The sequence below is a fragment of the Phyllostomus discolor genome, chromosome 3, assembly GCF_004126475.2.
Source record: "Phyllostomus discolor isolate MPI-MPIP mPhyDis1 chromosome 3, mPhyDis1.pri.v3, whole genome shotgun sequence".
Taxonomy (NCBI): domain Eukaryota; kingdom Metazoa; phylum Chordata; class Mammalia; order Chiroptera; family Phyllostomidae; genus Phyllostomus; species Phyllostomus discolor.
Genome location: NC_040905.2, coordinates 113,754,716 through 113,884,688, shown reverse-complemented (window position 1 = coordinate 113,884,688; position 129,973 = coordinate 113,754,716). Strand labels below are relative to the sequence as shown.

At 49.4% G+C, this 129,973-nt stretch overlaps 6 protein-coding genes, 1 non-coding gene and 2 pseudogenes across 28 annotated transcripts; 8 read left to right on the top strand and 1 right to left on the bottom strand.

Annotated features, from left to right (window-relative positions):
• Positions 1-10,607: 10,607 nt before the first annotated feature.
• Positions 10,608-11,323, top strand: LOC114509007 (annotated as a pseudogene).
• A 5,168-nt stretch (positions 11,324-16,491) lies between these two features.
• On the top strand, positions 16,492-31,042 carry LOC118499374 (annotated as a pseudogene).
• Positions 31,043-32,824: 1,782 nt separating this feature from the next.
• Positions 32,825-33,483, top strand: LOC118499273 (ATP-binding cassette sub-family A member 3-like). The gene is made up of 2 exons (XM_036020004.1): positions 32,825-33,056; positions 33,213-33,483. Exons 1-2 carry the CDS (start codon positions 32,867-32,869, stop codon positions 33,341-33,343), a joined length of 321 nt encoding a protein of 106 aa, XP_035875897.1. The 5' UTR covers positions 32,825-32,866; the 3' UTR covers positions 33,344-33,483.
• Positions 33,484-37,524: 4,041 nt separating this feature from the next.
• CCNF (cyclin F) lies at positions 37,525-56,950 on the top strand. Of its 2 annotated transcripts, none has more exons than XM_028510252.2 (17): positions 37,525-37,617; positions 38,704-38,858; positions 40,038-40,144; positions 41,357-41,424; positions 42,673-42,866; positions 43,269-43,322; positions 44,031-44,135; positions 44,451-44,528; positions 46,425-46,576; positions 48,568-48,732; positions 50,658-50,781; positions 51,034-51,214; positions 51,554-51,641; positions 53,605-53,704; positions 53,803-53,930; positions 54,678-54,847; positions 55,513-56,950. In XM_028510252.2, the coding sequence occupies exons 1-17, from the start codon at positions 37,602-37,604 to the stop codon at positions 56,070-56,072; spliced, it is 2,445 nt and encodes an 814-aa protein (XP_028366053.1). In that variant the 5' UTR covers positions 37,525-37,601; the 3' UTR covers positions 56,073-56,950. The 2 variants fall into 2 exon arrangements, with proteins under 2 accessions (XP_028366053.1, XP_035875833.1); XM_036019940.1 differs by having other exon boundaries at positions 37,581-37,595.
• Positions 56,951-58,832: 1,882 nt separating this feature from the next.
• TEDC2 (tubulin epsilon and delta complex 2) lies at positions 58,833-63,152 on the top strand. Of its 4 annotated transcripts, none has more exons than XM_036019984.1 (10): positions 58,833-58,932; positions 59,026-59,124; positions 59,361-59,431; positions 59,548-59,929; positions 60,400-60,453; positions 61,102-61,195; positions 61,399-61,510; positions 61,597-61,698; positions 62,116-62,303; positions 62,626-63,143. In XM_036019984.1, the coding sequence occupies exons 1-10, from the start codon at positions 58,907-58,909 to the stop codon at positions 62,770-62,772; spliced, it is 1,275 nt and encodes a 424-aa protein (XP_035875877.1). In that variant the 5' UTR covers positions 58,833-58,906; the 3' UTR covers positions 62,773-63,143. The 4 variants fall into 4 exon arrangements, with proteins under 4 accessions (XP_035875877.1, XP_028366501.1, XP_035875878.1 ...); XM_028510700.2 differs by having other exon boundaries at positions 62,113-62,303; XM_036019985.1 differs by lacking the exon at positions 60,400-60,453 and having other exon boundaries at positions 62,113-62,303; positions 62,626-63,152.
• Positions 63,153-69,140: 5,988 nt separating this feature from the next.
• On the top strand, positions 69,141-95,652 carry TBC1D24 (TBC1 domain family member 24). Of its 12 annotated transcripts, XR_004901789.1 has the most exons (14): positions 69,146-70,357; positions 70,429-70,617; positions 70,694-70,843; positions 70,964-71,014; positions 71,159-71,233; positions 87,223-87,331; positions 88,103-89,200; positions 89,792-89,809; positions 90,280-90,438; positions 91,593-91,734; positions 92,699-92,794; positions 93,118-93,349; positions 93,740-94,484; positions 94,595-95,652. XR_004901789.1 is itself a non-coding variant. In XM_036019929.1 (13 exons), exons 1-13 carry the CDS (start codon positions 69,430-69,432, stop codon positions 93,892-93,894), a joined length of 3,402 nt encoding a protein of 1,133 aa, XP_035875822.1. In that variant the 5' UTR covers positions 69,146-69,429; the 3' UTR covers positions 93,895-95,652. The 12 variants fall into 12 exon arrangements, 11 of the variants coding, with proteins under 11 accessions (XP_028366166.1, XP_035875827.1, XP_035875828.1 ...); XM_036019929.1 differs by having other exon boundaries at positions 93,740-95,652; XM_036019931.1 differs by having other exon boundaries at positions 69,147-70,357; positions 91,593-91,656; positions 93,740-95,652.
• An 11,495-nt stretch (positions 95,653-107,147) lies between these two features.
• On the top strand, positions 107,148-112,808 carry ATP6V0C (ATPase H+ transporting V0 subunit c). The gene is made up of 3 exons (XM_028510925.1): positions 107,148-107,417; positions 111,736-111,919; positions 112,080-112,808. The coding sequence occupies exons 1-3, from the start codon at positions 107,339-107,341 to the stop codon at positions 112,282-112,284; spliced, it is 468 nt and encodes a 155-aa protein (XP_028366726.1). The 5' UTR covers positions 107,148-107,338; the 3' UTR covers positions 112,285-112,808.
• Positions 112,809-112,911: 103 nt separating this feature from the next.
• Positions 112,912-127,173, top strand: AMDHD2 (amidohydrolase domain containing 2). 7 transcript variants are annotated; one of them, XR_004901793.1, is made up of 12 exons: positions 112,920-113,059; positions 113,196-113,332; positions 113,412-113,551; positions 121,324-121,378; positions 121,533-121,745; positions 121,832-121,920; positions 122,001-122,145; positions 122,219-122,326; positions 122,488-122,556; positions 123,475-123,576; positions 123,965-125,131; positions 126,796-127,173. XR_004901793.1 is itself a non-coding variant. In XM_028510651.2 (11 exons), the coding sequence occupies exons 1-11, from the start codon at positions 112,974-112,976 to the stop codon at positions 124,051-124,053; spliced, it is 1,230 nt and encodes a 409-aa protein (XP_028366452.1). In that variant the 5' UTR covers positions 112,912-112,973; the 3' UTR covers positions 124,054-124,214. The 7 variants fall into 7 exon arrangements, 3 of the variants coding, with proteins under 3 accessions (XP_028366452.1, XP_035875880.1, XP_035875881.1); XR_004901792.1 differs by having other exon boundaries at positions 123,965-125,265; XM_028510651.2 differs by lacking the exon at positions 126,796-127,173 and having other exon boundaries at positions 112,912-113,056; positions 123,965-124,214.
• Positions 127,174-128,685: 1,512 nt separating this feature from the next.
• On the bottom strand, positions 128,686-128,789 carry LOC114513931. The gene has a single exon (XR_003685889.1). It is a non-coding gene; the product is annotated as a U6 spliceosomal RNA (small nuclear RNA).
• Positions 128,790-129,973: the final 1,184 nt, after the last annotated feature.

Here is a 129,973-nt window from a genome sequence, read left to right as displayed (position 1 = left end):
GTAAGAACTGCAGTCCAGAGAGATTTTCCTAGTACTTCTATCACAGGCGGGCACAGGAAACCAGGTTCTTAGTGATTGGGACAAAGAATTGAACCGAACACCCAGAGTTTATAGCAGAGAACATGGGGGCAGGCCATCTCCAAGCGGAGATTGACCTCATGGGCTGGAGGGACTCTATTCTTATAGGGAGGATCCTTCCTGGCTAGTTTTGGTGGGCTTTTACTGTGCATGTGCAAGTAGTTGTATTACTTTAAAGCTACTGCACATGTGGTCTTCCATGATTTTCCTTGATTGGCCACCAGAGAAGGGGTCATACAATGTGACCAAATGGACCCTCCCCTTCTCCTGGGGTCCCCCTGTACTACCTTTGCCATGCCCATCAGCAGGTAATTATAGCTCTCAATGTCAGAGATTGGTTAAAAGGAAAGGAATCACTTATTCAAAAATTATACAGACTTAAGAGTAATGATGCAATGTCTTCATTAAAATCCCAAAGTCCCTTAAAACATGCACAAACACACACAGTCCTTCCTTCTTCTCTTTGCCTGGCCTGGGGTACTGTATCTCAGGAAAAGATATAGAGGTCTGTGGCTCAGGTAGCCCCCCGGTTTTTCCCAGTAATCTGTGCTCGGCTGGTAGGCCTCCCTCGGTTTCCAGCACCTCCAGCTGTGTCACCGGGATCTCCAGTTCTTAATCCAAAACCACATGGCACCTTCTCATGGCCCACCAGCAAGAGTCCTTTCACCCCTTTCCTTCCCACAGCATCTCTCCTGCATCCTTCCAAACTGCTAAGAGAGAGCTCTGTATCGCCGCTACATCTTGCTTTCTGGCTTCCTAAGCTGTGTGGCAAAGGGAACCCCAAAGCCACATGGTTTTCCCCTTACTCCAGAGCTGCATGGTCCTTCATGTCATAGCTGCTGTGCCTGGGTTTAAATTCCAGCGCCAATCTTCCTCTACAGCCCCATTTCCAACTCCTCCCATAATTGGCTACATCTGCCAGCATTCCCTTTCCCCCCCAGCTTCTCTGGGCTGCCATAGTAATTCTGGGTGGGTATGGCCCCATGGTGTGGAGCCAGTCATCTCCAAGTTCTTACACAGGGTCTGTTACCAGGGGGAGTTGCCTCCCAGTTACATCCTGGGTGGAAGTCATTCCCATTTCCCTGGCTCAAAGCATGGCCACGGCTATTTAACATATCCATAAAACTAGTTAAAAGTTATAAGTATGTTAAATGACTATTCTAGAGGTCATTTACAAAACTGTTGCTATGCAAAATAACTCCCAATGATCCTGCTCCATGTGTCCCATCCCCCAGTTCCGACTTGTGGGGGGTGAGGACACCCCCTATTTTTAATATTTCCTGGACACCCTGAGTTCTGAACCCCATTACAAATCCTTCTTAGGGGGGGCCCTGCCTGCACCCTCTTACATTTCTTCACCTATCGATCAATAATTCTTTATCTGTGTCACTGACATCCACTCCCTGGAACACAAGGGCTCAGACACCATCTCCATTGCTTGCAAACCCCCTGGGGCACAAAGGTTGAATTGTTTGTCAACCTTGTGAAGTTCTGTAGGTCAGCAGTCCCCAACTTTTTTGTCACCAGGGACCTGTTTCATGGAAGACAAGGGGGGAGATGCAGGTGGAGCTCAGGTGAGCCTTGCTCACTTGCTGTGGACAGGGGTGAGACAGGAGGGACGGCTTCTTTCGGGGCTGGTTTCTAACAGGCCAAGGATTGGTACCAGTCCACAGCCCAGGGGTTGGGGACCCCCGAGGTAGGTCATGCATTCCAGTTTTTAGAATAACAGCTTTCCACATGTGTTAATCGCTTAAGTCACAGGTGGCAAACATAAGGCCCGGGGGCCGAATCCGGCCCTCCACCTTGTTTTATCTGGCCTGGCACCTTGTTTCTACCCAGTGGCAGCACTGAGCTCCTTGCCCATGGTTAAGGAGTGGTTACATTTGTACAGTCCTAAAGTTACATCGGCCCTTTGAAGGCAACTGCGAGGCTGATGTGGCCCCTGGTGAAAATGAGTTTGACACCCCTAAGTCTATCAACTATGACTGAAGCTAAAATATTTAACTCTTGACTCCCTCTGTCAAGGATAGTCCACTCAGGAGTTCTATAAAAGCCTATGGCCTTGGAAGCTGATAGTGTTGATGGGAGAGACCTGCTTCTTCTTGCTGACTCATGTAAAGAATTACAGATCAGCAAATATATTAGCATGTAATCAGTTTATTAGTGGCCCGTTCCCATGGAAGAGAACAGGATTGGGTAGAGTAGGGGGTGAAAGGCAAAGTTTCAGGGCAAAGCAGGACAGCAAAAGTAAGAGCGGCTGAAGACCAGGGTAGCAAGCCCCCAGGCAGCCTGAGGCCAGGTGGCCAGAGGCCCAGTGGCCCAAGAGCCAAGAGCATCAAGAGCACCCCAAGCCCCTGACAGAGAGAGAGAGAGAGAGCGAGCCCTTTGTTCTGAGGAGTTATATAGTTGGTGGGGTAGGAGAAAAAAAGTTACATATTGATTAGCAGGTAAATGTGGTGCCAGCTTTCCTGGGGGAATGTGACTACCCAGACTTAGGTATGTGCATGGGGGTTTGTTAGCCCAAATCCTTATCTTGCTCCAGACCCCATTTGTTCATCTTGTAGTAAAACAAATACGTGACAGGAGGCCATTAATTAAAATCGGGGCACTTTCTAAAGTTATTTATGGGCTCTTTCTGTAAGCATCAGGAACTCCCTCGTAAAACAGATAGTGACCAGAGGTAGACAATTAACCAAAGTTGTTTTATGGGCTCTTTCTTTGGGCACCGTGGGCCCTCTCCCACATTCAGGCCCTGGGATAAAAGCACAGTTTCGAGGCTTCCTGTCCCAGATAGTGGAAATGCTACACAGAATTTCAAGGACTTCCCTTCTTTTTTGCTAACGTAGTGTTTCTTGTGATATTAGAACACCTGGCAATGTTATCAGGCCAGGCTCAGGACTGCTGAGTGAGCATGTGAGACATGTCTCCTTCCTCTTCCCTGCCTTGGTTTACTACTTATTCTACCTAATTGGTAAAAGGGGTTTTGTGGCAACCAGGATGCTAGGCACTGGCCACTGACAGTATCAGAGTCTCAGAGTTCTTCCTATGCTGTCTCCCGCCTCAATAGGATAGATGGGGTTGGCACCACCTTTCTATTCAGATGATAGTCTGAGGCTCAACCCAAATCTTTTTAACTCTTCCTTGGTGAAAACCCAGGAGTAGGTAAGTACATTCTAGGAGAAGTCATTAATACGGGATCTGTTCCATGAGGGCGATTGCCCTGTTGTCTCTGGGACCAAGGTGAAAGAATTGGGGGGAGGGAGGGGCAAGTAATGTGGGTTTCTTCTTTAAACACAGAACACAACCAGTGTTCTGACAGCTAGTACCTTCTTGGACTAGCTCCTGTTGATCTAGTTTTAAAATGGTCTATGTAAATGGCTTAAGGAGGATTAAAATGAATTGTCTTTCATTTAGAAGCCACCTGGCCCACTGTCCCACCTTGGCATAAGCCATTTGTTTTAGTTGAATAGGTCCCTTTCCTTTCCTCAAATAGACGGTAGCTGTGCTGTTCCTCCCATAGGTGGTCCCTCTGTTTGGAGTGTCCTACTTCAAAGTACACACTGCAGTCCACCTCCTTTAGGAAGCCTTTCTAAATTTCATCAATCTTTCATTCCATTTTCCCAAGTTGTTTCCCTCCATTATACTATAGATGGAGCTTGCTTTCTTCTTCTTCTTTTTTTTAATGTAAGTCTTTTTTTTTTAAGATTTTATTTATTTATTTTTTTAGAGAGGGAAGGGAGGGAGGGAGGGAGGAAGGGAGGGAGGGAGAGAGAGAGAGAGAGGGATCAATGTGCGGTTGCTGGGGGTTATGGCCTGCAACCCAGGAATGTACCCTGGCTGGGAATCGAACCCGCCACACTAAATTTAGTAACTTTTATGGTAAAAAAGATTAACAAACCAGGATATAAAGAAACTTTCTGAACCCGATGGTGAGCATTTATGAACACCCATAGTTGGCATCATACTCAGTGGTGAAAAATTGAAAGCCTCTTCCCTAAGATCAGGAACAAAACAAGGATGACCACTTTTCCCTCTGCTATTCAACATTGTATTGGAAGTTCAAGCCAGAGCAATTAGGAAAGAAAAAGAAATAAAAGGCATGCAACTGAAGAGGAAGAAGTAAAACTATTCAAAGATGGCATGATCTTATATAAAGAGAATCCTAAATAATTAACAAAGTTACTATTAGACCTTTTAAATAAATTCAACAAATTTGTAGGATACAAGATCAACACACAAAAATCAGTTGTATTTCTACACACTAGCAATGAGAATTGTGAAAAGAAACCCAAAGAAAACAATTTCACTTAAAAAAGCATCTAAAATAAAATACCTAGGAATAAATCTGACCAAGAAGATGAATGACTTGTATACTGAAAACTACAGAATATTGCTGAAAGAAAAAAAGAAAACTTAAATCAGTGGAAAGACATCCTGCATTCAAGAATTGGAAGACTTAATATTGTTAAGATGGCAATACTCCTCAAATTGATCTATGGACTCAATTCAACCCCTATTAAAACCCCAGCTGCTTCTTTTTGTTTTCCAGAAATGGACAAGATAATCCTAATATTCATATGGAATTGGAAGGGGGCTCAAAAAGCCAAAAGAATTTTGAAAGAGAACAAAGTTGGAGGACTCACCCTTTCTGATTTCAAACTGACTACAAAGCTACAGGGATCAAAACTGTACGGTACTGCCCTGGCTGTTGTAGCTCAGTCGATTGAGCATGGGCTGCGAACCAAAGTGTCGCAGGTTCGATTCCCAGTCAGGGCACATGCCTGGGTTGCAGTCCATGGCCCCCAGCAACCACACATTGATGTTTCTCTCTCTCTCTCTCTCTCTTTCTCCCTCCATTTCCTCTCTAAAAATAAATAAATAAAATCTTAAAAAAAAAACTGTATGGTACTGGCATAAGGATAGACATGCAGACCAATGGAATAGAATTCAGAACCTAGAAATACAGGCATACATCTAATGTCCAATTGATTTTAAAAGTATATTTTATTGATTATGCTATTACAGTTGTCCCATTTTTTTCTCCCTTTATTTCCCTCCACCCTGTGCCCTGCCTTCCTCAGCACTCCCCACCCCCAACTCTTAGCTCACATGTCCATGGGTCATACATATAAATTCTTTGGCTTCTCCATCTCCTATACTATTCTTAACCTCCCCTGTCTGTTTTGTACCTACCATTTATGCTTCTTATTCCCTATACCTTTCCCCTCATTCTCCCCGTTCTCCCTCCCTCCTGATAACCCTCCATATGATCTCCATTTCTGTGATTCTGTTCCTGTTCTAGTTCTTTGCTTAGTTTGTTCTTGTTTTGTTTTTTAGGTTCAGTTGTTGATAGTTCTGAGTTTGTTGTCATTTTACTATTCATAGTTTTGATCATCTTCTTTTTCTTAGATAACTCCCTTTAACATTTCATATAATAGGGGCTTGGTGATGATGAACTCCTTTAACTTGACCTTATCTGGGAAGCACTTTATCTGCCCTTCCATTCTAAATGAAAGCTTTGCTGGATAGAGCAATCTTGGATGTAGGTCCTTGCCTTTCATGACTTTGAAGACATCTTTCCAGCCCCTCCTTGCCTGCAATATTTCTTTTGAGAAATCAGCTGATAGCCTTATGGGCACTCGCTTGTAGGTAACACTCTCCTTTTCTCTTGCTGCTTTTAAGATTCTCTCCTTATCTTTAATCTTGGGTAGTGTAATGATGATGTGTATTGGTGTGTGCTTCCTTGGGTCCCACTTATTTGGGACTCTCAGAGCTTCCTGTACTTCCTGGAAGTCTATTTCCTTTGCCAGATTGGGGAAGTTCTCCTTCATCATTTTTTCAAAAAGTGTTTTCAATTTCTTGCTCTTCCTCTTCTCCTTCTGGCACCCCTATGATTCAGATGTTGGAATGTTTAAAGTTGTCCCAGAGGTTCCTAAGCCTCTTCTCATTTTCTTGAATTCTTGTTTCTCCATTCTGTTCAGGTTGAATGTTTATTTCTTCCTTCTGCTTCAAATCATTGATTGAGTCCTAGTTTCCTTCCCTTCACTGTAGATTCCTTGTATAGTTTTTTTTTTATTTCACTTTGAATAGCCTTCACTTTTTCCTCTGTTTTGTGACCATACTCAACCATTTCTGTGAGCATCCTGATTACCAGTGTTTTGAACTCTGCATGTGATAGGTTGGCTATCTCTTCATTGTTTAGTTCTGTTTTAGGAGCTTTGATCTGTTCTTTCATTTGGGCCATATTCTTTTGTCTTGACACACTTACTATGTTTTAAGGGGTGGAGCCTTAGGTATTCCCCAGAGTAGAGCAACCCATGTCACTGCGCTGTGGCTCTGTATGTGGGGGAGGGGTCACAAAGGGAACAATACTGTTTGATTGCCTCTTAGCAAGCTTTCAGTCACTTCCCCCACTGCCCACAAACAAATTGGGCCCTTACGGTTCTGATTCCCAGGTGGGTGGGTTTGTGTACATCTAGGACCTCATGAGTCTCTTCAATGAACTCTCCTGTGAGGCTGGGAATTTCTCCTGCAAATGCAACCCCAACAGGTGTTTACAGCCAGAGGTTTTGAGGCTTTATTTTTCCTCACTGGAACTCTGAGTTGCGTGGTCTTTCTTGTTCCCCAGTTTTTCCTCCTGGTTTATCTGCACACAAATGTGGGACCACCCAGTACACCAGCCACCACCTCACACACTGGGTCCTCCAGCCACTGCCTTGCCCCACATCCTCTCTGCCCCTCCTACCAATCGGAGTGAATATTTCTTCTTTAACTCCTTGGTTGTCAGACTTCCATTCAGTTCAGTTTTCTGGCAGTTCTGGTTATTTTTTGGTTTTAAATTTGTTGTTATACTTCTTTTGGTTGTGTGAGGAGGCAAAGTATATCTACCTATGCCTCCATCTTGGAGAAATAATGTCCATTTGATTTTTGACAAGGGTGCCAAAATCATTCTTTCCATGGGGGAAAGAATAGTTCTTCAACAAATGGTGCTGGGACAACTGTGTAACCATTTGGACTCCTATCTCTCTTCATTCTTTGTAATGGCTGAATAATATTCCATTTTATGGATATGACATATTTTGTTTATCCATTCACCCATTGAAGAGCACTGAGGTGTTTCCAATTTTGGGCCATTGTGAATAATGTTACTGTGAAAATTCATGTACAAATATCTGTTTCAGTCCCTGTTTTCAATTCCTTTGGATATACACCTAGAAGTGCAATTGCTGGTAGTTCTATTCAACATTTTGAGGACCAGCAAATTGCTTTCCATAGCAGTTGTATCATTTTATGTTTTCATCATCAATTTACAAGGATTCTAATTTATTTGAAGAAATGTCTATCCAAGTCCTTTGCCCATTTTTTAATTGCTTTGTTTGTTTTGTTGATATTGAGTTGTAGGAATTCTGTTTGTATTTTGTATATTCATTCCGTATCAAATATATGATTTGCAAATATTCCCTCCTATTCTGTGGGTTGTCTTTTTACTTTCTTGATAGTGTCCTTAGGCGCACAAAAGTTTTAAATTTTGTTGAAGCCCAATTTATCTATTTTTTCTTTTGTTGTCTATGCTTTTGTTGTTGTACTTAAGAAACCCTAACAAAATCCAAGGTTATGAAAAATTTCCCCCAAGTTTTCTTCTAAGCGTGTTATAGTTTTAGCTCTTACATTTAGATCTTTGATCCACTTTGAGCCAATTTTTATATATGGTATAAAACAAGGGTCCAACTTCATTCTGTTGCATGCACATATACAGTTTTCCCAGCACTGTTTGTTGAAAGACCATCCTTCCCTCCACTGAATAATAGCCTTGGCACCCTTGTTAAAAATTAACTGACCATATTTGTCAGGGTTTATTTCTGAGATCTCTATTATATTATACTGGTCTTTATATTTAGAGTTGGAGACAGGTGGGTGTTAATTCTTCTTCAAATATTGGATAAAATTCATCAGTGAAGCCATCTGGTCCTGGGCTTTTCTTTGTTGAAAGAGAACCTGAGGGGTCTGTAAGACATCACATGTAATCACATATATATCAAGGAGCCCTAGAATGAGAAGAGAGAGAAAATAATCAGAAAAAATTTTTTTGAAGAACGGCTGAAAATTCCTCATATTTAATAAAATACATTAGTTTACAAACCCAAGAAGCTCAGTGAACTGTAAGAAGGATAAACTCAGAGAGATGCATAGTAAGGATCATTCAAATTGTCATAATCCAAAGACAGAGAGCATTTTGAAAGCAGCAAGAAAGAAGAGAGTCCTTATAAGTGATTTCAGTAAGATTAAGAGCTGATTTTGGTATCTGGCAAAACTATCCCTCAAAAATGAAGGAGAAATTAAGACATTTTTGGATAAAGCTGAGTTTATTATCAATATGCTTGCCCTACAAGAAAAGCTAAAGGGAACTCTTCAGGCTGAAATGAAAAGACACTAGACAGGTACTGGAAGCCATAAGAATAAATATGCTGGGCTTGCTCTCTCTCTCTCCTCCTTTCTCTCTGTCTCCCACTGTGGGTAGAATGTGTCTTTTGCTGCCACTGTGTCATCGCCTGCCCCAACACAATGACCCCAAAAAAGGGAGGTGATGGAATTAAACCACTCCCCAATCACTGGAAGATTTGGAACCTCCTTGAAAATTGCTATTGTTGGATTGCCAAATGTTGGGAAATCTATCTTCTTCAGTGTATCAGCCAATAGTCAGGCTTCAGCAGAAAACTTCCCATTATGCACTATTGATCCTAATGAGAGCAGAGTACCTGCGCCAGATGAAACGTTTGATTTTCTTTGCCAATACCACAAACCAGCAAGGGAAATTCCTGCCTTTCTAAATGTAGTGCATATTGCTGGTCTTGGTAAAAGGGGCATACAATGGACAAGGTCTAGTAAATGCCTCTTTTTTTTTTGTAAAATGTGTTTTAAAGATTTTATTTATTTATTTTTAGAGAGGGGAAGGGATGGAGAAAGAGAGGGAGAGAAACATCAATGTGTGGTTGCCACTCGAAGGCCCCCTACTGGGGACCTGGCCCATAACCCAGGCATGTGCCCTGACTGGGAATTGAACTGGTGACCCTTTGGTTCACATGCTGGTGTTCAATCCACTAAGCCACACCAGCCAGGGCTGGTGAAATTTTTAAATTTTTACCCAAGGACATTTTCATTTGCTTTTTTTTCAGAGAGAGTAAGGAAAATGGGAAGGGAGGAAGAAACATCAGTCGGCTGCTTAGACTGGGGATGCCTTTGTCCACACCCAGACTGGGAATCCAATCTGTGCTGGAACCTTCAAGGTATATATGTGCCCCAACTGGGAACCAAACTTACAACCTACCAGTCACAGGACAACTTCCAACCAAATGAGCCACAGCATCCGGGGATGGTAAATACCTTTTTATCTCATACTATGCCTGTGATGGAATCTTTAGCTAACATGTGCTTTTGAAGATGATATTGTTACAGGGTGCAGCCAAGAGGGGGGACCCCAAATAGCATTTAAAATGGGGTCCAGAACTCAAGGTGTCCTGGAGATGTTAAGATGTCTCCACCCCTTCTCCCACAGGTGTGAGTTGGGGGAAGGGGCACACAGAGCAAGAACATGCAGGGCAGCTTTGCAGCTAATCCATGGCATGGTCATTTAACATACCTATAGCCTTTGGCTGGTCACTTAGATATGCTGAATAGCTGTGACCATGCTCTAGGCCAGGGGGATGGAAAGGGACCTCCCCCCAAGATGTGACTGGCACTTGCCAGAAGTTACAGCACTTGTGTGGGAGCTCAGAGAAGATTGGCTCCATGACATGGGGTCACACCTGCCCAGACCCACGATGGCGACCAGAAAAGCTGGAGAAGACAGCAGATTGAGGGCAAGTGTGCCTGAGTATAGGGGGAGTCAGAAATGGGGCTGCAGAGAAAGATTGGCTCGGGAATTTGAACCCAGACACGGCAGCCATTGAGGAGAGAACCACGCGGTTTTGACTGAGTGGGGACTCCCGTGGCCCTGGGAGAGAGGACCATGTGGCTGGAGCAGTGGAGAGAGAATCTCGTGCCTTTGCCAGAGTGGGGATGCCCGCAGCTTTAGAAGGGGGAACCACCACCTGGTTTTAGCAGAGATCCTGGTGACTCGGCTGAGGGTGCCGGGAACCCAGGGAGGTCTCCCAGTCGAGATGGAGTACTAACTGGGAATAACCAGAGGACTGCCTGAGCCATGGACTTCTATTCCCTTTCTTGAGATACGGTACTCTGGACTGGGCAAAGGGGGAAGGAAGGAAGGACTGTGTCTATTTGTGGGTGTTTTAAGGGATTTTAGGATTTTTGATAAAGACATTAGGTCACTACTTTAAGTTTGTATAGCATTAAATAAACATTTTCTTTCCTTTTCACAAATCTCTGGCATTGAGAGACGTCTTTTCTCTGGTGGTGGACATAACGGACCTGGGGGCTTCTTTCAATAATAGTATATTGTCCCAGGCCCCCCTTGTTTGTTCTGTAACAATATCACGGATGCTGAAAGAAGTATAGGTCATATTTGAAACAAAGAGCTTCAGCTTAAAGATAAGGAAATGATCGGGCCCATTATAGATAAACTAGGAAAAGTAGCTGTGAGAGGAGGAGGTAAAATACTAAAACCTGAATGTGACAAAATGTGCAAGGTCAAATCCTGGGTTACAGATAAAAAGAAACCTGTTTGCTTCTATCATGATTGGAATGACAAAGAAATTGAGTGGTGAGTAAACACTTCTTTCTGACTTCAAAACCAATGGTCTACTTGGTTAATCTTTCTGAAAAAGACTACATTAGAAAGAAAAACAAATGGTTGATAAAAATTCAAGGGTCAGTGGACAAGTATGGCTCAGGGGCCTTGATCATTCCTTTTAGTGGAGCTGTGGAATTAAGTTGCAAGAATTGAGTGCGGAGGAGAGACAGAAGTGCCTGGAAGTGAACAGGACATGAGGCACTTTGCCAAAGATCATTAGGGCTGGTTTGCAGCACTCCAACTAGCAGACTTACTCAGTGCAGGCACAAATGAAGTATGTGCACAGACTCAGGAAAGGCATGAGTTTCCTTAAGCTGCAGGAAAGATTCATACAGGTTTTGAAAAAGGATTCACTATGGCTGAAGTAATGAAATATGAAGATTTTAAAGATGAAGTTTCTGAAATGAGGTCAAGGCTGCTGGAAAGTACAGACAACAAGGCAGAAATTATATTGTTGAAGATGAAGATATTATCTTCTTCAGATTTAATATATCTTAGAAACTGGGGAAGAAATAAATTTTAGTTATTACACAGATGAATATACAATCTCCAAAAAGTATATGATTTTTTAAACTGAAATTTCTGAAAACTGAAGGGACAAAAGGGGGGATGGAAGTCTTCTACAAACCAATTTTTATTAGTTTTAAAATTAAAATACTGTGTCCCTCCATTAAAATGCAAGCTCACTTATGTGAATGACTTTACACCCTGGCCAAATGGCTCAGTTGGTTGAAGCATCAACCATAAACCAAAAGGTTGCAGGTTTGCTCCCCAGTCAGGGCACATACTTAGACTGCAGGTTCAACCACTACTTGGGGTGTGTACAGGAGGCAACTGATCAATTTTTCTCTCTTACATCAATGCTTCTCTCTCTCCCTCTCTCTCTCCTCCTCCTTCCTCTCTCTCTCAAATCAGTAAATATATATATCTTCATGTGAGGATTAGAAAACAACAACAACAAAACCAGCTTTGCTTTTCATGTGGTTAAGACGCAACTCCAAACTGTAAAAGCTTTTCAGGAACCATAGAACTCTCGTGATACTTCAGTAATCTCCATCATGTACGCCAAGCCTGAAGCATTTGACAGTGAGGACAATGTGCCTTGCTCCTTTCTGAATCTACAGATAATGCATGTTTTATAGTACTCCAGATGTCTACACTCAGTAAAACATTTAACAAACCAAGACAAAAAAAGAAAGAAGGACCACTGGTAAGAGTAACTAAAGTCAGTCTTACTGTACTTTTAGTTTGAAATGTCCCCCTTTTTTCTTATGTTATTTATAAGGCAAATGCATAAAACTAATTATAAATCATGTTAATGAGCACACAGTAAATAAAGATATAACTTGTCACAACAATAATATAAAGGGGAAGGGATAAAGGTGTATATGGGTAGAGTGTTTGTACTTGTATACTACTAAAGATAAGTGGTATTTAAACTTGGTTGTAAATTTCAACTTTATTGTTAATTATTATATAGTTTTGACTTTTGAAACATGTTAATGACTTTCCTATTGCTGCTGGAACAATCTACTACATACTTACTGGCTAAAAATGACACATTTATTATCTTATAGCCAGAGACCCAAGTGTGTTTCTCTAGGTTAAAATCAACCAGCCTGGCTGTGTTCTTTCAGGAGACAGTAGGGGAGAATAAGAATCCTTCCCTTTACCTTTTCCAGCTCTGGAAGATGTGTGCACACTTTTTGGTTCATGGTCCTTTCCTCCATCTTGAAAGCCAGTAGCATGTGTATCATCTTCAAATCTCTGCTTATGGCCTCTGCTTCCATCATAGCTCCTCTCACTCTAACACTCCTACCACTCTGTTATGAAGACCCTTGTGATTACATTGAGCCCACACAGATAACCTAAAATGACCTCCTCATATCAAGATTCTGAGGCTCTGGCCTGTTAATTCAATTGAGTGTTGTCTAGATACACCAGGGCTGTGGGTTTGATCCCTGGTCAGAGCATGTACAAGGAGCAACCAGTGAATGCATAAATAAGTGGAACAAGTTGATGTCCCTCTCTCTCTCTGTGTCTTCCTTCTTCTCTCTCTAAAAATCAGTAAATAAAATTTTTAAAAAGATTCTTAATCAGAACTTCCAGCCAAGATGGAGATGTAGGTAGATATACTGTGCCTCCTCGCACAACCAAAATAAGGACAACAACAATTTAGAAACAAAACAACAACCGGAACTGACAGAAAATTGAACTATATGGAAGTCTGACAACTAAGGAGTTAAAATAGACACATTCATCTAGACAGGTAGGAGGGGCGGAGTCAGTGGCTGGGTGGAAAGGTGTCAGGGCAAAAAAGGTGGTAGCTTCTGAACCCCAGGCACACAAGGCAGCAGCTGACGGACCCTGGGCACAAGGTGGCAATGGGCAGACCCAGTGAGATGGCGATTATGAAGTGGGGCACAGCGCGCAAGGTGGCTGGCTGACCAGGAAGTCCCACATTTGTGCACGCAGATAAACCAGGCAAAACTGGGGAGTGAGACAGACCGAGCAACCCAGGGTCCCAGCATGGGGAAATAAAGCCTCAAAACACCAATTGAAAACACCTGTGGGGGTTGAGGTTCTAGGAGAGACTCCCAGCCTGACAGGAGAGTTAGTTGGAGATACCCACAGGGTCCTAGAACTTACATAAGCCCACCCACCCAGGAACTAGCACCAGAAAGGCCCAGTTTGCTTGGGGGAAGTGGTGGAAGAGACTAAAATCCAACGAGAGTGGAGCAAGAGCCATTGTTCCCTCTTGGACCCTGCCCCCACATACAACATCAAAACTCAGTGACTGGGTTGCCCTGCCCTGGTGAATACCTAAGGCTCTGCCCCTCATATGAACAGGCATGACAAGACAAGAAAAAATGGCCCAAATGGAAGAACAGATCAAAGCTTCAGAGCAAATACAACTAAGCAATGAAGGGATAGCTAGCCTATCAGATGCACAGTTCAAAGCACTGGTGATCAGGATGCTCACAGAATTGGTTGAATTTGGTCGAAAATTAGATGAAGAAATGAAGGCTATGCTAAGTGAAATAAAGTAAAATGCACAGGGAACCAACAGTGATGGGAAGAAAACTAGGACTCAAATCAATGGTGTGGACCAGAAGGAAGAAAGAAACAACCAAACAGAAAAGAAGAAAGAAATAATAATAAAAAAAAAAACAAGGAGAGGCTTAGGAACCTCCAGGACATCTCTAAATGTTCCAACATCCGAATTATAGGGGTACCAGAAGGGGAAGAGGAAGAGCTACAAGTGGAAAAGTTATTGGAACAAATAATAAAGGAGAACTTCCCCAATCTGGCAAAGGAAATAGACTTCCAGGAAGTCTAGGAAGCTCAGAGAGGCCCAAAGAAGTTGGACCCAAGGAGGAACACACCTGGGAACATCATAATTACATCACCTAAGATTAAAATGAAGGAGAGAATCCTAGAAGCAGCAAGAGATAAGGGGACAGTAACCTACACAGGAGTTCCCATCAGACTGTCAGCTGATTTCTCAAAAGAGACCTTGCAGGCAAGAAGGGACTGGAAAGAAGTATTCCAAGTCATGAAAGGCAAGGACCTACATCCCAGATTGCTCTATCCAGCAAAGCTTTCATTTAGAATGGAAGGGCAGATAAAGTGCTTTTTAGATAAGGTCCAGTTGAAGGAGTTCATCATCACTAAGCCCTTATTATATGAAATGTTAAAGGGACTTATCTAAGAAAAAGAAGATGAACAAAACTTTGAACAGTAAAATGACAACAAACTCACAATTATTAACAACCACACCTAAAACAAAAACAAAAACAAGCTCTGGCCGGCGTAGCTCAGTGGATTGAGTGCGGGCTGCGAACCAAAGTGTCGTAGGTTCAATTCCCAGTCAGGGTACATGCCTGGGTTGCAGGCCATGACCCCCAGCAACCGCACATTAATGTTTCTCTCTCACTCTCTTTCTCCCTCCCTTCCCTCTCTAAAAAATAAATAAATAAAATCTTAAAAAACAAAACAAAAACAAAAACAAACTAAGCAAAGAACTAGAACAGGAACAGAACTACAGAAATGGAGATCACATGGAGGTTTAGCAACAGAGGAGTGGGAGGAAGAGAGAGGGGGAAAAGAGAGAATAAGTAGCATAGATGGTAGGTAGAAAACAGACAGGGGGAAGGCAAGAATAGTATGGGAAATGTAGAAGCTAAAGACCTTATGACACATGGACATGAACTAAAGGGGGAGAATTTGGGTGGGAGAGGGTGTGCAGGGTGTAGGGGAATGAAGGGGGAAATGGGGCAAGTGTAATAGTATAATCAATAAAATATATATTTTTTAATTTTAAAAAAGATTCTTAATCACATTGTAAAGTCCCTGTAGTCATTTAAAATAACATAATCACAGGTTTCATAAATTAGGATTGGACACTTCTGGGAAGACTTTATTCTGTACATGACTTGAAAAAAATTAAATAAAAAAGGAAATTATAAAAGCAATTTAAAAAATGTTTTAAAGATTTTATTTATTTATTTTTAGAGAAAGGGGAAGGGAGGGAGAAAGAGAGGAAGAGAAATGTCAATGTGTGGTTGCCTCTCACATGGCCACCACTGGGGACCTGGCCCACAACCCAGGCACGTGCCCTGACTGGGAATCGAACTGCTGACCTTTTGTTTGCGCCCTGTGCTCAATCCACTGAGCTACAGTAGCCAGGGCTCTTTTTAAATTTTAAGGCAACAGAAATAAAGGTTTTATTCCCACAATGAAAGAATTACTTCAAATGCCTTTAAAACCTATTTTAGCCCTGGCCAGGTGGCTCAGTTGGTTGGAACATTATCTCATACACCAAAAAAGGTTGTGGGTTCAATCCCCAGTCAGGGCATGTATGGTACACAACCGATTGATGTTTCTCTCTCACATTGATATTTTTCTCTCCCTTGCTCTCTATCCTCAGGCAAAGAGTTTAAATATGTATTTACTTATTAAATATCTATTTAAACAGTTTAAATAGATATATTTAAAGAGTTTAAATATATATTTAAATTATATATCCTTTGTGAGAGTTATTTTCAGGATAAAAATGTATTTTCTTGCCTTGGCCAGGTAGTTCAGTAGATTCAAATGTCGTCCCGATACGACCAAGGTTGCAGGTTTGATCTTTAGTCAGAGAACATACAAGAATCAACCAAAAAAAAAAAAAAAAGAATAAACTAATGAGCCCCAGCTGGTGTGGCTCAGTTGGGTGGACATCGTTCACCAAACCAAAACATTGTTGGTTTGATTCCCAGTCAGGACACAATTCCCGGTCAGAGCTCATGCTTCAGTTGCAGGTTGGGTTCCCAGTTGGGGCACGTACAGAAGGCAGCCAATCGATGTTTCTCTCCCTCTCCTTCTCCCTCCCTTCTCTTCCCGCTAAAATAAAAAATATAAAATAAAAGAATCAACCAATGAATGTGCATAAATAAGTGGAACAACAAATCAATGTTTCTCTCTCTCTCCCTTCCTCTCTCTCTATCCAAAGCAAAAAAGAAAGAAAAAGAAAAAATGTATTCCCTCACTATGTGCACTGAAAAAACCTAAAACTAATGACAGCCCAGTAGCAGCAAATGCCTTAGTGCCCAGACTGTGGCCTCTGAATGCCTCTAAGAGGGAACAGCTTCTTGGAAAAATAATTGATTCAAGGTCTGAGGTCAGAAATGTCCAATATGAGCATTGGACATTTTGTACTGCAGAAGGGAAGCTCTCAAAAACCAACAGGCATGACGTCTAAAAGATGAAAGAATCAACATGAAGATGCTTCCACTCACCAAAGGCAGGACATTTTGAACATCAAAAAGAATGATGATTAGATACCTTCATTACATTACTTCTTTCTGCCGGTGGACGCCGCTGAGTAAGCATCGTAGAAGGCCCCTCTCCCGCAGTCGTCATGTCTAAGTTGGAGTCTCCCAAAGAGCAGGAACAGCTATGGAAGCTCTTTATCAGAGGTCCGAGCTTTGAAACCACAGATGGGAGTCTGAGGAGCCGTGGTGAGCAACGGGGATGCTCACAGACTGTGTGGTGATGAGAGATCCAAACACCAAGTGCTCCAGGGGCCCTGGGTTTGTCACGTACGCCCCTGTGGAGGCGGGGGATGCAGCCGGGAGTGCGAGGTACACGAGGTGGGTGGAAGAGTTGTGGAGCCAAGCAGGGCTGTCTCTAGAGAAGATTCTCAAAGACCGGGTGCCCACTTCACCGTGAAAAAGATTTTTGTTGGTGGTGTTAAAGAAGACACTGAAGAACATCTCCTAAGAGATTATTTTGAACAGCATGGGAAAACTGAAGTGATTGAAATCATGACTGACTGCGGCAGCGGCAAAGAGAGGCTTCACTTTTGTAACCTTTGATGATCCTGCCTCTGTAGACAAGATGGTCATTCAGAAATACCATGCTGTGAACGGCCACAACTGTGACGGAAGGAAAGCCCCATCTAAGCAAGTGATGGCTAGTGCTTCATCCAGCCAAGGAGGCCAAGAGGCCGAAGTGGTTCTGGCAACTTCGGAGGTGGTCGTGGAGGTGGTTTTGGTGGGAAGGACAACTTTGGTCGTGGAGGAAACTTCAGTGATCAGAGTGCTTTGGTGGCAGCCATGGTGGTGGTGGATATGGTAGCAGTGGGGGTGGCTCCCATGGGTTTGGTAATGATGGAATCAACTTTGGAGGTGGTGGAAGCTACAATAATTTTGGCAATTACAACAATCAATCTGCAAATTGTGGGCCCGTAAAAGGAGGAAACTCAGGCAGACGCTCTGGCCCCTGTGATGAAGGAGGTCAACACTTTGCCAAACCACAAACCCCAGGTGGCCATGGTGGTTCCAACAGCAGCAGCAGCAGCTATGGCAGTGGCACAGGTCTTAATTGCTGCCAGGAAACAAAGCTTAGCAGGAGAGGAGAGCCAGAGAAGTGACAGGGCAGCTCCAGGTTACAGCAGATTTGTGAACTGAGCCAAGCACAGTGGTGGCAGGGCCTGGCTGCTACAAAGGAGACATGTTTTAGACAATACTCACGTGAATGGGCAAAAAACCTTGAGAAATGTATTTGTGACTAATTGTATAACAGGTTATTTTAGTTTCTGTTCTTCGGAAAGTGTAAAGCATTCCAACAAAAGGTTTTTAATGTAGGTTTTTTTTCTTTTTGCACCCATGCTGTTGATTGCTAAATGTAATAGTCTGATCATGATGCTGATTAAGTGTGTCTTTAAAAAAAAAAAAGAAAGACGACTGCAGTGAATTGAATCATATGAAATGTAAAGAGCCATGATTCATAACAATGCCCAAGAAACACTTCACAGGTAATCGGGAAATTTGCTGGGACACCACACCTCACACCCTGTGCCACCACAAGGCCTAAAGGGAGGAAGGTGTATCCTTGGTCCTGACTGCTGCCTCCAGACCATTCCTCTACCCTTCTTGCTCAAAAAATTTATCCCCTTTGAAATGGGTGTCATCCAACTAACCCAAGTGCTACTTTTTATTGAAGTCATATTTTGCACCTGGTTCTTCCCACTTGTTCATTGAAGAATTTTAGCTCCTGGGTCACTGTATTTCTCTCCACTGACTACTGCTATACCATCGTTGGTGGTCCAGCTCTCCTCTCAGATCCTGGGCCTGCTCCTTCCAATGATACTTTCCTCTACTTCACATTAGCGCTCCCATGCTCCCACAGACATTCCCTAGACCTTAGCCTTACCAGTAACCAGTCTCATCCCCAAATGTTCCATTCTTGACTCCCACTGTCTCTCTCTCTCTCTCTTTTTAGCTCCTTTCCTCATTAAAAAAAAATTTTTTTTAATTAACTTTAGAGATAGAAACATCGATTTGTGGTTCCACTTACTTATGGATTTATTCGTTGCTTCTTGTGTATGTCCTGACTGGAGATTGAACATGCATCCTGGGTGTATAGCACAACACTCTAACCAACTGAGCCGCCCAGCCAGGGCTAGCTGCTTTCCCATAGTACCTGACATGCCCCTTCCCCATAATCCTTCGACTCCCATCAAAGACCTTTAATCCATTGGCCCTAACACTTTTTCACTATCCATCACCCTATCATGTGCCTTGCTTGCTTCTGTACCCAGCTCTGATCCCACGGTCCAGTACTATGATAACACCTTTAACCCATCAGTTCTCCATTTAACTTTTACTGCAAAACCTCAACCCTGGTTAAACTAACTCCCTGTCTACTTTGCACCTACATCTGAGCAGCTGGAGAAAAACTCTCCACTGTGTGTACTGGTCTTTTCATTTAGGCCTCTGATCCTCAAGTGGGGTCCTCAGGACACTGCCTTGCAATCCAACCACATTTCCTATCAGTTTGTCCCACATCTCTCTCAGACAACTATTTCAAACCTCTTCCCACTCTTCAAATGGACAGCAGACTTTATCCCTCCCTTGCTGAGGTCGAATGCTCTTGCTCTGGCCTTAAAATGCTGTTTTTGCATCTCGGTGTGGACCCTGACTTTGAGCAAGTCGTGACTCTGTGCATTCATTTCCCATCTGTGCAGCTAGAAAACAATAGTACTTCTAATTTAATTACGAGGATTAAGTGGGATATTACATGTTAACTGCTGAGGATAATACTTGGTATATTAAGACCTTAGTAAATATCAGCAATTGTTACCACTTTTACAAAAGAAGAAACTGAAATTCAGAGAAATCATTGAAGATCCAGATCAGCCACAGTTCATGTACCCAGGTTCATCAAAGGGCTGTCTGATATCTTAACTGTGTCTCTTTTTTTTTCATATATGTGATCCTTACATTTTCAATTCTTCTTTTCCTAACTTCCTGGAAATTAAATGCTTGCATTTAATTTGAGTTCATATCCCAGACTTCAGTTGGATCAGACTTATCTCCAAATCTGGAGCAACTATGCTTAGAGCCTGGAAATCCTTGAATCCTTGACCCACAATTGACTAGCTCCATGACATTGAGAAATTTGTTTTTAATGTGGCTAAGCCTTGATTTTGTCCTCTGTAATCTTCATGACAGGGAGGTCATGAAGATTAAATAAGATGCACTTTATATCAAGTGCTTGGCACAGAGCCAGGCAATGCTTAATAAATGTACAATCTACCACCCATCTTTGAAGAAGAGGACTTTATTGTAGGAGGTATCAATATAGTTTTAGACAGAGGGACTTTTAGGCAGTTAGATATTTGTGCCTTTATATGAAGAATGAGTCATTTTTTTAAGAACCACAAATACTCTTAGTCTTTTGATAGTGAAAGTGGAAATACAAAAAGTTTCTATCCAAATTTCTTAAAAGACTGCACCCCTTTTGGAATGCTGAGACAAACGCAGAGGCGTGTCCCTTACCACAGTCAGGGAAAGGGCTGTGCAGTGCTTCCTTGTGCATTATGATGAAACGTTTCTCATTTTTTCCCTTTGAATCTGCAGCCCATGTTGCAACTGCCTCTGGAGGCATCATCTTCATCTTCACTCATCTCCCATACATGTACCTCACTTTCAGCTACACCCAGAGAAGCCGCTTCCAGAAGATTATCTGTCTCCTCTCCAATGTTGTCATGGCACTGGGAGTCCGATTCATCTGCACATTTGAGACAAAAGGCAAGCCTTAACTTTTCCAAGGGAAGCTGCCGTAGCTGACGAGCAAATCTGAACTTCATTTCCAAATACATATAACTGGTACATTTTATACAGTGCTCTGAACATTTATAGTATACTTACAGCTCTGGTAGGTACTGTAAGGAGCACTGAAGAATTATAGGACACTGTTCACACCATACAGTTTACAGTGCTGTTTGGGAGAAAAACTAAAGCATATTGATGATTTAGGAAATTCTATGCCTATATCCATGTAATTTCATAGATATGAAATACTTAGATTTATGATTAGAAGTTCAGATAACAGTTTAGAACTTTATAGATGAGGTAGTGTTATTTACATACATCATATTTTATTCTCATAGCCTTGGGGTTGGTCTAGAGAACCTTCCATCAGAGGTATTCTAACTTCCTTACAATTTCCACAGTTGGAATGCAACCCCAAGTTTTCATTTGTCCTATGTTTCTGGAGTTTGAAGGATTCCTCAGAATACTTAGTCATTGCAGAAGATTACAGCCAACATATCAATTAAAATGTAGGGGCCACTGAGCTCTGTGGGGTTTTAGTACTTACAGAATGGGCCGGTTTCACTGCTGTGAACACTTTAGCAAGTGCCTTCATTGCTCAATGTTAGCTTTTTAAATTTTATTTTTAAATTACAGTTGACATACAATATTATATTAGTTTCAGATGTACAGCATAGCGATTAGGTATTTATATATGTTATGAAGTGATTGTGATAAGTCTAGTAACCATCATTCACTGAACATAGTTATTACATTTTATTGATTATGTTCCCTATGCTGTACATTACATCTGCTGACTTACCAGCGGGGTAACCTCCAATGACCCGATTAGAGGCATCACCAATCAATGAACTTCTTTGTTAAGTTGGGGTAGTCTAAATGGGTTAAGAGTGCTTCAAGCTTAATATAGGATGTTAAGTTTACCAAAATTTATTGAAAGTGAGTAATTTTCTTTATCAAAGTAATGATGAAACTACAGAATTTATAAATACTCAGAGGGAAAAAGTAGATTTAAAATGGCATATGGGCACTTTATGGAGTCTACCTGTTGAAAGTTGAGGGAACTGGGGTGAGTTATTGGACTCACTCACCCAAACCAGTCATGTGATTCCCTTGATTTGAAAGCACTCTGCCCTCATTGAGCTCAGATTAGTGTTTCTTCCTGAAAGGCCAAAATAACTCACAAATGCTGTGTCTACTATTGTAGCTGAAGGAAATACACATGCATACGATCATAAACAGGAAGGAAACACTAAGGATATAATTGGTGACATTAGAAATCCAAGAACAATATTTCTTTTTAAGAATCCTCATCCCTTCGCTGGATTGGATTATCCTACTCATCTGACCTATTCGTTCAAAGCAGATTGCAGGCCTTAGAGTGAGTGAAGTGATGAAATTCCTCAGCACGTTTTCAGTTCAAATCTTGAGCGGGAATCATTGGCTACAGCATGAAGCAGAGCTCTGGGTTGGGGCTTAATGGGCCCACTCTGTGCTTGTGAGGTCAGAACATTTTGGCCTCTTCTTAAAATCAGAACCTGCATGTTTGTGGAGAAGCTAGCTGGGTTTGTTGCTCAGGGCTCCCATTTATGGATTTATTTATTAATTTACTATTTACTAGACTGTTTTTAGTTTTAAAGAGGCCCAGTAAGTAGCATCTTTCTTTCCTCCTTAACTTCTGAGCCCATTAAGAAATAAAACAAGGATGACATCATATTAATACTAAAATGTCCTTTTTATAAATTGTCATTGTCTTGCTTGTGGTGACAGTTCTCCTTAATTTGGAACAAGCAGAGGCATCCAGTGGAGGAACATGGGCAGCGTCAATGGAGAGTTTAATTTCACTCAGGTGCTGCTGATGCTACTAGTGGCCTCTTTCGTGCACAGCTTGGTGGACTGGTACATGGAGTCTGTCTTCCCAGGAGAGTATGGTACACCCAATCTCTGGTACTTCCTTCTTATGGTGGGTACTAATGCTGCTCTTTTATAGATTAACACTAGACTTTTTATAGCTTGTCATCAATATTTTTAACCCTCTAAGTGGTGTCCTGATAGAAATCTCAACTCAAAAAAAAAAGAGAAAAGAAAAGAAAAAAGAAATCTCAACTCCAGAAAATCTAAGCTGGTTCTCTAACCTGGTTTTACCCCAAACCTATCAGCTTATGTTTGCCAAGGGAGCATAATTAACAGCTAGTGTCACCCTCTGTGACTGTTGCCCCACTGCTGAGACCCTCTGCAGAGCTCCCCAAGAGTGCCTGCGGATATCCCACATCTGCCCACATCTCCCAAAGGACTCCACCTCCAACAGTTTAGACCTCAGGGCTCCATCTCCCCTTTCCTCTCTGGGCTGCTGGAATGGCCCTGAAGCTCTTTAAGACCTGTATGACCCCAGGGCCCTGGCAGGGGCCACAACTTTTGTTGACAATCCCATGAACTTCTCAGAATCACTCCTCTCTTACAAGGACTAAAATTTTCTCACAAAGTTGAGCTCTTCGTGCCTGATTCAGTCTTCCTGCAGTAGCATCTGGTGGTCCTGTCCCACAGGTTTGCAAAGTGACTGATCCTATCTGAATTGCATAAGACTCACTTTGGATCTCTGCAAAGGCTGCCACACTTGCCCTTCTTGGAGTGTGGAGAAGTGGGTAGATTGTTAACTCCAGTATTTCTCCAGGCCTCAGCCCACAGGGATGCTGATTGTCAATGTGATGGCTTCCTCAATACACCAGGAGCATGGATATGAGGCATCTTTTGTAGCTCCACCCTTGGGACCATAGGTTGTAGGATGCAGTGAAGTTGATTAGTAGTGAGTCCATAAGCAAGTTGCCTGACTCCAGGAAACTTGAATGGGGATAGGGGAGGGGCATGGAGAATTTGATTTACCAAAATATTTATTTTCCAAAAAAAGAGTCAATTCACCTAAACGTATTCATGTAAGTTGACTTCCTCTCTAGCCCTCCTACTGGCATGGAGAATCTTCATCTCTTACATAGAGCATTGAGGGTGCAAGTATTTGATTGTGACTGAATTGTACAGCTTGATGGCTCCCTGGTCATTTGTGTAAAACAGCTCATGTCCTCCTTTGTTCTGCCTCCTTTGATTTGTAAATGTCTCTGAGCCCCTGATTTCCAGGGGCAGAGCCTGCTGTCTCCATACTGTAGGATGAAGGGAGTTACCTGGGCCACATGACTAACACCTCATTTTTAAAATTGATATTATCATGCTTTTTCTCTAATGCTTAGGACTGACTTGGTGTCTTTTCAAATTCTCCCCACACATTTCCTAAGGTGGTGTTTTTGTACTACAGTGAAGAAGCTTTTACATAACGGGAAAACATCCCCGCTGCTATCGCTGCTATCTTGATGCTCATGCTCTATTGCTTGGCTATCATTCCCTTCATCTCCCTGACCAGCTTCTGCTTTGACAACGTGGGTGGTGCTTGTGGTAAGCTCATCATATCGCTCACTTTCTTGAGCATTGGACCCTTTATTCTCATCTCAGTCACAAGTGAAAAAGGTGAGAACCATCATATTTAAACATGACACAGAGCTTTGCTTCTTCCTCCAGCAGCCACAGAAGCTGTACTCATGAAAGCATGTGTCTCCTGGAGACCTCTGAGAGGCAGTTCTCAGCAGCCATAGTCTGAAAAGCACCAAACTGGCCATGTCCCAAACCCGCATCTGCAGGAGAATGGATGAACAGGGTGGTTATACTCATCCAATGGATTGTGCTCAGCACCAAAAAGGGAACAGCTGCTCACACATGGATAATGTAGATGACTATGACAATATGGTGCTGAGTAGAAGACAGCACACCTTGTGATCCTGAGGACAGAGTCAGAAGAGCAGTTGCCTCAGAGCTGGGGGCCAAGGGGGTTGACTAAATAGAGACCTTAGAGAGCTTTCTGGTGTTAACCCAAAAATAAAATAAAAGGCCAAGTGAGAGGCAACAAGCATTTATTTGAGACCAAAGAATAGCTCTTCAGGAAGCACTGATTCAGGCAGAAGCCCAAATAGTGTTCCAATTAGGAGACAAAGACAATGGGTATTTATGGGAAAGGGAAGAGAACAATTACATCAATAGAAGGGAGGCATTTCTATTGGTGCAGATAAGCTAATGTAGTGACGTTAATTCTGTATAATATTTTTAATTTTCAGTCTGGTAGTTATCAGCCCCATAGTAGTAATATCTGCTTTCTTGTTATCCTTACAAATAGTTCTTTGGGACATAGTGTTGTTTTAGGCCCAGTCCAAATGTTATTTTGCCCTGTTTTAACAGCCCAAAGGTTTGAGGCATAAGAACAGACATAAGTCAGTTCGTCTGGAATGGCAGTTCAACTACTTTATTTTATTTTATTTTATTTTACTTTATTTTATTTTATTTTATTTATTGTTGTTCAAGTACAATTGTCTCCATGTCCTCCCACTACTATACCCAACCCCATCCACCCCCACCCTCAATCCTACACCCCTTTGGCTTTGTCCATGGGGTCATTTATACATGTTCCTTGATGACCCTTCCCCTTCTTTCCCTCATTACCCCCCTATCCCCTCCCTTCTGGTTACTGTCAGTTTGTTCTTTATTTCAACATGTCTGGTTATATTTTGCTTGCTTGTTTGTTTTGTTGATTAGGTTCCACATGTAGGTGAGATCATATGGTATTTGTCTTTCACCAACCAGCTTATTTCACTTAGCATAATATTCTCCAGTTCCATCCATGCTGTCGCAAAAGGTATGAGTTCCATCTTTCTCTCTGCTGCATAGTATTCCATTGTGTAAATGTACCAGTTTTTTGATCCACTCATTTTACTGGTGGGCACTTAGGTTGCTTCCAGCACTTGGCTATTGTAAATAGCATTGCTATGAACATAGGAGTGCATAAGTTATTTCGAATTGGTGATTCAAGATTCTTAGGGAATATTCCCAGCAGCAGAATCACTAGGTCAAAAAGCCATTGCATTTTGAGTTTTTTGAGGAAATTACACACTGTTTTCCACAGTGCCTGCACCAGTCTGCATTCCTACCAACAGTGTACTTACTAGGGTTGCACTTTTCTCTACCACCTCGCCAGCACTTGTTTGTTGATTTGTTTATGATGGCCATTCTGCCCGTGTGAAGTGATATCTCATTGTAGTTTTGATTTGCATCTCCCTGATGGCTAGTGATGCTGAGCATCCTTTCACTGGGCCCTCTGTATGTCTTCTTTGGAGAAGTGTCTGTTCAGGTCCTTTGCCCATTTTTTAATTGGATTGTCTTCCTGGTTTAGAGTTGTGTGAGTTCTTTATATATTTTAGAGAGCAAACCCTTGTCCAATGTATCATTGGCAAATATGTTTTCTCATATGGTCATCTCCTTTTTCATTTTGCTGATGTTTTCTTTAGCCGCACAGAAGCTTTTTAATTTGATGTATTCCCATTTGTTTATTCTTCCCTTTATATCCCTTGCTCTAGGGGACATGTCAGTGAAAATATTGCTGCATGGAATATCTGAGATTTTCCTGTTTATGTTCTCCTCTAGGACTTTTATGGTGTTGTACCTTGTATTTAAGTCATTTATCCATCTTGAGTTTATTTTTCTGTATGATATAAGTTGGTGATCAATTTTCACTTTTTTGTATGTAGCTGTCCAGATCTCCTGACACCATTTATTGAAGAGGCTATTTTTACTCCATTTTATGCTTCTGCACCCCTTGTGCACCAAGTATTAATTGACCATAGAGACATTGATTTATTTATGCGCTCTCTGTTCTGTTCCACTTGTCTATATGTATGTTCTTATGCCAGTACCAGATGGTATTAATTATAGTCACCTTGTAATATAGTTCGATATCAGGTATTGTGATACCCCCTACTTTGCTCTTTCTCAAAATTGTTGAGGCTATTCAGGGTTGTTTATGGTTCCATATAAATTTTTGAAATATTTGTTCTATATCTGTGAAATATGCCATTGGTATTTTAATAGGGATTTCTTTGAATCTATAAATTGCTTGGAGTAGTATGGACATTTTGATGATGTTAATTCTTTCAATCCATGAACACAGTATGTGCTTCCATTTATTTGTGTCTTCTTTCATTTCTTTCTTCAGTGTTGTGTAGTTTTCTGAGTACAGGTCTTTTACCTCCTTGGTTAGGTTTATTCCTAGGTACAAAGGAGGGCAAAGGGGGAAAGATTGGATTAAGTGTAATAGAATAATAATGAAAAATGATTTTAAAAAGGAAGGAAGGAAGGAAGGAAGGAAGGAAGGAAGGGTGGGAGGCGGGGAAAGGATGGGACAAGGACACATGGTCCTGTGCAGATTCTCCACCTGGACTTATTGTCATCAGTTATCCATCAACACACATTTACTGAAGCTCACATAGAAGAAAATATAAACTTATTCCGTAATCTTAGGTGATAAGAAATGTTACATTTCTTTGTATCATTTAAAATCAAATGGCATCTGCCCTCATCCTGCCCAGCTGGCAAGAAATTGGATTTCTGTCTTCCTGGAACCCATCTGCACATTACCTCTTGGCAGTTTATAAAAATTCACAGCTGTAAATATGGAATTTGAATCATGTTAAACCTGCTCCTCTGCTTCTTTTTTTCTAGAAGTCTCACTTGAATTAAAATCATTAGAAAACTCTAACAAAGCTGCATCCCTGCTCGCTACCTTTGTGAACCTTCTGCTCACCACCCTTCATCTGTACAAGTATTTTAAAGCATTCTTTCACATCTCCTAAAATATAATATTATCATACCTGTTGTTATCCCCAAAATCAGTAGTGACTTCTGAGTGACTTTTGAGAGTCCACACTCATTTCTTTTTTTTTTTTTTAAGATTTTATTTATTTTTAGGGAGGGAAGGGAGGGGGGCCACCTGGGGGAGAGGGAGAGAGAGAGAGAGAGAGAGGGAGAGAGAGAGAGAGAAACATCAATGTGCGGTTGCTGGGGGTTATGGCCCGCAACCCAGGAATGTACCCTGGCTGGGAATCGAACCTGGGACACTTAGGTTCCCAGTCCGCGCTCAATCCACTGAGCTATGCCAGCCAGGGCTTACACTCATTTCTGAGTCACTCACTGCCTCAGAGTTACTTCGCTGCACTGTGAAGTTGTCCTTAGCCGTGGTGCCACTGTGTGCTGAACAGGGCTCATTTTCCTAAATTAAATTACATTTTCAAGACTTCTATCCCAAAATTGGTTTAAGAAATAGAAAACCTTGTCCTGACTGATGTGGCTCAGTGGACTGAGCACTGGCTTGTGAACCAAAGGGTCTCCAGTTCAATTCCCAGTCTAGGCACATACCTGGCTTTTGAGCCAGGTCTCCTGTGGGGGTGCATGAGAAGTAAACACACATTGATGTTTCTCTCCCTCTCTTTCTCCCTTTCTTCCCCTCTATAAAATAAATATCTTTAAGAAGAAATAGAAAATGTGTCTATATAGACCAAAACCAGAGAAGAAATTAAAATAATGGTCAGCTCTGGCTGGTGTGGTTCAGTGGTTGGAAGACTGTCCCATAACCAAAAGGTTGTGGGTTCAGTTCCTTGGTCAGGGCACATACCCAGGCTGTGGGTTCATCCCCGGTCCTGGCATGGGTGTGTGTGACCTCCAGTCCCCAGAGGGATTCCCAGTCTGAGTGCGTACTGAGGCAACCAAATGATGCTTCTCTTGCATCAATGTTTCTCTTTCCCTTCCTCTCTCTCCCCTAAAAATCAAACAAAAGTGTCCTCTGGTGAGAATAACAATATATATAGTAATAATGGTCAAAGACCCAACCCTTCTTTTAAAAGTCTAGGCTGAAAGGGCCCCAGCTGGTGTGGCTCAGTGGATTGAGCACTGACCTGTGAACCAAAGGGTTGCAGATTCGATTCCCATCCTGGGTTGTGGGCCGGGTTCCCCAGTGTGAGGTGTGTGAGAGGCAACCACACATTAATGTTTCTCTCCCTCTCCTTCTTCATCCCCTCCCTCTGTCCAAAAATAATAAGTAAAAAAATTTTTTTAAAAGTCTAGGCTGAAAGGGATTGATGGGCAAGTCTACCAACTACCACCAAACAGGTTATTTCCTTCTTGGAAAACCCTTCAGAATCACAGGAGAGAAGATGGGGTGCTTCCAATTCATAAGTGATGATAAAACCAGACAAGGACCCAAAATAAACCATTGGCCAGTTTCATGTAGGAACATAAATATCCTAAATGAAATATTAACAATACCGATGTAGTAGTAAATTGAAAGGATAAAAATTATTATTATCAAGTCAGGCTTATCCCAGAAATGTAAGATTCAATAGTAGAAAAGGCCAACAATATAAATCACTACCTTAATAGATGAAAGGAGAAAAATATTTATTAATAGATGCTAAAAAGCCATTTTAAAAAACACAGTACCAACTCATAATTTTTAAAAAAATTTTAGCAAACCAGAAATAAAAGAAACATTAGGTTAAAATCCCTTGATAAAGACAATCCACCAGAAATCTTTGTATTTAATAGTGAAATATTTGAAGCATCTTCATTCAAGTCATCTGTTTTTTCTTCAGCACTTCTCCTGGCCTCAGAGCCCAAGCTGTCCAGCTACATAAAGAGGGGAGGAAGATGCAGAAAGAAAATTTCTTAGTTTTCAAAAATGATACTCTATTTGCATCATCTACTCCACAGGAGTGTTCGAACATGGGCACAAACCTGTGTGGTTCGCTGAAAGTTCATAACGGCAAAAATCTGGAAATAACTCAAATGTGTCTGAATTTTTTTATAATCAGTTAAGTAAAATCTAGAAACCTTCCCTGGATGACCAAGTCACAGTTAAACTGAGTCAGAGTAGGTCCGTGTTTATTGACTGAGGAAGACCTTTAAGACATTTTTTGACCTAGAAAAGCAAGTTACGGTATGATACTGCCTGGCAGAAACAACATGAAATGGTTCTCTGCAAGGAGAGCACTGCCAGGCAGAGGTCTGGAGGCGCACACCAAACTGACCCCACGAGGCCTGGGGCAGGGGAACAACAAAAGATTCCAACTGTCTAACAGGAAATACTTCTAAGAGGGAAAAAATAAAGCACCTTCTATCGACTGGACACTTGAAAGGTGACAAGAAGTAGGGAGATGCTGGGCGCTGAGGTTTCATGCCAGGTGGGTGGGAGGTAGGATGCCGAGTAAGCCCTCCAGCCCTGTGTGCACCCGTTTATAGACACCAACAGTCTGTATTTGTCCCGCTCACCCCGGAGGCACATGTCTGCACACGTGGCAAATGTAGGTACGCACAGGACAGAGGCAGGAGCCTGGGCTGTGGCAAGGCCAGGGCAGTTGTTCAGCTGGCAGCTTTCCTTCTGATGTGCTTCCCTCTCGGGCTCGTCCCAACCCCAGGTGCCAGAGTGGGTTGGCTACTGCCCCCAGTTTGGGGCCCTGTTGGCCCACATAACTGGTAGGGAGATGCTGGTCATGTAGGCCCAGCTGTGGGGCATCCCTGGGCGCCATATCAGTGCCCGTGTGGACCAAATTCTGGACTCATGAACACAAACTCAGATGAGCTGGTGAGGACCCACAGGTAAGAGTTAGAGCTCCCTCAGGCCTGCCACCTCCAGTAATAAGCTGTGTTCTGGCTCTGCTCAGTGCTGGGGTGTAGGGCGAGGCCCAGGAGCCCCAGGCTGAGGGCAGCTGTGCAGTCCATGCCACTTCATGGATTAGCAGGGAGGTAGCCCTCCTGTAAGAATGGGTGAATGGTCTTGGCTGCCCTGAGGCACTGCTTCTTCTTGGCCCTGGGCAGTTATGTGGCTGAGGTCAGGTAGCAGCACCACAGGTATTACCGTCCTGGCAGGGAAAGGACAGACTGTTCTTCCTGCCACTACCCAAAGTTCTGATTTTGGTAGGCTTGCATTTCAAGCACACATTACCTTACCCTGCTGTGTCTGAGGCATCTGAGCTGTTCTTGTTCTGCTGAGAATCCTGGGGGTATTCCTCAATCTTCTGTTGCCAGTGGCATTAACTCAACTCCAATCAGCTTAAACAAAGCCAGGCCACACATCTCCTGAGTCTCTGAACTCTCTCAGACTTGTGCATAGTACCCTCCTGTGCGTACCCACATTTGCCATGTGTGCAGTACCTGAACATTTGCTATTGTACCCTACTCCCCACATTGGGAAGTCAGAGACGGCCAGGGCTCAGGGATGTTGTACTTAGCTCTTCCCTCACTCTTGGCTTTGATTTCGAGCAGATTTTTGTGTTTGCTTATGTATTTTGAAGAATAGTTAACATTTGCAGTATTTAGTATAGTGCCTTGTACACTGTAAATGCTGTGTGTTCATTTTTAAAAAGTTAGCTGAAATGGCCCTCTGGCCCTGCAGCTGGAGGAGGAGAGGAAGCACACAGAAGGAGCCCAGTGCCTGGAGGCCAACCCTTGGCTGCACTGCACTGCAGTCAGGGAGGAGCTGGGTCAGCTAAAAAGCCAGGAGCAGCTGGCTGCAGAACTCACCAAGTACACCACCATGATTGCCCTCCTGGAAGAGATGCTTAGCCATAAGGAGGACAAGGTCGAAGAGTGGCAGCACAGGGTCAAAGGAGCCGAGGATGACCTGCTAGAGACCAAGGAGGAGCTGCACCTGGTTGACGACAGCCCTGCCTGCCTTCTGTGTGTGCGCTGGTGAGCTGCCACATCCGGAGAGAACATGCAGGAGGAGGGCATGAAGTGCACAGCCTACAGTGCTGAGCTGTAATCCGGTGAGGGCATCCTGGGTAACCACGGTGAGGAGAAGCAGATTATCCAGGCCAAGAAAGAACGTGTGCTGCAGCAGCTTATGACACTGTCCAGTGAGCTGTCCCAGAGATGAAAACAAGGGGACCCACATCGTCCACAATAAGAACATGAGGCAAGGTTAGGACAAGTGCAAGATGCTGCGGCAGAGCTGCCAGGGCACAATGAAGCAGCGCATCAGTGAGTCCCAGGCCACATGAAGGTCCACACTGGGCAGGGCAGAGCTTCTCGCTCGGGGTCACAGAGGGTCACACACAGACCAAAACTTGCATTTGTACTGAGTAGTTCTCTAAATCTGGTCCCCTCATACTCCAGTTTCTTTAAAAACAGAGTAGTTATTTCCGTGGGAATATTCTGGAGCTGGGACCAGTGGAAGCATCCCTGGTTGTTTCCCATTTGTATCATAGTGCCAAAGAGGCCTGATTATTATTATTATTATTATTATTATTATTATTATTATTATTATTGAATAATCTCTTATGCTTGGAACAGGGCTGGCTGAACCATGGAAAGATGCCTGTAAAGTCTTAATATTAAACTCCATGTCAACATGTGTGATACAAGCTTCAGTATAATTAAAGAAAACCACAGCATGGTTTCCATTGTGTGCCGTACTTTTTTCTGAAATTAGCTCAAACTGATTGATTTGTACTCATTTCTGTGAAGGATGCATCTTTGTATATTTATATTTTTGAGGGGTAAAAATTATTTTGAAAACCAAGTCCAAAGCCACTCTTTCCCACAGATGTGCACGCGCAGTGATGCCTCCAAAAACTGACAAAATCCTGTGATCGTCCAAAATGAGCACCACAGAAGGACACTCCATGCTTGGATAAACTTTTCTTGTTTTTTGTTTTTTTGTTTTAACAGTGAGAGGGCTACACTGTTGGACTTACACACTTAATTATGATCAGCCATAGAGTATAGTATTTATATATAAGCCATAATTTGAGTTTGTAACATTAGTTTTAAAAAGGGAAAGTTTTGTCCTGTATATTCTGTTACCTTTTACAGAATAATAAAAGAATTACACATTATAAATAAATAAAATGGTACTTTGCCCTTCTGCCCAGTACCTCCAGGGATCCTCAAAGGAGACTCGTTGACCATATACTCACCTGGACTGGTCCCCATGTCCAGGGGAATGGTTTACACTCAGGGTGCACAGCAAAGTGACAGTGTCATCCTGGGGGAAGGTGGTGGGCCCTGTTACTGAAAGCCCCATCAGCGAGTGTGAGCACTTTCTGGACAGAGAAGCAAAAGTGGGAGGGTTGGACTACTGGAGGTTGACAATTGCCATTCACCCCATCCTTCCTCCCCTCTGTCTCCAGTGGTGGCAACAAGCAGAAGCTAAGCACTTGTATCACCCTGCTTGGAGCACCTACGGTCATCTTCCTGGGTGAGCCGTCCACTGGCATGGACCCCGTAGCTTGGCGCCTTCTCTGGGGTGCTGTGGCGAGAGTCTATAAGCCCAGTGAGGGCATCATCATCACCTCCCATAGGCAGAGCTGGGGGCTTTGTGGGTCAGTGGATGAGCCAGGACAGGGGCTGTGGGAGGGGCTGGGTGGAAAGAGACCTGACATCAATTGATATAGAATCCTCAGGCTGTAGTATGCATGGGCCACCTGATCTGGGTGTTGACACCCAGCCTTTGACACAGAGGGTGGGTGACAGCATACCCCAGCCCCATGTCAGGCCTGCACCCTCTCTCCCCAGCATGGAGGAATGTGAGGCCTTGTGCACGCGGCTGGCCATCATGGTGCAGGGTCAGTTCAAGTGCCTGGGCAGCCCACAGCACCTCAAGAGCAAGTTTGGCAGCAGCTACTCCCTGCCGGCCAAGGTCAGAAGTGACGGGCAGCAGGAGGCACTGCAGGAATTCAAGGCATTTGTGGACCTGACCTTCCCAGGTGTGTGACACTGCACAGAGGGCATCTGAGCCTTGCCCCTACCCAGTCCCACATTCCTGACCCCTATGAAGAGGGCTGCAGTTCTGTGGGCCCAGGCCACCCTCTCTTGGCCCTCCAGTTGGGACCTAATGGGCACATATTTTCTCCCTTGTTCAGGCAGCATCCTGGAAGATGAACACCAAGGGATGGTCCATTACCACCTGCCTGGTGATGACCTCAATTGGGCAAAGGTGAGCACATCCCTGGGCATGGGAGGGAGCACAGCTCTGATGTCGCCTGCTTTCTAGTGTTTTCTCTTTGGGGTAGAAGTTACGACCAGTGCTGCAGCAGTTCCTCTCTGATGTCTCCCTGTCAACATTCACACGGATTTCATAGAATATAAGATGTTTGAGCTGGAAGAGACTCTGGAGATCAGCTTGTCCTCATTTCACAGAGAGTGCAGCAGGCCCAGACAGGGAACACCACATGCCCAGCATCACACAGCAAGCCAGGAACCCAGCCAGGACCTCTGCTATCTGGCACTGTTCCTAAACAGGGTCCTCTTCCTTGAGACTGCAGACAGCTGAATTCCATGGGACTGACTTGTTGGGAGTGCTCTGGGGGCAGCTGAAACAGGCATGGGCCTTTTGGGGGCCTTGTCACAACCCCAGAGGCCTTCCCTCTTTCTAGCCTCTGCTGTCTCCTCTCCCCTCCCTTGTGCCCACTGCCCACAGTGGCCTCCTCCCTCTCCATAGGTATTTGACACTCTGGAGCAGGCCAAGAGGCAGTACATGCTGGATGACTGCTCAGTAAGCCAGGTCTCCCTGGAGGACATCTCCCTGAGCTTTGGCTGCCCGGGATCCCTCAAACAAGGGCAAGCAGAGCCAACACGTCCCTCATCACCCCCACCTCCCTCCCAACCTCCCTCACCACTTCCCTCAAAGTCTCTCTTGCTATAACAAAAAGTTCTCAGTGCCAGTTTAGCCCAAGGGTGCATAGCCTGCCATCAGCTACAAGGGTTACCGAGAAAGCTGGTGGTCCCAGTGAGCTCAGCTCAGGGGCAGAGGGTTGAGGTGGCTGTCTGCCAGATTGAGGCCACTTGTCTTAATGGTGGAGAACCCAGGTGCATTTCAGTGGAAAATCATTTCCTCGAGTCCCACCTGGTGGCCTGTGGCCTCACTGAGACCTGTCTGTGGAGTCAGCCTCAGAGAAACACTTGCCACATCCTCTCAAGAAGCAGTGGCCTGAGGGTGACCATGGTTGTAGTGATGTCATACTTCTGAAGACAGAAGAAGAGACAGATTGATGAGTTTGCAGCCTGAGTCACAATTTTTCAACAGGTACATATTTGGATTCGCCCTCTGTCCCAGCCCCTGAAAATATTAGGGTAAGCCTGCATGTGACCCTGCTCTAATCCGTGAGGTGGGTGTGATCATTATGCCATGGCCCAGAGGAGTGAGCTGAGAGACTCAGACTTCAGCAACTTCCCACGGGCAGCAGGTATAGAGCCGACATTTGACTCAGGCAGAGAGGTTCTGAAAGTGACATTGCTGACCACAACATTAGCAGCATCTAGAACTTGTTAGAAATGAAGATTCATGGGCCCCACCCCAAACCTGTTGAGTCAGAAATTTTGGGATGAGGCTCAGAAATTTTCACTGAAATGAGCTCCATGTTAACAGATGCTTCTGATGCAGCTCAGGTGTAAGAACCACTGAACCCAGCCCTGTGTGCTCCGGACCATTGCCTTGTCTGGTCTGTGAAGGTGGACGAGTGTGGCTGTGCACCTCTGTCACAAGGATCTCCTCTGAGTCAGGCCCCATCACGTAGCTTCTCTCTCTCCACTTTGGACCCCTCTAAAAAGCCCCCTCAGCTCTTCCTTTGCAGGTCCTTCTCTCCCTCCTTTCTCAGCCAAGCTCCGGGAAAGTCGTATCTACTGTCTCTGCCCACACTTCCTACCTCCCATTACCACTCACCCCAAACTACAGCACTATCACATCTCTTGCTACCACACCCACTGGTTTCTCCCTGAATTTTCTATGTAACTTCTTGTGGCATTTCACAATGTCCCCTGCAGCCTTCTGATGAAAGCCCCTCTTGTGACCTCTCCCCATTTCATGTTCCTACATGGCCCCTTCTCTGCTTCTTCTGTAAGTTCCTCTTCCGTTCTCTGAACAGTGGGATCATTTGGGTCCCCAGCCTACTTCATGTTTCCTTACTCTCCCCTCTGCACTCTGCCACTCTTGAATTCCTTTCTCATCCACCCCCCAGGCTTTCAGTTGCCATCTTATTCCAACTGGGAACTTCCCTGAGCTCCCCACAGTCTAGACTTTTCCAATGCCTTCTCTCCCTCTCCTGAAGCCCAAGGGAAAAATGGCCTCTTCACATACCTTCTGTTTCTCACCACACTGAGCCCTAGGGGCTGGTACCGCTAGAGCAGTGGGTGGAGGCTGGGGAAGGTGTGGCTGCAGTGTAACCAAGAAGAGAACACTTGTTTCCTGAAAATGAAGAAAACTCTACTGCTGAATGAATGAGAGTGATAAGGACGAGACTGAGGAGCCTTGGCCTGGTGGCTCAGTTTGTTGGAACGTCATTCCGTACACAAAAAGGTTCAATCCCTTGTCAGGGCATATTCCTAGGGTGCGCGTTTGATCCCCAGTTGGGGCTTCAGGAGGCAACAAATAGATGTTTCTCTCTCTCTCTTTCTCTCTCCACTTCCTCTCTTTTTAAAAAAATCAATAAACATATCCTCAGGTGGAGATTAAAAAAAAAGACAAAGTACAGCTGAGGAACTTTGAGTGGAGAGGGATGCTGTTTTGGACTCAGTGACATAGTATCACAGGGGAGTTAGAGTGGTGAATGACTGAGTTGCTCATTGGTAGATCCAGTTTGTTAGTGCCTTCAAGGTGCTCCCAAAATCTAACACTGAAAGAATGCACCTCTGCCTGGAGGAAACTGATAACAAAGTAACAATGCAGGGAAGGAGGAAAACAAAGTAACAAATTGAGAAACAGTAACCAATGGAAACAAAGGTGGGAGGAAGGATGAGAAATATGAGGAGTCCTCCACTGATTCCTCCCAAATTCCAATGTGGGTCATCTGGGGAGCAGGCCCCAAGCATGTTCAGCTCTATCCACTGGACTTCCTGTGCATATCACCCTCACCTCCTCTACCACCCTCAACTTCCAGGGGCTCGGTCCCTTGTCATTTTGGGGACCACTGAAATGCTCATATCCCTTGATATGAGAACCTGGGCACCATGAGATTCAGTGAGCATGAGGGACAGGGAGACAAAGGGGACATCACAGCTGACTGAGGCTGTAGGAAGTCTGAGTTATGACCCGACCCAGATTCCCTAGCTTCTCTAGGCAAAACCACTCTGTCCTCCATCAAATGGCCCAGAAGATTGCATTTCTTTCTTTGTTAGAATGTCTCATGAAAGAAGTGTGATGTGAGTTGGTTCCTGAAAGACAGGCCAAAGGGACAGACAGTGCCTGATACTTCAAAATGAACAGAATGTTCAGCTGTGGCTGGCAGTAACCAGTAAAGCAAACAGGCATGCACTTCCCTTTTTAAATTTTTATTTATTTTTAGAGAGAGGGAAAGGGAAGGAGAGAGGGAGAGAAACATCGATGTGATGTATAAGAGTCCACTGAGCCACACCAGCCAGGGCCATTTTCCTTAAAAAAAAAAAAAAAAAAAAAGTCTCCCAGATGGCAGTGACAGGCTTGGGGACAGTGAGAGGGTTAAGGCTGTCCTGAGGCAAGTATGGAGTAAGGGTCCAGGATGAGCCTCGTTCCTGGGAGAGAAAGGGTCAAACGTGCTGGCTGTTTTCAAGCCGAGATCTCCAACTCCACTTTCTGCATTACAATTTATGCAGTCTGGCTGGGCCCCGAACCAGGAGTCTCCTCGCCAGAAGCACGAATTACAAGCTGGGTGCGCGGCCCCGGAGGGTAGGAGATCAGGGACCGCCTGGGCGCCGCGCGCGGATGCTTGCTAGTCCGCGTCCACACAGGCTTTGACCCGTCGGGGCCCCAGCTGCACAGCACCCTGGGCAAGACCCAGCGCCCAGAGGTGCAGCCGGTCCGCACAGACCTTCACTGACAACCCACTGCGCGCAGTGGATTCCGGTGGCCAGGACCTCATACGCTGAAGTCAGCAGAGAGGCCAAACACCAAACAGCCGAGGACAACGCTGGCTATTTCGGAGTAAAGAAACCCCTGCCTACGGAGCCTGACCGCGCTCCACTAGTATCCCCGCCGGGATCCCAGCCGGGGCCGCTTCGCGGGCTCCACCAATTAACCGCCCGCGTTCGAATTCGCGTCCTGGGGCGGCCAATCCGAGGCGTTGGAAGCCGGCGAGTGGAGTGGGGGCGGGAACGGAGCCCTGTTGACCCACTGCGCGCGCCCCCCCGGGCCGACCAATGGGAGTGCTGGGCGCGTTTGAAAACTAGGGCGGGCGGCGGGGCGGGTCTGCGCGTGCGTGGGGCGGTGCGCGCAGGGCTGGCGGGCGACCCGAGCATCTTAGGTTGAGGCGGCGACGGCTGAGGTGGCGGTCCAGGTGGAGATGGGGAGCGGCGGTGGTGAGCACCGGTCACCGGGTGCGGGTGGCGACGGCGGGCGGGCGGGCAGCCAGCCAGAGCCTGAGCAGGCTGACTCGAGCCTTTCGGCCTGGGATTCCGGCGGCACCTTTCCGGCGCGCGGTTTAAATACCAGGCGGTGCCTAGGTACGCGTGAAAGCCCCGCGCGGGTCCGCACACCTGTTAGGGTCTGTGAGCTCAGCTGTGGTTTCGGTGGTAATCGCCGTGGCGGTTAAGCGTTTCCGAGTCTGTCCTACATCAAGGGAGTGAGGACAGTGTGGTAAAATCCATGTAATCTGTGGGAACTGGCCGCGAGTGTAGATTTGGCTTTCGCCGCGCGTTAACTGCTGATGGGAAGACCCAGGTGAAGAGCTAGGCGAGGGGCGGGGTACTGAAGGGAGAGCAGCCCCCTCCTATCGGGACGAAAGGGAGGATCGGATGGAAAGCCTGGTAAAGTGTAGGTGAGAGGCTCCTGCGGGGAGTTTCTAAGTCTTCTGCTTAGAATGAGGAAGGAGCTGCTGGAGTTGGAATGACCCCCTGTGGGGAGAGAGGATACTGGGCAAAGCGGGGACTGGCTTGGCCTCCAAGTTCAGCCTTTGCTTCCCTGCGAAGGAAAGTTTGGACTTGATCCTCCTAGTTTGGACTTGAACACCAGATTGTTCACGTCTACAGATCCTTACTGAACATTATGCATTTTAGTTATGTATGCAAGTAGAAGCAAAAGGATCAATCAGCAAGTGTCCTGGGGGCTTCATTGAGAGACCTCATCGTCGTTGGCTGCTTTTTTCCCTTCCTGGTTGTCATCTGGGCTCTGAGTCAGGAAGTTTCCCACAGGAAGTTTCCCAATGGCCAAGTTAAATGAGTATCTGCTGTTCACCATAAATACTTACTGAATATCTGAATGAATGATGATGTTTTCTGTTATAATACACTCCTTTATTCTTTGTTTGGAACTAGGAATGTGACCGGTTGGTTCCTTTTGTGGGGTGGGGGACAGTAACTTTTAAATCATCTTCAGATATAACTGTACATATCAGTACAACTCCTTTCTAATACATCCCTTAGATTATCCCGATTCTTTTTCTTCAGTGATCCACTGTAGGTGTGCCAAGTGTTTCTGTTATCCTACAAAGCGAAGAATAAGAAGGAGACCCCGAAACCTAACCATCTTGAATCTCCCAGAAGATGTGCTCTTTCATATCCTGAAATGGCTTTCTGTTGGGGACATCCTAGCAGTTCGATCTGTAAGTTGTGGGATGGAAATAGTATCAGCCCTAGAGTCGTTGGTCATACCATCAAGGCTCCATGTTCCTAAATGTCAGAACTTTGGCTACAAAAGAGGGCAGAGAAGCAAGGATGATATTGTTAATAGATGCTTGAGGTTGTTCTGTTTGTAGGAAAGCTGAACCATAGCACACTCATTGTAATGTTTAACGGAGAAAACACTCTTATGGCAGTAAAATTTGCATCTCTTAAGAAACAAGATATTATGCCTGAAATTAATATAATACTGTAATTTAAAAATAATTTTTTAAAAAATTTTAAAAGAAATAAGATAATATGTGTACAGCCATACTACCCTGAACACACCTGATCTTGTCTGATCTCAGAAGCTAAGCAGGGTCAGTCCTGGTTGGTACTCAGATGGAAGAAATAAGATAATATTAAAAAGAATAAAAGCATATTCTTGAGGAACAAATCCCATGTAACATTCAGTACTGAAAGGGACTCTGGGAGTTATTTTACATATATCGGAACTGCAGCCTCATTTTGGGTGACAACCCAGGGCATATAGTAAATTAGTGGGAAGACAAGAACCCATTTCTCCAGCTCCCAAAACCCCCCTCCATTGGGTTATAATATAATATCCATGGGTGCTGAGTTTCCGATGGCATTGGGAACAGTAGTATTTACATTGCTGTCCTATGGTCAGGGCTCCTGCCCAGGGCAGAGGCTCCAGGTCCTACCTGAGGCTACTGTCACATGTGTCAGTCTTTTCCAAAAGCCCCTGTTTACCTCCAGGCTCCAGCTGTGCTCCCACTAGCAAGACTCCAGGCGGAGCAGCACAAAACAGATTTCTGTCCTAGCTGCTCCAGTTAGACTTGGTTTCCCTGATCCTTGCAGGTATATACTCTTACAAAGGTATCATCCCCTTTATCAGTCTAGGTGCTTTATTCCCCCTTCCAGGACCACTGTCTCCACCATTACAGCCACAAAGACCCTTGTTTCTGGGCTCTTTTTTTCTATTCAAAGCAACTGTTTTGAGACATAGAAACTTGGGGCCTTTGCCACTGGGGTGGGTAAGGGGAGAGGAGACCCTACATCTGTATACATTTTGTCTTCAAGAACTTCAGAGGCATGGGTTCTGGTAGGTCCCTTAATAGTCCCCTCCCCCCATTCATCCCACTTCCATTGTTCTGCAGGTGCACTCCCACCTGAAGTACCTGGTGGACAACCACGCCAGTGTATGGGCATGTGCCAGCTTTCAAGAGCTGTGGCCTTCTCCAAAGAACCTGAAGCTCTTTGAAAGGTATCTCTTCACCCTGAGAATAGCTTGGTTTCCTCCCATTTGGAGGCATTCCTGATATTCCAGCCTATGTCCCAGAGCCTGACCTGGGAATGATTTTGTTCTTGCTGTAGCCCATGCTAATGCCTTATCTCCCCCAAGGAGGCAACTGAAGGCTGTCAGCCTCCCCTATGAGTCATATGACTTCCAGCACAGTCCTCAGTCATCCCCACCACCAGCACAGGCCTGGCTCTCATTACTCACAATGGTGCTTCTGAATAGTCCTTGGGCTGTGACCTATCTCTTGTGACTCAAACCCAGGTCACCTGTGTAGAAACTTGATTCAGCCCTCGCCCTCTTTTCTTTGGTTCAGCACTGTGTTATATAGCCCTGATTGGTAGGGCTCAGTGGGTTGGGCGTTGTCCTACAAACCAAACAGTCCCAGTTCCATTCTCCACAAGGGCACATGCCTGGGTTGCAGACCGGGTCTGTGGTTAGGGGCATGGGAGAGGCAACCAACTGATGTTTCTCTTACAAATTGATGTTTCTCTCCCTCTTTTTCTCCCTCATTTCCCCTCTTTCTAAAAATAAATTCAATCTTTTTAAAAAATGTGATTTAAATCCTATTGCAATTTATTCACTGGCTGATCCCACCCCCTGCCAGAGTTGAGACCCAGAGGGAGGGCCAAAGTCAACGTGAACCCTGTGGCCAGTGGACCCGAGTGTGCTGACGACTGTACCCACTGTCCAAGTGTGTCAGTGGTTTCAGGCAGGCCACCTGAGACGTAATCCACGAACTATACAATTTACCCTTTTAAAATGTACCGCTTCATAGTTTTTCATATATTCACAGAGTTACGCAATCATCAATACTATCTAGAACATTCTCATTACTCCAAAATGAAACCCCGTACCAATTAGCAGTCACTCCCCATTTTACCTGCATTCCCGCAAATCCTAGGCATCCACTAATCCACTTCCTGTCTCTGGGTATGCTCATTATGAACATCTTATATAAGGACTCATACAACATGTGGCCTTTTTGTGCCTGACTTCTTTCACTTAGCCTGTTTTTAAGGTTCATCCATGCTGTAACATGTCATGGATAAATGATATATTACTGCATTACCTGAAAAATGTTCTATTCAGAAAATAAGTATTGTAGCTTCAATTGCTGTGATGGAACATAACCTTTATGGAATAAAATCGTGGTATTTTATGTTCCTAATGTTCTAGGGCTGCTGAAAAGGGAAATTTTGAAGCTGCTGTGAAGCTGGGCATCGCCTACCTCTACAATGAAGGCTGTGAGTCCTTACAGGGCTGGGGCTGGCGTCACCCCACTTAGCGCTGACATTTTAGAACAACAATGAGCCCTTCTCAGTGTGTGTAATTTAGTTGCTTTTCTTGCTGTGTCTGGTGGTCTGCCTTACTGTCTCCTCTAGGAAGCTGGTGCCAAGAAGTGCCCTGCTGAGGGGACCCATTGAGGAACTTTGATTTTGTAGGTTGGGAGAGTAGCCTCTTATTTTAATAAATCCTTTAATTTCAGTTAGCAAAGAATGACTGAGCAGAGACTCAGAATTGGGGCTATAGCCAGCTTCCCTGAGGCTGCCCACCCTCCGTCAGGTTAACACCACAATCTGTGTGTAGACAGACTCTGGCTCCTCTTCTCAGCCGCAGTTCCTCTGTGGAACTCTGGCGCAGCGGTCAAAGCATGCCTAATTCCATAGGCTGTCAACAATGGCAGGTAGCCAAGGTTCCAAGCAGAAGGCAGGTACAAGCAGGCCAAAGGCAGCATGGTGCCTGAATTTCTTCAACTCCAAGGTCAGGTGCTCCTTGAAAGAATCTTGTGTGGCCTTCTTCCACTTCCTGCCTGTTTGCACATCAAGGAACTAGCTGGGGGTCCCTCCTGTCCTGGTTCCCAAAACACACAGGACTTGGGTATAGCAGCCATTTTTCTGTTTCTAAAAGATCTGGCATCTTGTTGAAAGATAGCCCCTCACAGGGTTGGTTGACAAGACTTGTGACTAATAGAAACAATGAGCATTCTTCCTCCAGGCTCAGAAGAATGGCAGTCCTGCCCCAGCTGTCTCGTCAGATAGCAGTTCCCAGACGTAATTCACATACCCTCACCCATCTAATGTATATGACCTAGTAGGTTTTTAGTATAGTCACAAGAGTTGTGTAGCCATCACCACTGTCTAATTTTGGAAATTCTCATTACCCCCCAAAGAAACTTGTCAACTGGGAGGGGTGGGGGGTGTTGCCAGCAGTTCTTAGCAGGAGGGAGGGTGGGCATATGACATCTCCACAGGGAACACCTTCCCAGCCTTCAGAATCCAGGCTGCTGGGAAGACCCAGGCAGGGGCACATGATTCACAAAGTAGGGAAAGAAAAGGGAGAAGCCCCTTGTCCTGGAGGCTCTTTTCTCCTAAAATACCAGCAGCTTTGCACTACAGCAGGCTTAAAGTTTTAGACTTACACAAAATACCAGGGAGAACTTTCCACATTTGTCCTTGAGACATCCCAGAGTTACATTCTGTCTGCCTCTACAGTGTCTGTGTCTGATGAGGCCCGTGCAGAAGTGAACGGCCTGAAAGCCTCTCGTTACTTCAGTCTTGCCGAGCGACTAAATGTCAGTGCCACGCCTTTCATCTGGCTCTTCATCCGCCCTCCGTGGTCAGTGTCTGGAAGTTGCTGCAAGGCTGTGGTTCATGAGAGCCTCAAGGCGGAGTGCCAGCTACAAAAAGTGAGTGCTAGCAAGGGGCGTGTGTAGGGCAGGCTGTGCTGGGAAATTCAAGCCCTGTAGGATCCTGAGAGGTGAGAAAACCTTGAGAGGAGACACTGTGGACCATAAAAAGTCAGGGACCTGAGGGAAATGGAGGTGCAGAAAACTAAGAGCATAGGTGTGGGAGTGTTTGGAAATGACCCAGCAGGACAGGAGGCCTCAAAGCTGGGGGTCGGGGGAATCTGATGAAGGGCTGGACTGCAGACACACTGACAGCTGGAAAGGCAAGATGGAAGCTCCGTGAAACAGTCAACCCTCTGTAAAGAGGGACGGTCGGGGGCCCTGGGACCCACAAAATGGAAGGGGCAGCCTCTGGATGTTCTCACCACCGATGATCACTCTTCTTTATCCTCCTTTTCCTAGACTCACAGAGCCTCCATACTGCACTGCTTGGGGAAGGTGCTGAGTCTCTTTGAGGTGAGTTTTATCCATCCCACTATAGCAGCTTCACATTTCCACGCTGCTCACCTTTCTGGCAGCCATAAACACCAAGGATGAGAAAGGAAGTGAAAAGCAGCAAAAGGGAGTGTCCAGGGTTCAAAGCCAGAGCGAGTCCCACCTGTGAGAGGCCATGTGGAGCCAGGCAGAACATCCAAATGTACATAGGACCAGGGGCTTGTTTTGTGGTTATTGGTGACTCTCTCCCACTCGTCATTCACACCTCTGTACTCTTGAGAAAGCTCTAATGAGCTTTGTGATTAAAGAACCCCCTCTGCAGAAAACTCAGGGAAGGTGGTGGCTTCTGGTGACAGGTGTGCATTGACAGTACCAGGGAGGAATACTGAGTATTAGCGGGGAGGTGAGGGATCCCCGAAATCACCATCTGGGCAGTTCAGTGTGGATGGCTGGCCCTCTGGGTGGCCTAAGGCCAAGCCAAATACCAACCTGGTCAAGGAGAAAGCAGAATCTATGAGGGCAGAACTCATGAATGAATTCACTTTCCATGTTGCTTGTCAAATTGCGTCTCTTTAAAGAAGTCATTTCTATTCTGATTTAGTTAACTCATTTTTATTAAAGAGCAATGCATGCAGTCACTTAGGGGTGTGGAGAGAAATGAAGATGGTTAGTAGAATCGTTTAGCAGAAAGAGAATAAGAAAAGAATGAACTGTTTGGACTCATTCCAGGATGAAGAGAAAAAGAAGCAGGCCCGTGACCTCTTTGAAGAGTCTGCTAATCAGGGATGTTTGACCAGCTCATACCTCCTCTGGGAAAGTGACAGACTGATAGACGTGAGTGGGCCAGCGTCTGGGGAGAGGCGGAGTTATGTTGGCCAAAGGCATAGTCTCCAGATTGGCCCTTGGATGAGGTAGTCACACAGGAAGGATCCTCATACAGCTCCTAGGCCCCTGGGAACTGCTGCACAGCAGGCCATTCTCAGCACTGCCCCAAAACTACCACCATCATTTGGAGGATAAAGGACTGAGAAGAAAGTACAGCTGGGAACCCTTTGGGGGTGTTGGAGGAACATTTACGGACCCTATAAGTTCTCGGTTTTTCCAGAGACACAACCATATGAAATCATGGTGACTTTCTCCCATTGACAGATGTCTGATCCTGGGCGATGCCTCCACAACTTCCGGAAACTCAGGGACTATGCTGCCAAAGGCTGCTGGGAAGCCCAGGTAAGGTGGGAGCTGGTGTTACACTTCCCTGGCTCTCACTCAGGAAGCAGTAAGGTTGGCCTAGGACTGAGCTGGCTCTTACAGGAATTTAGTTCCAGGGTGTGCAGGAGGAGCCCCTGGCAGTGCTTCCTTCATCTCTGCCCATTGCCACCCTATCATTTCAAAGCCCATTGCCCTTAAGCCAGCCTCTTATTGTCTAAGTGCTTGTGGACTGCAGCTGCTATCAAAATTCATACTGGCCCCTAAAGTTGTCTTGCCAGGTAAAGCCTACTTCAGCAACAGAACTTAAGACTCCTTAGAGCAGGTGGGCATGTGGAATGCTGTCCTATTCTTACTATTTGACCTGCTCACCAGGTCATCCAGTGTGAGAACCAAAACCTCAGGGCCTTGTAGGTGTTCCTTAAGTACTCTCCTTGGAACTGTAAAGTTGTGGTTTTAAGACAAAGCCAAGCAGGTAGAAGCTCAACCAACCAAGGGGATGACCTGCTGAGCAGACCTGGTGAGCAGGTCATCCACTTGGTTGATTGAGCATCATCTATCCTCAAAAGCTAGGAAAGAAATCAACAAAACAGTAGACATGTCACAAAACACTGTCATGTTTATATCCAAAAAGGCAGTCAGCATATTTACAAGACATATGACAATCAACAATGTGGTTCTAGTTAAAGCTCTAACTCATCAATATGAATTTCCTCTATTTCAAAAGAGGAAATAAACACACTAGCCGGAACACAGCAGCAGCATTCCAGTCACTGCTGGCCAGAAGGGCATGTGTTTCAATGAGATCACATTAGCAAATATATATATGCATGCATATGTGTATATGTTCTCATGTGTTTTTGGCTAGATAGCTAATAACTTCAGGAAATGCACTTTTAAACAATAGCTGTTTTTGCTGGCAAAAAATGTAATAAAATAGTGTTCCTATTAGTGGGTGTAAACATTGGGGCCTACAATGTAGAAAAGACTTGGGCACAAGGAGCAAAATGCTCAGCAGAGCCATTCCTGTGGACTGGCCACATGAGCAGAAAGGTGCAGGGGCTGAAAAGGCTGCACAAAGATGTTCCCCGAAATAATAAAATACATCAAAAATAGCTGAAAAGGGAGAACAGATGCAGAGATATAGATGCATCCTTATAGATATTTTATTTCCTAAGGAACCGTATCATTGTTAGGTGAGCAAAGAATACATTAGATGTGTATATACCGTGATCACAAATCCATATACACAGTTACAAATGCAGAGAAAACTCTGAAAGGAAATGTATAGAAATGGTTGGTGGTAACCACTTCAGAGCTTAGTGGGTGCTGGGTGGATCCTGTGCAAAGCTCAGTCAATCCTCACATCTGTCTGCCAAAGTAGGTGCTGGATGCCACTTCATGAAAAGGGAAACTGAGTCATAGAAGAGTCTCCCAGTTTGCCAGTGGCCACATAACAGACCCAAATTTTAAAAGCAGGTCATCTGAGCCACCAGCCTGCTCCTTGTCACTTTGTTACTCAGCTTCCCACTGGAGCATCAAGCTTTCACAATTGAGAGTTGTCCCATGAAGTAACCAGGATGTGCAAACCACAACCTCGCAATTGGAGTTGAACAGAAACAAACTTAATTTTTTTAAAAGTTGCCAAAAGACCTATTGGCTGAGGACCTGTACCAGGAAAGGGACTGACATTCCATCATATACCTTTTATCCTTTTTTAAATTCTTGACCATGTAATGTATTATTTCAAAAAGAATAATTAAAATCTTAGCCAGAGTGTATCTAGAAAGTTTGGAAGGCATGAGGAGGGCAAATGTGTATACATGTGTCTTCTCTCTGAACAGACCTTCACATTCAGAAATGGAAAACCTCAAAAGCCATGGTTTTGTGCTCATTCTGCATGTCTTTCCTTCTCAGCTGTCTTTAGCCAAAGCCTGTGCCAATGGAAACCAGCTTGGACTAGAAGCAAAAGCATCCAATGAGATAGTCCTTCAGCTGTTTCAGGCCTCCCGCGCTGTTAATAAGCAGGAGGTTTTTTCTGTGCAGAAGGGACTCAACGACACAATGAGGTGAGGGGTTCAAGCCAGAGCTTCTCATTGGAAGGCAGAGCGACCACTGGTCTCTGGGGTAAAGGGAACTCTCACTTCTTTTTCACCTAAGCCACGTGCCGCAGAGCACTCTGTGTTGTTAGTGTCACTAGGATCCCACCATTTCTGTGTGGGTGTGTTTTCTAAACCCTGCCGGAGTTATCCAGGGCTTTGAAGAGAAAATATCCCTTGTAAAGTGCCTGCTCTTGCCTACTTTCCTTTTTAAGCCTCGGAACAAGTTAAACCATTTTAAACCTCTTTCTAAAATGATGGGATTCACATCCCCATTTTCTGAAGCCCAAAAAAATCACCTTTACAAGCCATCATTAATAAGCATCAGCTTAGTGTGTGGAACTCCACAGCCATCGAGCCAGCCTGACCCAGGGAGCTATGCCCTCTGGGACAGCTTCGGTGTGCCCAGCAGCCTGAAACCCCAGCACTACCTACTTCTTCCTGCAGGTCCATTTTCCTCCAAGGTTTAGAGATAACACACTTGTATACTCAATCACAGAACATGTTAGTAAAATGGAAAATGTGAATCATTAAGCTTGTGCACAAGATTTCAGATACGTTTGGATTTATAATGGCCAGGCAGGCTCTGGCTGCAGTGCCCGACACAATAAGTTCAGTAAACATTTATTTTTTGAAGAATCTAGCTTTTCCTGTAGAGGCTTGATCTCTCACACACACAGTGCAGGACGTATAATGTGGGGTCCTTTGATCCCACATTAAATGTCACAAAGCTGTTAGCTTTTAAATCCTGCGGTGGTGGTGGCAGCCCCCCTCTGCACTCTTCTGAGGTGTTTTTCTGTTGGAAGAAATATGCTGATAACATTTTGTGCCTCTCAGTCTGCCCCCCCTTTTTTGGACACGCTATTTTGGGGGGCTTTGGGTATAACAGACTTCACTTTTTTTCCTTTTCAAGAACTAAAATAATATTATTGAAATATTAATATCACTTCAGCCCTTGAACATCTTCTCATTTTCCAAAAAGTTGGCAACTACCAACTTTTTCTTTTTTTACTGAGGTAGTATTGATATGTAACATTATATTAGTTTCAGATTTAACCATTTTAATGTATATAATTTGGTTGGTCTGTTTTTATAAGTCAGATCATTTAGTTATTAAGCCTGTATGGGAGAGGTTCCTCTTTGGTTCCTATAGTGGCTGGTTTAAATTTCAAACACCTGACACTCGTGCCCTCTTTCTTTCTGGGAGAAAATAGAGGCTTGTCTTCCTCCTCCCATTCCTCCTCCATTGCTTCCCTCCTTCCAGTCGACTGTTCTGACCCCATCTTTCCCTCTTCCCCTCCACATACAAGAGATGCTTCTGTCTGGGCTGACTAGGATCCCACCCCCATCCTGTCTGCAGAAGCCTACAGTGTCAGTTTTTCTCTCTTTTATTCTCTGCATCCCCTCTCCTTTATTTAGAAAGGGATTTACCACACTGTGGTATCCTTGCCATTGCATGTACATTCCCTTGCAATGCCTGTGCCCCTGGTCCCAGGTTTTAGCCCTCTCGAGGAAGGAGCCCATGTGTGTCAGCTATGTCAGGCCTTGTGTTCTTGGCTCTTTGCCCCAGTGCAAAAGGTTTGTTAAATGACCCCACAGGTGAGCTACAGAGAGGCCAAAGCTCTCACACCTTTGAGTCTTTTCTCTGGTCCTGTGATCCATCCCCACCCCTACTTTGCCCCTTACCTATGTGTGCCAGGGCTTTCCAGTGCTTGCGGGTGCTCTCTGGGGGAGGCAAGGACACAGATATGTGAGCTCACCTGTCTCCCAGATATGGAGTCAGGAGATGTGGGGCTCCCCTACTCCCTTGAATATGGCATCTCAGCCTGGGACGGTGCCTGGGTAAACCAGTGGTGCAGATGAGCGATTCACTCCCTTGGGACAGACAGGCCATCTGGAATGGGAGATGGGACACTCATGAATGCTCACTCTAGTGTTCAGGGGTGGTGTTCTTCCCAAAGGTACATTCTAATCGACTGGCTTGTAGAAGTTGCCACCATGAAGGACTTCACAAGCCTATGCCTTCACCTGACTGTGGAGTGTGTGGACCGGTACCTACGGAGGAGGCTGGTTCCCCGGTATAGGCTCCAGCTGCTGGGCATCGCCTGCATGGTCATCTGCACCCGGTAAGAAGCATCCCCATGGCCGTGCTCATGCCCACAGGATGGCGCATAACACACTGGCCCTGCCCTAGTTCATAGGCTGGCTTTTCAGTGAGGTAAACCTTCAGTGTCCCACCTTGTTAGATGTGGGTTTTAATTTTAGGGAGTGTTGATCCTTGGTACGTGGGCAGCCACTCGTCCCAGCACATGGTCTCAGGACCCAGAGTGTGGCCTTGCCTGGGCAGCCTCAGACCAGACCCCTTCTTGCCCTGGCCCCTGAGGGTGACTCAGCAAAGAGGGTAGGTCATTGTCCTCCAGCCAAGATCACAGAAAGACTGCTTGTTGGCAGCAAGGTTTGCAAGAATGTATTTCTTAAGTATGTGTCACCAGAGACCTAGTCAGTCTCACATCCCCCATGTGGCTCCCTACAGGCCCCACTCCAACCACACAGATGGCACATCCTCCTCACACGGCAGCCTGAACCCCTGGCAGCTCTGACTTTTCAAGTTGTACCATCTTATATTTACTGAAATCTGCCACCCTTTAACAAATACCAGTCTGTCCAATTTTGCCTTTAGTGGAAATATGAATGACAATGCCTTCCATACATTTTGCATTTTCCAGTTTTCCTAAATCCAACAGTCTGCCATTTCCTTTGGGCAGTACTTTCCAGACCAGCTGGCCTTGTCTGCAAGGCTTGGGGGAATGAGGAACAGGCATATTATGTGCAGTGTTGTAAATGACAGGGATTGACTTATTTTGCACAGTAACCCAGAAGTCAAGGGTCTGGGCTCATCATGTCATTGGGATGGATTTTCTGTTTCATGAGGTCACGGAGGAGACCCATTTCTGTCTTATTATCTGCCACCACCACCCCCATGACCCCTAAGGTCACCATGTGTACCTTCACAGCAAGCTCAGTCACACGGCCACTTGGACCTAGAAAGCATGATCTCTTCGGAGAGTCATGGAAGCAGGGGGTTATGACCACGGGTGGAGGGAGCACGACTCAGTGCCAGCAGGCAGACTACCACACACTGTCTGGGCCCCTCACTATTTCAGGTGTCCTCACCAGAGAGGGCTGACCAGACAGGGTCCCCGTCTCCTGGATCTAGGTGGCATAATTATATTCTTGCCATCGGGGACCAAGTTACTGGACCACAAACTGACTAGCAGTAAGCTGATAATTGCTTTAAAAATTTTTAGAGGTTGAGATACCTGACTTCTATTCTCAAGGCAGCATTTGCCATGGCTCACAGCAAGCTATGGGGGGCTCATCGTCCCCACCTGCCTCTCATCTTTTTAGTACCTGTGGTCCCTATGCCTCCTCTTTCTTTTAGCCAAGCCAACAGCAAACGTGGGAGCTGCAGAGTCCTTAGGACAGAATGGTCACAGGCTTAGCCCTGGTCTATCTTTACAAGGGGAAAGGGGAGGCACTCTTAACAGGTCACTGGACCAGCTTATCCACTGGTAGTTGGCTCTGGTGGAGAGTAGAGAACGTGGTGACCACCTGCCTAAGGGACAATCAAAATTCCAGTGGCCAGACTGTGCTGTGTACAAACATTTAGACCACCTCCAGCTCAGTTCTGCTGGCTCACTGCCTCCTGGACTTAAGTCATTTATACTCACTGTAGAATCTGGCACAAAGCAGGGCAAATCCCCCCTCCCTCACTCTCTGAGGACTGACCAGTCACGTCATTCATGGGTGCCTTTTGTAGAAACATTTTTGTGCCAGGCAGTCCAGTCATTCCTACTGGTCCATGTCATTAATCTCTCCTCCTTTTCAGCCCTTATGACAGTGTTATGTGACCTTTTCAGTTCCCTTCGGCAGCCACAGACATCCAGGTTCACTCTTTGACATCCCCCCACCCTCTATCACTGAAGCATAAAGTGATTGCCCTACTGAGAAATTGGGCTCAACTCTCAGACCTCTTCTCTATATACTCCAGGTTCATCAGCAAAGAGATCTTGACAATCCGGGAAGCTGTGTGGCTCACAGACAACACGTACAAGTATGAGGACCTGGTGAGGATGATGGGAGAGATCATTTCCGCCCTGGAAGGCAAGATTCGAGTAAGTGGCCTTTTGCTTATTCCTTGTAAATCAAAGTGGAGGTCACATGAGGGGGCGGCAGGATCCAAGGGCAGCCTCACAGTGTTGAGCTTTCCTTCTCTAAAAGTCCCTCTGGACCCAGAGGGCATCTTCTCACTGAGTGCCCTGGCATCCAGCCTGAACATCAGTCATGCCAGACCCTGTGCTCTGTTGAGTGGGTGGATGAGCTCTCTGTGTGCTGAGACCCTACATCCACCTCCTGGTTTTGTCTAGGTCCCCACTGTGGTTGATTACAAGGACGTCCTGCTGACTCTGATCCCTGTGGCGCCAAGAACCCAGCACCTGTGCAGCTTCCTCTGCGAGCTCTCTCTGCTGCACACCAGCCTGGCTGCCTACTCCCCAGCCCACCTGGCTGCAGCTGCCCTGCTGCTGGCAAGGCTGACGCACGGGCAGAGTAAGGAGCCTGCCTTTCTAGGCCAGCTGCTCAGCACAGGCTGAGCCAAGGGCCTGGGCAATTCCTGGAGTCAGGAGACGATGCTCAGATATAAGTGGGGAAGGGGAGAAAAGAAGCAGGCCCACCTCTCCTAGAGAAGGAAACACCACAATGGACTAAAAACCATTCTCTGGGGTGAGATCAGTGATGGTCCTGGCTTAAGTACTATTTTCCTCACTAATGACAGTGAGCAGGCATGCTTTGCGTGTGGGGGTCTTTGCAACCCTGAGCTCCAGGCTGTAGGCATGAGTGGGTGTCATAATAGGCCCACCATTCCTGCTTTTCTTTTTTTCTCCCCAGCACAGCCTTGGACTACTCGGCTGTGGGACCTCACTGGGTTTTCCTGTGAAGACCTCATACCCTGTGTCTTGAGCCTTCACCAAAAGTGGTGAGTCTATAAAAGGAAATAGATCCTCTCACCCTACTTCCGCCATAGGGGCTGTGTCCTCAAGTATGGGGGAAGGGAGGGAGCTCTCACAGGATGGCCATCAATCCACACAGACCTTTCCTGCAGTGAGCTGTGTGTCTCAGAGTTGACATTTAAACATTCCAAGGCCATACTGCTTTTTTCACTTAATTTTAACATTAAATGTGTGTGTAGTAGCTCTTTCCAACCCAAGCTGAATTCCACAGGCAGCAGAACATAATAGAAAAGCCAAGACCATCTCCCTGAGGGGTAGGAATTTCAGTATAAGACACATGATATAGCTCAGGAGCTGGCAAACTGGCCTCCTGGCACATGCCCAGATGTTGCCCATCTCAGCTCGTACTCTTTCCTCCCGCTCTTTGGCTCCCTCACTCTGGTCCCTACTCCTTCCCCACCACATGCATGTCTACTTAAGCCCCTGCCCCCAATGACCTCCTTCCTCCACCAGGCCACGCTGCCTCAGTGTCCCTTTCTTCCTGCGTGAGAGTCTGGGTAATTCCATCTTTCTGCTTATCTTCAGATGTCCCTGGAAGTTGTAACCACTTCCAAGATTCAGAATACCTCTAAACCCAAAGCCCCAGACTCCCCTGCCAGCTTATCTAAGCCGGAACCCTTCTTTTCCTGGAGCCATTCCTCTTCACAGATTGCATTTGGTGCTCTGTGGATGAGGCCCCAGTGGTTCCAGCAGAGACCTCAGGCCAGCCCATTTCTGGTCCTCCGTTCCTACATCCCGGAGGCTCTGAAGGCCGATGCACTTTCTTTGCACATCTAGGAATCTGAACCACTCAGTTTCCACTGTCTGCCCATGGTCACTCCCCCAGCCACCTCCTGGATTGCTGTGGTGGAAGCCTCTGAGCATGCTGCCTCTGCTTACACCTTCTGGGATGAGATCAGAAAACTCTAGTATGGCCCCAGATCCTTTTTACCAGCCTCTGCTCTGGCCCACTTGCTTCTCCCCACTCCCTGAGGGTCTCCAGCCTTGGGGGACCTGTCAGCATTTCCCAGGGGTTGACGTAGGATTCAGCCCACCTTGTTTTCTCCGGTGGTGCCCAAACCTTGAAACTGATGGACTAGGAGTGCAGGTGACAGCTCAGCACATGTCTGACCTGTGGTTGTTTATACAAGGAGTGCAAGCAGTGATTACTGGGCTACTAAAAATTGTTACTGGGTTGTCCCCTACCTCCCAGAGTTTCTTTTTTCCAAACCAGGTAAATTGGAACCGTTTGTTTACAAACTGAACTTTTTTCTATGTGTACAATTCAACAGGCTCTTAGTATATTCAGAGTCGTGCAGCCATCACCATAGTCAATTTGAGAATATTTTGACCACCCTCAGAAGAAAAACCCTGCACTCCTTACCCATATCACCTCACATTCCCCCTCCATTCCAGCTCTGGACAAACACTCATCTACTTTAGTCTCTCTGAATTTGCCTGTTCTGGACATTTCATAGAAATGGAATCAGACAATATGTGGCCTTTTGTGGCTAGCCTCTTCCACCCGCATGTTTTCCACTGTAATAATACTCTGCTGCATGGATGGACCACATTGTGTTTATCGTTCATGCACTGCTGGACATTTGGGTTGTTCCCATCTTCTGGCTACTAATGAATCATGCTGCTATGAACATCACGGACAAGTTTCTGTGTGAACGTGTTCACATTTCTCTTGGGGATACACCTGGGGTGGGAACTGCTGGGTCATAGGTGACTCTAGGTTTAACTCTATTAGGAACTGTTAGACTTCCACAGCAGCACCCTGCTTTACCTCCCATCAGTGGGCTGTGTTTGAAAATATGTTGTCCCCTCTCACTTCAGTGAGGGAAGCTAAAAATGGGAGTCTCTTGGAGTGGTGATGCTGATAATGCCTGTCCCAGAACCCTTCCTGCCCCCTACACTATCTCTCCTGTGTCCCTCTGTTTGCAGCTTCCATGATGACATCCCCAAGGATTACAGACAAGTCTCTCTGACCGCAGTGAAACAGAGGTTTGAGGACAAGCGCTACGAAGAGATCAGCCAGGAAGAGGTGCCACCCTCCCCCACTGTCTCTTGTTTGGGGTGAGGACAGTTCCCTGTCTGCCCCTTGGAGCTTCTTACCTCCCTCTGATTCTGTCTTTCTCTCAGGTGCTGAGCTATAGCCAGGTGTGTGCAGCTCTAGGAGTGAAACAAGAGAGCCCAGAACCCACGTCTTTCCTCAGCTCAGGGGACATTCACTCCTTCCTTAGCTCTCCCTCTGCAAGGAGAACCAAGAGGTTAGTAAGCCCAATGTCTGTAAGGATGTGATGCACTGTTGGCTCCCACATGCTGGGCTTGGGTTCCCTCGTGACCCATGCAACTTCTTGAGGGACTCCATTATTTTATACAGGGGGTCCTAAGGCATTAGAGGGCGAAGGAACAGATCCCATGAAAACTGAAGCCAAGTTGAATCTAGGCCTTGGCCCCCTGGGCCTGAGCTGCACTGTCTGCAACCCTGTCCTCCCTCCAACATGCCCGTCCCTCTTGCTTTGACTGGTACCCTATGAGGAAAGATAGGCTTGAGCACAGGTTGAGCCCATCTCAGGCTCTGGCCCTGCCATCTGTCAAATTACCTTGGGCCCTCTATTCCACAGTGTTGCTGGCACTTCCTGCACTCTAGCTATACCTGAATAGTGTGCTCACCCTTGCACACCCTCATCTCCACCCTTATTTCCTGTGTGTATCCCATTTACTTCTGTCTCTCCCATCTCAATCTCATGGCTGTCCCACCTAGAATAGCTTCCCTTCCCCGCCTCACCCACCTGAAGAACTCTTATTGATTCTGCAAAGTCCAGATGAGCCAAGATTCTCACTGTGCCTCCAATCTTGCCTCTGGGACTTGAAGGGCGGGCACTGGGTGGCTGTGTCATCTCTATCACAGCACACTGGAGCAGGGTGGCAGGTGTCAAGGACCTAATGATGCTGCCTGTGACTGGTTTCTGGCTCCCCGCTCCCCCCACCCCCCCGGCCCCAACCCCTTGTAGGAAGCGGGAGAACAGCCTCCAGGAGGACAGGGGCAGTTTCGTCACCACGCCCACTGCAGAGCTGTCCAGCCAGGAAGAGACACTACTCGGCAGCTTCCTAGACTGGAACCTGGACTACTGCTCCGGCTACGAGGGCGACCAGGAGAGTGAGGGCGAGAAAGAGGGCGATGGTGAGTCCCATGGCCACAAAGCCACCCAGGGGCTGTGCCAAAGGGGCCAGCAGGCAGAAGGATAGTTCTCACTGAGGGCCCCTGGCATTACCTGCAGGAGAGTGTGTCCAGACATGGAAGTGTGAGAGCAGAAGTCCTAGGACACCACAGCAGGTGGCAGAGAGGAGAGGGCAGGGATTTAGGCCAAATGTGTGTCAGGCTCCAGCCAGGCCTGTGTTTATGGAAGAGCCTCACAAGGGCAGGGGAAGAGGAAGAGACCCTATCTGGAATTCACAATAAGGTCTTTCTAGAAGATTATGTGAGGTGTCCCCCCACTGCCCTCTTAGGCTCTGTGCCTCATACTCCTCCAAAGGAGGCTGCAGGAGACTCTGTCCCCATGTACTCAGGCAGCACAGAAAGCCCAGTTCAAGGAGTTTCTGTCAATTTTCCAATTGCTTGCTTTTGTGTCCATTCAAGTTGTCACTTCCTACTGTCCCCTAAGTCCTGTTGGGTGCCACTCCAAATTTAAAGGAGTCGCTTAAGCCGAAGGAGATCAGTACAGGGGACTGTCTAGCAAGATCCAGGATATGTAGCCGAGAGCTGGGTGAGAGCTGGACCCTGGGCCCCTGGGGTCCCAACTGGACCGGGTTATCCCAGTGCTCAGTCTGGCCTGACTTCTCCCATAGTGACAGCTCCCAGCGGCATCCTCGACGTCACCGTGGTGTACCTCAACCCAGAACAGCACTGCTGCCAGGAATCGAGCGATGAGGAGGCCTGCCTGGAGGATGAAGGATATCAGGACCTGCATGCCATGGTGACAAGCACCCAGACACCTCTAGCCCCAGGACCTGAGGCCCCTCTCTGCAGCAGCAGAGAACTGGGCAAGGACGTTATGACCTCAGGGTACTCCTCCATCAGCGGTGTGAGTCCCACAAAGTCGGTGGACAGCAGCCCGCCCCAACCTACCTCAGCACTGTCCCCAGGCAGTGACTCAAACATACAGCCTTGCCACCATCATGCCAGGAAGTCGTGTTTACAGTGTCGTCCCCTGAGTTCCCCAGAGAGCAATGTTCCCCAGCAACAGGTGAAAAGGAAAAATCTGTCCACCTCCAGCAAGGAAGAGCAGGACACGAACTTGAGCTTCCTGAGTGAAGCTGTGAGTGTGTCAGTGTTTGCCACAGTGAATCTTTGTGGAAACAGGGCTGCTGCTGCACTAGCAAGGAGTGGAGGCACTGGTGATGGATGATGTGTAGACCTCCGGTAGCCTCCACGGGGAGCAGAGAGGAGAACTTGGGGCACTGACCATCTTTCACATTTGAGCCATCAAAATATCAAAATCAGAACAAAAACTCATCCTTCTCTTTTGAAACTTTAACCTCAAACAACACACCGTGTGAGGCCTATTTCTCTGTCCCCTCCTGTGTCTGTCTTGCTTTCTTTCTGGGAAGCTTAAGCCCACTGCCTGATAACCAGCCCCACTGAACCCCCATCCTGGGAGCTGACCGCTCTCACAATTGAGAACACATCTGATTGAAGTAGCCTGAAACAGCTTCCTCGCTCCCTGCGTCTACCTGGTTTGGGGTTCTACGAGAGCTGAGAGCTCCAAGCACAATCCCCATGTCCACCTCTGCCTGCCAGGGTCATCTACTCCCTCATAGGGCAGAGAGACCCATGGTTGGGGAGTCCTGCCCTGTGCATTGTCAGGGACTACATGTGATCACCAGATGTAAGGGCCTTGACATTTTGCAGGCCAGGGCCTCAATGCCTTAGTCATAGGCTCCTTCACTCTCACATTCCCAGTTCATTTTAGAAATCTGTCCCTCCTCCCAGAATGATTTGTCTGTGTCCCCAACAGATAGTGTCTGTATGGACATCTCTTTTTGTGCTGAATTTCTGGTCCATTTCTTTTCTTGTATTTCTATCCTTCATTCTTCTAAGATGAAAAAATGAAAACAAAAGAAAAATTTTAAATAGTCATTAAATTTTTTAAAACAAGAGATTCAACATTATTTAGAATCAACTGAAAAGAATCTAATTCAAACCCCTCAATGCTATCCTGACACTATTTATGCAAGAATTTTCCCAGAGAAGTTAGCCAGGTGGGGTTTGGGCCAGGCCCGGGGGGGGGGGGGGGGGGGGGGGGGGCTCGGAGAGTCATTTGTAACACCTGAGATGACCCAGATGCAGAAGAGCAACATTCAGAGGACTTGAACCTGCCTGCTGGGTGAGGGTGGGTCTGCTGTGAGTTCCTAAGAATAACTGTCCTAGAGATACGGGGCCCCCCCCCCGGGGGGGGGGGGGGGGCAGTAGTCAAAACACCTGAGGGATCTGACCTCTCTAGTTATTATGACCTCTGATGCCATGCTACAGTAGCTTTTGTTTCCTCTCAAAATGTCAGAAACACTTGGCCAAGAGTGTCCCTCAAATGCTCTTGAACCAGAACTATGAGGATGTGGAGATACTGATTCACTGGTAGCTTTTCTGGGTGCCTGGGTATGAGTATGTATGTGTGTATGTGTCTATGTTTCCAGGGAGCTGTCTCTGCTACTGTAAGAGAATACTGATCACACCATGTGCAGTGTGGTTAAGGGGACCCCTAGTACTGGGATCGTGGACTTCCTGTTGACCGTGTGCTCCTGGGTGTCTGTGAGCCTCAGTTTCCTCACTTGTAAGATGGGGCAATACCTACCTCACAGGGGTGTTGTGAGGATTAAATGTGATGAGGACAGTGGAAGATGAGTGATGTGCATATCTAAACTGCCTTCTTGTCACTTCCTAATGTCACCCAAGTCACACTGAGGCACTTGTCCATAGCCCCTTACCAAAATTCCAACTCTGGGTGAACCCAGTTCTCTACCTTCTTCCAGCCTACACCTCTAGAAGACAACCACTCCAGTGGAACACAACACTGTGACCATAGTATGGGGTCTCCCTGTGTCTCCCCAAGCTCTAACGGTCACCTTGACACCTCACTGTGGTGCCGTCTGCCTGCATCTCCTCAAGTCCTTGAGGAGGGCATCACTTTGGTGCCCTATGACTGTTATGGGGTCTCCTAAGTACTGATGCAAGCATTTTCCCCTCCTCTCCTGCCTCACAGAGAATCTCATTTTTGGCAGAAATGGCATTAGCATTCCCCTATTGGGCATGAGAATGGGCCACTGCAGGTGAGTGGCCACCCTAAGAACAGTCCCAGGGTTGCCTGAGTCCCCGCCTCTCTGCCCCACCCCCTCAGCTTCCCTGCTCGTCCTTCTTCCCTATGCTGCAGCACCTTCCTATTAGAGACTATGAATGGCCAGCTCTCCATCTTTAAAAAAACCCCCCTCACAAGGTTTGTCCTTTTGGATTCCCAGGGATCTCTTTATTCTTATCTCCAATTACATTGGCCCTCGCTACCTTCATTACTCCTCCCACCCAAGATGTTCGTTCCCTTAGTCACTGAAGACCCCATCCCCTATCCCTCCGACATGCTCCTAGTACAGCCCCCCATTGCTTCTTTGACACTGGGTTCTGCAGTCCTATCATCCATTCCTCATTTGTCCCTGGCCGTGCACACGTGCCCCACCTTGGAACATCTCGCTTCACCCCTCTCTGCCCAGGTGCCTACCCGGTGTCTCCTCCGGGTGTCGTCACCTTGTCAGTATGTCCAAAAGTGAACACTCCGCTCCCAGCACACACTTCATCCACACCTCTAGCGACCGTTTGCAGTAAATACCGACTGTGCCCCTTCACGTGCTTCACCCTGTGCCAGATGGGGTCAGCAAGGCAGGTCGGCCCCACTTCAGAGTGACTTCAACAAGGACAACGAAGAATCCACCTGTAAAGCGATCACAGATGCCACCATCTACCCAGTTATCCGCACCAGACGCCTGCGCAGCATTGGAGGTCCGTTACCCGAGACTTAGGGTGGTAGCTCAGCGAGGAAGACTGGGCTCTGAGCCCTGGAGTCGGGGTGGAGGAGACGCATCAGTCCTGAGCCCTGGGATCTGGATAGGGTAGCCCAGCCGGAAGGGGTAGTCTTATAGCACGGAAGGGGTGGGACTTTCCCACGGCGGCAAATCCTGAAGAACGGCTGCTTCCTTCATGCTGCCCGCCGCCTGCTCTCGCCGGTAGGGTCAGGGCGGTGGAGGGAGCGTGGCGGGAGCGGGCACGGCCCAAGGAAGGCTGGCCCCGGAGCTGAGCTGCAGGTGTGTCCCTTCCAGGCTGGTGGCCGAGCTGTGGGGCGCCCTGGACGCCTGTGCCGAGCGACAGCGGGAGCTGGAGCGGAGCCTGCAAATCTCCCGGCGGTTGCTGCGGACCTGGTACGCGGACCCCGACCACCAATTAGTCCTTCCTCGTGCCCTCAGAAGCCGTCTCCGAGCCCCGGGCCGAGAGGCCAGGCCTAGCGCCCGTTTCTGAGTTGCCAATTATCGGGCTCCCCCCTTTCCCTGAAGGCTCTGAGGCTGGGGTTTTATTTCCAGATCAGGAGGCCCTGTGGGGTCTTTTGGGCCTGGGCTCTATCTCCTTGTGGTGGCACGGCTGCCCTGTGTCTTCGCAGGGAACCAGCCAAGACCCCGGCTCCGGAGCCAACCCCAGGGCTAGAAACTAATGAAGAGGCCCCATTTCCAGGTAAACCTAAGCCACCCACCTACAGGTGCTGCCCCTGGCCTGTCTTCTGGCTTGCAGTGGTGAGGAACCCTCCTGAGGGACAGTGGTGAAAGACCACCACGTCTTGGCTTTTGCAGCATGCAAACCCAGCCCCCAAGACCTCAAGGAGCTGGAACTTCTGACCCAGGCACTGGAGAAGGCTGTACAGGTTCGAAAAGGCATTTCTAAGGCTGGAAAAAGAGAGAAGTCCTCCAGCCTGAAGTCTGGGTCCATTGCCACTTCTGCTACCACAGCTCCTGCCCCACCCCGAGCTTCTGAAACAAAACCCCCCAGAGGCATCCATAAGATCACCATGCCTGCCAAGGGCCTCCCTAAGCCCAGGCTTCTGTCAGCGGGGGATCGGACCTGTACAGGGAGAGGACCCCAAGATGCCAAGCCTGGACCAAGCCTCAGGGACCAACAAATAGCTCCACTGGCTGCTCCTCAGGCCCCAGAAGTTTTCACACTCAAAGAGAAAGGGTAGGTTTCTAGACCCTCGCTGGAGAAACGGCTCTTTGCCTGATTAGACGCTGGCTAGCAGCTGGAGTCCAGGGTTTGGGGTGACAAAGAGGGCAGGGCATTGAGGTGGCTGTGGGTTCTGGAGTGCTACCTGTGAGGCCCTTGCCCTGAAGCTGGCAGAATGGAACAGTTGGCTGTGAATGTGCCAGGCTTGACGAGCTGGGGCCTGTCCCACTCTCCTCCCTGGTTCTCCAGTGCCCTATTCTCTGATCCACTTAGCCTAGGGGCTCAAGATGGGTTGTGCCTGTGGTACCCTCTCTTCTCTCTGCCAGGGCAGGCCTGGACTGGGCTGGCTCCCACGGTCACTCTGGACACCCTGTTCAAGGGAGTGGGAGTGGTTAGCCTCACCCCTGACTGGGCTCTGAGCAGGGAGTGGGGTCTGTAGCCCCACAATGGGGCGAGGCTGCTCAGAGCACCGGCTTCCCTGACAGGACGCTGCTGCAGCTACCCACGGCCTTCAGGAAGGCGGCTTCTCAGAACTCCCGGTGAGCCTGAGTCTTGCAACTGAGTGGAGGTGGTGGGGAAGCCAGGGGAGTGTGGAGAACAGGAAAGGGGCCGTGTTGGTAAGACTTTTCCAACAGATCCCTCTGCTTTCTTCGCTAGGAGGGGACAGTATATTAAATTCTGCTCAGCTTGCACTGCCATAGTCACCTTAGACATAGTGAATAGTGAGCTTTGAGGCCCCCAGCTCAGCTACTTGCTTACAAGCTGCAAAACTGAGCAAGGCACATGGTGCCTTTGAGTCCCAATTTGTCTTCCATGTGCAGGTGATAATAATAGTACTAACTTTGTAGCAACGTTAACCCAGGTGGTTCCTTTCAGGTTATGTACTGTGCCTGGCACAGAGCCAGCACCAAGAGCTCTTACCAGTCATCCTAGTTACCAGTCACTGCCAGGCCCTCCCTTCTTCCTCAAATTCCCTCCTAGTAGTTTCCAGAGTGAGTCAGCTGTCTGTCTGGACTGTGTCCTCTTAGTTCCTTGAGGCCTTCAAGGCCCCTCTTGGCACTCAGCAGGCCCAGACACCCCAGGCTGAGGCCCCCACCCTGACCCTTGCCTACTTCCCAAGGCCCAGCCCAGCTGGCTGGAATAACGATCGCTTTCTGGTTGCTGGGGTACCCGTGTGTGCATCCCAGTCTGTGGGCCCAGCTCAGCTCTACACAGACCAGTGAGTCCATGGATGCTGCTATGTCCTCCAAAACCCAGTTCCTCCAGAAAATGCAGATGACTGTATCCTTGCTGGATTTGCTGGGGTGGTTGGGGGTGGGAGAGTATCTAGGTCTGCACTTTGTAGGAGCTGCAGACCTCCTAGAATGAGGAGCAACTCCTAGAAGGGCTAGAGCTACTCCCAGATCCTACCTTTGCGGACGGGGGGGGGGGGAGGCGGGGGGCCGCGGGCTGGCCACAGGGGAGTTTCCCTGAGCTGTGTCCAGTCAGATTGGCCCAGCTCTGGGCTCAGTGCTGCAGAGGTGGAGGCAGAAGTGGGGCGCCTGCAGAAGGCCTGCTTGCAGCTGAGACTGCGAATGGTAGAGGAGCTCACAACAGGTCAGTGGACCCTGATATAGGTCTTGGGGTAGGGAAGGTTTCAGAACCAACCTGGACCCAGCCTGCCCTCCCTGACCCTTTCATAGACCCCATGGACTGGATGCAGGAATACCGCTGCCTACTCACCTTGGAGGGACTGCAGGCTCTTGTTGGTCAGTGTCTCTACAGGCTGCAGGAGCTACGAACAGGTGAGACCCCCACCCCACCTGTGCTGAAGTCTGGTCAGGGGTCAAGGTCCTCTAGCCACAGGTAGCATTGGGACTTTAACAGCAAACTAGGAGCAGAGGCAGGCAGGCCCTTCCCCTCGTCACCCCACTGTGTTCTGAGTTCTCCCTAGTTGTCTTGTGGGACCAGTTGGGGCAGCTCTCCAGCACACAAAGCCCCACCACTTTACGTAGTTTGCTTATTTGTCCAGTTATTGAAAAAGTAGCATGTGAGAATCAGAGAAGTACTGGCAAGTAACTGGCCTAGTCTTGCAAGAGATGACTGTGGACAATAGGGCTTCATCCGGGAGGCAAAGGAAAACTTTGCAACCTTGGAGGAGAGTGGGGAGGAGGTACCTGGCTGTCACCCCATGAGGCCACATCCCCCTGTCCTCACAGCAGTAGTGGCACAGCAGCTGGGGCCGTGGCCTGAAGGGAGACTCCCCAGGCCTTCATTGCTCTGTGGAGGAGGAGCAGACCCCATCTGGAGCCCCCAGCTGCTTCTCTACTCCAGCACCCAGGAGCTGCAGACCCTGGCGGCCCTCAGGCTTCGGGTGGGCATGCTGGACCAACAGATCCACCTGCAAAAGGTACTCCCAGAGTAGGAAGTGGGAGGTAGGTTACTGGGTGCCAGGAGAACCTGGGCCATGGGGAAGATTCCAGGTCTGGAACCTTGTGAGGGCTCAAGAGCCTGTCTGTGCTCCTCCCCACAGGACCCCCCCCAGGAGGATGGGAGCCTCTGGGCCTGTGCACTTGCCGGCACTGGGGAGAGCTGGGAGCTTTTGGAGGAGGGAAAGGCTGGAATATGGTGCCCCAAAGCCTGCCCTGGAATTGCCCCACCCCCTGTGGGGCCCTGGGCTAGCAGTCTGGGACAAGGCTTCCCTGCAGCCTTGACCCTGCATCTCATCCCAGGTCCTGATGGCAGAACTCCTCCCTTTGGTGAGCACGCAGGAGCCACTGGGACCAGCCTGGCTGGCACTGTACCGGGCTGTGCACAGCCTTCTCTGCGAAGGAGGCCAGCGTTTCCTCACCATCCTTCAAGATGAGCCTGCTGACTGAACCCTTCCTGCGGCAGGGCGAGCTAGTTCTGGGTCTGTTGGGGAGAGCACCCCCTCTCTGGTCAGAGTTTAATGAACAGGGGTTGAGGGGATTTTCACTTCTGCAGTGGTCTGGGCTGAGATTCCTATACTCCCCTGGGAAACCAGATTTCCAAGGAGCAGGGATGGCCTTCTGGCTCTTCCTGAGGAACTAGGGCCCTTCTCATAGCTGCTAAACCTGCTTAGGGTACAGCAGGGCCCTCCACAGGCTTGGGGAGGTCAGAGCCCCTTAGGGGGCTTTTCTTAGCCACCTCTGTTTTCTCTCACATTAGGCTCAAAAGCTACTTGTGTGACATTAAAGCTACTTTAGAAATTATATATATTTACATCATACGAAGGTGGGATTTTGTACATATTTGTTTTATTTTATTTGTGTTTTTGCTTGTCAAGAGTATATCAAGTATATTTACCAAGAGCACTCGTATCCCTTCTATATTGTAGGGCAGGGGTAAGGCCACTCAGGGTGGATGCACTGGGCACTCACCTCATATATTGGCTCCAGCACAGGTGCCTAGATCCGTGCTGGGCTCATTGGAAGATACAAAAGCCACAGGCATGTATCAGAGTAGGTGGACACTATGTGCCCACAGCCATCTATCTTGGCACCCGTGCCCACCATCTCCTGGGCCATTGCTGTGGCTGGGGTGGGCCCCCCACACTGAGCCACAGAACAGACCCTTTACTGAACACCCCTCACTTTCTGCACTATCGCTCCTTATGGGGTTCGTGCTTCCCCGATGAAGGAATTGTTGCTTTGGAAGGCAAAAAAGTAGAAGTCAAGGTCATGGCCTCTGGTTTTAAACCAGTTGCAAATTGGAGTTTACATTGTGACTTGTTTGCTGCTATGAGACTTTCAGCAAGATTCTTAAGGACTCAGCCTCAGTTTGCAGTGTTGTCCCCACTGTCCACAGTGTGGTTGTTAGCTCTGGGGCTAGGGTGAAGATAAATGAAATGATGCGAGATGCTTCACAGTACTGGGCTCTGCTGAGGTCTGGGAGGCTGTGGCATTCTTTAAATAAACCTTTACTGAGCACCTCCAAGGACCAAGCACAATGTTCAGAGCTAGGGCACTGGCCTTTAGAATGGACAGTGACTGAGACAGGGAGGAGCACCAGCCTCTGCTCCTGGGGACTCCCAGGCCCAGGGGGCAGGTAACTCAGCCAGGTGAAGTGTAGCAGATACAAGGGGTGAACTGGGTGATGTTGAAACAGCTTCAGGGAGGCTCCAGGTCCCCTGCAGGAGGTCCTACTACAAAAGTCCCCATCATCCAGCAGGCTAGAAATCTTGGGCATAGAGTCCTGAGTCTCATTGGCTGCTGGGGCCAGATGACAAAATAGAAAAGGAAAAACCAGGGGCTTCATTGCAGTGAGGGGCCTTAAGGGAATGGAACAGTACCATCCAATCCAGGACAGGACCCAGGGAAAGGGGAACAGACAGAGCCTGAGGGACAGCTGGCCAACCCACTGGTGCCTGCAGAGCTGCCCAGGTGCTCAGATCATGAGGAACCCTTAATCCTCAGGGTGGACCCGACCGTGCCACCCTGTTACTGGCCACCCTAGAATCAGTTTCCATAGCTGGTAGTTTCCACCAGAATTATTTTATCCACTGATTCACTTGGTTTACTGTGCACCTTCCTTACTGGACCTTTGTCCCACAAGGGCAGGGGTGCTGTCCACCTGGATCCCTAGTCAGGCCCAAATGGGCATCCAAAGACCCACATGTCTGGGACTAATCCTGGGCACTGGTGGTGTCTTGTGGGCCACTGGGGACCTGGACCTTCATGGGCAGGGGGTTGCTACAGATAATATGAGGGGGATGTCTGGGTAGGCCCCCAGAGCAGGAAAAGGAGACCCCATCTAGATTAGCATCTGCCCCATCAAGTCAGAAAGCAGCAGAGAACTCTCATGGGTGTCTTGGCGAGCGGGAGCAGGGACTGAAGGGTACCCACATCCACCCCAGTGTAGCCTCCACGTTGGTGGCATGAGTGCACCTGAGTCTCCACCCATGGCACCTGCTAACATCTCTAGACCCTGTGTATGTTTTTGTGGGCCCTGGGGGACACAGGGCAAGGGGTGGGGACAGGGATCTGGCCTCCATGCGTCCTGCCATTCAGTTATATGGCCCTGCTCACAGGCTCCCCTGCATGGACCCTGCCTGGACCTGACCCAGGGCGAGTCGCTGGCCCTATTTGCGCCGGCCTCAGACTCCTGGCTGCTGAGGTGGGAGGCAGAGAGGGGGTACGGTATGGCAGCAGCAGGACCCAGGAAGCCCTGAGCCTCACATGAAAGGCCTGATTCCCAGCGAGGTCATGGAAGCCAGGAGCCTCCTCCCTCCAGACCTCACCCAGGCTGGGCAGACACAGTGCAGTGCTGCATGGGTCACTGAACCCCCACCTCTAATTCTTGGGAGGCTCAGGCAAAGGGGGTTCAGAGGCCATTTCCCTTTCCTCCCCCATCAGCTCTTCCTATCTCACCACTCTTTGCCCACTCTTGCTTTTCAGCATCTCGCTTGGCACCCAGAGCTGATTGCAACTGCAGAGCAGGCCTGGCTTAAGGGCAGGGCATGCGAGAGTGCGTCATGGGAGTTCCCTGCTGTGAGTGCAGGATGCAGGTTAGCAGTGGGCCACGGAGTCGGGTTGGACACTGTCCTCGGAGAGAGGAGCAGTGTACTGTCCCCCTTGTCCCCAGTCATGTCTTCCTTGTTGGGTTAGAAGCTCCTTAAGGCATAATACATGCTTAGTACATATATCTGTGTGCTCCTTAGACAAGTGGTGGTTTGAAAGCCTCTTGCAGAAACAGCAGGCCCTGGGCTAGGCCAGAAGTATTTAATTGGTCACCTTTTTAAAGGAAATACCCCAGCGCTCTGGGGCCTCAGACTGTCAGGCCCGCTGGTGCCTCCCCCAGACAGTTTCCCAGAACACTCCAAAAGCAGCAGGAATGAGGTGAGGAAGGAATAGGGAGAATGCAGCAGCCCGAGGAATTGCTGGAGAGGGCAGGGAGGCAGAGCCTCTTCTAAGATGCAGGGACAGGGCAGGGCCAGGGAGGAGGGAGGTGGTGTGAGAGGCCTCAGTCAGGGGCTGGGAGCAAGTGGCAGAATCCACAAGAAGCAATGAGCTGGGCCAGAGGCCATGGGGAAGGGCCCCCTAACTCCCATCACCATCTGCCAGGGCTGCCCTGGGGGCCAAAAGAGAATGTGTGCAGAGGGCTGTTCCAGGGAGGAAACCCAGCCGCCTGCAGCCTCCCAGGGAAGCTGGTTGTGCAAAAGGCCCAAGGCTAACCCCCATGAACACTCACCACAGGCTGAGCCCTGGGGGCCTCCTTCCACCACACCAGAAGCCACCAGATGTTCTGCAGACCTCAGCAAGGAGGCTGGGCTACAGACAAAGCCTCCAAGGCTGACAGAAAGAGAAGAGGCTGTTCCCCCTTTCCTCCCTCCTGGCAGGAGTCCTGAATCCAGACAGCAAGGGTTTCCATGGAAGCTTGTCTCAAACCCTGTGGAACTCCTGTTTTGGGCCTGGGCATTTTTCCCCACCATGGCCATCTGGTCACTTCCTTGCTTCTAAGGTCCTCGAAGGATCTATCGCAACACCCACTCTTCCACCAGAACTCTTCCCATTCCAAGCAGCGTTTGAGGATGGCGATCAGAGGCCCTTTAAAAGGTGGTTGGGAAGGTGCTCCTTCTGACCTTGACCGCTCCCAGAGCAGGTGTGCATGCACAGCAGGCTGGACAGGGTACAGGCAGACAACCTGGTGAAGATGCTCTTCAGCCCAGAAGAGATGGACTTCCTGCTTAACAGCCCCAGGAGGTACGGCAGCACCCCTCCCTCCCCAGCCAATAGAGGAATCTGTCTCCAATAGTGAGTCAGGGCACTAGGATGAGCGCTGACAGCATCCAGCTAACTATGGACTGGTAATTAGATTGATCCACTGTGAGGAACTCTGTCCTACAACCTGGACTAGCCAGCTGTTGAGGGCCAAGGAGCAGTGGGGCACTTACATCTGCTGCCCAGTAAGGGGACTCTGTTCTCAGCCATCCGAATGTTACTACTGTGATTGGAGTGGACATGGCAGGACAGCCCACTACCCTCCAGAACTGGCTAGGGGCTCAGGACACAGGCTCAGAGCCATGACTGGGTGCTGGTGCAATACAGTATTTAAGTATTTGTGTAAACAAAGCATAAATGATTCATGTTTTTTTTAAAAAATGAGAGAGCTGCACTCTGCCAGCTCCCTCATTTGTGTACAGCTCTTTGTTGTAAGGGCCACATTCTCTTTATTGGGAAGTTGAGGGACAGGACTTCATGACACCTGCTCTATGGGGTGCGGGTACCCACAGCCATCCTGTTGCTGCTAAATGTGAAGGGAGAAGCCAGCAGCCCCTGTGACCCTCCTGGGTGAGCCCTTCCAGAGTCTCCCATCATCTCATCATTCCCTCCATACACACTCGGACCTGCATTTGTGCCAGTGAGGCCTGGGAATGGGCCTGACCAGAGGATGTCAGTCACTCCAGGTGCCTCATCACCCTCTCTTCCTCCTCCAAGGTCAAGGCCTCTTGCTCTTTCTTCTTTTTTTTTTTTTTTTTTTTTTTTTTTTTAAAGATTTTATTTATTTATTTTTAGAGAGGGAAGGGAGGAACAGAGAGAGAAATATCAATGTGCAGTTGCTGGGGGCCGTGGCCTGCAACCCAGGCATGTGCCCTGACTGGGAATCGAACCTACGAAGCTTTGGTTCGCAGCCCACGCTCAATCCACTGAGCTACGCCAGCCAGGGCTCTTTCTTCTTCTTCAGTTTCCCAGGAGGCTCCAGTGTCCTCCTGCTCCTCCTCTCCTAAACAGCACAAGCATTCTGCTTTTCTCCATCCTCTGCTTGTGCATCCTTGTAGTGTCTCAGGCCCAGCAGAGGATTGTAGCTCCACTAATACAGACACTTACATGGCATCCTCTAGGGTTTGGCCTGGAATCAGCCTCCCATCTGAAACTTCAGGCCTCAGAGGTGTCCCAAGTAGGATGTGTTCCCATGTGTTTTTCCCTTTCTACATGGGGTCTACCCCTTGTGGGATGCTTGGCCCCCCTCCATCAAGGACCTCAAAGTGGTTGGGAAGGGGTCTCTCCATCTAGAGTGATTTCTGGATCCTCGTGGCTGGGGCCGCTCAACTGCAACTGCCCCATCCCTAATTGGTGTCCAGGCTACCCACCTTGACTTCTCCTGAGTTTCCCTGCCCAAACTTGCTGATATGTGGGCCAGGCTTAGGGGTATGGCACAGCCATCTGTGACCAGTATGCCCACTCCCATGAATCAAACCCCTCTCCCTACCTCTCTATAGGTATCCAAGACCCTGAACCCCAAAGGAGACCTGCCACCCAGTTAGATGTACCCACCTCTCAAGCTTCCACTTCCTCCCTGCCAGCTTGGCTGGGCCTGTCATGGTGTTACAACTAGACAATCAGAGACCCAGGTAAAAAAGTTTAGCCTGATGTGGGCGGAGGATGCCAGCCTCATCCCTTAGATGAATTCAGGCCAGTCGCAGGGGTGCAGTCCGTCCTGAACAAAAGGCAGGAGGGACTCAAGTATGTTGCGCCAGCAGCTCATCAAATCCCCCACTCCCACCCCAGCTCTGGGAATGTGAATAACAAGGCATGTGGCCAAAGAGGAAACTGAGGCTTGAGCAGGTTAAGGAATGTGAACCACACAGCTTGAAATTAGAGCAGCTTGGATTCAAAATCAGACCTGGTCCCGATCCTGTATTCTTTCTACTAGAGCAGACTGCCGCCTTGGGGACACCCTACAACCACCAGCATGGCTTGGTTTCCCATGCCCTGAGTATGTCCTTTGCCGACATCAGGGAGCATCCAGGCACCAGACTTCAGACCCAGCGCACAGCCTACCTGATGGGTCTGAGGGAGGAGCCTGCCAGACCCCCTGCCCAGTATGTAACATAGCCCCAGGAGCAGTCAAGGTCTGGCTGCCAGCCAGGGACCCTGCTGGGTGGTCCTCCACAGGCTGCGTGGCTGAACTTTCCCCTCCAGACCCCTCCCGGCAGCGCATTCCTGGCTCCTCGGCCCCTCCCCCGCTGGTTTAGCCTGTGTCTGAATCTGCCTCTGATTCCCGCTACGCCCCGGAGGCCCCCTCTTCTCCCCTCCCTCCTTCCCGGCCCCTGCAGCTCCGCCTCCGGCTGGGCCCAGGCTTGAGCCTACTGCGCCCCCCACCCCCAACTGGCACAGCTTGCCCTCCCTCGCCGCAGCCCGGAGGAGGTGGCGAGGCCCGGGCGCCCCAGGGCCCGCCCTCCCTTGGCAATTCCCGGGAGGCCGGGAGACCTGCTCCGTGGGTGAGTGTGAGCAGCGTGCGGTGGGTGGGGCCTCCGCAGGCGGAGGTGCTGGGAGCCTGGGCAACGGCTGTCATCGCTCCAGGCCCAGCAGGAGGACGCGCCAACATCCTTGCTGCTGCACTAGGCCCGGGGTGTGCCGTCTACTCCCACCTCTGGGCCCCCGTTGGGGCTGCCGGGAGCCTGTGGTTGCTCAGCGTTGCACGCCGGCCGGCAGAGCTTCGGACCAGAGCTCTACCCCCTGGAGGGCAGCGGCGTGGGGCCAAGGCCAGCTGGCTGACACACGGAGGCTGCGGCCATGCTCAGCTGGCCCTGGGGGCTGCTGCTGACCGCGGGCACACTCTGGGCCGCCCTCAGCCCAGGGCCACCAGCGCCCACCGACCCCTGCCATGATGAAGGGGGGGGCCCCCGAGGCTGTGTGCCTGGCCTAGTGAATGCGGCCTTGGGCCGTGAGGTCCTGGCGTCCAGCACATGTGAGCAGCCACCCACGCAGGCCTGTGACTCCTCTGACGCTCGGCAGGCACACTCTGCTGCCCTCCTGACCTTCACAGGGGGCACCACAAGCCCTGTGTGCTGGCGTTCGGACTGGCTGATGCAGGCGCCCCTCAACGTGACCCTCACAGTATCCCTGGGCAAAACTTTTGAGCTGGTGTTTGTGAGCTTACGCTTCTGCTCCACGCCCCCCACCTCAGTGGCCCTACTCAAGTCACAGGACCATGGCCGAAGCTGGGTGCCACTGGGCTTCTTCTCCTCCTGCTGTGACCTGGACTACGGCCGCCTGCCTGCCCCTGCCAATGGCCCAGCTGGCCCAGGGCCTGAAGCTTTGTGCTTCCCTGAGCCCCAGACCCAGCCTGATGGTGGTGGCCTTTTGGCCTTCAGCGTGCAGGACAGCAGCCCGCCAGGCCTGGATCTGGACAGCAGCCCTGTGCTCCAAGACTGGGTGACCGCTACGGACATCCAAGTAGTGCTCACAAGACCTGCCGTGCTGGGAGACACCAGGGACTCCGAGGCCATGGTCCCTTACTCTTACTCAGCCACTGAGCTCCAGGTGGGCGGGCGCTGCAAGTGCAATGGGCATGCCTCGCGGTGCTTGCTGGACACCCAGGGCCACCTGATCTGCGACTGCCAGCATGGCACCGAGGGCCCCGACTGTGGCCGCTGCAAGCCCTTCTACTGCGACAGGCCGTGGCAGCGGGCCACAGCCCGGGAAGCCCACGCCTGCCTTGGTGAGGCCTTGGAGGGTGGTCTGGGGATCCTGGACCCAGCCAGCCTGTCCCTGACCCATCCCTCTCTACAGCTTGCTCCTGCAATGGCCATGCCCGCCGCTGCCGCTTCAACATGGAGCTATACCGACTGTCAGGCCGCCGCAGTGGTGGTGTCTGCCTCAACTGCCGGCACAATACTGCTGGCCGCCACTGCCACTACTGCCGGGAGGGCTTCTATCGAGACCCAGGCCGTGCACCAAGTGATCGCCACGCTTGCAGGGGTGAGCCTGCACATCCTCACCCTCTACTTTCCAACATCCCCAGATGGGTTTCTGACCATTTCATCTTTGTCCTCAGCCTGTGACTGTCACCCTGTTGGTGCTGCCGGCAAAACCTGTAACCAGACCACAGGCCAGTGTCCCTGCAAGGATGGTGTCACTGGCCTCACCTGCAATCGTTGTGCTCCTGGTTTCCAGCAGAGTCGCTCTCCAGTGGCACCCTGTGTTAGTGAGTGACCTTGTTCTACTTAGGCCACCCCAGCTCCCTGCTGTTGCCTACCTGTCTGTTGAGCTCTCCAGGTCCCCCTGCCCCCCTTGAATGCAGGCCATTCTTCCACCCTCTCTGCAGAGACCCCTGTCCCTGGACCTACTGAAGAGAGCAGCCCTGTGGAGCCTCAGGGTGAGTGGACACAGATAGGGTCCTAGACTAGCATGTCCATGGGGGGCAGGGGTGCTGTGGGCTCAAGAGGAGGAGGAGGAGAGGTTGGGGGAAGGAAGTGGGGGATTTTTACCAGCCTCCCCACTACCTTACCCCCCTCCCCAGACTGTGATTTGCACTGCAAACCCACTCGTGGCAGCTATCGCATCAGCCTGAAGAAGTTCTGCAGGAAAGACTATGGTAGGCAGCCCCCAGGCCTCCTGCCCTCACCTTCTCACCTTGCCCTCCCCACTTTTCCTTTGGATACCCTGACCCTTGCTGGCCCCAGACCACCCCCCAACCCTCAGCTCCCTCCGGCTGCTGGCCCCACCCCATTAGTCCCTGGTGGTCTCATTGTGCCCTCCCTTTCTAGTGGGTGTTCTCTGTGGCCCTCCTCTGCTTTCCCTCCCAGCTAAAGACACCCAGTGCTCCTCCACATGGCCTGCCCTCTTCTAGCCTGACCCTGCCTCCCTCTCGCCCTTGCTGCAGCGGTGCAGGTGGCAGTGGGTGCACGCAGTGAGACACGTGGCTTGTGGACACGCTTCCCAGTGGCCGTGCTCGCTGTGTTCCGGAGCGGGGAGGAGCGCACAAGGCGAGGGAGCAGTGCACTGTGGGTGCCAGCACGGGATGCTGCCTGCGGCTGCCCACGCCTGCTACCTGGCCGCCGCTACCTGCTGCTGGGAGGCGGTCAGGGAGCTACTGCCGGGGATCCAGGGGGTCGAGGGCCTGGGCTCAGTGTAACCCGCGGGAGTCTCGTGCTGCCCTGGCGTGACACGTGGACTCGGCGCCTTAGGAGGCTACAGAGACGGGAGCGGCGGGGACGCTGTGGGGTGGCTTGAGCCTACAGGGCCAGGCTGGGGCTGGGCTGGGCACTGCTCCTACACCAAGGCACACATTCAACTAGTGCATCCGTCTGCAAAGGAGTCTTTGCTTGCATACCACGTGTTGCCATCTGAGCCCCTGCCCAACCCTGCAGGACACCTCCCTCTGTGCCTCCATCCAGGGCCCAGGAGGGGTTGTGACCTACACAGCAACACAGAGGGATGTCATAGCCCCAAAGATCTGTTTGGAAGCTGCTTTTGGCCATATCCCAGAGGATTTCTTGGATTCCCTTACACTTGCGCTATCTGCCCCCTCCAAGGGGAGCACCTTGATACCTACAGAAGGCTGCGAACTTCATTGTGGGGTCCAATACTTTGGGGATCTTCGAACACTCCAAAGGCCACTGTGACCTGCCTCTCCATGATGTCATAGTCCTTCAAAGGGTGTTCTCATCTTTATAAAAGGCACTGAGACATCCCCCAAAAGGTTATGCTGTTCCTCGTGAATCCAGGACCCATTCATTATAGGTCTGAGAACACGCGGAGGGTCGGTGTGACTCCACTCCCCACGGACTCTCATAATCCACCAGAGAGCGCTATAATTCAGCCAGAGGCACTGTGGCCACCACAGATGTCCACGGACCCCCTTGGGGATAGGTGACACTGGTTCCCCCACCCCTTGCCACAACCCGAAGGGGGCGCTGTGACTCCTCCCCCAGCGAGGACGGAGGCCTCTGGTTCCCCTCTGTCCTCTGTGCCTGCCCTTTCTCTACCGGTTGGGCGTCCCTGTCTCTGCAGCGTCTCTGCCTGTGTTCTTCTGCTTTCCTGGCCAGCTGTTTCCCTGTCTCTTGTCTCCATCCAGCTGTGTCTCTCGGCCTTTGAGCTTCTCCTCTAAAGTCCTGCGCTTAGGATCCCCAGCATCCCTTCTCCCACTCGTAGCCGGACATCGTGTCCACGCAGACGCGCGTTCCCTTGTCTACACGCAACCCAGGAAGGGGCGACAACTCCTGCGGACAGCCCTCCTGGCCTCTGATGCCCCTAGCCCTATCCTTCGCAGGGCCTGGTAGCCGCCTGCCCACCCGACTGTCTCCAAGAGAAACTGTTCGGGAACTCCTGCCCCTCCGCGCCAGGACTGTCCTGGGCTGGCGCATGTTCTCTGTGCTCTGGCACTGGGTGTCGGTGCGCATGCCCAGAGTCCGCTGTGGCAGAGACCCGGGCGCCGGGGTGGGCAACTCCTGGCGTGTGCTCGGTGGGGGCGGGGCAGTCTGTGCGCATGCGTAAAGAAGCCCACGCTCAGTTGCGCGGTGAGCCGAGGAGAAAGCGGTGCGCTGAGCGCTGCTGCGCGACGGAGGAGGTGGGTACACAGTGGGATTGGCGCTGAGCGTTATGGCCCGCCATGGGGCCTCTGGGACTGCCGGACCAGGTTGCCGGCTGTCACTGCGGCGGGGGCATGCTGAGGGAGGGGGCGTGGGGGTCGGACTGTGGGGCCTCCGTGGGGCGTGGGGGTCAGACTGTGGGGCCTCGGTAGGAGGTGGGGTGGCGGGGTGGGCCGCTGTGCGGAGGTCCGAGGTCCACGGCCCGAGGACGTCTTCCTGTCACTGCCCCCCGCCCCTGGCACTCAGCTCCACCGGACACTCACCCCACGGGCAGGGCCGTCTGCGTGCTGGCTGGCCCATGGAGAGGCATCAGTCAGAAGGAGCTCTGTGTCACACCTTCCTCGGGTCACTGTCTGTCTCTGAGGGGTGAGAAATCCTCTTCTGGACTCGAAATTGCAACAGAATCTCTGGTAATGTTCTGCCATCTAAGACTTGCAACTGATCCTTTTCCTGCCTTTTGCTTGCCACAGGATGACATGCCCACCTACTTGCTTCCTGACTGTTGAACCCTGTCTGGCGGGTGCTCCTTTGGCCTGGCCACTGGGCTCAGAGACAAGCGTTTCCACAGGGTCCCTGGGCACTGTGCGATCTGAGTTAGAGGTTGGCGATGGGCCACACCTGGTCATGGTTTTCTTCAAGCAGGGGTACTGGTGACCTTACTCATTATGGAAACATGTGCCATGGGCCTCCTGGATCACCAACCTCTGGGCTAACATTAAAGGCCAAAGATTGTCTAAGGACCTCTTGGGTTGTGTGGAGGCACGGGTTGACTATTAGATTAGTGGTGTGCTAGGAGATACAGTCCTGATGGCCGATGTGGTGGTGGTGGTGTTATGGTCATTCCAAGTCATTAGTCTGTCTGCTTTTCCAGAGCCAATAGAAGCATTTGAAGGTGGTTTTCTATATTTTTCTGTATGTTTACTTGGGACTTAGCAAGGACTTCTAGGCAATTGAATTTTAAAAAGACCATGTCATTATTCAACATACGTAGCTATTTCCTCCACTTGAAGGTGAGGGCTTCATCCTCACATTCTATTTCCAGCACATAGTAGGCACTGGGTTTGCTTAATTGTCTTAAAGATAAGTATGTAGGTTCTCTTCGTTTTAAGGAAGAAACAAATCCAGATAAGAAAAGCACAAGAAACCTCACAAAGGTGTTACATTTACAAAGGCTTACAGCCAGTGGAACGACCCCAACATGCAGCTTCCTTTTATTCTAAAGGTTGGCCCTTATTCAATCTTCTCAGCCTTCAGATAAAGCCTTTACATGATGTACTTATCTGGTAGTGAGTGCTCTGTTTAGAAGCTTGTCTCTCTCTGTGAACAGAGCTGGAGGCATATTGCATTCATCTTTGCTCCCCCATTGCCTGGCATGGAATGGGCCACGGCTACCTCTTGAAATGGAACAAGGTGCTAAGTAAAACTAGTGTAGTGGTTTTCATCTGGTAGTAAGGGTGACCTTCAGTGGGGGTGCGGGGTGTGGGTATAGAAGTAATCTAGCCAGGCTTTCATAACAATAATAAAATTAACTCCCTGGATCTGCAAGTTTACCAGCAGGTGGGCCTCACCAGCTCTTGCTGACCACACCTGCCAGGACTGTCCAGAAGGCCAAGTGACCTTGGGCACGCATTGTTGCTTCTAATTCTCATTACAGTCTAAGTTAACCTCAGATGACATATCTGAGTTTGCTTTTAGGTGGTTTCTGGTTTAAAGTACATAAAGACAATGAAGCAGGTTATTAAAAAGTACTTAACATTTACCCTGTTCAATGTTTTACCTGTTTGAGCATACCTTTTCTGTTATGAAAACTCTGTGCCTGAAAGAAAGAAGCCTTTTTTAACTTGAAGCAGCAATTTCAGTGACTGTTTCAAGTGTCACTTTATCAAGGAAACAAAACCTCAAGCTTTGTACTAAGAATCAACTTTATTATTTGATGATTTAAAAAAACTCCTTCCACATAACTTTATTGAAATCATAATTCACATGAGGAAGGCCTGTACCCTGTGTTATGTGGCCACAAAGTTGAGTGGCTCTCTGCCCTTATGGAGCTTACAGTAGAGTCAGGGGACAGGCAAATGAACTGTGGCACTATGGGAGGTGCTCCCATACAGGGGGACAGAGCTTGCTTTGGGCACAGAGTGGCATTCAGGTGGCCTTTGGTGGCAGTTCCTGAGAAAGGCTTCAGCTAAATTTTGAATAATGAATAGGAGTGGCAAAACCACGTGAGGGAAAGAGCCTTCTGGGCAGAGACAGTGTGAAGTAACAAGGGCATGACCCATCTACCACCTGTTAGAACAAGGGCAGTGGGTAGCTCTGGTGGTTGGGATAAAGAGAGGGAGATGAAATTAAGGAGCTAAGCTGGCAGCAGATTGGAAGAGGCCTTGAGTACCAGACCTGACTTTGAATTTTACCCTGAGAGCAGTGGGAAGTCACCAAGAGATCTTGGGTCTATGCGTGACTGATCAGATTGCGGTTGCCAGGGTGGATTGATGAAGGGTTACACTGAGACCTGGTTGGTTAAGGGACCACCTTAGCACCTCTAGAGAAACATAAGGCCCAGCATTAATAAAGGACAGTGGGGTACAGAAAGAAGAGCAAAACCATGAGGCAAGTGGCTGTGGGGGTGGGGGAAGGGCAAGGGAGAAAGGAGGACTTAGGGAACAGTCCAAGATTGGGTGACCAGCACCTGGGTCCATGCCACACACAGTGTGCAGGAGGAGGGCAGGCTTGGGGGCAGGTGATGACTTGAAGTTTGGAGATGTTGAGCTGAGGGACAGTAAGACTTCTCAGCAGTAGGGGTACCGCTGAGTATGTTGGTCTGGAGCCAAGGAGAGTGTACTGGGCTCAAGATCATTTTGGGGACTCCTTCCTGTGTAGCAGTAGAGCCAGGGAGTAGTGGGATTGGCCTTCCCAGGAGAGTGTATGGAAAAAAAGAAGACTGAACCCTGGAGGCACCTAATGTTTTATGTCTATAAAACAGGGTAGATAAGCTAACAAGAGTTCTCATTAATAAACTCTTGCCTTTTTTGAGGTGTGGAGTCAAGATAGTAAGCTTTTCGTTTCTGTGACAAATGCCCAGTTTGTTGGTTAGTGTAAATGGCAAGGTGTAAAAATGCTCAAGGTGCAAAAACCACGTGATCAATTCCAGGGGCCTTCCTGTCTCATGTGTTTATGTGCATTTTGAGACACTTCCAGACCATCACTCATCTCAAAGGACCTCTTTTCCTTCCAGACTGAAGATTGGTCTTCTCAGAGCATTCTCACAATTAGATCTCTGAAAAAAGGTTTTCTGAGACCCAGAGATAGATTCAAGGTTGCAGAATTTTTGAGGTCCCCTCACTGTCTTTCCAGGACCCCAGTTTCTGTGTGGTACCTTAGCATTAGCAGCAGGGGGGACTGTTGATACAGAGGCCAAGTATTTGGTGGCTTCTCCCCACTGTTTCTCCCACCCCGAGGGGTAAGCAGGGAGGGTGAGGAAAGGCTGATACTGGGAAAGGAACCCCTGTCCACCCACAGGACTTGGCTCAGCTTCTGGATAAGTGCGTGGGCCGTTAGGAGTTATTTTTGTCTCTGGTACCTGCTCACTTAGGAGATGTGAGACAAGATCTCATTCTGTCCTGTATAGTTATGTCGTCCCCTAGCCTGGTTGGGTACTGCACGAAGATATGCTGGCAGGGGTCATCACATGTGAGTCATCGCGGTTTCTCCCTCCGTTCCACTCAGGCATTCTCTCTTCTTTTACAGGTGATTGAGAACACACTGTACATGGCTTGGCTTGTTTTTCATAATCTGAAAATGTGTGCCTACCTACTTGTTAAACAATTTTAATGGGGTTACCATACACATTGAGGGTTGTTTACCAATGGGCAATTCTGTTACCAATAAAAGCCCTGTGCCCTGTGTAGTGTTCTAAATGTAAGTTATTACTTGTGTCCCACCAAAAATTCCCCTCACCTGTCACTTCAGCCTTTCTTTGAATCATTTGGCTCTCATTCCCTAATTCTTCTCTAATTTCTTTTGTGGCAAGGGTCATTCTAGCCTTCATATCTTGGTAAACCTGCAGGCCTTAAAAGGATCTAGGTGTATACATTAGCTTCTCCTGCCTCTGGCATGTTTTCCTGCCTTCCTGGTCTGACCCTTGAGGAAGCATGTGGCTTCCTCAACAGCCTGGTGAACCCTGGGTCTCTGTCTCAGGTCCTTTGACTTCTTGGAGCCCATGAGGCTGGACTACAGAATTGTCTTTTAATCTGAGCCATAAATGGCTCTCACTGGGCTGCCCCCTTAAAGAGCTGAAAGGCTTGCCATCCCAAGTGACTGTGCTGTCCGAGGTCCTTTCCTGTGCCCATGCTGTTTCTGCTGCTTCTGCTGCTTCTGCTGCTTCCTGGACATAGGCCACCACATCCTTCAGGACTCAGCTGAGGCAGCACTGGCTCCCAACCCTTCTTTCCTCATGTGCTGGGAGTCCATATACCCTGAGCTTTTCTGTCATAGCACCAGTACCTGAGCTGGCATGATCAGCACACCCATGTCCCCACAGCCAGAAGCTCATAGAGACCTGGAGCTGGGCCTCACATCTTTGTATTCCAGCTCTTGGCACACCAGCATTCAGGAGGTGTCTTGAGGACCTATCAAAATGAGTAAATCTGCAAGATTCCTGGCTCTGTTCTCAGATCTTAAGATAGTTATGGAGAACCAGCTATGTGCCTGGCCTTCAGAGGCCCATCTGTTGAAGGCATCTCACTTGGAATTCTGACCAGTCAAAATCCTAATGCTACTTACAGCCTAGTTCTCTTTCTCTGATTCTCCTTCTGTGCAGCTAGCTGGTTTATCTTGTGCCCTGGGGATATTTTCCCACACTTGCTATTGGGAGGACCCTTTGGTAAAGATCCTGAATTAGCAGATCCCCATTCCATCCCCAGCCCCTGCCTATGGGTAGGCCAGACCAGGCTGGGGGGAAAAAAATTTCTACCTGAGAAAGGGATCCAGGGAACTGTTTTAAGTGGCTAACAAGGTTGGGACGCTTCCCTGCTTGGGGCCCATGCCATAGGCTCAGGCACCCCGGTAAGACCTGCATTTGAACTTCTGACAGATGGCAGGCAGACCGGCCAGCCAACTGGCTTGCGGTGCTGTGACTAAGGCCTAATGCTAATGCCATTAATGGTTACACCCTTTGTAGCTGGCACGTGCCCTCTATTGTGTGCTATAGCAAAGGGCCCACTATCAAGTTCCCCAGTAACTGGCTGTGCCTGATAGTCACTGTGGAATGCAAGTTGCCATTAATATTTGAGAAATCTCTGTGCTCTGCTTCAGGGCTGAGGCAGAGCATGGCCTGCCATCCCATCATGTGAAGATGCCTGCTGGGAAGGTCATATGCCTAAACAATGCTCCCTGTTGTTATTGTTTAGAATTAAATTTTCCTTTTGGGCCCAGGTAGTTTGGGATATTTCTGAGTCTCTGTCTCTTTCCTTCTTCCTGGGTGCACTGGGTGTGGTGTGAGACACCTGGCTCAAAAGTCACAGTATAGGAGAAGAGCTGGACTCATAAGCAGGTCATCACAATGACGTGCCAAGAGTTAAAACAGATTTGGATAAGGCGGGGTAGAATGCAGCCAAAGTGCCTTCAGCCCTGCCTGGGACTTTGGGAAGGAGGAGGGGACATTCGCACTGAGGCTTGAAGTAGATTGGACCAAGAGGAGAAAGGAGAACACGTGTGTCCTGTCTTTCTTCCCGACTGTGGACATACCCTATGTATGTGTCGTGGAGGCTGCAGTTGGTGCTGTGTGGGCAACCTAAAGCTGCCTTTGGAGGGCAGGTAGGGCCAGATCCTAAGGGGATGGCAGGGGATCCAGGACATGGTTTCAGGTAAAGAGTGGGGCAGAGCACACTGGGAGTCAGAGCTGAACATGTTGGAGTCGCATGGAGCATGCAAAGAAAGAAATGTTCGGGAAAGCAGTTGGAAATACAGGACTTGAGTTCACCGAGGATTCTAGGCTGAGACAAGGATGAACTCCTGCAAAAGGGATATTTAAGAGACAGGCAGAAGAACAGCAGAAGCCACAGAGGTGAGGAGGCAGACATGAGGGAAGAGTTTCAGGAGGCCTAGGGAGAGGAGACCAGAGAGCACTAAGGTCAGTTGTGTGTGCTTCAGGGAGATAAGGGTCCAAAGGTGTCAGTTAAATGATCCAGCAGTCAGGCAGTGAAGGTGGGAGGGGTAGGAGGCAGGTGTAGCCTGCTCTCACCAGAAACTCGACTGGGAAGGAGAGGAGAAGCAGAGCTGAAGTGGAGCATCAGGTTTTGTGAGTGTCTGTTTTCGGGTATGTAACAGCAGAAAGGGACCATTAAAAATGCAGGAGACTTGGGGTCCCCAGGAAGTGAGATCCAGGACCAAGCATGTGGGAGTGCAGGTCAAGAGCCAGGGTCAGAGAGGAGAGGAAGCTCCTGCCTGACACCCTGTTCTCAGGAGAGAGGGAGGGCAAGGGCTGAGGGCCGATGTGTTAGTATAAGGAATAGGAGAAGGTTCTGGAGAGGCATGCCAGGAAGGGCTGCCAGGTCATGAGCAAGGTGGTGTGATTTTTCCCTCTACAGTTGGTGTACCAGCATGGAGAATCATGCTTCAGTCTGGCTTCTCCTGAGGATTTTGCTTGTGGCTGAGACGGAAGCGCAGGAGGAGCTTGGTAGAACAGGTCTAGGCTGAGCGGGCAGAGGCATAAAGCCACAAGGGACTGGTAGGGGAAGGAGATGGAGTCATGCGGGTGGGAGGAAGGCAATGAAGAGCTCTAGAAAAAAGCTAGGAGAGAGTAGGGTTGTGATGTGCTGCCTCTGGGTAGAGTGGTTTCTGGGGCTGACCAGGCTGTGGACAAAATGCTAGAGATGTAAAGACTTCTGAACTTGAGGAGTTTCACACCAGGGCTGCTTACTCAACCCTCGAGCTTTGTGATGACAGCCAAGGAATGGAGGCCATGAGCTGGAGAGAAAGGGGCAGAGTCCTGGGGAAAGCCTGAAGGGAGGGGCCAGCAGGGTCCTGGGGAGAGCCTGCCGCTGTCTGACCAGAGAAGAAAGAGTGCATTCTGGGAGAGGATGAGGTGATGGATTATTTCCCACAGACAAGTTCCAGAGAAAGATGAGAGTTGAGAATGGTGGTGAGGTAGGCAAAAAGAGGGCAGCAAGACAAGGGAATGCGGAGGATCAGTGACAGTGGTCACCTCAGTCAGTAGCAGTGTCACCAGTGGCCATCCACAGAATTCAGAATCATCCTACAGCTGAGACAGAGTCCTAAAGCAGTGTCTCTGGGGGCTATAGCAGATTTCTGGGGTGGGGTTTGACATTTCCCTGGCCTTTCCCTATGGGTGGGAGGATAGAGCTTCTCATGAAGTTAGACTTGACTCAGGCTTGGAGAGAGGAAGGTTTCTGCATAATATAACAGGGGGAGGGGGTTCATCATCAGCCTTAGAGTGCATCATGTTCCAAGCCTGTCCCTGCCCCTTCTGGTTGTCCATGGTGGATGGCCTCAGTAATATCTCCTGAGCCCTCACCTCCTTCTCCCTTCCCCTGCCCAGAAGCCTTCCAGCTGTCCCATGGCCCCTGCCCCTTACCCTAATGCCCCTCAAGCTGAGTCACACTCTCAACCACCCAGATGCACCCTTCCTTCTTACACAGGTTGTTTTCCCTTCCCTGTCTTGCTGCCACATTCCTCACCTGCTGCTCCCTGTCCCTGGCACTCTGAGTATCTCCTTATCAGGCAGTGAACATGTCCTATAATGCTGTGTCTTTCTCATCTCCAGACCTTGCATACCTGAAGGAGTGAAGTGCTGTCAACTCTGCATGCCTGTCCCCTGATGCTAAGTAGGTGTCATGAGACTCAGTCATTCTGCTGTCCCTGCTTGCTCCACCTCTGCAAGCTCCACCTCACTGGGGATTGATGGTCTCTAAGGCAGACAGACTAGCGAGAGAGCAGATGTTCTGAATTCTGCTCTGGGAAAACAGAGGAGCATGTGTTTCCTTGTCACATAGAACTCTTCAGGCCCAGAACAGAGCATCTCACTGCCATTCCTTCCTATCCTCACCCAGTCATCTGCCATTCTGGAGCTGCAGGCTCCTTCCTCTTAGTTCTTTGTTTCCTAGTTCCACTCCTGGAAAACAGATGTAACATTGCTCAGACTGGAGAGGAAGAACTGAGACACAGCAGCTGACACCCACAGAACATCCATCCTCCTGTGGCAGTGACTAAGGCCAGCCAGGCTGAGCTCTGGGTCCTCTAACCATGAGCTGTTCCTGCAGCCAATGTGGGGTAATAGGCTCAGGCTGGGTAGGGAGCAGTAGGAATGGGTAGGCAGTCCTGGTAAGTGCCAATCTTCCTCTGCACAGGGTGCCTCTTGCCCAGTGACACCACAGTTGGCACTTTGGTGGCATCCTGGTGGCGGGGGGGGCTTTCTGTGAGGTCAATTGAGTGAGAAGTCCAGGAGCTAGCATGGGTCTCTGGGCTGAGGGCTGAGTGTCTGGGCAGGACCTTGGCATGGCAGACCAGGGTTCTGCCTCCAACCTGAGCGGCCCTGGCATTTGCCTGAGAGGCATCTATGTCATAAGAGGCACTTTCAACTCCAACATGGAGAGCTGCTTCTGCCTGCCAAAACCCCACCCTGGGGCCGTAATTTTCTGTTCATTTCTTAGATCCTGCCCCTAAGCATTAGTCACCTCGTCCAACCCCTAGGCAGTCTTTTAGTTCCACTGCATCTTCTCTATCCTCTCTGGCCAGGCTTGGCCCAGCCCTCCTCATGCCTCCTTTTCTGGACTCCACCCTCCTTTCTCCTGGGCCACCAGGGGAATTTTTCTAAAATGCGTATTACCTTCTGCTTAGACTCTTCTCCAGCTCCTTCATGTGGAGGGTGATGTCCAGTCTCCTAGTGCAGCTGACACTCAAGGCCATTAGCCCCCTCTTATCCTATCTTCAGCCACTCAACACCACCTGCCTGAGGCTCCCCAACTTGCTGTGACCTCCCTTATGCACCTATCTTTATGGTACACTCAGGGTACCATTGCTCCTTCTTCAGTGCTCATGTGGAGTTGACCTGCCTTGGTGGTCTGCTGGTGCCCTGTCTGGCCTCATGGCACTTCCTGTGAGGGCTGTGATCATTACTGTCCTCGAGAGCCGTCTTTTACTCTCTTGTCCCTGGTGCCCTGCCCAGGACCCAGCCCAGAAAAGGCAACTCAATATAAGTTTGTCAAATCAATAAAAGTTTGGAGAAGTGGGGTCATGATGGGGTGCTGCCCCCCCCCCCCAGGAAAGGCAGACTGGATAGGGGGTGCAGTGCCCAATGTTGGTGGGTGGTAAAAATGGAATTGCCCAGGCTTAATGTGAGGGTCTGTGTTTGTCACATGAAAACAAAATTGTTTTCAAATTTAATTCTTTGGGGAAATCATGTCCACTTAAGAGGTGAGAAACAAAGAGGTCCCGTGACTCATCCGACCTGAGGCAGTGTTTTGGGACAGCAGCTATCATGGAAAAGCTAGCCCTGAACTTATTGGGGAAAGAACAGGGGTGGGGCAGGCTGACCTGGGTGGGAAAGTGATCTCAGACACTGTGGAGCTGTCACTCTGGAGGCTGACAGACCAGGGATAGTTCTCTCTATACGTGGAAACCCCTCTCCCAGGTACCTCTCTGTATCCCAGTTTCCTCATCTATAAGGTGGGGCACATTCCCATGCCATGGCGGTGTCCTCAGGACTAGAGATAGAAATGCCAAGATAAATTGCCTGACAGCCAGCAGTTGTGGGATTTATGTTTGGCTGTCCCTGAGGATGGGGTGAGGATGGGGGTCCTGAACCCCAGCTGGTCCTGATGTCTCCCACCCAACTATCCACATTAAAGTCTTGTCCTTCCTTCTTTATCTGCTTCCCCTCCCACCCTGGTCCTGATCAGAAATCTTGGAGGGCTGCATGCAGAGCCCATAGGCAGCCTGGGCTCCTCCCACCCTAGCTGGCCGCCTCCTTCTTTCTTTGGGCACTGTTTGGGGAGTTCTCTGTGGGACTGTGGGGCTGCGGTTACTGTAGGGGGCCCTTAACACTTTGGGTCTCAGAGTCTGATGTGAACTTGCCCTAGGCAGACACAGGACAGAGTACATTGGCAGCATTTGTCATCATGACAGTATGGGGAACTGGACAGAGGTGTCACCAACATAGCAAGATATATTTTGGGGAAATAAAAGTCACTCATTTCCATGAATGTTTTTATTTTTCTTTTTAAGAAATATTTGCTTCCCATCAGATAGCCTGAACTTTCAAAACAAGCACAGTCATTGTGAGGGAAAAGGATGTGAGGGTCACTGGAGGGGACTTTCTGCATGGGAAGCAGCGGCACAGCAGGGAAGGGGAAGGTCTGTCAGAGTGGCCACTTGGAGGGACCATCCCTGAGAGAGAACAGGGGACCTGTGGGCCTGTGGGAGAACCTTAGTGGTAGCCTTCTGTGCTGCACCTCTGCAGGACTGATCAAGCATTGACCCACCAAAACCCTGTCAGGTCCCAGACATCTCAGAGCCAGTGCCAGGCCAGGAGACCCGAAGGAGCAGTAATATTGGGATGCCCTCAGGATGTGTGAGCTGCCCTGGTATGTCAGGTTATGCCGAGTGCTTTCTATAAACAGTCTCAATTAATCCTGACAATTGGCTTTTAAACACAGCCGTTGGATCCCTTCACTGCTTCCCTCTGTGCTTAGAATAAAATCCAAACCCCTCCCTGTGCACAGTCCATTTTGTGGGTGTCTGCTGCTCTTGCTCTTGCTCATCGTGCTCTGCCACACTGGTGCCCTTCTCCCGGAACATACTGGGCCTGTTCCTATCTCAGGGCCTTTGCACTTGCTCTTCTAATTGTCCAGCGTGACTGTTCCTCAGCTCTTCTGGCTGCTTCCTCCTCATCACTTAAGCTCTCTCTAAAATCAATGAAAAAAAAAAAAGAAAATCCACATAAAACTTTTGGCTCCACCAAAACTTTACTAGCAGCCTTCTATTGACTGAAAGCCTTACCAATAACATAGTCAATTGGCACTATTTTGTATGTTTTATGTGTGTGTGTGTATTTGTATACTGTATCTTACAATACAATGAGTTAGAGAAAAGAAAATATTAAGAAAATCATAAGAGAGAATACACCTACAGTATTGACAAAAAGTACTCATGTAAGTGGATCTGTGCAGTACATGTTATTCAGAGGTCAACTGTACTTCCCTACATTGCAAGTTCAGGGAGCTGAAGGCAGCTGGGGCCAGCCCTCTCCCACAGGGGTGGGCTGATACAGAGGTGTTACCTCAGAGAACCAGTCCTGCCCCCACCCCCATTCCTCTGCAGTAAACCTAGGGGGGTGGCCTTTAGGTAAGTTCATTGTTTGTGGTGAGAAACCATTCTCTCCCCCCCCCCCCCCGCCCACCACACTCTGAGTACAAGGGAAAGTGCACCTGCCAGCAGGGCCCTGCAGCTGTCTGCCTTAGACTGCCTGAGCAGGGTGAGTGGAAGTGAGAGTGAGGGAGATGTCACCCACACCCCAGCCAGTGAGTCCCAGTAAGAGCTCAGCCTTCAGGTGTCATGTGGGGACTAATGCAGGTGAGGTGGGTTGTATTTGTCAGCTCAGTTTTACAGACAGGCACGCACCTTTTGGGGAAGAGCCATGACTTGTTTGAGGTTCAGGCAAATAAGTGGTGAAGCTGGACTTTGAAGCCAGGACTATCTGACTCAAGACTGGATCATTTCCCACATTTGCTCCTGCCTCCCTTCTTTCCCTTGGCCTTGTCAGGAGCTGGGGGACTTCGGGGAACAGGTGAGGCCTTGTTTCATGGAGGGGAGCAGGTATCGTGTGTTGGCCCCATGATGGCTGCACTGTGGCCGCATGCTGCAGGTGGAGTAACAACAGGGTGAGAGCATCACTTCAACTGTAAAACAGACCTCTAGGGTTTGAGCATCCAATGGATAATTTAATGTTTTGATCTGTTCCTCGTCTCCTGGCTTCCCCTTCCCAGTAGCCAGCCTTAACAATCTAATTCAGCTATGAATGTGTGTGTAAATATAAGAAAAGGTTTTGTAGGATATGCACTAACATGTGAGCAATGGTTGATTATCTTAGGTGGAAGAGGGAATAGGATTGAAGGGGTAATGTAAACAGAACTTTACATTTTTACTCTGTAACTGTGTATTCTTTGACTTTTTTTGTGATTATGCATTTGTGTAAAAAGAAACCTAAGGAAACCACCCTGGAACTGGTTTTATGGATGCCTGAGAAGGTCACTGTAAACCTTTTTGCCCAGCCCCAGCAATACCATACTCTCTTCTTGATGCAGGCTTGGGGAGGAGGCCTGTGGGGACCTAGGGGCCTCCTTTAGGGCCTCCTACTTGTGTTCTTGTCTCAGAGTCCCTCTGAATCTCTGTGTCTCTGGGCAACTTGCTGCAACAAGCAAAACCATGAGTCCTCTCTGAAGGAACTTTGCGAAGTGCGATAATCACTTTTGGAGTTTCCAGTTTAATATTCAACCTGAATCTGAAGCCAGTTGAGTGAGGGTTGGGGCTGTCCTGCCCTGCTCTTGTTCTGTTTATAAACATGTTTTTCACTCTGAGAAGGAGCTGGTTCCTTTCCTCACAAACAGGATGGGCCTGGGTCTCTCCAGAGATTAGTGGGCTCAGAACCTAGAATGAAGATTTAAAAGCTATAGGTAATTTACACATGGAAGATTGTGGAGCACAACCTGGGCATGGCTGTGAGGGTCTGAGTGGGCCTGTTGGCCTGGTCTTCATAACCTGGAGAAGAAGGGAATCCTCACCGCTTTCCCCTCCAGAACAGAGCAAACAAGTCTACCCCAACTAGGGTTTCTTTTCTTCTGAGGAAGAAGGTTCCACACTGGCAGCAGGCCTAGTTCTGCTGTGGGCAGGGCTTTTTCAGGGATCTATAAAGTGGATGTTGTCAGAAAACCTTATTTTAATTAATGTTTTCTATGGGGGAGCCCTTATAAAAGCAATATCAGTGGACATACCTTATATGCAAAGGAAGTGGAGCAGGGACTTCAACAGATACTTGTATACCCACCTTCAGAACAGCATTGTTTACTCTGCCAAAATGTGGAAACAACCCCAATGTCCATCAGCAGGTGAATGGATAGACAAATTGTGCTCTGTTCATATAATGGAATGTTATTTAGCCATAAAAAGGGATGAAATTCTGATAAATGGGGGCAGGGGTGAATAGGTAGAGCACAGAGGATTTTTTAGGGCAGTGAAAATACGCCATATGATACTCTAATGAGATTGCATGTCATTTTACATTTGTCCAAAACATAGAATATATAACACCAGGAGAGAACCTTCATTAATCTGTAAATGTTAGGTGATTGTGATGTATCAAAGTAGGTTCATCCATTACAACAAATGTACCACTCATGGTGAGGGATGTTGATAATGGAGGAGTCTGTGCATGTGTGGGGGCAGGGGGTGTATGGGAAATCTCTGTGCCTTCCTCTCAGTTTTTCTGTGAACCTAAATCTACTCTAAAAAATAAAGTTGTTAAATTAAAACAAATTTTTTTGATGCATGCTGTAAGCATAAATGAACCTTGAGGATATTGTGATCAGTGAAATAAACCAGACACAAAAAGACAAATATTGATTGTATGATTCCACTAATATGAAGCACTTAGAGTAGTCAAATTCTTAGAGACAAAAAAGGAGAATGGTGGTTGCAGGCGAGTGGGGGACAAGGAGTTAGTGTTTAATGGGCACTGAGTGTCAATTTGGGAATATGAAAAAGTTGTAGAGATGGATGCTGTTACACAAACAGTGTGAATGTACTTAATGCCACTGAACTGTACACTTGCAGATGGTTAAAATGGTAAATTTGTTATGTATATTTTACTATTAAAAATCATATCTAAGTGCTTTCTTAAGACATCTTCTCATAGTACAGGTTTTATACTATAATTCTTTATACTCATTCTTCTTAAGTTATTATTTCTTTTTTATATTTACAGATGAATGTTCTAGATTCAAGAGAAACTGGAATGATCTGGCTATTTACCAAAACTCACTGAAGCAAACCCTTGTGACATCTCCAGACGCTTACCCATTGCAGGCAGAAAGGTTAGTCTGAGGTGCATGTGCAGACCATTGTAAAAGCTGAGGACAGTAGCCTTTAGCAAAAACAAATGTTAAATTATGGTATCCTCAGCAGTAGGCTTCTGTCTCACTGTCTACCTATCAGCCAGAGTCTCATATAGCACATTTTACCCATTTTTTAACGTCTGCCTGAATTTCAATAGTTTCCCCAAATGGAAAGACAGCACCAAATCCCCCAATACTTCTGGTTCATTTGGATGTAAAAATGTCTAATTCTGAAGCTGTGACAGCTTCATTCATTTCTCAGCCTTCGTGTCTACTCCCCACCAGTATTGCTTCTCTGCAGTACCTGCCTGACACCTAGCTGTCTTTTCCTCACGACACACAGCTGGTTAAAGGCCTGAAGCCTTCATGAACGGAAGCAAAGCATCTCTTGACTTGAATCGGTCCTCTTAATCAACCACTTTTCAGAAGGTTGGGCTACAGGATGGTGGTGTGTGGGAGCCTAATTGGTCTTCCACCACCTAGCTGGGGTTGTTTTCAGCAGGATCATGCTCTCTCTCAAAGCCTTCTAGGAACTCGTTTCTAGCCTCTCGATATTTTATAAGCTGTGTGACCTATTATAGTAACTTTATAAGCCCCATGAAAAGATATGCCACACTTCATAATGAATTCTCAGAATATCCACTTACCTTAAATGTAAACCCTCGTACTACTGTAGAGTGAAACAAAAATATGTTTTTTTAAATGTGAACCTTTATACATGCATACTAAGCATGTTTTTTAATCCTATAGGGTATGGCATGGCAAAGAGGTTAGCAGAAAATCCGCTGAGAGGGGGCTGGAGGATTTAGCTGCTCTTTGCTCCCTCCTGGTAGCCCAGGGCCCTCCTCCCGAGTGGGCCCTCCTCCCAGGTACGCCCTGCAATATGGACTCCGAGGGGTACAACTGCTTTGTGGACAGACACAAGATGAAGAATGCCATCCAGGACCTGGGACCCAAGGAACTGAGCTGCACAGAGCTGCAAGACCTGAAGCAGCTGGCACGCCAAGGTTATTGGGCCCACAGCCACGCTCTGCGTGGGAAGGTGTACCAGCGCCTGATCCGGGACATCCCTTGCCGCACTATCACACCTGATGCCAGTGTGTACAGTGACATCGTGGGCAAGATCGTGGGTAAGCACAGCAGCAGCAGCCTGCCCTTGCCTGAGTTTGTGGACAACACGCAGGTGCCCAGCTACTGCCTGAACACACGGGGTGAGGTTGCTGTTCGGAAGATTCTGCTGTGCATTGCCAACCAGTTCCCTGACATCTCCTTCTGTCCCGCCCTGCCTGCAGTTGTAGCCCTGCTGCTGCACTACAGCATTGATGAGGCTGAGTGCTTTGAAAAGGCCTGCCGCATCTTGGCCTGCAATGACCCCAGCAAGAAGCTGATTGACCAGAGCTTTCTGGCCTTTGAGTCTTCCTGCATGACTTTTGGGGACCTGGTGAACAAGTACTGCCAGGCAGCTCACAAGCTGATGGTGGCCGTGTCGGAGGATGTCCTACAGGTCTACGCAGACTGGCAGCGCTGGCTATTTGGGGAACTGCCCCTCAATTACTTCGCTCGTGTCTTTGATGTCTTTCTGGTGGAAGGTTACAAAGTGTTGTACCGCGTTGCACTGGCAATCCTGAAGTTCTTTCATAAGGTGAGAGCTGGGCAGCCGTTTGAGTCAGATAACGTGAAGCAAGACATCCGTACCTTCGTCAAGGACATTGCCAAGACAGTGTCTCCTGAAAAGCTGCTGGAGAAAGCATTTGCCATCCGCCTCTTCTCTCGAAAGGAGATTCAGCTCCTGCAGATGGCCAATGAGAAAGCTCTGAAGCAGAAGGGCATCACTGTCAAACAGAAGAGGTAGGCAGGCCTCTAGGCAGGCAGCCAGGGGCCCACTTAGGGTGGGGCTTTGGTGGAATATATCCCGAAGTCTTGGGCATAAGCTTGTCCTGCCAGCCTTTTATTCTGCCTGCTGCCAGCCAGCCAGCCATCTGTGCATGGATAGAAAACCACAGGAAGGGAGAAAGGGCCTTCCTGGTTATAGCCACAGGCTGCTGAGGCAACTGTGGGAATGGAAGGTGCCAGCCACAGTCCTCAGGCCTGAGGCCCATGACAGAGATGAAAGCTAGGTGTGGACCACAAAGCCAGAAGATCAGGCAGTGGGCTGAGCCATTTTACAGCAGCCCCTTCTCCATCCCTGCAGCTGTGGGCTCCCTTTCTGCTGGGCCTAGCCCCCTTGCCCTGAGCACAGCCCCCTGGGGAACATAGATGGGAAGGGCTCACGGTGTTCTGACACTGTCCCGGTGGCAGATGACATGACTGTAGGTGTGGAGGCCTTTCTTCCAGGCCAAATGCAGGCACGTTCTGAATATCAGTACTTACCACTAACCTCTCCTTGTCTGTGTTTATTTTTCTTCTTCTCCACGTCCGTTGCTTCCTCCTGTTTTTCAGTGTTTCACTTTCTAAAAGGTAGGTCTGGAAACCATATCTCCATGCCTGGATTCTCTGTCTTCTGGCCTGGCTGTCCTGGGGGCCTGCTTGTGCTGGCTCTCATGGCCTGGCAGCTGTTCAGGTGCCATCTGTTTGTCCTTCTGTCTGCTTGGTTGCCTCAATTGTGCTCTCTGCTGGTGCTTGGCTGGCCCTTATCTTGCCAGAGCTGACTCACTTTCTGTCCCCATTTCTTAGAGAAAAGGTGCTTTTGTCCCAACCTGGACTGGGTGCTCTCCCCTTAGTAATGAAATGGGAGTGGGCCTCCAGGGGACAGCTCTACCAGATTTCTTCCCGAGAGTACCTAGGACCAGGCTTTAGCCTGGTTGAATAGGTGAGAAGTACACTCCAGTCTTAGCTTCCAAGAGAGCCAATGCACACCCCCGGGGTGGGGGGTTGTGGTCAGGACTGGGGTCACAACTGTGCTCTGAACCTCTCAAAACTCTCCCCAGGCAATTTGTGCACCTTGCTGTACATGCGGAAAACTTCCACTCAGAGATTGTCAGTGTGAAGGAGATGAGAGACATCTGGTCATGGATCCCTGAGCGATTCGCCCTCTGTCAGCCCCTCCTGCTCTTTTCCTCACTGCAGCACGGGTACAACCTGAGCAGGTAATGCCCAGGAGGCTGGAGGCTGGACCTGCCCTCTGAGGCCCTGAGGCAAGAATTCTGAGGGCCAGTTAGTCCAGGAAGGACAGAGGGAACAGTGAAGTTTCCCAGCTTCTTTTTCTGCCTGTGCTTTCAGGAGATCACACTGGGTGAGACCCTGCCTCTTTCTGGGGGGCTAGAATTGGGAGGCACTTTTCTGGGCTTCTCTCACCCCCAGGCCACTTCAATTCAAGGGTCATTGCCATGCACGCCACAGCTCCAGGTCCCTGTGTAGGCGCTGTGATGACGTGGGAGGCTTCGCTTAGAGAACTGTAAGAGAGGACGACTCAAGGAAACAGGCTGTGTTTCAGAACTCCCCACCCCCGCTCCGTCAGTCCACAAGCCAGGAACAGGTTGGCCCTGTGGGGTTGGGGCTGTGCCGGCCCCCCCAGGGCACACTGCCTCCCTGGCAGCTCTGTCAGGTTCAGCCTCCGCTTGAGCCTCATACTATAGGTGGCCTCAGAAACTCTGCCTTGGGTCACAGGTGACCTGACAGAGACAACACAGGCAGAGTTAGCCCAGCCCATGTGGTGGGCACTGTGTGTAGCCCCGCAAATATTATCGCACAGCTGGAGCAGCATCCACCCAGCCCCAACCTCTGTTATGTGGGAGGCTCACTGAGGAATGGTTAAGGAGAGCAGCCAGGGCTGCCAGCCAAGCCCTGGGCACCTGGAGCCACCACAACGGCAATCTCAGGCCTCCTTACATGCTTCCCAGTACCAGCTGGCTCCCACGTGCTTGGACTGAGCTTTTCTAGAACAGGGATTTGTTCTTGCTCTTGCTTCCCTGGAGCACCTGGCATGCAGCTCTGTCTGCTGGGGGCCATTTGTCATGCTGCCTTTCCCCCTACCAGAGTGCTCAGCCTACAGGCTGCCTGAGGGAAGCCCTACCTTGGCTTAGAAGAGTACCTAGGCCAGATTGTTGCCAGGTCCTTGGCCACTATGCCTGGTCCCCAGGAGATAAGGAAATGCAGTTTCCAGGCCACTTCACCCCTAAACAGTCCAGGTTTCTCAGACACTGAGGGGCTCCAGTCAGTAGAAGCTGGCTAGAGGTGGTATGGGAAAGGGGTATAGGATAACTGCTTCCTGTCAGGACTGAAATGTGTGGTCTCTTCCCAGGTTGTATTTCCAGTGCGAAGGACACGAGCCCACCCTCCTGCTCATTAAGACCACACAAAAGGAGGTGAGCAGGAACCAGAGGGAACCTGGGGTCCTGGTCTCTGAGTTCTGGGGAGTCTGCTGCTCCTGTGCCCCAGGAAGGGTGGGTACTTCTGCAGCCTCCACCCAGCCTTCCTGTGCTTAGGGGCACAGAGCAGAGCCACCCTCCACAAAGAAGTGAATCCAGCTTCCCTGTCTGACTCCCAAGTACCCAGGGCCTCCTTGTTTCCCCTGAGGATCTAGGCCCTGCTGAAATGGCCTTGCTACTTAGGAGGAGAATTGCAGAAATGCCTAGTAGCAAGGTCCTGCCTCCCCCCAACACAGTGGGCCAGTGCCAGGTGAGTTGGCTGCCGTCACCTGCCTCCACCCCCTAACAGGTAGTTCTCAGGGCCCTTTCCTCCACAGTACCTGTCTCCTGGAAAGTCCTCCAACACTAGGAGGTCAGAGCTCATGTGCCCTCATCGTGGGGGGTGTCTGCCTGCAGCAAAGGCTTCTTGTTCAGTGGCTCCCAGACCAGTACCCCTGGGAGTTTTAGGTTCCTCACGCCATTCCAGACTCTGCATCTGGGTTTCCAGAAAGAGCCTGTGCATGTGTATCGTAGAAGGTGACTCTGATAGACATTTTGGGAGAACCCTGCAGCCACTGGAGAGACTTGACTCTAATGGTGAAAGCAAGCCCTTTGCTGGCTGACAGGGTTGGAGAATGTTGTCGAGCAGGCATACCTCCTGGGAGCTTTCATCTGAGGGGCCTCCCAGGTGCTGATGCCCAAAATCAGAGTGTGGATATGGGGCTTGTTCCCGTGCTTGAGGGCCCAAATGGAAACACCCCAAACAAGCTGATGGCAGCTACCCACCCCCTACTCTCACTGCCAATCCCATGCTTCCGAACTCTGACTCCCACACCTCTCTTTAACTTCGGCCCTTCCCCTCCAGCCGGGGTGGAGGATGCTGTGATAATACCACTCCACCCCAAGCTGTGATGGTACAGTGGCCCCTCAGCAGGGCCTGAGAAGGGGATGTTCCTGCAGGCCAGCACAGTGCAGCATCACCGTGGGTCTTTCTCCTCAGGTGTGTGGAGCGTACCTGTCAACAGACTGGAGTGAGAGAAATAAGTTTGGAGGCAAACTGGGCTTCTTTGGAACTGGAGAATGCTTTGTGTTTAGGGTAAGTGGGTCTCCCTGCATGTGCTCTACGGCCAACAGGCCCAGCACCCTCATCAGCCCCACTTACATGACTTTATTTACCTGTGTTATCGCAGTTACCCCACAGGATGACCTCCCCATTTTCTTCTGGTTTGTGATCATTAGACCAGTAGCTCTGTGAGAGCAGGCAGGCCCTTACCTGCCCCATATGGCACTGTCTCCCCAGCCCTAGGCATGAGGCCTCATGCATAAAGGGCTTCAGTGAAGTTTTGTGGGAGGAAAGTGACCAGAAGGGCCCTGTAGGGCATAGTGTACCCGCTCCTCATACTGCCTTTCCACCTTCAGTTGCAGCCAGAGGTCCAGCGCTATGAATGGGTGGTCATCAAACACCCAGAGCTGACTAAGCCAGTGTCATTGGAGGCCACTGCCAGTCCGTCCCTCCTCTCCCAGTCATCCTCGTCTTCATCCTCAGACCCTGCTGACCGCCTCTCGCCGTTCCTGGCTACCCGGCACTTCAACTTGCCCTCCAAGACTGAGTGCATGTTCATGGCTGGGGGCAATGACTGCCTCATCATAGGTGGGCATCTCCCTCCATCTCAGGCTGGTCTCACTTAGCCTGGGAGAAGGGTACAGGGTAGTGGGTGGCCTCTGGGTCAGCAATGGCTGACCCAGATGGCAGGAGCCTTACTTGAAGTACAGACAGCCCTCATGATGGCAGAGGAAGAGAACAGGCATGAGGAGCGGGAGTGGGGACAGGTGTTCTGGGTAAACTGGCTGGGAAAGGGGTTCTAGCCTAGAGTTTAGACCCCAGCTGAGGGCTGATGGGCTTTAGAGATTTGAAGGTCAGCCTTGTGGTTTTAGGCCTGTGGCAGGGCTGGGGCCGGGACAAGTGGCGATGCTTGGGGGCAGGAGGAGAGCACCTCCTGGGCAGTGCCAAATGGGTAGCCACTGACTGAGCATCCTCCAGGTGGAGGGGGCAGCCAGGCTCTCTACATCGACGGGGACCTGAACCGGGGCCGCACGGGCCACTGCGACACTTTCAACAACCAGCCCCTCTGCAGTGAGAACTTCCTCATCGCTGCTGTGGAGGCCTGGGGCTTCCAGGACCCTGACATCCAGTGACAGGCCTGTGCTGACGGTGACCGAGCTGCTGCTGTGGGATGGGGTGGTGGGGCAGTGGCCGGGCCCTCTCTTCAGGGAGGAGTCAGTGAATGAAGATCTCACCACATGCATGGGCAGCATTGGGATACGGCCGGGGCTCTGATACTGGGCTGGCAGGGGTGCCAGGGCCTCAGCTGGCCAGGCCTATGCCTCCGGACCCTGCTAGGATATGCTTAGACTTGCCACTGCCTCCACCTTGGACTCACACCCTGGCTCTCTGTGGGCCATGCTGTGCCCAAGGCTTGGGAGGGACTCCGTCCTACAGTCCCTGTTCATTTCTTTGTGGTGGGGACTGGACTGGAAAGGCAGCAGGAACCCTGCCAAGTGTGGGTTTATAGCACCCCCTGCTGGCTTCTGTGCAGGGCCCTGCAGCCTCCTGCCTGGCCTGTTCCTCTGGCTCCCCAGTTGTGTGTTGGTGCTGAGAAGAGACAGGTGCCCTAGGGACTATTTCTTGGCAGGAGCATCTGCCTGGAGACTCTAACCCAGTTTTCTCCTTCCCATGCTGGCCTCCAGGGGCTGCCTCTTGTATGGTTAACTACAAGGTGAAAGAGGTTGGGAAAGGCAGGACCTGTGCTGAACTCTGGGCTCCTCCCAAGGGAGGGCCAAGGGCCAGTGGGATGAAGGGCTAGAAAGGACATCGTATGTCCTTGTGTTTCTGCAGAGCCTGAAGCTTCTGCTGGGCCTCATTGTGCTTTCACACCTGGAGAGGCCTCCCAGGATGGCCGGAGGAGGGCCCTCTGACCTCAAACCAGCCAGCTCCATTTCCAGGGGCCTGCCTGGAGAAGCCTGGACCGACAGAGCCTTCTCCAAACTTCCTCCTCTCCAGCCAGAGTCTCCTTAGCTCTCCTACAGTCTTTGTTGTGGCCCCATTTCTCCTCCATGTCACTGCGATGTCCTGGTTCCCAGGATCCCATCCAGACTCCAGCCTGTTGTGTTTGGCTTATCTAGTCCTACCCACCTCCACTTCATTGGGGCTCACAAGTTCATGTACTAGATCTGCACCCTCCCCAGGTCCCTGCCCACTTGGCACCTTCAACACAAGCCCCTCTGCATCCCTCTCACAGCACTGTGGTCAGCTATATAGCATGATTTTCTTGTGTTGCCACCTCTCCCCTTCTGCCCTGTCCTCCCTGGCTTTACAGTGGACTCATGCATAGTAGGTGCCAAGTAAAGATTAGGCGGGAAAAGCCCTCCTACTCTATGACCCCCCTCAACTGGTCCTGAAGGCCTGGGCACCCCGGAGGGAAGAGAGGAAAAGCGGACACCCAAGTGGCTGTGCTGCGGCAGCCAGGACCAAGGGTTACTGTCCTTCAGCTAGCCCCCTCAGTGTCCCTGCATACCACACCCTGCCCAACTGCACACTGGGCTTGCTCTTCCTGTGGAGTATTTGTCCTCTTTCTATCCACCTACTCAAATCTCTTCAGACCACAGTGGGGCTGAAGAAAGGACCAGGAAACTTGCATGGCTTTGGACAAGCTGGTGAAGCTGTTTGGAACTCAGTTTTCCTCACTGTAAAATGGGGCCAGTCATCCCCCTCTGCTGTACCCCAGGACTGTTGAAAGGCTGTGAAAGAAAAGGTGGTGGATGGCGTAGTTTACCCACCAAATAGCACTGCTTACCCACCACCTAAGATCACTACAGCTGTCGCCACTCCCCCTTCCTCTGAGCCCCCGCAGCTCTCACCTGTATTTTGGTGTTCATTAAACATGGTCTTATTACATAGTCCAAGTTTGGTCTCTTCAACCAGAGGGCCTGCAGAGGCTCCTGCATTCCAGGCTTGTCACCAAATGGGATGCGGGAGGCTTGTCAATGTTTTATCACTGGAATGTTGAAGGTCTTTTGAAAACATAGCCTTTCAGAAGCAGCTAAAGGTATATTTCAGTACTATTTGCATGGCTCTCTCTGCAAACTTCCTAAACTGGGGGATTCTTTTTCTGGAAAACCCAGAGGATTCTCTGTGGTTGTCCCAAGGCCCCTGTTGAGCCTTCTCAGAGATCCAGCCCAGGGAGAGCAATTGCTACTTAGTCATGATTTCTGTCTCATGAAATCTTTGTGTGTGCATGCAAAATGGTTTCTTTGAATTTCTTTTTTATAATTAGTTTATGTTTTATTGTATATTTTGCCATTACCACTTATCCCCCTTATACCCTTTTCCACCCCACTCTGAATTTCTTATCTTCCTAATTTTTTCTGCTAAACTAAAAGTCATTTGTGATTATTATCTTTATTTTTCTTATTGTCCTTATATATTAGGATTTCCCAAACAGCACATAATTTGTTAATATTCTGTATTATTTCCTCTTAGTTATTTATTATTAACTTTTGATGTTAAAAATTAGCCAAAGTTGGGAAGTGGGAGGGGATAAGACGGGGAGGGGAGAGGAAAGGATTATCAGGGAGCATGTATAAAGGACGTGTGGGCAAAGGGACAAAGCCAGAGAGGGGTAGAATCGACAGTGGGAGGTGGGGATGGCTGGGTGGGTGGGAGTGATGGGGAGAAAATGGAAACAATTGTACTTAACAACAATAAAAAGAAAGGGGAACAAAAAGGGAAATAAAAATATTTTTCTGTAAAAAAAAATTAGCCAAAGTTTTATGGGCTTACATCATGAGTTATTATTTTTCTACAAATGTTTAAAAAGTTTATTTTAAAAACAAAACTCAATTAGTTTAAACCACTTCATTCAATGATTCATTAAATGGACTGTATGCCTTTAGGGCTTCAGAAAATCAGTTTTTCAAGAATAATTTTTAATGTCAGAATAAGCCATTTTATTTTGCAGAGTTTTAATTATTGAATTAAAAATTGTTTTTCAGTCCTGACTGGTGTAACACAGTTGGTTCAGTGTTGTCCTGCAAAGGAAGCATGACCAGTGAGAGACAAACATCAATTGGTTGCCTTCTCGTATGCCTCCTGATGGGGATTCAAACCCATGGCCTTTCAGTTTATGAGACAGCACTCCAACTGACCAACTGAGCCACACTGGCTATGGCAATAGATTCAGTTTTAACTTTTTGTTTTGAAATAATTTTAGATTTACAGAGGAGTTGCAAGATGGTACAGAGTTCCATTTATTTGTTCCCCAGCTTCCTCCAATGTTAATATCATATGTTTATCAAAACAAAGAAATTAACATTGATATAATGCTATTAACTTAACCTGTATCCTTTTTGCCCTGGCTGGTGTGGCTCAATGGATCTAGCACCGGCCGATTGATGTTTCTCTCACACATCTCACACATCAAGGTTTCTTTCCCCCTCTTTTACCCTCTTTTAACCTCTCTCTAAAAATAAATAAAATGTTTAAAGAAAAACAAACCTATAACCTTTTTTGTCCTGAGTTTTTCTGCAGTCTTTTTTCTGTTCCAGGAATAGATTTGATTTTTATAGACATCTACTTGCCCACATTTTTATAAACCCAATGTAATCAAATGCACAAGACTTAACACTGGTTTTAAAAAATGCCTCTAGCCCTGGTTGGTGTGGCTCAGTGGATTGAGCACCTGCCTGTGAATCAAAGGGTTGCTGATTCCATTCCCAGTCAGAGCACATGCCTGGGTCACCGGCCAAGTCCCCAGTAAGGGGAGTGTGACAGGCAACCACACACTGATGTTTCTTTCCCTCTCTTTCTCCTTCCCTTCCTCTCTCTCTAAAAATAAATAAGTAAAGTCTTTAAAATAAATAAATGCCACTAATTAGGTAGTACAGCAACTGTCTCAAACATGTGTCCATATATTTTGACTGTTTTCATCTCTTCCTAAATGTCTTGTTTGCACAGAGAATTTACCAAATGGAGCGGGGGTACCAAGCATACCTCATGGTGCTTCCCTTGACAACGCTAAATAGGCAGAAAAGTGTGGGGATTTAAAAAAACTATCTGGTGTAGCCATGACTGGTGTGGCTCAGTTGGTCATTGTCCTACAAGGGAAAAGGTCAAAATTTTATCCCTGGTCAGGGCACATGCATGGGTTGTGGGTTTGTTTCCTGGTTGTGGCATGTACATGAGGCAGCCAATTGCTTTTCCTCTCTCACATTGATGTTTCTCTCTCTTTCTCCCTTCCCTTCTAAAAATAAATCTTTTTTAAAAATCTGGTGTGTAAAAAGTGTATGATCTTTGTTAAATTAATGTCAGATTGTACTCAGGAAGTTAGGTACAGCATCATGTGATTTGTTACTAAAGATGAAATGCATCCACGCACTTGCAGACATGCTCGCAGTCATGTAGAATTTGTCAGCACTGCACTTGAGACTGAGGAAGCAAGTCGGTGGTCACACTGACCCCTGACATGACAGACATACCAACCAACTAAACCTCCTACTTCAGGTTGTTGAATCCACAGGTGCGTTACCTGGCTGCTCAGTCCACCAGGAGAAGCTGTCTTGTCAGAAGCACCCTGACAAGAGGGATACTGCAGTCCAGCAAGGCCATCAGCAACAGGGTGAAGTTTGTGTAGTGCAAGCCGTCCTGGCCTGTTTCTTTGTTTGTTTGTTTGTTTTAATTTTTTTAAGAGATGAAAGGAGAGAGAAAAACATCAGTTTGTTGTTCTACTTATTTATTCATTAATTGGTTGATTCTTGTATGTGCCCTAATCAGAGAGAACCCACAACCTTGGTATGTGGGAATGATGTTCTAACCAACTGAGCTACCCAGCCAGGACCAGTCTTGGCCTGTTTTTATCTTCATGCAAAGAGACAGGAGCAAACCTTTGCTCTATTTCAGACTGAAGCGCATTGACTGGCAAAGGACGTGTTTTGTCAAAAACTTATGAGTTAAAGATTGAAGAGAAAAATATGTGAATAATTTTTACTTTCCATTCCAGTGAAGGATGGTTATTGGCTGAAACATGGATAACTGGACTGACACTGGCGCATGTAAATAAATGTGGTAAAAAAAATTGTGAGGACCCTATAGAAATTAATGTGTAGTGAGAGAATGTGTGGCTTTCCAACACAATCCAACTTTAGAAAAGTGAAACTAAGTGATTTAGTAATATGTTTGGTCAGTTTTCATTTGAATCATAAACAAAATGAGAACAAATGCAATGACATCACTGTGAAATATCTGTTGCAAAAACGTTACAGTGGGATGGGGAACACTGGGTACACTGCCTTCAGAACTGACATCTCTGCAGGAGAACAAAGCCCCGGACTTGGAGGAGGATTGCTCCCTTGAAGAATTTAAAACACCGCATTAGTTCAAAAAGTAAGAAAAGTTTCTCTCCACTACAGGAGATGTATGTCCTGCTCCATGTGCTGCCAAGGCCAGTGTGAGCCAAGTCCTTCCCTGATTTTGTTTTGCTTTCTCTTGTTCACACAGCCTGTCATGTAGATGCACTCCATAAATAAGAGGAATGAGAGGAGTGGTCGAATGTCTCAGTCAAGAATTGCTTGGACCCCTGCCTGTCATGTGGAAAGTTCAGTATCAAGAAGTCATGCTCATCAAAACGAGAGTATTTTATCTGAAAGGTTATATAAGTCAATATTAATGTCTTTTCTAATACCCAGGATTTTAATTCGGTGTACCTATACAATATAAAGGAAAATGAAAACCTTTTTTCTCCATCTGTCTGTCTCATCCCAGTGCCCTTCCCTTCCTGTAGCTGCTGTGGATGAGGGGGGACTGCTTTTGCCCCACTCCTGTGAAACTGCTGCTTCTCTCTTTCCTTCAGCTTCTGTACTCTGTCTCTCAGGATGGAGACAGGCTCCAGCCCCTCTCTGCCTTTGTAGCTGCCTCAAGACAAAGACCCTGTCAGCTCTCCTGCTGCCCTGATGGGTTGGGATCCTGGCCAGGCCCAGGTTCGAAAAGTCCTGATGGGACAGGTGAATGGAGGCTTGGTGTCAGCTGTTTCAGTTTCTCCTCTGAACCAACAGCCTCTGCCTCCGGGCCTTTACACAGGCCGCTTCCCACCCCTGAGTCGGCTGCAGAACCCCTGCACCAGGACGCTTTCCCTGAGGCTCCTGTTTCCCAGGAGACAGCACTTTGCTAGTCTCCCCATTCCTTCCCCTTGAGACTGTCAGCTGGAGAGCAGGAGCCCCCATATGGTCCCGCCTGTGCTGCTGGTGTTGTCCAGGGTGATTCTGGAAGAGAAATGGGCTTGCACTGGTCTCACATGGCAGTATGCATTTCTGGGGCCTGTGGTTGGGGAGTGCCACCAACATTCCCAGCAGTAATAGCTTTTTGCTGTAAGCATGCTTAGGGTCTTCTTGTGATTGACATTAAGACATTGTAACACAGAGCAGAATTGGTGAAAATTGCCCTGGCCTGGGCCTGGGTGCAGAGAAGTTTCTGAGAAACTGCTGATGTTTCAGAAGACTGCCTGCCTCAGGCCAGGTCAGCTTGACAAGGCGGGAACACCCTCTCCCCTCCTCCCACCACCACCTCTTGTGGGCCCCTTTTTGGACCTGGTCCATAGTAATCATGTGCCAGCTATAGAAGTGCTTTGTTTTTTATCTTTTTAAGACTGAATTTAACTATTTTATTTTATTTTATTTTATTTTTAACCCTCACTTGAGGATATGTTTATTGATTTTAGAGAGAGGAAAGGGGAGAGACAAACATCAATCGGTTGCCTCCCATATGCCCCTCAACCAAAGATTGAACTCACAACCTAGGTTCATGCCCTGGCCTGGCCTAATAGAACCTGCAACCTTTTGAGCCACCTGGACAGGGCTGAATTTAACCATTTTATTTTATTTATGTTGAATTTAACCATTTTAAAATGAACAATTCAGTGGTATTTAGTGCATTCATAAGGCTGTGCAACTTGTAGATCCACAACTTTTTTAAAAAGTTTTTTATTTATTTTTAGAGAGAGTGGAAGGAAAGGAGAAAAACATCAATGTGTGGTTGCCTCTCACACACCCCCTACTGGGGGCCTGGCCTGCAACCCAGGCATGTGTCCTGACTGGGAATTGAACTGGTGACCCTTTGGTTCACAGGCCAGCACTCAATCCACTGAGCCCCACCAGCCAGGGTGTGGGTCTACAACATTTTCATGCCCCAAAAGGAACCCTGTGCCCATTGAGCACTTACTCCCCACTCTTGCCTGGCTTACAGTTTTTGAAAGGTAAAATGCACACCTAGTAAAAAACAACTCAATACATATGGGACTATCCACAGGAGGTAGTCTCCTTTCCCGCCAGGTTCCCAGGGGCCACCACTGTTAGCAGTGTCTGCATGCATGTTCAGGTAATACACCGGTGCACTCTTCCCCACCCTGCTGTTTGTTACTTAACTCCCCGAGGTTATCCACACCAGAGTGTGTCCACCTCTTTCCATCTTATAAGCAGCTGCCCAACGTTCCAGAATTGGGATGGTCTGTAATTTAAATGCAAAGCGGATCATGTCTTTTCCTACTGAAGCCCTCTTCCTCTTTCTATACTTTGTTCCAAGACCACTTCCATGGAGGCAGTCCAAGCCCCCCAGCCCCCCAGCCCCTCCCTCCTTTGTATCACCTCTGTGCCTAGTAACTGCTTTTCCAGTTAGGCTGCGACATCATTGTCCAGCCCCCACAGCTGTGACCTCCTGGAGGTTAGGAGCTCTCTTCTTAGATTTTTTATCCTCATAGCCTAGCTTGGTGTCTGCACGTAGTAGATGCTCACTATGTGCAGGTGAGTGGCTCAGGGTGGAAGGCAGACAGGGTCCAGAGGTTGGGAACCCTGATTGGTGGAGGTGAGGAGGTTGTGCTGGCCTTCAGGATGCCAACCCCAGACCAGAGGGAGGGTCCAGAGCAGTCAATGCCCCTTGTGGCACCTTTTCTGAGGAACTGCTGCCTGTGTCAGGCTCAATGCCAGGTTCTGATTTACTGTAAACCTACAAAATTCCTCCTCCCTCCCTTCCTTTCTTTTGTCCATCTGCCCTTCCTTTTTTCTTTTAAATATTTTTTAAAGATTGTATTATTTATTTTTTAGAGAGAGGGGAAGGGAGGGGGAAAGGGAGAGAAACATCAATGCATGGTTGCCTCTCAGGTGCCCCCCACTGGGGACCTGGCCCACAACCCAGGCATGTGCCCTGACTGGGAATCAAACCAGCAACCCTTTAATTTGCAGGTGGGCACTCAGCCACAGAGCCACACCAGCCAGGGATTCCCTCCTCCTTTCCTTCCTTCCTTACTTCAGGCAGGCCCAGGAAGAGGACCTCACACCCACTCCCGGTCATCAGACAGCCCTAGGGCACCCTTTACCACTGACCGTTGTGTGTGTCAGTCAGGTCCTGCTTGTGCCATGCTGTGTTTACCTACCAGACATATTTCATTAAAAAAAAAAAAAGTAACTTGTGGCCCTGGCCAGACAGCTTCATTGGTTAGAGTATTGTCCTGATCACCAAGGTTGCAAGTTCAATCCCTGCACATTTGGGTACATACGAGAAGCAACCAATGAATGCATACATAAGTAGAATAACAAATTGATGTTTCTCTCTCTACCTCTCTCTCCCTCCTTCCCTCCCTAAAATCAAATAAAAAATTTTATTTTTTAAGATTTTTATTTATCTTTAGAGGGGAAGGAAAGGAGAGAGGGAGAGAAATATCAATGTATGGTTGCCTCTCCTGCGTCCCCTGCTGGGAACTGGCCTGCAACACAGGCATGTGCCGTGACTGGGAATTGAACCATGATCCTTTGATTCGCAGGCCCACGGTCAACCCACTGAGCTACACCAGCCAGGGCTAAATAAAAAATTTTAAAAATAGCCCTGGGTGGTGTGGTTCGGTGGATTGAGCATCGGCTTGTGAACTAAAGGGTCACCTGTTCGATTCCCAGTCAGAGCACATGCCTGGGTTATGGACCAGGTCCCCTGTGGTGGGCGTGGGAGAGAACCACACACTGATGCTTCTCTCCCTCTCTTTCTCCCTCCCTTCCTCTCTGTCTAAACATAAATAAATAAATAAAATAAAAAACCCATCATTTTATAAACTCTATTTTAAAAACTATACAAAAAAATCGCCTTTACTCATTATCCCCAACTTAACACAACTATGTTTTTGTTCCATCTCCTCCCAGCCTTGCCTGGGTCGCATGTAACACTTATCTAGCCAGGTCAAGAAAGCAAGAGTCATCTCTCAGCGTTATGCCCTCTCTGGTGTATCTTCATGCAACCCACAGGGAGCCTGGGATTGCTCACAGGGAGAGGCCGCCCTGCCCGGGATGCTTGCTTGTCTCCAGTTTCCCAGTGTTCTCCCTTAGGCCCTGCTCAGGCTGCCTGACTCTTCTCTCTTCTCTTGAATTGGCATGTTCAGGTAAGTTCATTTTCCCAATCATTTGAGGCCATTTGGAATCTTAATGACCTTTTCTCCCTAGCCATCCCCCTCTCTTCTCTCAGATCTTGCAAAGTGCCATTGGCCTTCTCTCTGCCACCGTCTTTCAGTGTGGACAGTGGGCCCTTTTGTCCCCCTCAAAACCCTTGGAGGAGTCAAGACCTCACCTCATATCTCTATACCTCCCTATCCGAGTCTCTGGTGTAAGTTTCTCGAAGCCCCTCCTTCTTTATTCTTGGAAATCCCAAGAATAAAGCTGCGCAGTGACAGGCCAGGAGCTCATGACATTGTGGTTTTAAGCCAAGGAGTTAGCTGTGTGTGTCCTTGGCCACTTCCTTCCACAGCCCCAGCCCATCCCACCTCAGAGCCTGCCCAGGGCTGGGAGGTCTAGAGCAAGGTGACCTGGTCCATTCTAGCCCCATCACTGGTCGCCGGACGCTCCCTGAACCCTGGTGCAGGAGGCCGGTGGTGCTTGAGGCACATGGACCAGGCCCAACTTGTGTAGCCAGAGTTTCAGTTCCACTGGTCTCTAGCTGCCTGACCCCAGGCAAGATGATGATCCTTCCTAGGCCTACTTCCTTTTCACAAAATGAAAATAATAGTGAGAGCTCCCTCAGAGGTCATTGTGAGGATTACCTACTACCCCAGTAAATGCTTGCAACGGGCCTTGGACACAGTTAGTGATCAGTAAATGTTAGCTGTGTGCACCAGGCACCCTACCAGCGGTTGCAGATATAGAAAAAGAGGCACAGCAACTCTCAGTGCGGAAGGTAGTAAGTGAAAAAAAAGTAGTAGTGGAGTTCAAGAAATGAAAAAGGGGCTGAGGAGGAGAAAGAGAGATCAGGAGAGCTTCCTGGAGGAACTGGAATTCTACATTCTAAAGACTGAGTAGCATTCCCTAAGTAAGAAGAAAGGAAGAACCCTGGCTGGGTAGGTCAGTTGGTTACAGAGCCATTCTGATACAGCAAGATCGTGGGTTTGATTCCTGGGCAGGGCACATCTGAGAAATAGCCAATGCATGCATAAATAAAATGGAACAACAAATTGATGTTTTTCTCTCTCTAAATAAAAATTTAAAAAATAAGGAGTAGAAGTTAGTATAGAGAGAACTTCAGGCTCAAGGACACAGGTGAGGAAGGGGCAACACAAAGGAAAGAAATGGGTGAAATAAGCTTAGTGGTGAAAGACAAATACCATATGGTCTCACCTGTAAGTGGAACCTAATTGACAAAACAAACAAGCAAGCAAAATATAACCAGAAACATTGAAATTAAGAACCAATGGACAGTAACCAGAGGGGAGGTGGGAGGGGGTAATGGGGAGAAAAGGTGAAATGTTTTCAGGAACAACCATAAAGGACACATGGATAAAACCAAGGGGAGGTGGAATCAGGGGAGGGAAGTGGGGATGGCTGGGGGGGGGGGGAGAGGCGGGGGGAGGCAGAAAACTGTACTTGAACAACAATAAAATTTTTAAAAATGGAAATTTTTTTAAAAAATAATAAAATTCCAAAAAGAAAAAAAAAAAAAAAAGGAGGAGGGCCTGGGAAGAGACTACCAAGGGTCCAGTCTATGTTAGAAAGACACTGAAGGATTCCAGGGGAGAGACTGGTCAGATGTGCCAGTTAGGAAGATTCTGTAGCTTTAAGGTGGAGATGGGTTTGGAGCAGGGCAGTAAGACTGAATAGGCTGGTCATGCAGAAGCTGTGAAAAGACCCAGAGCAGAAATGAAGGCCTACCCAAGGGGCATCAGGCTGCTGGTGGGGTCCAAGCTGAGTGCTGGGAAGCTGAGGAACCTCAGGGTTTGGTGAGTAATAAGGATGAGCAGAGCATGACGTGGAGGCTGCTGGTGTGAGCAGGAGGGTGGATGGGGGTGTGTCTTGCCCAAAGTGGAAATAACCAAGTGGAAGCCGGTCAGTGGTGATGAGGGTGGAGGGTAAGTTCAGTGTGAGACATGCTTGTCTGAGGTGTCAGCAGCCCCACTGGAGACCCTGCGTGATGTCTCATGCCTGAACTTGGGCGGAAAATGAGAGGACCGGGATCAAAGCTGAATGGCTCCCTGAGCTCCAGGAGGGAACGGTCCTGACTTCCCAGCCTTGGGATTTCAGCCATATTGGGGTTCTGTGCATTTTACTTCCTGTGGACTAGTCTGTTCCTCCTTTCCTTTATCCAAATTCTCCCCCTGTACGCAGCCTCCCTGGAACCCCAGCCAGAGCCAGCTCCCTGGCCTGGGTCTTCCCTAGCCCTAGAACCTAAGTTTATCTGAAGTTATGAGGGCTGACCTTAGGGAAGAGCTAGAAACATGCAGACCGAAGACATGATCACCCAGTGAGGGGAGGATCCATCATAGGACCTAGGCCTATCCTTGTTTCTCCTTGTGACTCCAGGAAGGAATAAGGGTGTCTGGGCTGTAGGAAATGAGCAGGAAAGAAGGAAGTTGTAAAGGAGTGGGCAGCAGGCTGCAGCAACAGAAACCCACTCGGAAAGTCTGACAATTGTCCCTCAGCTTAGAGAAATGGCAGTCACTGGCAACCTTGGCAAAGGCAAGGAGCTGGGGAGGGATAACGGATAGAGGGCAGGTGAGGTGGACACATGGAGTAAACACTCCTCTGTCAAGAAGTTAGAGTCTAGGGCAGAGAGAGGTGCAGAGAGCTATAGCCATGTAGCGGTGGCCTCCTCTCTTTTTGAACAGGACAAAACTGGCATTTCTGTGGACTCCAAGTTTAGGGTGTCACATCCAGCCTCACCAAGGGGAAGAGAGCAGGACTGACGTTCCTGTTCTAGAAGATGGGACTGAGAGTCCAGTAGGAGGGTCAGGCACAGGAACCCCACAGCCCACAGGGAGAAGACTGAGACCAGCTGCATTTAGGATGTTCAGGGAAACTCTTTAATGTCATAACCAGGGCTTGGAGCTCAAGAAAGACCCACCCAGGAGGTAGTCACCCAGGGCTCCTAAGAGGGAAGGGACAAAAGGCCATAGGGTACCAGAGCTGGCGGGTAGATGAGGCAGACATTTGGGGTGCCACACTACCACTTGTTATAAGCAGGGCAGTCAGTTCCAGGCCAGGCTGCGTGCTGAGCTGAAACCATTAGCTGCTGCTCCAGAAATAAGTGCAGCCCTGCAGGTGCAAGCTTTGCGTGGGGACAGGAAGGACAGGGACCCCAGAAATCCGGGGAAGCCTCCACAGGTCGCAACACTGACGAAATTCAAACCAGTCACGCCGTCACCCTAAGAAGCAATGACGTCCCTCCCCCCCAACTGAAGTCTGGGCCCCTGATGCAAGACAGGAGACAGATGCCGGGGCGGGGGTTCCTTTTCCTAGGAAGCCAGGAGATAAGTCGCCAATTTCTAGGTCGGGGGCTGGTGGGTCTGGGTGTGGAGGAGACTGGGGTCCGGGTCGGGGTAGAGCGACCGAGGGACACAAGCAGAGGCCAGGACTTCACAGGTGGGCTGGGGGCTTCCCCGGGGGCTGGAGCAGAACAGGCAGGCGCCCGGGACTCGAGATTTGGCTTGGTCTGCTAGGAACTCAGATCGCTCCAGGAGGAGGAGAGAGTAGTCCTGGCTGCCTGGGGTCAAGGCCGTGAGAACTCAATTGCCATGATCCGCGCCACAAAATGCAAAGAAAAAGAACCCACAAAATCGAGTCCCGGCTGGCACCACGCAGCCGCAGAGAAGGCGGAGCGCCTCCACGTCCAACCCCATATGATAATATGGTACGCCACCGCCCCGCCCCAGCAGGGGGATCTGACGGGCGCAGCGCCATGGGGTCCGAGAGGCCGAGAGGTGCCTCAGCGCATCCGCGGAGGCCTAGATGGAACGGAATGCCAGAGTCAGGGCTGGCGGGGTGGCGGCACGGTGTAGGGGCGGCCAGAGAGCTGGTAAAGCGTGCGGGGGGCCGTGGCTCCCCCACCGGCACGAAGTGGTACCGACCGAGGGGGCGGGGATAGAGTCATGTGATACGGCCGCTGCGGCCATTTTGTTCTGCGGTGCTGATATTTAGAGCGCAGCGGCTGACGGGCTGATCGCCTTCACAGCCGTCAGATCGTTTGTTCCCAGCTCGCTTCCCGCTCGCCACTCGCCGCCTTCCCGCCTCGCCTAGCCGGTCCTCGGCCCCACCTCGGCCCGCTGACCTCGCCCCTTCCCCACCCGCAGACATGTCCGAGGCCAAGAGCGGCCCCGAGTACTCCTCCTTTTTCGCGGTCATGGGCGCCTCGGCCGCCATGGTCTTCAGCGGTGAGCGCCGCGACAGGAGGGACTCGGGAGGCGGGGGGCGCCAGGGCGCGTGGTACTCATGCCCACAGCTCGCTGGGGTTCGGTGTGTGACGTCACTCTGACGTGATTTCGAGCTTTTGGGGGTCCCAAGCCTCACGTGACCGCGGGCGGGGTTCGGGGCCCAGAAGGCTGCCTGGGCCATCGGGCGTTCTGTGCAGGGCATACGGGCTAAGCTGGAGTGCGGGTCCCAAGGGTATCCCGGGGGTACACAGGTCGGCCTCTCTGCCCCAAGTCTGTGACGGTGCGGGGGTGGGGCGGTAGTGCCGCTGCCATCTTAGCCCCGGGAGGAGAGGGAGGGAGGCTGGGGTGGATGCATGCGGTCCTGCGCTTGCTTTGCGTGCGTCTCCTCCCAGTCCTGCGGGCAGGTGTGACATCACAACTCAGAAAGCTCCCTCGATGCGGGGCCGGCCCTGTCTGTGGACGGCGGGGCAGGGGAATCGGGCCCAGGGGCTCTTAGCTGAGGTCCACAGTTCTCACCCTCCCCCCACCCTGGTGTGGATTAGGTGGGTCTGTATCCAGAGTAGGTGCTTCCGGTTAGGACTTGTCACTGTTTCCCAATAGCCATTTGTGGGTGGGTTGGGAAAGCTGGGCTGAGGAGTTGGTGCTGAGAGCCCGCAGGGACCTAAAGGTGGGAGTGGTTGGAATTGAGGGGGGTCAGGGAATCAAACAGGTCGAGGAGGAAGGGAGTCTGGCCAGCATCAGTGTTGTGTCGTCACTCGCTGAGAAGCTGCTTTGGGATGAGTGAGAAGGTTGCACAGCGCCTTAGTGTTGAGAGGGTTGGGTCTTTGTCCTAAGAGTTTCCTAGTTCTGACCCCAATGAATGAAAGAAGGAATAACCTTCCTTTCCTTCCCTGAGGTCTGGTATTGGGAGGGGCGGCCCTAGGTATGGAGAAAGTCGTCTTCCAGAGTTTTTTTTTATGGCACCCTGCTTTTGAAGTTGAATCTTGGCACTCCTACTGTGCTGAACTAAGTGAAAATTGGTCTGGCCGGGAGAAGGACCTTTGGGGTAGGCTCATAAATGTGCAACTCAGGGAAGTGAGTTGTAGTCTGGATGCACTCCCCATGGACTGGTCTGGCCCGGTCTGGATCTGGTTTTCAGCTCTGATGACGGCGCCCTGCCCCACCCTACTTGGTGAATTGGGAGGCTCCCTATGCCGGTATGTTGAGGGTTTGAACACCAAACAGTCTCTGCTGACTGTAAACACTTGTGAGGTGGGGACTTGGGGGCTCTGCTCTCTTGGGGGCCTCCCTCTGCCTGAGCCTGTCAGTCAGTCACGAGCTACTGAGTGAGCCCTGCCCTTCCCATCATGTGCGAGTAAGAGGTCATTTGTGGTGGGAGAAGTGGTCTGGACTTCCCCTTCTCTCCTAGCCAACGCCTGCTCTTTCCACATCTTCAGGGGCTGTTTTCCAGGGCCTCCAAGCAGGTTGCTGTGCCCCCTTACCCCAGTGTATTCTGTGTTCTGCCTCCAGGATTCTGCTTTGCCTGGCCACCTATGGGGTGCTGCTTGTGCCTTCATTCATTCATTCAACGAGTCTTGATTGAGCTCCTACTATGTGCCAAGCACATGGAGACATCAATGAACAAAACAGATGCCTGCCCACATGGGATTCTGGCTGCCACTGCTTGTACCTGAAGCTGAATTTGCCTCCTGAGCCCTTGTCTGTGCCTAGCTTGTGGCCTCCCTCTGTTTACCAGGTGCTTCTGTTCTTCTCCTAGAACTTACTTGGTACTTTCAGATTGACCCTGACCAGCAGGTCTCTGAAAGTTACTGAGAGTAGGATAGCACTGGCCCAGGGTTTTTTGCTTGCCCTAGGCTCCTGGTGATTGAGGCCACTCATTCCTGTTGGTCTTGAATGCAGTTTCATTCCTGTTCCCTTCCCTACATTGGGCTTAGCAGGTTGAATTTACTTCATTTCTCTGTTTAAACGTGTCTTTCTCCAAGACTTATCTTCATCCACATCCTTGTACCTATGTGAACAAGCCCCTCGTTTCTCAGGCATCAGGTGTCGCTGCCTGACTGATTCCAAGCTGTCCCCAGCTCCTGGCCTAGATTGCCCTTGGGCTGCCTAGTGCTTTGTTGATTGGTCTTCTTAGAACCAAATGAGGCCCACTCAACTCTCAGGCCTTCCCGGTCCCCATCTCCCATTTCAGCTTCCCCTTTTTTCTTAACTTGTGACAAAAAAGAAAAGTCCTGTCAGTTCTTTCTTCATCATACCTTCCACAAAGCTTTCAGTTGTTCCTTTTCCATATTTTCTTTGACTTCCTCCTTGCTGGTGGGCATCCTCTGTTTGGTCCTGCATTCCCGGAACTGCTGTCTGATCACAGTCTTCCCATCGTCTCCCACTGGATCTGGAGCCCTGCTGGGCTTGGCCTTTGGAGCTGGCATCCAGGGCTTTTTCAGACACCTGCTGCTGCTCAGCCAGACTGCTTTTCTCTCCTGATGATCATCCCTTTTTCTTCCCTTTGTTCCTCTTGTAGCCTCCTTGGCCCTGGCTACATGATCTCCCTGCTGTCCTCTGAGAGAAGGGCCCAGGCAACTCCCTGTCTCTTGCAATTGGCTACGATACTGAGTTCCCTGTAAGCGATCTCCATGGAAACTCTGCCATGTGGCAGCCTGTGCCCTCCCCCTTGAGTAATGAGTCATGGCACTGGCCCCTTGCATGTATGTGACATAGCCTGTGTGCAGGGCCTGCAGTAAAAGCCCAAAGAAGGCACTATAACCCAGAGAGTTCCAGGAAAGGTTCATGAAGACAGGCCCGAGCAGGCTGAAGTCACTGAGTGTCTAGGCAAGGCAGTGTTGAGGTGCCTCCAGGACCATGGGGAGGAGGCAGACAGTGCTGATTCCCCTGCCCCCACCCTTGCCTTCTCCCTCCAGTTGCTCTCCATTCATGCTGTTTGGAATCTTCCTGCTCACTGTTACCCCTCTACTCAGATGTCATCTCTATGAAGCACTTCCCCAGACTCCATCACCACCTTCCCCACTTTCTGGGAACAGTCACTGCTTGGAGGTGCCATATCTGTCTTCTCACCAGGCTTTTAGAGGCCTGAGAAGGCAGTGTCCCTCTGAACTTACCCCTGCTTAGTGATGAACAGAGTAGGTACCTTGTGGCTCAAATAGATGAATGGCCAGGATTGTCTTGCTTCTTTCCATCTTCTACCCCTGTTGTCCTCTGCCCAAGAAGCATAGTGGGACCCTGGAGAACAGGTAACAGGAGTCATAAGAGCTGCCTTGGCCTTCTGTGGCTCTCCTGTGCAAAAGTTAGTCTAGACTTTGAAGACAGAAGCCAGGAAAGGGGAACTTTCAGGAGGGCAGTGTAAGAGGAGGAGACAGGTTGCCCAAGAGCCTCCTACCTCCATTACTGGAGGCCTTGGGCAGAAGCTAGACTTCTGGGAGATCTGCCAAGGCTTCACAATTGGGCTGGGTGATGGCTCCACATACCCATTGTCTTCCTGTGCCCTGTCTTCGCCTTGGCTCACCTTTTCTCTCTGGTTATTTAGAGAGGATTCTCTTCAAACTCAAGGAGCTAGGCCTGCTGTGTGGCTGAGGGTAGGTTCATCCCATCCACACAGATGGCAGCCCTTCCAGCAGTGTGTCCTAGGGCTGGGAGTGTTGGGGAGTTGGGAAACTAGCCTGGGAGGACAGGACTTGCCAGTCTGCTTTCCCTGACCAGTGGTCGGGCCCTGTGTGCGGCAGGGCTCTTCCAGCATGTTTTCCCTGGGCACAGCCCTAGGGCCAGTGGGGGCTGACCCTGGCCTGACATCTGGGCTGCTGACACAATCATTTCATGCTTTTCCAAGCCTTTTCTGACCTGAGTGCCTGAGAATCTAGGTGTGATAAAACATGTCCAGAATCATCCATCAGGGGCCCAGCAGCCTGTTTCCCTGTGGGACTGTTGGGCTGTTAAAGAATTCCACCTTTTAGGTTGTAAGCAGCTGAGCTAAAGCTGCTTGGGAATATGGGGTCAGTATACCAGGCTTGGGAAGTTCTGGCGAGCTCAGGTGGGGGTTTCCTAGCAGAGCAGGAGCTCAGATAGGCTACACAGCCATCAGCCACAAGGATCTCTGGTAGAAGAAAGGAACAGTTAGTTACCTGGATTCCTTGAGTGCTCAGCTGTGACCATTTCCCTTGAGGATCACTTCCTGGCCCTGACTGGGTGCCACCTTCGTCTCCCCATTGCCTGTGATAACTTGAGGTGGCCCTCAACTGTGTCAGAGCTACCCCCAGGGTCCTGGACTCAGATGCTCTGGATTCACCTTGCCTCCCCTCACCCCCAACAGCTTTGGGTGCTGCCTATGGTACAGCCAAGAGTGGCACCGGCATCGCAGCCATGTCTGTCATGCGGCCAGAGCTGATCATGAAGTCCATTATCCCCGTGGTTATGGCTGGCATCATTGCCATCTACGGCCTAGTGGTGGCAGTCCTTATTGCCAATTCCTTGAATGAAGACATCACTCTCTACAGGTGAGTGCTGGGTTCCTCTCACCATACCCACTCCTTGCCTGGGGTCAGGCCACTGCACAGGGTGGGGGGCAACTGGGGAATGGGCATCTGGCTAGTGGCCCATTCCCACCGTCTTCCCTGGCAGGCAGCTAATGTCTATCCTGTGTCTTTTCTCCCCTAGGAGTTTCCTCCAACTGGGCGCTGGCCTGAGTGTGGGCCTGAGTGGGCTGGCAGCTGGCTTTGCTATTGGCATTGTGGGGGACGCCGGCGTGCGGGGCACTGCCCAGCAGCCCCGACTATTTGTGGGCATGATCCTGATCCTCATTTTCGCAGAGGTGCTGGGCCTCTATGGTCTCATCGTCGCCCTTATCCTCTCCACAAAGTAGCCCCTCTCCAAGCCCACCAGCCACAGAATATGATGTAAAGACCACCCTCTCCTCATTCCAGAATGAACAGCCTGACACACAGGCACGGGGAAGCTGCCCCTCACCCCCAGTAGTTGGTCTTGTAAATGCGCAGTGTCCTAGTACCCATCGTCTGTTGCCCCCACTGCCCCGTGCTGTGGACATCTGGGCCCACTCATCACCCATCCAGGTCCCCTAACCAGTGAGGATGCTGGTTTCTGGCCACCTTCACCTCTACCTGCCCTAGAGTGTTCTGTATAAGGATGAATTCGAGTTGTCATTTTCACTGGATGTTTATTTATAAAGATTTGACCTGTTCGCACGTTTGTGGAGCAACCCTCCCGTCTCCCAACTATATAGTAATCTTTAGAGTGTTGCTTTGTGGGGTTACCGTGTGCCCTGAGACTTTGGATGGAATCACTGCCCTCCAGCCCTGGCTGCGGGGTAGTGTACTGGGCCTGCCAGGCCTGGAGCCTTGTCCAATAAAATTCTTGGATGTGACTGGACGTCTGTGTGCAGCGCTTGTGTGGGCCGGCAGGAGGGGGTGGGCCGCCGGGTGCGTGGTCACGTGGGCACGCCAGTCACGTGGAGCAGCGCTTTAGTCAGCTGAGAAGTCATGTGAGCGAGGCTGCAGGCTTTCTGGGCCACTCGGCTCCGCTCCGCAGTTCAAGATGCGCGACGGGAGGGGCACTGTGCGGGCTCCGGTACTCCAGTTCACCAACTGCCGTATCCTGCGGGGTCGGAGGCTGCTCAGGTGGTGTGCGGCGCTGGTGGGTGCGGGGCCTGGCATTACGGCACTACTGGGGTGGGGCTGGCGGGCTCAGGGCCCAGCAGTGTTCAGTTGGGGGTGGGGTGCTGGGCCGCCAATCTGAGCCTGGCCCCTCTCTCCACAGGGAGGATCTGTGGGTGCGGGAGGGCCACATTGTGGACCCAGAGAAGCTGTTCTTTGAGGAGCGGCTCGTGGCCGACCAGCAGCGGGACTGCGGAGGCTGCATCCTGGCGCCTGGCTTCATTGATGTGCAGATCAATGGTGGGGTCCCGGCCTGGTGGTGGAGACCCAGGGGAGGAGCTCGGAGCACTGTGCTACCTCCTCTTTTCTGTGGCCACAGGTGGATTTGGCGTTGACTTTTCTCAGGCCACAGAGGACGTGAGTTCGGGAGTGGCTCTGGTGGCCCAGAGGATCCTATCGCATGGAGTCACCTCCTTCTGTCCCACCTTAGTCACCTCACCACCTGAGATTTATCACAAGGTAAGGCCAGGCTCCCAACCTCAGGCAAAGGGGGCCTGAGAAGTAGCTAAGTCCTTCACTTAAATATCTCTTCTCTCCCCACAAATGCCTTCTGGCACTTGGATTTGATCTTAACCTGCTGGCCTCCCTCTACCTGGTCCTGGGGTCCTGTCCCCTGGTCTTTCTCAAATTCAGGTGTCCCTGTGCCAGTCTCCCTGGACGCCTACCCCTGTCCCTAATACCTCCTCCCTCATTACCTCTCTGACTCTCCGCTTAGGCCTGCACATTGGCTGCCTCAGCACCTTCACCTGCCTCTCCTATCCTGTACTCTGGCTACCCCTAGGCTCCAGAAACTGCCTGCTGGACCGAGGCCGCTGGGGACTTCCCCACATCCTTAGCCATTTCTCAGGCTTTTCTCCCCATGGTGTGCCTGTGGTATGTGGTAAATATACCTTCCCGGGAGAAGCTCCGTTGTAGCCCAGGCTTCCTGTGCTGCTCTTGCCTACACCCTACAGTCTCCCACTTACCCCACATTCTTCTCCCACTTTCCCACATTCTGACCTTTTCTAACATTCAGGTGAGAAGGGGAGGAAGAAAGAAACATCAATGTGCAAGAGAAAAATTAATTGGTTGCCTCTCCCATGCCCCCAAATGGGGACCTGGCCCACAACCCTGGCATGTGCCCCAACTGGGAATTGAACCTGTGACCTTTTGGTTTGTAAGCTGGTGCTCAGTCCACTGAGCCACACCAGCCAGGACTAAGAAATTTCACTTTTTATTCAGGGTCTTCACTTTACTCTTTTACACTTTCTGTTTCGTCTCATTTTCTGTGCATGGGCGCATGCTCTTTTTTTCTGGAGGTGTTTGAGAGTAGGTTGTGCGTTTCATGCTTTCTTCTTAAAACTTAACTGTTACTTAAAAGCATGGGTACTCTGTTGTATGAGCGCAGTAGGGATATTGAGTTTAGGAAATTAGGAAATTAACAGTTATCCTTTAAGTTACCATATTCCAGTTTTGTGGTTTTTGGGTTTTTTCCCCCTTCTAGTATAGGATCCATTCCAGGATCTCTGACTGCATTGCCCTCATGGGGTGTCCTCCTGGGTGTATAGACACCCAGAGCCAGGAGCTGTGGGAGGTCGATGTGGGTTCCTGACTTTATCATCTGTCAGCTGGGAGACCTGGGGTATTCCTGTCCTTCTGAGTCTCAGTTTTCTCAAACCTAAAGTGAGAATAATAATGGTATTCATCTTTTAGGATTGTTGGGACCCAGCACTGTGCTTTATGCATGTTAAGCACTTAGCAAATGTCAGCTGTGGTCATCTTTCTGGAAACTTCTCCCAGGTCTTCCATCACAGAGTCAAATGCTAAAAATCAAACTCATTTGCCTGCTGCAAACTGGCACCTGGTTCTGTGTTATCTCTCCCGGTCATCATTCCATGATTTACCCTACACGGAATCCTGGAACATGCCCGCCCTTTTGCCTGTTTGTTCTTTGTCCTCCCCTTTCCCAGTCCCCACCAATGAGGCTTAGTAACTGTTACCCTAATCTCCTGAAGAGTGGCCTTCCCCAGATACAGGGCTCAGCACATCACTCTTGCCCCTCTCTTACCCTCATCTGCAAGATAAACACCATCCTCCCAAACATTCCCTCCCTACATGCAAAGCCTTTGCTCTTTCCCTAGGCACATTCCAGCCATCTGAGGCATTTGCTCACCTGCACCCCAGCTCTCTGCCTTGAAGGCCTTGCTGTGGCTGCCGCACCAGCTGGTTCCCATGCTTGCCCATCTACCTCCACAAGCACATCTACCCGTCATGATACAGACCGTGAGGTCTTTTTCCTTAGGGAAGGAGTTTCTGGACAGTAGGACTTTTGTCTTGCATTCTCTCCCCTGCACTTACTATTCACCTTAAATACTTATAGGATAAAGACCTTGGAAACAGAGTAAACTGACTTACAGTGGAAATCATGGAGGACTTTGAATATGAAAAATAAAATTCAGGCATCATCTTAGAAACTATAGGACTGTTCATTTGGATATCTCCCGTCCATCCCACCTTCCTCCAGGTTCCATTCACACTGAGCAGAACTGCACTGCCACTTTGTCAGAGTTACCCAGTTCTTTGTCGTCATGGTCTGGTCCATTGAGACCATCTGCTCTTTTTCTGCGGTCTCCTCCACCCTTGCCCTCTGTTACTCTTTTAGGAGGAAGATTTCCTTGTGTTGTTCTCTGCTTGAGGTCCATTTCTGCAGAGACAAGATCATGCTCCCTCTGCAGTTTGACCTTCCCACTGCCTCCTTCCCTTGTAGGCACCTCATTCCCTCCAGCCCCAGGCTGCCCTTGATACTCCGTTCCCTCTGCTTAGTGTTCTTTCAGTTTCTCTTGTAAAATCCACTTATTGTTTCTTCCTTAATCTTTAGTGAGTTTATATATGTTATATGGCTCATTAGGAAAAAATAGCAGCCCTTTGTTCCCACTGAGGGGCAATCACTTTCAACTCAGTTGACCCTTTGGAATTTGCCCTTATAGCTAAAAGAGCTGTGCTGGTACTCCTGCGTGACTCTTCCGTTCATGGCAGTATACCTTTACTTCCTTCCCACTGTGAAAGATAAGGATTGGCTTTCTCTGGTGCCTCGAGCCCTCTCTCACGCTCTTCCAGCCCCTCATGCTTCCAAATAGTTCATTGTAATTTTGGTTAGCTTAGTCGTTGGGACTGTGTAAGAGGGATTGTAGCTCATTTAACTTTCTTACTTGTCAACTCTGTTTTCCTTGGAGTTATTCCTCTGTTTACATAGGGTTTGTTTGTTTGTTTGTTTGTTTAATCTATTAACGCAATTTCAGGTTTTCTACCCTTTGTTTCTTTCTCCTTTCAGGATATTTAGAAAGCCCAAGGTTCCATTGTTTTGTCTCTCTGTGGAAGCCTTTGGGACCTACTCTTCCCAGCATTGGCTGCGCGTCTCACTGGGACGAGTTGTCCTGGGAGTCCCTTCCTCTCACCTGGCTGGGGGGGGTCCCTTGGCCTCTTTCTGCTGGATCTTCTGTCCAGTATCCCGTCTTCCTCTTTGCTGGTTCACGCCTTTGTTTGGTGTGAGCATATCCTCCAGTGACTTTTGGAGAAAAGGGGGTCATGACATGTAAGGGTTCTGAGATCTCAAAGGTCTGAAAATGTCTTTGTTCTCTTGATTGTTGTTTTGGCTATGTTAGAATTCTAAGTGAACAGCCATTTTTCTCTAGAATTTTATGTACTTATTTTTAATTATATTTTATTGATTATGCTATTACAGTTGTCCTGATTTTTCCCTGTTTGTACCCCTCCACCCAGCACCCCCACTCCCTCAGTCTATCCCCACACCATTGTTCATGTCCATGGGTCATGTGTATAAGTTCTTTGGCTACTCCATTTCCTATACTGTGCTTTACACCCCCATGGCTGTTCTGTAACTACCTATTTGTACTTCTTAATCCCCTCACCTCTCACCCATTCTCCCACACCCACTCTTCATCTCTTTATCTTTAACCTTTGTCATTTTAATTGTAATGTGTTTTGGGATGGGCCTCTTTGCCTCTTGTTTGGGACTCTCTGCTTTCCTAGACTTGCATGTCTATTTCCTTCACCAAATTAGGAAAGTTTGCTTTCATTATTTTTTCAAATCAATTTCTGATATCTTGCTCTTTCTCTTCTGGCACCCCTACGATGTGAATGTTGGATTGTTTAAAGTTGTCCCAGAGGCTGATTTCACTGTCCTTGTTTTTTGTCTTTTGGGTTTTTTAAAATATTTATTTATTTTTAGAGAGGGGAAGGGAGGGAGAAAAAGGAGAGAAACATCAGTGTGTGGTTGCCTCTTGTGTGCCCCTCACCAGGGACCCAGCCTGCAATCCAGGCATGTGCCCTGACTGGGAACTGAACCGGTGACCCCTTGGTTCATAGGCCAGCACTCAGACCACTGAGCCACATCAGTCAGGGCTATCCTCATCTTTTTGTATTCTCTTTTCTTGTTGTTCTGATTGGTTGTTTTTTGCTTCCTTATGTTCCAACTCATTGGTCTGATTCTCCGCTTCATCTGCTCTACTGTTGTTCCCTTGTAAATTGTTTTAAATTTCAGTTAGTGTATTCCTCATTTCTGACTGGATCCTTTTTATAGTGTTGAGGTCCTCACTAAGTTCCTTGAGCATCCTTATAACCATTGTTTTGAACTCTGCATGTGATAGATTGCTTATCTCCATTTCATTTAGTTCCTGTTCTGGAGTGTTGATCTGTTCTTTCATTTGGGCCATGTTTCTTTGTCTCCTCATATTGGCAGCCTCCCTGTGTTTGTTTCTATGTATTAGGTAGAGCTGCTTTGACTCCCAATCTTTGTAATGTGGCCTAATGTAGTGGGTGTCTTGTAGAATCCAGTGGCACAGCCTCCCCTATCATCAAGCCTGCATACTCGAGGTGTGCCCTTCATATGGATTGAGTACACCCTCCTCTTGTAGTTGAGACTTGGTTGCTGTTGGCAGATCAACGGGAGGGATTTACCAGGCTAATTAGCTGCAGGGATTGGCTGTGACCACATACCATTAACCTCCACCCTCCATAGAGGATCAGCTGTGCAGGGGCGGGGTGGAGGTGCTGTGCCGTGGTCTGCAGTTGTGCACTGGGTGTGCTGGCCCCTGGGTTTCTTGGGTGGTACGCACTAAGATCAGCTCCCACCTGTGTTTGCCCTGGGCCACACTGCCTGAACTGTAAGCAATCTGAGATGGCTGCGTCTGGTGCCGGGCTTGGTGATTTCCAGGCAAAGCCAAATTGTGAATCTAGGTTTCCATTCCAGGCCTCGAGCTCAGTGAAGCCAGCTGCTGCCTGTTTGAGAGGATTTAGGAAGTTGTGAAAAATGAGCCAAGACCATTCATGTGGGAAAGCAGCTTGGGTGGGCCTGTAAGTTAGGTGGGGTGGAGTCTCTGGGGATCTCCAAGGCTGGTCAAACAGTATTAGCCAGGTTGATGGAATCTTAGTTATGGCACCAGTCTGTCAGCTCTGTGGGGTGGAGAGGGCTCAGAAAAGGAACAGTGGTCTCTGCTCACCTTGATGCCAGACACATCAGCCTTCCCCTACATGCCACTAGTGTCCCTCAAGCCGCCACCCTGTCACCAGAGCCCAGAGGGAAGAGTGAGTCTGAGTAGAGTCCGTGGGTTCCAAGAGGAACTGCTTGGCATTCTAGCAGTTCCTTCCACTGACTCAGTCCCTGCTGGTTTTTGCAGCCAGGAGTTGTGGGGACTTATCTTTCTGGCATTAGAACCCTGGGCTGGGGGGGTCTGGTGTGGGTCTGGGACTCCTTGCTCCTGAGATATCTCTCCCGAATTTTTCTCCACCATATGTGGATGTGGGCCATTCCACGGCTACGTCCCTCCTACCAGTCTGGATGGATGTGGCTTCTTTAATTCTGTAGTTGTCAGTCTTCCATTCAACCAGATTTTTGTCAGTTTTGAGCGATGGTGGTTCTATATTTTAGTTGTAATTTTGTTATGGTTGTGCAAAGAGGCGAGGTATGTCTGCCCACACTGCCATCTTGACTGGAAGTCCTCTAGAATCTTGAAGGCATTGTTATATTGTCTTTTAACTTTCAGAGTTGCTGATGAGAAGCTGGAAGCCATCTGACCCCTGATCCTTTGTACGTGACCTGTTTCTTCCTCTGCAAGCTTGTGGGATCTTCCTTTCGTCACTGGGTTCTAAAGTCTCTGGGTGACACACTGGGGACTGGGGACAGTTCATCTACTGTGCTAGCCTTTAGCAGGCCCTTCCAGCCTCCCATCCTCCCCAAATTTGGAGTTTCAATCTGGAAGTTTGGAGATTTTTTGTTTTTCTTGAATTATTTCTTTGATGATTTTTCTCCCTCATTTCTGTCTTTTCCTTCTGGGAGTTATTCTCCTATTGGGCCTCTTGGATGGCTTCTCTTTTTTCTCTCCCTTTTTGACTCTGTTTTCTGGACATTTTCTTAGTTTTTTTAATCTTCCATTTATTCCTTCTCTGTCTCTCTGTCTCTCTCTCTTTTTGCTTCAGTGCACATTTTTGTTAACCTAAAAATAAGAAGGCATTTTAAGGTGAGAGGCAAACAAGGGTTTGAGAGTTTAAAAATTTGGAAAGCATTGATTGAGGGGAAGTCCAAATACTGTTCTGATTTGGAGACAAAGGCAGTGGGTATTTATGAGAAGGAAAGGAGAGCAATTACATCAGTAGAAGGAAGGCATTTTTGTTGGTGTGGATAATATAACAGTGATATTAATTGTAAGTGATATTTTCAACTTTCAGTTCAGTAGTCATAATAATTCCGTTATCTTTGCAAACGGTTCTTCAGAGTACAGTGTTGTTTAAGCCCAGTCCAAAGGTTATTTTTTTCCTGTTTTTACATTTCAACGCCGTGAGGTAGAAGGTGTGCATGGCGGCCCCTGCAGCCCGGCAGCTCCGCGTCTGTCTGACCTGCTGCCGTTTGTGTTGGGGGCACTTGCATGTGTGCTTTTCCCAAGGAATGTTTCTTTTTTCTAACATCCCATTCTTGTTTCATGGGTGTGAAACCTCTTCTCACAAGTCCTCTCCTTGGGTGTCTGCTCCGCAGTCAGTTGTATCCTGTCACTTGTTCATTTGTTCTGCTTTCTGTGTGTCCTCTCAGAGGCTCGCCCACGCCGCTGGGGGGCCTCGGTCATCTGCTCTGATGGAGAGCAGGTCTCAGCCAGCCACCAGAAGCACCCAGCCTGAGGAGGTTCCTGAGGGCACCCTTAGGGTGAGACCCCTAAGTCCTTTCTCAGGCTGATTGGAACCCCAGAGAAGAGTTTTCTTGTTCTGCTCAGAGGGAACAGTCCTGACTGGTGACATGCCAGGAGCATTAAAAATAGGAACTTCATTTAATTGCCCCATTATCTGCTTCTACCCACCTGTCTGGCTTACTGCTCCAGGCACTTGGCAGGGCACACTGCTACTCTTCAGCAAGGCTCCTGCTGTTGGTTCCCCCACTTCTCCAGGCACCAGGTGCTGCCAGGACCTGAACCCATGTGGGCCGTGGGTCTTGTTTCCTGCCTGTCCCACTGTGCTGCCCACATCTGTCCAGCTTCCACTTTTCAGACTCCCGAGTCAGCCTCCCCTCCTGTCTTCTCTGTCCCACTGGGTTTAAGCCTCTCACTTCTCTGTACTTTGTCCCAGGCTCACCCCAGGGACTCCGCAGTATCCTATGGGCTCCCTGCTGGGATGCTTGCCTGCCTGTCCGCCTCCAAGATACTGTGTCGTGTGAACACTTGTCACACAACTGACTCTCCTGACTGTGTCCAGCTCCAGGCACAGCATGGCTGCAACATTGATGCCTGAGCCCCTGCCTCGCCGCCTCACTCTGCCTGGATTGCATGCACTCCTGCCTCCGGCCATCAGGGAGGCCAGGCCCATCACCCTGTCTGGGTCCAGTCCCTCAGGGCATGCACTTCACTGTGTTCCAGCTGCTGCTAGGACTGGGGTCATCTTGAGGGCCAGGACAGGTGGAGCTGCCCTCAGTGTCCATGCACCTACCCCCCTGCCTGGGGACTCTCCAGGTCCTCACAGGCAGGCTGGTCTTACATCCTAAGGCCTGTCGATTCTTGGTGCTCCTGACCTTGTGTGCCGCTTGTTCTGAGCACCGTGCTTTCCCTGACTGTTGGGAGCCTCTGACCATCTTCTGATAACTGTAGAAGGCCAGTGGGCACTGGGCTGGGCTCTGAACTCTGACCTCGGCTGGGCTGTAACCTCTGGGTGCTGGGCCGTGGGAGGCAGAGCTTTTAACAGCTGGTTCCCCCCAGGTCCTTCCTCAGATCCCAGTGAAGAGTGGTGGTCCCCATGGGGCAGGGGTCCTCGGTGAGTGGCTGACCCCTCCCCCTGACCCTACCCTGGAATGTTCCTTGGGGACCTATTGGCAGCCTGTACACCTCCAGATGCCCAAATGGGGCGGTAGGGCGGGCAGATTAGAGGGTGGGAAGCCTGCTGGAGCCATCTGCTCCCCTTTTCCCAGGGGTGCACCTGGAGGGCCCATTTATCAGCCGGGAGAAGCGAGGTGCACACCCTGAGGCCCACCTGCGCTCTTACGAGGCCAATGCCTTCCATGATGTTCTGGCCACTTACGGGTCCCTGGACAACGTTCGCATCGTGACACTGGCTCCTGAGCTCGGCCGCAGCCATGAGGTGATCCAGGCACTGACGGCCCGTGGCATCTGTGTGTCCCTAGGTGAGGGGGAGTGTCCCCACTGGAGGGGGCAGGCCCACTGGAGGGGCCGGGCTGGTTACAGGATCTGATTCAAGGCCCCTGTGCAGGGCACTCGGTGGCCAACCTGAGGGTCGCAGAGGAAGCCGTGCAGAGCGGCGCCACCTTCATCACCCATCTCTTCAATGCCATGCTGCCTGTGAGTGCTGCCCAACTCCCGGGAGGGTGGAGTCCAGGCTCCTGCTGTGGCTCAGCATTCTCTCTCCTCACCCTGGCCAGTTCCACCACCGTGACCCGGGTATTGTGGGCCTCCTGACCAGTGACCGGCTGCCTCCAGGTCGCCACATCTTCTACGGGATGATCTCCGACGGCATGCACACCAACCCTGCTGCCCTGCGCATTGCCCACCGGGCCCACCCCCAGGGTGAGCAGCTGGGCAGGGTGGTGGCAAGTAGGAATACCAGGTGAGGCAGGTTCTGAGGCCTCTTCATCCCCAGGGATGGTGCTGGTCACTGACGCTGTCCCTGCCCTGGGCTTGGGCAATGGCCGTCACACGCTGGGGCAGCAGGAAGTGGAGGTAGATGGGCTGACGGCCTATGTGGCAGGTGAGTGACCCTTGTCCCCACTGGCTACCCACATTAGAAGAGCCCCTTCGGTGGGATGCAAGAGCCTAGGTGACCCATGCCAACCTACACCCCATCCAGTGTGCCCGGTGGCCTTCCATGCCCCTCCCCGCCCCCCAGAGCCTGTCCTCTCTGCTCTCAAGGCACGAAGACACTGAGCGGCAGCATAGCCCCGATGGACGTCTGTGTTCGGCATTTCCTACAGGCCACAGGTCAGCAAGGCTGGTGTGTGTGCGTGTTGGGAGTGGAGGCTGCAGGGAACAGTGGGGACCACTAGGGTCCTGTGCCCACACCCCTAGTCTGTCAGGTCTAGTGGGGTTCTCTGGAGACGGGCACTGGTCATGTGGCCAAGGACCCACCCGTAGGGAGTTTACAAGTGGGGGAAGAGGAGGACGAGCAAGCAAATGGCTGGAACCCAGGGTGACAGGCACCCAAACCATGGCATCCAAGAGAAGGGTATTGGCCTGGCACCTATGGGATTGTGAGACTTGCCAGGTGCAGAGCTGTGGGGAGGTGAGGGGGACCAGAGCTGTGATTAAGGCTCCAGGGTCAAGTTATGTGGAGGCCTCTCGGGGGACTGTCTGTTCCAGGGAAGGTGGGTAGAGGGTACCTGGCAGAGGCTGTGGTTGGCCAAGCCCCGTGGGATGCTCGGCAGCAACCAGGGTAGGGTTGTTACACTGGGGGCTGAGGGTCACCAAGGTCTAAGGTTCTGTTTAGAGCAGCAAGGAGACAGGCTGAGAGGCAAGAGAAAGCTGTGGTCTGACCTGGTGGGGTGTGGTATGGGGGGCGGAGAGAATTGGGTTCATTTTACTTCTTGGTGGAAAGTAGGGGCAGAGCATCTAGTCCCAAGTGGCCTCACGGATGCCCAGCGTACTACTTTGTTGTGGGGTGCTGTCCCTGGGACTCAGGTGGAGGAGGGGCCCATGAGCATTTGGGTCCAGATGGTCCCTGTAGGGCTGGGCTGGGAGAGTGGCTGGGAACAATGGGACTGGGGGACCTTGTCAACCTGCCACAGAGGCCTAGGATGTGTCCCAGTCCGTAGTACTTGGAGCTCCGGTGCTGTGGGGATGGGGCACCTACGGAGCCAGCTGGGGATTGAAGATGGTCACCCAGCTGTGTTTCCTGAGCAGGCTGCAGTGTGGAGTCCGCCCTGGAGGCTGCGTCACTGCACCCTGCCCAGCTGCTAGGACTGGAGAAGCACAAGGGAACCCTGGACTTTGGGGCCGATGCAGGTTAGAGCCCCGTGTGGAGCGGCCTGGGCAGCCTGAAGACTCAGAAGTTTTGGGGAGGCTGGAACAGGGGCAGGGAGGGCAGAAGAGTGAGATCTTCCCTGTGTCCAGGCAGCCTTACCTGGCCACCAGCCTCGGTCTGGCCCCACTTTCCCATCAGACCAGGCGTTCTGGCATCTGAGACAAAGTCAGACAAAGCACTGCTGGGACCTTTATCTCTTGCCCCCCTGCTGCCAGGAGTCTTGGTTCCAGGGCCTCAGTCAGTCTGTGCTGGGTCAGGGCATCCTCCACAAGTCGTGTCCCAGGCCTTGGTTTCGTGTTGTCCTTGGGCTGGGGGATGGTGGGGGCAGCCACACCCCTGCCGCCTTCTCACAGCCCATCTCTGACCTAGACTTTGTGATGCTTGACGACTCCCTCCACGTCCGGGCCACCTACATCTCGGGCGAGTTGGTGTGGCAGGCAGAGGAGGCCCGGCAGTAGCCAAGGACTACAGTTGAAAAGGACACCCAGCCCCATCTGGACACTGTCAGTGCTGGGCCATCTAGGAGCTGGTCTCCGGGGAGTGAGTAGGAACCCTGCCTCAGGTGGATGGCCTTGGCCCTGGAGGCAGCTGGCTTGGATAAACTGTGTACCCCACCGGACTTGCCTGGTCTCTGAGTTTTGCTTCAAAGTGGGCTTCTTGCTGTTTCCACTGTCACCCTGATGGTCCTCCTGGGGGCTGGGGGGTGTTTGTGGCTTAAGGTTGTGAGTGGCTGTACTCCAGCTCAGCTCAGCCCTGTGAGGAGGCTTTGTGGGGTCCACGAAAGTGATGGGAGGGCCCCTTTGTGTTGCAAGGTTGTGTCTGAGGTCTGCAGACCTGCAGGCAAATGCGTCATTTGGAAATGAATGAAGACTGGAATGGGGAAGCCACGGGTGATAGGTTGAAAAGCTGAAAGCTGGCAGGAACGGGCTTGGGGACTATGAATATAGACAACTTCAGAAGTTTGCTTATTGTGTGGGCTGAGGGAAAAGATCCATCTTGGAATTTTAAACAGGGAAGCATTGATCATGGAGACAAATTAAGAGATGGGCAGGGAAGGGCCTCAGGTAGGCACTGCAGAGGTTTGGGAGACCAGGTGTATGTGAGTGTCCTGTGATCTCGCTCTTTACACTGGAGTTGTGCAGGGCCTGGGCACACCCCCCAGCAACTGCTCCCCTACCTTCAGAGGAATCCGCGCTGGCTCTGGGACCCCAGGCTGCTCAGTTGGGTGCAGAGGGCATGGCTGAAGGGTGCCTGAGCTGGCCGTAGCCTGCCTGGCCCCATTCCACCTTCATGAGCTCTCGGATCACTCAGGCTCCAGCTCTTCTGGTGTCTTTTCTGAACAACCCTATCTCCTGCTCCTGCTCCCAGGAGGGTGTGATGAGCCATCCTGTGCTTTGGTGTTTGCGCAGCTGTGGGCGAGCCTGCCTGTGTTGGTGGGCAGTTCGTGCTCACCAGTGTCCTGTGCCCTGTAGCAGGAGTCCACCTCTGAGTCGTCTTGGCCCTGGCAGAGGTCCCCGGGAGAGGGCAGGTTAGAAGGTGAGCAGTGGTTGTCAGCTTTGTGGTGCCAGGCCTTGTCCTAGTGATCTGTGGGTATTCACTTGCTCCGTTTGCCTGCCAAAAATTTAGAGGCATGTCCTGTTTGTTGTCTGGGGCACTGAGTCCCAGAGCAGGTGAGCGTCAGGGCCAGCATTTGGCCTGGACAACCCTGGGAGTCTCCCTAGGTGTGTCACTAAGGTGTGTCTGGGTGGAGGATCATAGAGGGACTGGTTGGGACTGGTTGAGATGGTGGCCAGCCAGGTGACACCAGAGATGACAGGAACCAGCTCTGGCTGGGATGAAAGAGCACTTCAGGCAAAGGGAACTGCCCTACAAAGGCCAATGACACACAGGCTTCGTGTGGTAGGGGAGAACTAATGGCCCCTGGGGCTGGAGAGAGGTCCAGGGATGTGGGACCGGAGCTGGGCCCTGCAGTTGTTGCGGGGGTAGTTCACAAGTGTTGGGACAGTGACTGGAGGGTCCTTTTTTCATTTTTATTTTACTTAGTTTTTCTTAAAGATTTTATTTGTTTTTAGAGCAGGGAAGGGAGGGAGGGAGAGAGGGAGAGAAACATCAATGTATGGTTGCCTCTCAACGCTCCCCCCTACTGGGGACCTGGCCTGCAACCCAGGCATGTGCCCTGATCCGGAATCGAACCAGTGACCCTTTGCTTCGCAGACTGGCACTCAATCCACTGAGCCACGCCAACCAGAGTTCATTTTTATTTTTCAAGTTGTGGTGAAATATACATAGCAGTGACCATCTTTAGCATTTTTCAGTGTACTGGCTGTGGGTGTCAGGCACATGCACACTGTTGTGCAACTGTCACCACCATCTCCAGAGCATTTTCATCACCCCAGACGGAAATTGCACCCATTGAACGCTAACCCAGATTCCCCCTCCACCAGTCCTCGTACCAGCCTGTCCACTTTGGTTCTGAGTCTGAGGCTGCCATTTTAAGTATGCCTTCAAGTTGCTAGGGGGTGTGGTGCTGGGGGTGGCAAGGAGGCCCTGAGGGGCTGACTGTGAGGTGGCAGTGGGACCAGATACAAGTGAAATGGGAGGACAAGCTTGCCCTACTGTGAGTGTGGACTAGGGCAGAGGGAGTGATGCTAGGTTTGCCCCTGACTCAGTGGTGAGTCAGGGTGACTCACTGAGAAGCTGGGATGGGATCTCTGGGGAGGTGACCGGTGTGTCCCCAGCATCTCCCTGGCTTGCTTAATGTGCATGAATGGGAAGACTCGAGGACCAGCTGTTGGTCATAGTGAGGGCCTCCTGACTGCCAGCTTTGGGAGCTCAGTGGCTTTCACTTGACACACGTAGACTGTGCCAACCACATGTGGGCCCTGATGCTGGAGGGATCCCTTCTGAAGCCTCAGCTCCACATCAGGATGACAAAGACATCACAGGGGAAGGTGCGCTGAGGGCTGGAGACTGATTTACGGAGGAGGCATTTGGCAGTGGGGGTTGGACGGCAGCAGCCACACCCCGGATAGGGGCTGGGTCTGAATAACAGGGTTTTAACGGTGAATCTATGGTAGGCAGTTAAATAGCATGAGCAGAGTAGGAAAGGTAGCCAGGTGCAGAGGGCCACCAGGGCTGAGAGCCCCAGGTGCTTAGCAGTGGGGCAAAACTCTACGTCTTTTCATTACCACTCCCTTCAGCAATAGCCCCTGGAGGTGATGGCCAGGCCTCAGCTGGGTTTCAGCTCCAGACTCAGAAGCGGGCTGCAATGACTAATGACCCTCTGCCCTGGTGCTAACCAGTCAGTGATCACAACCCTGAGGAGCTACTGCTGGAAAGCTGATGCATATCCTGAGATCCACTCCTGAGACCTGCATATAAAAGCCCTCACTACTGAGGCCCCATAGCAGTTCCATGGAGCACCCCCAAGCCTTTCCCTGTCCCCTTCCCCCATGCGTGTTTTCCTTGCCTCTCTCCTAAGCAACAAGGGCCCTTATTTTGCCTCTGTGATTTGTTCCTGAGCCCATTTTTTCTGTGGCTCACTTCTACCTCTGATTTTCTAAATAAACTTTCTCTGAGAGTTAGTCTTATTTCGATTCTTTCTTAGCCAGAACTCCAGTACCAAGGATGCTGAACCAGGGACCAGTCTGACTGCAATAGTCTAACATTTTGTGTCCTTTTACCCCCAACAGATACAGTTGGCTCTGCTGCGTCCTGGGCTGGGGGCACCCGGAGGCACTAGATCAGTGTGGAACCTCAGATCCAAGATGGGGTGCAGCATGCCAGGAAGAAACTCCTTTGTGAGGGGTGGGCCCTGTGGGGCTGGTTAGATCCCCAAAGGGAGGCACGTGCCATGTCAGAGCCGCAGGGACATGCATTGTCCTCTAAACCAGTGAAAGGGTGGCCTGGAAGCCGGGAGGGCGCCTGGGAGCCTGAGTCCCAAAACCCCTCACCACACCGTGCGGACTGGACGTGGCCTCAACCTGCCGGGCTCCGCCCCTGCACTGCTTCTGGGGCCCCACCATGCTCCCCTTCCATTGCTCCTGGGTACCTCCTTGTTTCCCTGCCCATCATGACCCTAAGGACGTCCAGACAACCCAAACCTCCTAACCTATCCTCCCCACTTCCTCTCAGGGCACCCAAGCCCTCCAACATTAACAGCTGGTGCAGTTACAGTGTGATCCTGCACTTTTTTCCACGTTTCTGTTTGGGTTTGTTTTCTAAACTGACATTGCACTCTATATAGCACTCGGCCTTTACTATTTTTTTAGTTAAATGTGAAGCGGAGCGCTCCTCTGGGGGTACATGAATCTCACCATTGGAACAAGGAAGCCAGTGTTCTCCAAACTGGAGGTTCCCTAACTTAACAACCAACTACCGTATCCCAACATGGACAGTTCCATCTCTTCTTGCTCCCACCCTAGCTGCTCCTGACTCCTGACTCAGAAAACATTAGATAATGCTGTTTTATGCCTTTAAGTTTTGGGGTAACTCGATCCATATACCCTGCCTCTCGCCAGGACTGAGGATTGGACTGGCCTAGCTTGGGCTCTGCACACTGGTTGCCATTCAGGCCCCACAAGAACTGAGAACGGTCCTGCCTTCCTCTCTCTGCTGCCACTCCCCGCCCTGCTCCTGCTCTCTGCTCAGCTACCTTTCTCAGGACCACCCCACCCTCCCCTCCCCCCTTCCCTGAGGGGGGCTTCACCTGCTGCCCCACCAGGCTCTAGTGTTCACCGTGTTCTTTCTCCCCTTCCTGTACTCTGAGTTACTCAGGAACTGCATGGCCATCTTTGGTGCCATAGGCTCTGATTTAAAAAAGAGTTAAAAGACTCCAGTTCATTTTCTGCAACTTGTTGCTCTGCCTTCAGAGCTTTGCCCTGTTCTTTTCAGTAACTACATAGAATTTTCCAGCACGGATGTATCAGCACTTATCATTCTCCTGTTGATAAGAATTTTGGATGTTTCTTCTTCATTTCTTATGTCACATTAAAACTATGATGTTGGGAAGATCCACGCACAGCTTTACATTCACGATTGAGAGCTTCTTAGAGTTTCCACAAAGAGGACAGGCTCATTTTGTTAATTTTTAAAATATGGAACGCTCCACCAATTTGCATGTCATCCTTGCTCAGGGGCCGTGGTAATCTCTGTATCCTTCCAATTTTAGTGTATGTGCTCCCAAAGCAAGCACCCATTTTATTATTTTTTATTTCCATCAGTGTTACAGATGCCCAGTGGTTTTAAAAAGGCTTGTAATGAGAAACAGTAGCCATGCCTCGTGTGCCCATACTCATATTCTACTTACTATAGGTTTCAATGTTTTTCCTGTGGTTTATGTCCAACTTGCTAAATAATGTCTTTGAACTGAGATACTTCATGTATTGATTCATCACTTACAGTCATTTCCTATTGCCTTTCTGGCAAAAGAGATGAAAAGTCAACTCCTTACCTCCCTCCATCTCCCCGTCCTATCAAGGTGGAGTGTGGTAATTACTGGTTGAATCAGTTAATCTGTACTATGAATAAATATCTCTGACAGCTGAGATGAGTTGGGATGCCTAGGAAACTGTGTTTGTGTTTACTTTCTACTATGGCTGTTTTTCTGAGGTTTTCCTCATTCCTCTGCAACCCAGGCATGGGCCCTCCTCACTGGGAATCGAACCAGAGACTTTGCCAGTCAGGGCATACACAGGTGTCAACCAATGAAGGCATCAGTGGGTGTTTCTCACTTTCCCTCTCTCTTTTCACTCTCTCTCAAATCAGTCAATTAATAAATTAATTTAAAAACCTTTATGTGGTGAAACCCACTAGAGAATCTATCAGTTTCAGTATTTTTCTGGAGCCCTTGAGTGTGCATGTTCCCCATTCTTACTCGGGATTTCTCCTCATTATCTTGTAAAATTGTACCGACTCCCTGCGCGCTCCTGAGTCCTCCCTTCGCTGATTTTCTATCTCTCCCACAGCGCTTACTACCTTCTAACATCCCATAGGATTTATTTATTATGCTTGCTGTCTTCACTCCCACCCCCAACCATAAGCCAGTGGTATTGGAGTCCCACGAGGGCAGAGATTTTTGTGTTTTGTCACCAACAAATAGCTGATACCCATCAGTGCTTGGCGTGGTGGGAACGCTCACACTTATTTGCAGAACAAACCCTGGGACTCCCGTCATCCTCCTGTGTGTTCTCCTTCCTGCTTCCTGGATCTCATGCCTTTTTTCTGGGCTTACTTGCTCATTTAGACAAGCACATCCTTCAGTAGGTTTCTGAGCAAAGGTGCTTATCAGATAAATATTCCACAGTAGGGGTTATTGATGTGGGTTAATGTGCCCAATGTTCCCAAATGTTCCCAAATGTTGGGTGTGCCTTGGTATGG

Excerpts from the sequence above, each read along its gene's own strand:
- LOC118499273 (XM_036020004.1), top strand. The coding sequence starts at position 32,867 with ATGGAGGAATGTGAGGCCTTGTGCACGCGGCTGGCCATCATGGTGCAG. Across the intron at positions 33,057-33,212 it reads TGTGGACCTGACCTTCCCAG|GCAGCATCCTGGAAGATGAA; the intron begins GTGTGTGACACT and ends TCCCTTGTTCAG.
- CCNF (XM_028510252.2), top strand. Across the intron at positions 40,145-41,356 it reads AACCTGAAGCTCTTTGAAAG|GGCTGCTGAAAAGGGAAATT; the intron begins GTATCTCTTCAC and ends CTAATGTTCTAG. Across the intron at positions 51,215-51,553 it reads AAGGCTGACGCACGGGCAGA|CACAGCCTTGGACTACTCGG; the intron begins GTAAGGAGCCTG and ends TTTTCTCCCCAG.
- TEDC2 (XM_028510700.2), top strand. The coding sequence starts at position 58,907 with ATGCTGCCCGCCGCCTGCTCTCGCCG. Across the intron at positions 61,511-61,596 it reads GGTAGAGGAGCTCACAACAG|ACCCCATGGACTGGATGCAG; the intron begins GTCAGTGGACCC and ends ACCCTTTCATAG. Across the intron at positions 61,699-62,112 it reads GCTGCAGGAGCTACGAACAG|CAGTAGTGGCACAGCAGCTG; the intron begins GTGAGACCCCCA and ends CTGTCCTCACAG.
- TBC1D24 (XM_036019929.1), top strand. The coding sequence starts at position 69,430 with ATGCTCAGCTGGCCCTGGGGGCTGCTGCTGACCGCGGGCACACTCTGG. Across the intron at positions 71,234-87,222 it reads GTTCTGCAGGAAAGACTATG|ATGAATGTTCTAGATTCAAG; the intron begins GTAGGCAGCCCC and ends TTATATTTACAG. Across the intron at positions 87,332-88,102 it reads TACCCATTGCAGGCAGAAAG|GGTATGGCATGGCAAAGAGG; the intron begins GTTAGTCTGAGG and ends TTAATCCTATAG.
- ATP6V0C (XM_028510925.1), top strand. The coding sequence starts at position 107,339 with ATGTCCGAGGCCAAGAGCGGCCCCGAGTACTCCTCCTTTTTCGCGGTC. Across the intron at positions 107,418-111,735 it reads GGCCGCCATGGTCTTCAGCG|CTTTGGGTGCTGCCTATGGT; the intron begins GTGAGCGCCGCG and ends CACCCCCAACAG. Across the intron at positions 111,920-112,079 it reads GAAGACATCACTCTCTACAG|GAGTTTCCTCCAACTGGGCG; the intron begins GTGAGTGCTGGG and ends TTTCTCCCCTAG.
- AMDHD2 (XM_028510651.2), top strand. The coding sequence starts at position 112,974 with ATGCGCGACGGGAGGGGCACTGTGCGGGCTCCGGTACTCCAGTTCACC. Across the intron at positions 113,057-113,195 it reads CGGGGTCGGAGGCTGCTCAG|GGAGGATCTGTGGGTGCGGG; the intron begins GTGGTGTGCGGC and ends CTCTCTCCACAG. Across the intron at positions 113,552-121,323 it reads CACCTGAGATTTATCACAAG|GTCCTTCCTCAGATCCCAGT; the intron begins GTAAGGCCAGGC and ends GGTTCCCCCCAG.